Source organism: Biomphalaria glabrata, chromosome 2 (genome assembly GCF_947242115.1).
Source record: "Biomphalaria glabrata chromosome 2, xgBioGlab47.1, whole genome shotgun sequence".
Lineage (NCBI taxonomy): Eukaryota > Metazoa > Mollusca > Gastropoda > Planorbidae > Biomphalaria > Biomphalaria glabrata.
Window position 1 is genome coordinate 39,240,749 of NC_074712.1, and position 144,179 is coordinate 39,384,927.

A 144,179-nucleotide genomic window follows, 5' to 3' on the forward strand; every position below is an offset into this window, starting at 1 on the left:
GGTGAAGGATGTCAAACGAACAAATGAAATTTAAGCCCACTTTTTACAATCAACTTGTAAACAAGATATTAGGCAGAAAAATGACAAGTAGGTGAGCCTACATCTAAAAGTGCTATCTAAAGACTGTAATGTCAGGAAAGTTTATGCGCCCTAAAATCAAAATGAAGCTATCAGAGACGCCTTCATCACGCTGAAATAAGACATAGCCTACTTTTAGAATACTCGTCTCTCGATTTAGCAAAGTCTTTGGAAATAGCGAAATCTCTAGAAATGGCACAGAAGCATTCTGTGGCTTACGATCTACGGCTCACAACAAGCTGTTTACCAAGCAAAATCTACATAGATCATGAACATTAATTCTTTAAAGGCAAACTACATTATGTATGCTCAGTATCTATAGATAGGCTATATCCTTTTTTTTTTATTTCTAAGAAAAAAACTTAGGCTACTACAGTGCTAGCCCTATAGATCGCAAGGTCTGAAAGGGAAACTTTACTTTTTTACTATCCATATGCATTATTACAGTAGTAAGCCATCAGAAAGTCTTTCTTGCAAACATATTGCTTATATTTTTAAATGAAAATATGGATATTCACTACACTGTGTTATGAGTCTACATCTTTGTGTCTTTGAGAACATATATCTTGATCTATACACTACTATGTAGACAAGTAAGAGGGAATATTAAAAGGGAAAGTATTTACAAAACTAAATGGTCCACGTTAAATGCACGGGAGATAACTCTTGCCCTACTATCAATGAGACAAAAGACCTTACTTAAAGTAACAAACTTCAGAAATTATTCTTTCTTTTTAATGTATTAAATAAAAATAACAATCACGAAAAAAGATTCTACATTGTATCATGCATGTTACTGAGAATTTATTTTGATTTTTAATTATCATACCTCAATTAATACATACAATACACACCAGATTTTGTATCAAAATTTTTTACATGGGGTCGATGGCACCCATACTTCCTATTACTCTGGCGTCATTGCACTAACGTGTAAATCTTTCGCCTTTTACTAAAGATTTCCGTGCAAAGGAGCAATTTAATGAGTCTAAATTCAAATTTTTTCAAGCCCTACTTTGTAGGGTAATATTTTCAAACGACGAAGAATGGCTACTTAACAATATAAGTAAAATTATTGTCTAAGAACATTTCATGGGTTACTCTGCCACGCCTTCGAAATAAAATTGAGGCTCAAAAAGATTTACTGAAAAAAGTTGTAAGTAAATTAACTACTAGATTAATCTAGATGATGCAGTCCTTCTTTGCACAGTGAAGTCGAAAAGCCATTAATTTTATTCGAGGCTGTGAGTATAGTATAAGTATGACTAATGGTGTGTTCTATACATAGTACATAGTAACATAAGTTATGTCTGTGGTTCCATTAAACCAACGGAGCACTCTTTATTACAGAGTTTAGGATTAGCATTACTGTCATGTGACTTTGTTAATACTGACGTATTTCCTCTTGTTTATGTGTGAACTGTTACATTCACTGTTTAGTAGGCTAATACTTTAATAGAGTATAGAATATAGATCTATCTATATTCTAGATCGATCTACCATACATAATCACAATGATCTGAAACTATCTTCTAGTATCTAGATCTAATACTGTAATATATTTAATTCACAATGGGAAATACTGACACAAAACTCAATTTCAGAAAAGCAGTTATTCAGCTTACAACCAAAACCCAGGTATGACCATCCATAAAAAATAAATATTCATAATATTAATTTAGCGTAGAGTACGGTATTACTTATTACTTTAACTTTAATCTTTATACTTATTATTATCCTATTAGGCGTATTTTAATTATTTTTAATGTTATATTATCATTATTATTAAGATTATTATCATAGTCCTAGTCATCTAGATTTATTTATAATTTTATAATAATATTAATAATTTATTAATATTATTATTAAAATTAAATCTCTCTTAGTATAATATCTATCTGTAGATGAGTGTAGAGTGTAGACAGTGTAGATATAGACTATAGCTACTATCTAGATTCTAGACTAGAAGACTAGTATTTATTATATTATATCTAATGTCACTAAATTTAGATCTAGTGCTAGTGACACTAGTGTAGTAGAGACACAGCAGAGTCATGCTCATAGACTTCAGAAGACTAAAAACTTAAAAAAGTAAACAAGCAATAAACACTGAACCATAATTATAATCATAATTTACAAATATACTAAAACAAAGCCTAATAAAATACTCAGAAAAAAATAAAGATAAAGGCACATTGTAAATTTAAATCTCTCTCATTAAATAGATAGATACATTTTAAAGATAAATTGTAATGTTTAGGTTTACACGCTTGCATTATCATTCAATATGTTGCATTACTTTATAGTGCAACTATCTTGAGAGTGCAGAGGATAATGTTATGCGTGACAGTACACATAGCAGCTGGCCAGGCATATAAGAACAGACCGGGTTTTTGTCATTTGGGTCACATTGTGTATCAAGTGTAAAAAAAAAAATTAGTTGTGAGTTACCTTACAGTAGATACTATGTTGTTGTTTTTTAAACAGTTCAAACAGCATTTATTGGCAAGTGAAAGTTTATTGTCATCATTATTTTTCTTTTTTTCAAAAAATGCAAAGCCTATTGAAGCAAACGATGAAGCATTTTGGGAGCAGTTCTGGTCTGAGAGTGTCACTTGTGTCCAAGATGTATTTACACTCATACCTGCAACAGAAATACGAGCTCTGCGGGAAGAGTCTCCGTCAAATCTAGCCACCCTATGTTATAAAGCAGTGGAAAAGTTAGTGGCAGCTGCAGAGACTGGATGCCCTTCGCAGCGGGAACAACAAACTGGCAAGTTAAATTTCTTGTGACATTATTTTTAACTATGGGGCTGACCCAAACTTTCATATTTTAAGCTGTTGTGTTAGTGTTCTGTCTATATGACCGTCTGTCAACCACATTTAGCAAAAAATTTAAAGGCAAAAATCTAATTTATTGTATTAATAAAGGTGCAACAGCTACTTTTGGTGTTCAACCGGAACTTTTGGTTTTAAGCTGAAGTAAGCATTTAGTGTATGAACAAAGCTATAAACCATTTTTGAAACAAGATGATATAAGCAGTTCTTGTTTCTCACAATCAAATTAAGATATTGAGATCTGTAATTAGTTCACTATTTTCATTATCTTGCTTAATATGTCTTCTTGCAGAAAAGCATGCATTTTTAGCGGCCCCCGTAAGGGGAAAAAGCCGCTATTAGGTTTGTGCAAAATGTCCGTCTGTCACACTCAGATCTCGAAAACTAGAAGAGATATGAAAAATATTATTTCATCATTAAATCCGGCTTGAAAAGTTTAGGTGCAACGGCTACTTTTGGTTTTCTAAAAGCAAACCGTTTAATTTATAAAATTAATTATGCAAGCGATTTTTTCATAAAAATACACCAATTCTAAAACAATTACGTAAATGTAAGGGAGGCAATGTTACAATATGCTAACAAAGATGGACAATTTTTGTGTATTTTCAGTATCACTAAGTCAAATATATTTTTAAAATGTACAGGAAATGTTTACAACAAATACAAATAATAGTTAAAGACGTTTTTTCTGGTCAACTAGCTGCTAAAATTAAAAGAAAACATTTCTGTTTGTTTATAAAGGCTAATAATGCACTTTGTATGTAAATATCACGCACATTTTTTTAAATGGACTTTTTATGCAGCGATTTTCGTGCAGTAGCGTAACGTCGCAACATGATCAGGTGCTAAACCAATTCCTTAAACTTTAAAAAAAAATCAGATTTTATTTATTTTTTGTTTAGTGCCCCCATCCGAATAAAAGAAGCTTATTTTTGTGCGTTTTGTCTGTTGGTCGGTCTGTCCATCACGATTAGATTTAAAAAACTAGAACTCTAAAAGCTATTGAAAATCTGATTTACCCTTTAATGTTCCTCCCATAACATCTCAATAGTTTTAAGTATCTAAAATTGATTGTTCCGGATTTTTTTGTGCAAAACTAATCAACGCCAACAAATGTTTGTTTGCTCTTCTAACTTATATTACATTCAATTTCCATGCTTAAACGTTGCAAAAACACATTATCAATAATATGTTGTTCCGTTTTTTATGTAAATAGCATATTAATGCTAAATCATAATCTCTATACTGACTTATATTTCATTAATTGTAAAAATGTTCCGGATATTGTTTTATAAAACATGAATTATGCCTAATGATTGTTTGAAATCGCATAAGGCTTTTAAAAAAAGTAATTTACTAGAATTGATTACTGAAAATTACTTTTTAGACATTTAATTTTCTTGTAAAACATAACATAGAAGTTTTGTAATCGATAAAGAAAGTTCCGGATTTTGTTTCTTACAAATCGTCGCCAGAAATTTCCGAATTTATTTAAAAATCTACTAACGCCAAATAATTGTTTGAACTCCCTCTTCTAATTAATAAACAAATAATCTTCTCATAATGTTTTTACGGATTTTTATGAAAAATATTTTAACTCACTACTCTCTTACAGTACATTTAACTTTCTACATAAAACATTAAAAAATCTAATTATCGTTAATATTATGTTCCGATTTTTAAGGAAAACAGAATCCAAACACCAAAGTAAGGTATGAAAATCTCTCCACGTGGCTGTAGTACATCTAATTTTTATACGAGACCATCCAAAAAATTTAATTAACGGTATTACATTTATCTGAAATTCTCTTTTTCTTTTACTATTTATACAAACATCCGGAACAATCTATTATATAAACTTTTCAATTGTGTTCATACACAAAAATTATTGCGATGTTTTGAAACGTAAAATAAAGGTTAATCAATTTTTAATAACTTTTAGTTGCTTTTTTTATATCAAGATAACGGACAGACCGACTGACAGACAAAACGCAAAAACAATGTGGCTTTGATCCTTTTTAAATAATATCTATTAGAACTCAGTGCACCAATGTCTATGAACCCTCGTTAAATATCTCGTGTAAATAAAGACATTTTTTTTTATGGTACCGGTACTAGCCTATTGTGAGGTAATGGAATTTTTTTTCTTTGACGTCATATGAATGGACTCTTTAAATGTAATGTTAAAAGAACGCACTCGGTGCACCAATGTCTATTAACCCTCGAAAAAATTGCTTGTATTAAGGAAAACATATTTTAGTCTAACTAAGCCGTGTGACGTAGTGTTTTTTTTTTCCTTTGACGTCACATGGAATGAATTCTTTTAATGAAATGCTAAAAGAACGCACTCGGTGCACCAATGTCTATGAACACTCGAGAAATGGCTCGTGTTGATAAAGGTGATTTTTAGTCTAGCTAGGCCTTGTGACGTAGTGTTTTTTTTTCCTTTGACGTCATATGGAATGAATTCTTTAAATGAAATGCTAAAAGAACGCACTCGGTGCACCAATGTCTATGAACACTCGATAAAAGGCTCGTAATGATGAAGGCGATTTTTATTCTAGCTAGGCCGTGTGACGTAGTGTTTTTTTTCCTTTGACGTCATATGGAATGAATTCTTTAAATGAAATGCTTAAAGAACGCACTCGGTGCACCAAAGTCTATGAACACTCGATAAATGGCTCTTATAGATGAAGGCGATTTTTAGTCTAGCTAGGCCGTGTGACGTAGTGTTTTTTTTTCCCTCTGACGTTATATGGAATTAATTCTTCAAATGAAATGAAAAAAGAACTCGGTATAGTAATGTTTATTAAGCCTCGTTATGTGACTCGCGTTTAAAAAAGGAATGATATCTTGATTTAGATCTAATCTAGATTTTTTAAACTAGATCTAGATTTTTATTACAGTCTATCTAGATCTGGATTTATATTCTAATTAAAATTATTTTAGAGTCTAGATCTAGAATTTCTAGATCTAGTTTAGACTAAAATAGACTGGATTAAGATGTAGAATTTTAATTTCTAAACTACAAGTGTAAAAAAAAAGTGTAGATTTTCATTTCCAAACGTTTTGATCAATATTGTAATGTTTTAATATACTAAAACTAATCTACTATTTTTTTATTAAATTTAAATTTACGGCAAATGAATCTTTGAAACATTATTACTTTTGACCATCGGATGGCTGCCTGGTCGTGCGGTTTGCGCGCTGGACTGTCGTTCAGATTTATGGATGGCCCAGGGTTCAAACCCTGCCCGCTCCCATCCCCCGTCGTCCTGCGGGAGGTTTGGACTAGGAAGTAATTATCTTCAACTCTGAAGGAACATCCGAAACGTGTAAAACATTTTACATCAAAATTAAATCACCTCTTGAATATTATTTGCGAATATGCAGATCCGACAAGGATCCGACTTCGACGGGGGCCGCCTCTGAGTTTGTGTAACACAAACTCTCTTTGTAATCTTGTTATACATAAAATTAAAATGATAAAGAGTCTCAATTTTCTTTGCTAAGTCTGTAATTGATAATAATGGTCACTTATTGCAGTGAATGTGATTAATCTAATTTTTGTTTTATTTAGTGTGTGATGTAAATGTGTTTGTATGACTTACCCATATGGCCACTATGTGTCACACACAGTTTCTTTGACTCTTTATAATTAAATTCAATAAAATAAAAGCACTCCCCTTTGACATCCAGGGCTAGCGACTTAGTTCTGGCAGATCAACTAAACTATTTTCTTTTGTAAGATAATTTGTACAAGTTTTTATGTTTGTTTGTTTTTTTAGCTAAAATTTAATGCTAAAATGTGAAGATTAGATACGTTTGTAAGTTATAAAAAAAAATTGAGCTGAAAATTCATTTGCAATATTCCTAAAACTTAGCCATTTGCTCTAAATAAAAACTTGTTTTAAGGGGGATTGGGGGATTAAAAAAAATTCCAAAGTGAGAAGTCTTGAATGCAAGTCATTGTTAAAACTAGGATTTTTATTTTAGAATGTTAAGATGTCCTTTCGTTCACTTATTTCTATTGGATCTCCATGTCAACACCAAATGTGCCAAATAACAAATATTTGTTGGGAATGAGTAAAAAAAGCTCTAGCATTGACCACATATCATCCTAACTCTTAGGTCACAGAAATAAGTGAACTTTATGGAGACTACCAGGTCTTGAAGGAGTACTTTACTTTTAATAAATCATAGAAAAATTAGTTACATATTTTTTTTTTATCATACAGTGTTGAATTGTGTGCGCCTTCTGACACATATTTTACCATACATATTTGAAGACCCAGACTGGAGAGGGTTTTTTTGGTCAACACTACCAGGTCAAGAAGAAGGAGAAGTGAGCATGAATTTGTCATCATTTCCTATGTTCTTTGATCAGACACTAAAGTTTGTCAATGCTAATGTTATTCCAACCAAACAGAATTAATCTGCTACTCTTCATAGCTATTTAAACAAATTTTAAATGTAAATGTTACAGGATAACAATTCAATTAGCTATTATTGATTATAAAGACATTGTCATACCAAATATACAATTTTTACGAAAGGACTAAAAATGAATGAGTAGTGCTTGCTATAGAAAAAAAAATGTAAATATAGACACATTAATTTCTTGCTACATGTTTAAGATAAGTTTTAGCTGTAAACTAAACAGAAGAAACAAGCACAGCTTGCAACAATTATCATATTTTATACACTGATTATACATAACTCACTTACTAATATTTTTCTATCATTAATTCCATTTTAAGGGTGACAGTCCACCATTAGCACAGTCTTTAATTGCAGCAACCTGTGTAAGTTATTGATGCTATATAAACTTTAAAAAATCTCTCTTACACACACACACACACATATATATACATACATACATACATATATATATATATATATATCCTAATAAAAAATAAAATATTTTATTGAACTTTGCAGGACCTGCTCTTTTGTCCTGAATTTACAGTAGCAACATCAAGAAAGACTGGACCAGTTAGTACAACTTTTTTGTCATCATAAAAATGTGAATTTACATTTTGTTTTGTTATGCAGTGTTGAAGATTTCTATCATTGCAGCTCTTTTGAATCAATGTTTTAGGATAATCCTGAGGATATGGGAACAATTGATAGTTGTGAATATATCTGGGAAGCTGGCGTAGGATTTGCACACTCTCCACCACATAATTCCTTCCATGATCAAAATAGAACAGAGCTTTTGAAGCTACTTCTGACTTGTTTTTCAGAGACCATGTATCTACCTCCTGTTGGTATGTTGTTTTTTTCCTTAGTGTATGACCTTTGACCAACCATGTAAAATGAGTTCTGTATAAAGTCAGTTAAATAGAAGCTCAGAATATAAGGTTGTAGCTTCAAGCTCTTCCTCAAAAAGAAATTAATTACAAAATTACTTTTTCTAATAATATTTAAATATGCATTAACCATTTCACAACTACCGCTAGACACCTAGAGTTGTTTCGTATTTGCACACACTGATAGTTTTTTTAATAATTGTTTCATCCTTAGAGAGCGATAATGAAGCCTCTTTTTATTTTGGTGTGTATTTGGTATTTGCAGCATTTTGGAATGGATTTTATGATCTAATATTGAATGATAATGTTAGATTCCTAAGTTTATTTTTTATCTATTTGAAAAAACGTTTTTTTCTGATTTTTTTAGCGGCCCCCGAAAGGGGAAAAGACGCTATTATTTTGGGTGAAATGTCTGTCCGTCTGTCTGTCCGGCCCGTTTAGATCTCGTAAACTAGAAAAGCTATTGAAAATCCAACATCATAATATTTTAGACCATTCAAAGTTCTGATGTAACGGCTACTTTTTTTTTTCTGAAAGTGAAAAATCTAATTTTTAAAATCAGTTATGCAAGAAGTTTTTTAAAGAGAAAAAGCTAATTAGTATGCATTATAAGTTATACCTAATTTAAAACGAATAGTAATCTTATAAACTTCATTTTCCTGAACTTGTTATTATTACGTAAATATTTTTTTTTTTTTTTTTTTTTTTTTTTTTTTTTGAGGATTTGAATAAGAGATTGAGCCTTTTCAAAACAATTAGATTATAAGACTTAGGCCAGGGGAGGCGTGGTGGCTGAGAGGTAAAGCACTTGGCTTCCGAACCGGGGGTCCCGGGTTCGAATCTTGGTGAAGACTGGGATTTTCAACTTTGGAATCTTTGGGCGCCTCTGAAACCACTCAGCTCTAATGGGTACCTGACATTAGTTGGGGAAAAGTAAAGGCGGTTGGTCGTTGTGCTGGCTACATGACACCCTCGTTAACCATAGGCCACAAAAACAGATGTTAGTTGGGCCAGGTTCATATCTAACTTTACATTCACTTTCACCTATCCTTTGATCTGCTGGACCATTGGGGCACTACACAAGATCTGTTAACCTTCATTCTCCATTCTTATCTCTCATTTGTCTTTGATATAATTTCATTTGGATGTTCTTTCTGAAAATATTAAAGCCTGCCTGGGTGGACCACTTCGGGGGCCAATTTTGAGTTTGTGTTTCAACACAAACTGTCTTTTGTAACCTTGTTTTCTGTGAATTGATAATTATAATAAATAATTGATACAGATTTATATTTCTTCTCTTAGGGATTGGGAAGATAATTCCTGACAACTGCTTACGGGCTGAGCCTAAATGTTTAATTTAATAGATTTATATTTATTACTACATAGTCTGAATCCATTAATGGATTTAAAGCCATTTTCTAAAGATACTGACATCTCATTACATTATAAAGAGCCTTCTAGATAGGATGACATCCACATTTTTCTAGCCAGTATTATAGTAAAGATCTGTAAGTTGTGAACCACAGCAAATAGAGTTTATTGTAAGAAACTGTTGTCTCTCTCCCAGCTGATGCTCATGTTGTACCAAATCAGTGGATTCAGTTTTTCACCTCCACTGAAAACAGGCAAGTGATTGAACAGTTATATAGGTTTTTTTTTGTAAGATTAGAAACCATTTTGAATCCTTGGATCCTTTTTATTTTTTATAATATAAAAAGTAATTAAATGCTTATATTGTGAACATAAAATACTATGCTAATCAATTCACCCTGTTTGGAAAAACGTTAGTACACATTATTTTCTCTCTTAGATTAAGTTGAAACTTTGCACTATTATTCATTGGTATAGACAAGACAGTAACCATAAAAAAATTAACCAATTTGTTAATTAATTACTGGTAATTAATTATTTTGTTTTATACCAACAAGGGAAATAAATCCCTCAATATTCCAAGATATGGCTAAATATGTAGGGTTTCATCCCCTTAGATAATTGAAAACATTATTTCTCCCACACCTATTCTCAAATCAAGTTGAAACTTTAAAAAATTATTTATTTTACCGAACAAAACATTAATCAATAAAAAAAATTGACCAATTAGTCAGTTAATTATCAGTAATTAACTTTTTTGTTTGATATTGAATAAAGGAAATAACTTCTGAGAGATATAGTTGTAAGTGCAGATTTCTTTCCGTTAGATAAACTTTAAAAAAAAAATCATTTGTTTATATTTCGCTTGTTGTAGACATGCTCTGCCTCTGTTCACCTCACTACTCAACTGTCTGTGCTCCTATGACCCAGTTGGCTATGGACTTCCCTACAATCACCTGATGTTCACAGACTCCCGTGAGCCTCTAGTGGAGGTAGCTCTCCAGGTTCTGTGTGTCACCATAGAAAATGATTCCAATTCTCAGCCAGTGTCAGTGGATGGAACCAGTGGTGGTACAGCTATGGACCAGACTAGCGATGTATGTGTGCTTTCTGTAGTGATGTTTCCAATGCATAAACTTGACTTGGCCTCTGATTTGTTTTTCTTCAGTTTTGAAATAAACACTATTGAACTAGATTTATTTGATTGAAAAGTGATTGAACTAGATTTATTTGATTGAAAAGTGATTGAACTAGATTTATTTGATTGAAAAGTGATTGAACTAGATTTATTTGATTGAAAAGTGATTGAACTAGATTTATTTGATTGAAAAGTGATTGAACTAGATTTATTTGATTGAAAAGTGATTGAACTAGATTTATTTGATTGAAAAGTGATTGAACTAGATTTATTTGATTGAAAAGTGATTGAAAAATTTAACCATAAAAAAAAAACTACAACTCAATACAATCTTACTTTTTGTCTTGCAGAGTGGTGGTACAGATAATCTTTTCCTAAATTATTTGTCCAGAATTCATAGAGAAGAGGTATGTTTGAATCAAGCTGTAAGGAATGTGTTTGAATTAGTGGTTTGTTAAATTGTATTATGTCAACAATTTTGTTTACTCATTTCATACACTACATTAGTAATCGGAATTAACAATGTTTTTTTTTTTTTTTTGTCTTCAGGATTTTGCATTTATATTGAAAGGTATTACTAGACTGCTGAATAATCCTTTGCAGCAGACATATCTTCCAGGCTCTTATAAGAGGATTCAGTTTCATCAAGAGTTACTGGTGCTATTTTGGAAGATGTGTGACATAAATAAGGTAAACAGTTTTATGATTTCAGCTGCCACTTTTTTTGTTGTGCTAAATAAAGAATTTCCTCATATCTTTGTAGATATATAAATACTTCAGCATTCAAAATTCAAAACTAAATTGTTTTAAAATTTACTTATGTGTAAAAAAAGGGGGTTTAATTTTTTAGTACTTTTTCTTTCATTGTTCAAGTAAATGATTATTTTCTAGGTTTATTTAAATTTGAACAAATCATCTTATCATTCCTAACTACTATGTACATTGATTTTTCTAATTCCAGAAATTCATGTTCTTTGTTTTGAAAAGCAGTGATGTTTTAGACATTCTGGTTCCTATTCTTTACAATTTGAATGATGCCAGAGCTGACCAGTGTAAGTTGACTAACTTTTCAAGTTTCTTTTCTTACCTTATTATCAAATAAAACTGCAGATTATAACTGACTCTACATATTTGTCTTTCTCCCCTCCTTGTTTAGCAAGAGTTGGATTAATGCACATTGGAGTTTTTATCTTACTACTTCTGAGTGGTGAAAGAAACTTTGGTGTTCGTCTCAATAAGCCATACTCTGTCAGAGTACCCATGGACATTCCTGTCTTCACTGGGTCACATGCTGATTTTCTCATTATTGTAAGTTTCACACTGCATGTTATATGTCATTTTTTTTTTTAAATGTCATTTTTATTTACATCAATAGTAATTTGACCTAAGGTAATCTAAAAGCCTATCCTAGTTTAAATTGTTTGGTTAGGTAGTGCTCATGAATTGAACTATATATAAGGCATATATTTGCAAGTGGCTAGTTTGGCGATTTGTACAAGATGTAACAAAGCATTTAAATTTCAGCAACACAGCAAATGAATCAAACATGTGCACTTGTATAAACACTAACAAAAGTGACATTTTTTAGTAGTATTAATGGCTTCGTTATAATCTCTTTTATAGGTATTCCACAAAATAATAACAACAGGACACCAGCGTCTACAACCTTTGTTTGACTGTCTCTTAACCATCATAGTTAATGGTTAGTTGCACTTGTACATATGTTTGAAAAGCAGTAAATAATCAATGAAACTATAAATTATTCTTAGTATTGAAATTAATTTATCTGTAATCTACTTAATTCCTTATTTCATTGTTGACTTATATTTTAGTGTCTCCCTACTTGAAAACACTGTCAATGGTGGCCAGCACAAAACTTCTTCATTTACTGGAGGTAGGAATAGGAAATAGTTGTTACTGACATAAACTGGTGTAGACATTTTACAATACAGTAAAGATGTTAAGGCCATCTCTTTCTTTTTTTTTTTTCTTAAGACATTTATAGTACCAGGTATATACATTGAGCTCCTCCTTTGTGGTCAATGATAAGTAAAATATCACTTCCTAAGAGTAGCAAAGACACAAATTTTGACTGATACTTATATATATATATATGTATATATATATATATATGTATATATATATATATATGTATATATATTAGGGGTGCACCGGATAGTCCCTCCGGCTCCGGCTTCTGCCGAATATCCGGCATTTTTTACTATCCGGTGCTATTCGGCTCCGGTCGGATATCACTACCGGATAGTAAACCGGATAGTAAAATATACACCTATTTAATATGCATAAAGTGGACCTCGTTCCATTACTGTCTGTTATAGAATGTATTAATGCTTATATGAAAACAAAATAATGTGCTTAAAAATAGAGCCATTATGAATATGCACCAAACATCGTTTATTATAAAGACAAGGCATGTTAATAACTTAATATAAATAGAGATGAAACTTTACATCATAAATGCGCTTTACATACAGAGCAGCAATGGCTGGCATTTTTTTCAATTTGTCTTGACCTTTGAGTAAGTTAGTTAACATGTTAAAATGCTACATTCCTTGACTACGTCATGCTGACCAGACGTCTGTCTAGCTGTGTGGGTATATCTCCAGAGGTAGAGATGAACAACTCCCACCCCCTTTTATTTGTTTAGTCCATCACATTGAGTTTATTTATAGGCAGGTAACCACAAGTTAAATACGATGGACGTAGGTTTAATGTCAGCGTATTGACACTCTCTAGTGGTCACACCTTTCGAGGGAACTGAGTTTGTTTACTTAGTAGTTAATTTTTATTGGGGGGGGGGCTGGACTACAAGAGCCACACCTCTAAGGTGACCAGGTATATTTCTAGATGAACATCTCCCTCCCCCTTTTATTTGTTTAGCCCATCACATTGAGTTCATTGATTGACAGGTGAACCCAAGTCAGATACGATGGACGTAAGCACTCTCTATAGGTCACACGAGGGAACTAGGTTTGTTATTGGGGGGTGGCCTAGACTTTACATTATAAATTCGTATTACATACGTAGCAGCGATGTCTGGCACACTTTAAAAGCTTGTCTTGACCTTTGAGTGGTCTAGTAACCATGTAATATTTCTTAACTATGTCAAGCTGTTTGTCTAGATGTGCGGGTATATCTCCAGAGGTAGAGATGAGCAACCCCCACCTCCTTTTGTTTGTTTAGTCCATAACATTGAGTTCACAGATAGGCAGCTGACCACATTAAGCCAGATGTCAACGTGTCGACACTTTCTAGAGGTCACATCTTATGAGGGAACTGAGTTTGTTTACTTGGAAAAGAATTTTTATTAGGGGCGGGACTACAAGCCAAATCTCCATAAGGTTACTCTGGTATGAGTGTGTTTATTATGAGATAGGTTGTCAATCAAGGGTCTGGACCACAACCCACACCTTTTATACTATTGGCAGGGACAATAAGTTTGTTTACTTAAAGTCTCAATTAGGAGGCTGGACTACAAGCCAAACAGACACTGACCAGGGGTATCTTTAAAGGGAGGGCTCAAGAGACTCAACACGCTCAACTTCTTATTTGTTTAATCCATGACAATGTATTGATAGACATTGACCATTCTTAAGCCAGAATGGATTAACGCAGATTGTTGAGAAACATTGACATTGTCTAGAGGTGACTAGATGATGAGACTAAGTTTGTTTACTTGGAGAGAAATGTCATTTAGGGCGCTGAACACACGTTCGTTGCACAATAAAATAAAACAAATATGTGCATGTGTGCGTGTATGTATTTTTTCCCCTTGTATTAAAACTTTTAGAAAGAAAACTAATATCATTGTTTTAATCTATTGACTTAATATATAAAGGAAAACCTTACAGTAAAATTTAACATCGCAGAAAAAAAAATGGATCTAAAGTACCACAATTAGATCTAGAAAACAAAGAAAAAATATGGTGGAATATTAGGAAACACTTGACCTCTGTAACTAAGGTACAGATATAATTTATCTATATGCTTGACTGACCATGCAATTGTGTTATCTTTTTTCGCCTGCACACTAAACACTATTGCGAATGCCCAAGAACAAAAACGCGTGATGGTCAACACCATCATCTATACACACTACACTAGGACTACATGTGTAGGCTCACTACGTCTATCTGACCAGATTGTCTATTTATGTTGTTTTTTTTGGTACGGAGGGTGTGAATGCGTTTTTTTTTCTTCTATAGTTGATTTTCCTGATTTTCTTAGATCTATATAACAGTAGATCTAAACATAGATACCAATAATAGGCCTACAGACTACAATTAAATCTATGCTTCGCAACATTTAAGGCTCAGGCTATGAGTAGGTATAAAAGATGTTCCTGCTGTTAATAAAATATCGTTTGCCGCAAATGGATTAGTAAATATATGACCTACTACGCTTCAGATTCCAACTATTAACTAACAGATATCAGTATTAAGCCCTTGAAACCAGAACCAGAAGCAGTCTTTGGACTTAAAATTACAAGTCTGATGACCAGTTGTTGGTCAGAAATTCTTGAACACATACATCCAACCACCATACAAGCCAGACGAGAGATTTACATTAGTAACTAGTTAAATATATACTAACATATTTTACATCGACCCTCCAACACACAGCCTTTATGGTTGGTGGCCTCGTACATGCTACACAGATTAATTTTTGTTTATAAATACTGTTAAGCTTGAATAAATCAATCAGTAACAGAGTTTAAAACAATACGGTATATAAAAGGAAAAAAAATAATACCAACAAATATAGGTTTGTTATTTAACAGTTTCGTAAAATGCTCAGCAATACAAGCTATTTACAAGACACTTAGATATTCGGCTCCGGCTCCGGCCCCGGCCGAATATCAAATTTTACTATCCGGTCATATCCGGCTCCGGCCGGATATCAAAAAGTACTATCCGGTGCACCCCTAATATATATATATATATATGTATATATATATATATATATATGTATATATATATATATATATATGTATATATATATATATATATATGTATATATATATATATATATATAGACAGACTTATAATGATATAGATGCATACAGATATAATCCTGTTAAATACATTGTTTATCTACTTTATTTGTTGTTCTTTTATTCCTTTATGCTATTGTTTATCCCAGGTGAGATTTTTTGGTACTATTTAAATCTGTGTAATGTCATAAGAATATATTCACAACTCTTGATGTTTGTTGTTAAGGCAAAACATTGTTTACACATTATATCTCCCTTGGCATAGACAATACATGAATCAATACAAAAATTAACCATTAACCCAATAGCTCCTATTTCCGGTTCAAAAACCCCCCTTCAAAGTCCTAAGCAAGGAGGGATAACTCCGTATTTAAAAAAAAAATCCTAAAAAATATGTATTTTGCAAAATAATCTAATTGAAGATCTAATAAAAATAAACAAACAAATAACTTTAAAAAATAGAACTATATGTCTAGTTTTAAAAAATATATACGTTTAATACCACTAGAATGTAAAAAACTTCAAAAATAGTCATTTTCCCACGTGGGGGCTTATACACTGGGGCTATGGTCCTGTTCGTTTGAAAAATTATTTAAAAAATAAAAACCTTTCCGATTTTATTAAAAATAGAATCCGTAATCTCCAAAATGATTTGTTTAGGACAAAAACGGGAAAACGTTTCCAACTGCAGAAGGAGCTAATGGGTTAAATATAAATATTGGCAATTAATTATGTTGATATCAAAAAGGGAAATAACTTCTACATTCTTGGGAGATAGTTTCAGTGCAGAGTTCTTCCTCTTTGATGAACTTTTTAAAAAAAAAAAGGATTTTAATACAATATTTTGCTTATTTTAAAATCGCTCCTCTAATTTGCCATGTTAAACAATTTTTAAATTTTGTATCAGTCTTAGCAAAATTTCTTTTTTATTCTTTACCCAGGCATTCAGCACACCTTGGTTTTTATATGCCAGTGCAACGAATCATCATTTGGTATTTTTCTTGCTGGAAGTCTTCAACAATATCATTCAGTATCAATTTGATGGTCAGTTAAACATAGCTAGCCTATTCGTTCAATAGTGTAGACATTACATGTATGCAAGATTGCCAACATGCTGACAAAAATGCATTGAATAAAAAATAACTTGCCAGTTAAAACATTCATATTTTATAATAGCTGTGAAACTTTTATACTGATTAATAGCAGTAAAACACTCAAACCAGTTAACAGCAGTATAAAACATTTAAACTTTAGAATAGTAAGGGAACATTCAATCCAATTAAAATATGTAAAATATTCAATCTTTCTAATAGCAGTAAAACATTCAAACTTTATAACAGCAGTGAAACATTTAAAGCGATTAATAGCAGTAAAACACTCAAACCAATTAATAGCAGTATAATATGTTTAAACTTTATAATAGTGTTTGTAATAGCAGTGAAACATTCAAACTTTATAATGCATGTAAAAAAAAACACTTTTTAAAGCGGTGAAACATTGAAACTTAGTAATAGCAGTAAAACATTCAAACTTTATAATAGTGATGAAATATTCAAACTTTAAAATAGCAGTACAATATTCAAACTTTATGATAACAGTGAAACCTTCAAACTTTATAATAGCAGTGAAACATTCAAACCAATTAATTGCGGTACTATACCAAATAACCAGGCAGCTATCTGTTGTAATAAGACCTCACAGTCTAGTCATTAAGATTATTAAATAGTAATATTATGTCCTAGCCTAAACATCATGTAGGACAGCAGGGGTGGAGCCAGGCAGGGTTCAAACAAATGATCATCACATAACCGGGCAGTGATCTGTTGTGACACATCCTCAACAGTAAGATATGACTTTGGATGTTTTCTGAAACAAAAACAATAAAAGAAAAATGAACAGATGTAATGTTTAAACTTTAAAGTTAAATTTAATGATCTAACATTTAATTAAATTATATTTAATGATCTAATGTTTAATTATGTGTATAAAATAATCAGTTAGGGCCTACATCAATGATCAAATAGTCTTGATGTTTTTCATTGAGACAGAAATAATTTTAATGTATTAAAAGTAGTCTACTTTAAACTTATAAATCTTTGTACAAAGGTTATATCAACTCACTTGATCTGTCTGGTAAAAAGTTTGTACACATTATTTCTCCGACACCTAATTTTGGATCATGCTGAAATTTTGCACAAATATTTCTTCTACATTTTCAACCTAAGAATCGATTAAAAAAAAAAACCATTAGTTAATTAACTATTGGTATTTAATTATTTTTTTAGTTATCTTGAACAAGGGAAAGAAATTGTACTTGAACTGAAAAGGTAGCATAAGCTGAATTAGTTCCCTTTATAGGTCACTGCTTGTAAGTAAGTTTGAAACAAACAATACATAATTATACAATCTTTTATAGTCATAAGCACCTCACTAGCAGAGTGGTTAGAATGTTGGCTTGAGGAGATGTAAGCCATGAATTCAAATTCAGGTCGTTCCCCCACTTCTTTTTTCAAAATTATTTTTTCATGCTATTAAAAACCGATTACTTTATAATTCACCCAGATATCCCATTCTCTCCCCCCATTTTCCCAACTGGTTCAGATAAGTGATAGGATCAAAGCGTAGTGAGAAAGCTAAAAGCATGAAATAGTACTAAACAAAAACAATTGGTAAAAATATTTCTGGTTATACAGATTAATTGTTGTTGGTCTAGATCTATAAAAAATTTAATTACAATACTAATTGATACAAGTACACTTTGTATAGGCTTTGTTTTTTTAAAAAAGGTATTTTTTAAATATTTTTGTTTTTTTATATTAACCTATTAAATTATACATTAATTAAATCTAGTAAGTTTTAGATTTAGATGTAGATCTATAAATCTAAATTCAAATCTAAGATAAATACGCGAAAAAATTAAACAGAAAGAACACACAAAAAGTGATAGATTTAGAATAAAATAATCTAGACCTAGGCTAGTTGGAAATAGCAAGAAAGCATATGAAACATTAAAAGCTTAAACCAACACAAAACAAGTTAAAACCACAGTGATGGAAAACAACAATGTAACTCTTCTGACTGAAGAAGTAGATGAACAGAATATTGCAACTTTTATTGTTACCTAGTAGCGAGCATAGCTAAAAAATAGTCTGAGACCTGTAACTAGAATTTTATTATTAAGATCAACCGATCAGTGTTTAACATGTGTTGGCACGTTTTCCAGTGGTATATTGGTTCCTACTTAAATTTCCTAGGTTATTAAGGATAACCTCTAGGTATATAATTACACTAATGTATGCCACAGAATGTATGCAAAATAAGACTTAACAAAGTCCCAGGTAAACATATATACAAATAGTTTATATACAATTAAAGACAAAAAACTGGATAAATAACTGGCTGTATGCTCACAGGCCTTCTCAATAAAAAATAAAATTTGAACATAATTTAGACTATATATAATCAGATTATTCCAAGATGCTCATTTGAGCAGCTAGCAACAGCTTCAATGGTTTGTTTAATCTAGATTTAGCTACTGCAACAACTGTTAGTGAATATTTCTTCTTTTCTCATTGTTTTTTTTTTTTATTTCAGGAAATGCCAATCTAGTGTATACAATAATTCGAAAGAGGAATGTCTTTCATCAATTAGCCAATTTGCCCATTGATCATTCAGCCATAGCCAAAGCCATGACAAAGCGTGGAAAAAAATTTGCTGCTCCTCCACAGGACACCCATGACCCACAGACGATGGAAGGAGCTCAGCCAGCACTAGAGGCTGAACCAGGGACATTGAAAGTGACATTAGCTGCTACTCCACGTAAACTTTGCAATTATACTTTAATAATAATTTCATCTTTCTGATTCTTTTCATTCCTTCTAACTTTTTAATTCTAATTTTGACTTGTTTTGTTTTGACATCTTGCTTAGGTCCAAATTCAGATTTTACCTCAGCTAATTAAAGCTTTTGTTATGTTTTCAGTTAATTAAACCTTTTATTATGTATTCCCTAATTTTTTTTTTATTACATCAATTAAAAAGAATAGATACTAAAAGTTCATGATTCTTGGCATCAAGATTTAGAAGACCATATAATTAAGAAGAATTCTCATTGCTTGCTAGTCGGACAATTTTAGCATCCACACCTAAGGAATCATATAGTTATTTTTGAAAAATGAATAAAAAAAGAAAAGGTGTCAGGTTGGATTTGGCTTACTCTGCACAAATCACTCAACTAGCACCATCAAATAGATGCATAAATAAAAAACAAAAGGGGCAAAAAAAAAAAGAAAAAGATTGACCAAGCAGCATGCAGCTACGTAAATTAGGGACATTCACCAACCTTTAGTTCAATTTTATGTAATAGGTGAAAAAAAGAGTTTTATACAAACTTTTATGTTTCCATTTACAAAAGAGATCAATGGAAAAGGATGGATAATTGTGAGTTTTAGAGACCACATTCAAGTCATGACTGTTGGGTGGCCCACATTATGTACTATTAATTCCTCCAATAATTATTTTGTATAGAAAACATAAGAAAACATAAGCTTGCAATCTGTAAAGGGTTCCTCAGTTTTTCATTTGTGCGTGTTTCAGGTATTGATAAAATGACAGAAAGATCAGCACCAGATGAAAACCACCAGCCCCAAGAGTCTGCTCTCGAAGAGAAAACCTCAGCTGTTCAACCACGCAATGAGATATGTAGCCATGAGAGTGACCAGGAGAAGTGCTCATCATCTCAAACTGAGCCAGCTACTAGTCCAAAGAACAAGTCATCCCCAAAGCTAGAAAAAGCCAAATGTTTGGTAAGATGAAATTAAATTTTGAGATTGTATTTTTTTTTTATAGTTAATTTAAATATTGCTGAACTTGTTCTCTTCTGAATTAATTCCCTTGTTCTAACAGAATTATTCACTTTCCCATTTGTAGTGCAATACTATGTTTTGATTGAACTTGAAGAACTATTTATGTTTGTTAAAAGAAAAATGTTACATTTAGTGGAGAATTAAAACGAAATTCATACCCTTTTATTTAAGTTAATTTTTTTTTTTTAAAGAAATTTGTAATTCAACTAGGCAATATTTTCTGATCCTAATTAATAAACAAAAATTGTTTATTGTTTATCCAGATGGTCACTATATTGAATAATTTACTGTTTGAAAATCAGATCAAACTAAAATGCATTATTATCCTATCTCAATACCATTGAAAGAAATCATGATTTAAAAAAAAAAATGAAAATAAAGGTACTGCTTAAAATTATATACATTCTTGGATGGAGAAAAATGAAACTATTCAAGATTAAATTTAAAGAGATTAAAAATAGAGAGGAATGAAAGTGAAATGAATGAGCATTGATGATGCTAGACTGTTTCAAATTGACAATAAAAGCATAATTGTGTAGACATTAGGTTATATATTAATCATGACAAAGTTAAATATTTATCACCTTTTAAATGAAACAATGAATTTTAAGAAAATTTTTATTGTACGAATAAAATAGCTTGATAATTAATGCTATTTATAGATAGTTTTTTTGTGTGTAAATTTTGAAATCCTCAAGCAGAACTTTCACACTTTTGAGTTTAACCTTGTTTGTCATTATTGTGTCAGAATGGCTTGTAGTAATCGAATGTCTATTTTATTCTATCTAGTCTTCACCCACCAAGACACCAAGCATAACAGATCACAAAGTATCTTCACAAACAGAGTCCAAGCAGATTCACATTCCTAAGTCAGCATCTTCTGGAGCTGCATCATGGGTAGCTTCTCCAGAGTGGGTATGTTGTTGAGTTACATTCACATTATGATCATTACATGATAATAATATTGGTTTAAAAGATGGAAATTAAGTTTTTAACTTCATAAAAACACATTATTTTGCTGTATGCTCAGGTTCAGTCTTGGAAACAAAAACTTCCTTTACAAACTATTATGAGAATGTTACAAGTACTTGTTCCACAAGTTGAAAAGATCTGCATTGATAAGTAAGTGCTACCTGTATCTGAAGCAAAAGTGTTTTATTTAAATGTCTTTATTGACATAGATTACTTGTTATTATTTGTCATTGACTTGAATTAAATTGACATACATTAATTTTTATTTCTTGTCATTGAACTGAATTAAATTGACATAGATTACTTGTTATTATTTGTCATTGACTTGAATTAAATTGACATACATTAATTTTTATTTCTTGTCATTGAACGGAATTAAATTAACATAGATTACTTATTATTTCTTGTCATTGAACTGAATTAAATTAACATAGATTACTTGTTATTTCTTATCATTGAACTGAATTAAATTAACATAGATTACTTATTATTTCTTGTCATTGAACTGAATTAAATTAACATAGATTACTTGTTATTTCTTGTCATTGAACTGAATGAAACGCTTGACTGACCACAGCTTTAGTTTCACTTTTATCAATTTTTTTTTCTCTTCATGCTCTCAAGGGGCTTAACCGATGAAACAGAGATTCTGAAGTTTCTTCAGCATGGAACTTTGGTTGGTCTCCTTCCAGTTCCCCATCCAATTTTGATCAGGAAATACCAGGCCAACAGTGGGACTACCATGTGGTTCAGGACCTATTTATGGGGCGTCATATACTTAAGGTAAGCTAAAGGGCATTCCTCCTGCACAGATTTAGAACCATTAATATCTAGTTTTGAAAGATCTACTGTCATGTAGTAGTAACATATTTTAAAGTGGTTTTCTTTTTTTTTTGTCTTCAGAAATGTTGATCCCCCAATTTGGTATGACACCAATGTGAAGCTGTTTGAGATCCAGAGGGTTTGATCCTCAAGTCTCTAAACATCTGTGTTGGGAAATTTTGGTGATTTTTTTTTTCATTGGCTCCCTCTTAGTGTGTGTGTTTACATTTTATTGTTCATGTAATTAAGTAAGACTTTTTATTTTTTGATGTATTTAATAAGACCAAGTCAAGTTAGATGTTTACAGAAAGAACAACTTCATTGTTAATGTTAATAATATAATAAAGCTTTTAAATGACCTCCCCTTCCCCTTGTGTAACCATTAGTTTGGTGACTTAGAGTGGACTTTGACAAAAGTCAACAACCAATGGAAGTTTCTAATAGCATGCCCCAAGGATTTAGCATGCCTCTACAATGTTAAATGTCTAAATGTCAGAAAGACAAAAAGATAAAGGCACATTCCTGCCCTCAACAAAATGTTTTATCATGTTTTGTTCCTGATGAAGGCTTTAGATGTTGGTTATATTTTTAATTTGTATTGCAAGACATTTGTTTTATTTGTACTTTTCAAGTTATTGTTAATCAAAAGAAAAATTGTTGCTAGACTCTCATTTCTCTGACTGGGTCGCTGAAAAAACTTAGACATAAAAATAATATTTTATGAGATACAATTTACGTTAATAGAAAAAAAAAGTCTAAACTAATACACTGCCTTTTTTTCTAAACATTTGTGTAGACTTTGTTGTTGTTAAAACAGGATTTTTTTTGTTGATTCTGAATCTCGGCCCATACATTGAAATTGCCATATTAAAACTGAATGAGTTTTAAACATGGAAAAACTCATCAAAACTCTTGTGTGTTTATTTTAATCAATGAAGTTTTGAGGCTTATGACTTGGTAAAAGAGTGGTTACATTGGTACAACATGAAATGCAGTTGGAGAGAAGACCAAGGGGAGAAAGTCATGTTGTCTCCTCAATATTCTTGTGTTTTCTGATACCATTCTAGTGCACAACTTCATTTCCAACAGTTTTTGTATTTGTTAACAGAGAATAAGTCAGATTGTCTCCTACTCATGCTAAATTGTATACATAATATGTGACCCTGTATTCCCATTGTTGTTTGTTAACCAATTGGTTGGTTATATTGGTTTTTAGTGATTTGTTTTATTTGGCTGAGGCTCATCATTTCAGTTAATATTTGAGGGACTTTTCCATTAAATTCATTGTTCATCACTTGTAGTTTATAATTATATTGACTAGATCACTCTCTGTGTTCTATTATCTAGTACACATACATTTTCATGAAATAACCAACCTATTGAAGTTGTTTTTTTTGCAGTCAGTCACATGTGAATTTGATCTGTGCAATATTGCTGTTGATAATCGTCATTTAAACTGCAATGAAATGGAAATTAGCTGCTATTTTGTTTTGTTCTATAAGAAACACTGCCCCAATTCAAAGTTTCTCTATACCTATGAGGATGTCTATGTTTTTGGGTTTATTTATAGTTAGACTTAGATGGATTCAATTATGTTCTGTGATAATTGTGTGAATTATATATACATTCAGTCATTGCTTTGTGTCCAGAAACATTTTTAATTACTTACATGAACACATGTTGTTCATTATATAATCTTATTTAGTTTATGCAAGTAATATTTGTGGATTTATGATTTCTATTTTTGTTTATAGTAAAGATGATTTTATTTGTATGTTGTAAATGGCCTAAAAAATGACTTTTTTTTTGTGTGTCAAGTGGGTCTGCATTGTCTGTTGTATATGTGATTTTAGCATAAGTATTTTAATTTCTAACTCAAATCAGTTTGTCGATTTGGTCTTTACCATTCCTTGTTGTTCATTCATTTTTCAGTGACAAATAAAAGCTGTCCAAATAAAAGTTGTAACTGTTTATTTCAATCTGTATGCTAAACATTTCCATAGAACCTGTACATGAAATCAAATATAAAACTCAAATATAAAACTAAACAAAATAAAGTTTTTGTTTCAACACAAAAGTGTGTACAATGGAATGATGTCTAGTTGGACTATTAAAACAATCTAAATACTTTTCCATGTATAAATACTGTTATCACAGTTTGGTATTATTACACTGCCACTATAAGGAATGTGTTAGTACCTCTAATGAATAGTACTCCCATGCAGCTGACTATGTTAAAACAAAAAAAAAAATTATCTGCCACTATAAATAATCCCTTGTTCACAATTTATTTTATAATGATTGGAACATCTAATACAATAATAAAAGGACGGAGAATCACATCAAAATAATCTTTTTCTTTACTTAGAAAAAATCATCATCTTTCCTTTGTGTTCCTCTTGGAACATAGGGCCGCATAAAAACACACTGATTTATTCACAATGTAATAATACATAATATATCAACATTTGAAAATAAATGTTCAGATGTTTTGGCTGGTATGTCAACACACATTTTAAAACATCAATCATGAATATAAAAAAAAAATTATGTTTTTATATATGCAATATATATTATACTATCAGAAATATATTCTAAAAAGTAAAAACCAATAAAGTGAGCCAAAAACCTTGTACAAAACTGAGGGGCCACAGGGGGTTAGCAAGAATGCACAGAATGATAGACTCTGATATCAAACACCCTTTGGAACAATGGACTCTACATTAAAGTTGACCCAATATATAACACTAAAGTGATTTGATTAAAAGTAGGCCCTATATTTATATATATACACACTGTGAGGCCTGTGATAGTGTGATTAGATTCAAAGTAGGCCCTATATAGAACACTGTGAGGTGTGTGATGCTAATAAAGTGTGATTTGATTTAAAGTAGGCCTACCTAGACTAAATTATTTGACAAAATAGTTATGACATCGGGCTTTCCCCCAGAAATGCAGTCATAAAATGCCACAGATATTTTGCAAAAGTACAACCTACCAAAGAATTACAAACATTACCCTATTTTGTTTTTTAAATTAACTCCCCCAAAACAAAGAACAATTGATAAGTAATTAATACCAAGTGATGTACATTGTTAGGATGGCAAGCAGTGATTGTTCCACTGCAAACAGAGAAAATTTAGAATGACCAACATGTATACAATGCTTAGGACTAACTAGTTTAGACAATCTTACTGGATGATTTCTATCTACAACAGACTATAACCATGCACAACTCAGTACATACACAGTCTACCAGGAATGGACATATTTTGGTTCACATTCTAAGACTTAAAAATAAAATCACTCTAACAGGTTTGAAAAGAAAAAGACTTAAAACATTTGAAGTAGTACTTAGAAGAGTGAGGGAAAATAAAATCACAACTCCTGATCTGTACTTCATAAATAATGATCCAGTAACATATTGAGACAGTCAGAATATACCATAGATGTGCAGAAAAATCATTTACATGGATAATTAGTGAAAAAAATACCACCAAAAAACCCCTGTTATTCTTTTTAAAAAAAACTTTAAATACAATAGAAGCAATATTAAATATAGATTGTAATAAATAATAATTCAAATATTTACAGTTCCAATTATATTTATTTGTATTTCAAAACTAACCGGCATACTTCAGTACTTTCAGATAATGCTCATGACTGATAAAGAATTTTTACATTGAATACATGTGGAGGGAAAAAAAAAAGAATCTTTCATCCCAACTAATCTGAAAGCAGTCAGACAGGGGCCTGTACTATTTGTGATTCAGCAACTGTTTCCTTTGCTGCTCCAACAACCCTTCCAAGTGATCAGCTCTCTTATTGGCTGCCTGATACTGCTGCTTGAGCTGGGCCACAACTTCCTCTTTCTTAACTATGGCTTGTTTCACCCTGCACACAAGAGACACAGAAAGTGATGAAACATTGATAGTAGAAATCTTTTTTTCTTTTTTGATGTGCAACATATAGTAATATCATCACCCAGTGTAACATATAGTAATATCGTCACTTAATGTTTAACCAGATTGTCACAACAAGTACAGTAGCATAGTCAAGTAATGTTTAGTCACAATGGCATGTAATATCACGTGTCAACTAATCCTGTACAATTTAATCACAATAATATGTTAGTCCCATGTTCACTTGATCAGTCATACTCACACCATACTTTGTCTTAATGACATGTAATGTTCTAATTATTACTAAATGGCTATTCATATTCTTTTTTTTAACTAAAAAGTTATATACAAGGTAAGCAGTATACTAGTGAATAAATGTATAGAATCAATTTTTACACAGTTGAGGTCTTGTTAATCTGGTAGTGTGCAGAAGTTTGTAATATATTATTGAGTTTTTTTATATTTCATTCCTTTCGAATGTGTTCCTATATTTTAAAAATTCATAGCTTGTCTTCCCTAGAGCAATTTAATCACAAGCAAATCTGCTACAAGGCAACATTAGTGACCTGGATTTGAACCAATGCCCATAAGGGGCACTAATAAATGATGAACTTTTACCTTTTATGTACTTCTTCTAGCTCTTGATCTTTTGATCTCTGAAGCTCCTCATAGTCTCTTTGTGCTTTTTCTAAGTCTATGCGGTGCCTGGCTCTCAGTTCTGAGATTTCATGCTTGATTCTTTTGTTTTCTTCATCTGTAGCAACTATCCTATCAGCAAATTCTTGTCGAATAATATCTGATACATGGCTTCTCTCAGAGTTCATTTTTTCCAAAAGCTGCACAAAATTGAAGAATATTTCAACATCAATCATTAAAGAAAACTTAAGTAGTTCTACTTAATATCAGAATGATTATGTTAAAAATTGATTTAATAACATTGACACAGAAAACTTACTTTTTTAGTGTCCAGTATTTCTTGTTCTTTCTGTCTTATTATAACTTTGAGTCTCTCATTTTCTCCTTCAACTTCAGTCATTTTAGCCTGAGACATTGAACAAGATATTTTAGCTTAAGACATTGAACAAGATAGTGTAGCTTAAGGCATTGAACAAGATAGTGTAGCTTAAGGCATTGAACAAGATAGTGTAGCTTAAGGCATTGAACAAGATAGTGTAGCTTAAGACATTGAACAAGATAGTGTAGCTTAAGACATTGAACAAGATAGTGTAGCTTAAGACATTGAACAAGATATCTGAGACACTGAACAGGATATATTAGCTTAAGACATTGAACAAGATAGTGTAGCTTAAGACATTGAACAAGATATCTGAGACACTGAACAGGATATATTAGCTTAAGACATTGAACAAGATATCTGAGACACTGAACAGGATATATTAGCTTAAGACATTGAACAAGATAGTGTAGCTTAAGGCATTGAACAAGATATCTGAGACACTGAACAGGATATATTAGCTTAAGACATTGAACAAGATATCTGAGACACTGAACAGGATATATTAGCTTAAGACATTGAACAAGATATCTGAGACACTGAACAGGATATATTAGCTTAAGGCATTGAACAAGATAGTGTAGCTTAAGACATTGAACAAGATAGTGTAGCTAAAGGCATTGAACAAGATAGTGTAGCTTAAGACATTGAACAAGATATCTGAGACACTGAACAGGATATATTAGCTTAAGACATTGAACAAGATATCTGAGACACTGAACAGGATATATTAGCTTAAGACATTGAACAAGATATCTGAGACACTGAACAGGATATATTAGCTTAAGACATTGAACAAGATAGTGTAGCTTAAGGCATTGAACAAGATATCTGAGACACTGAACAGGATATATTAGCTTAAGACATTGAACAAGATATCTGAGACACTGAACAGGATATATTAGCTTAAGACATTGAACAAGATATCTGAGACACTGAACAGGATATATTAGCTTAAGGCATTGAACAAGATAGTGTAGCTTAAGACATTGAACAAGATAGTGTAGCTAAAGGCATTGAACAAGATAGTGTAGCTTAAGACATTGAACAAGATATCTGAGACACTGAACAGGATATATTAGCTTAAGACATTGAACAAGATATCTGAGACACTGAACAGGATATATTAGCTTAAGGCATTGAACAAGATAGTGTAGCTTAAGACATTGAACAAGATAGTGTAGCTAAAGGCATTGAACAAGATAGTGTAGCTTAAGACATTGAACAAGATAGTGTAGCTTAAGGCATTGAACAAGATAGTGTAGCTAAAGGCATTGAACAAGATAGTGTAGCTAAAGGCATTGAACAAGATAGTGTAGCTTAAGGCATTGAACAAGATAGTGTAGCTTAAGGCATTGAACAAGATATCTGAGACACTGAACAGGATATATTAGCTTAAGACATTGAACAAGATAGTGTAGCTTAAGGCATTGAACAAGATAGTGTAGCTTAAGGCATTGAACAAGATAGTGTAGCTTAAGGCATTGAACAAGATAGTGTAGCTTAAGGCATTGAACAAGATAGTGTAGCTTAAGGCATTGAACAAGATAGTGTAGCTTAAGGCATTGAACAAGATAGTGTAGCTTAAGGCATTGAACAAGATATCTGAGACACTGAACAGGATATATTAGCTTAAGACATTGAACAAGATATTTTAGCCTGAGACAATGGACAAGATATTTTATCCCAAACAAAATTTGAATTAAACCACTGGTAGTTTTAATTTCTGTAAAGTAAAAAAAAATTGTTATATATAAATTATTGCTTATTGTCTAGTCTATAGCATGCTGTTTCTTCCATAAAGGAAGCATGGAAAACCTGCATGCTATAAGCATGAAAGTAGCACTATATAAAATATATATATATATATATTGCTTGATCTACACTTTAAAAACAAAGCCTAGTGAGCAGGACGAAACAAAAAAGAGAAAGGGCAAGGGGGTTAGAACTTCAGTTTTCGGAAATTATTTTATGTGACAGTAATTTGTATTCACTTTGCTTTCCTGTCTCACTATCTATCTCAATGACAGACCTGCCTACCGTTACGCAAAATGCATATTCGTTACGCAAAATCTCCCAAAAATGACCGCCAGTACGCAAATACGCATTTAAACCCTCGCGTTACGCATTTCGTATGCTTTTTTCCCCCTCTCTTGACTAGCTTACAAGCGGTCACGGAGGTCACGCTAAGCCATCCTGTGGGGAGAGGGGGGAAACAGAAAAGGTGGGGTTAACACAATGTGCCCAGATCTATACGCTGATTTGTTCTTAATAGCAATTAGATGTCTAGAAATGAAGAGCGCGAGAGTGAGGGAGTGGCGGGTTGGTACCAGGTTGGTACCGTCAGTTAGCTGATACACCAACGTGACTTTTTTTTTTGTAAGTTCATTAGTAGAAATTAATTATGTTGGTGCATTCCTGATTCCCATATTCATTTGTACAGAAAAAAATATCGAAGTGCTATCGATTCAAAACACATTGAGTGACATTGTAGATATCTAGTCTAGATCTAGATCTGGATTCTAGATCTAGAATGATAAGAATCTAGATAACTTGTTATACAGGAATAGATCTAGCTAGTCATTACGTTATGATTCTCTACATTACTCTACAATCTAGTTATAGTATGATTTAGAATTTAGATTGACTAGATCTAGATCAATAACATCTACTACCATCTAGTCTAGATCTAGACTAGTCACTAGATTCTTAGTCTAAGTATAGAGTAGATCAAGGATGATGGTAGGCCTACGAAAGTTTGGAGTAGACCTACGTTGGTAGCGGATCCACGGCATCTGTAACACTCTTGAGCTCAGATCTAGAGTAGATTATATTCATTATATAGACACAGATCCAGATCTAGTCTAGATATCATCTCTATTGATCTAGATTTAGATTGTAGATCTAATCATGACATCTAATATTATATATATATATATATGACAAAATAGTGGATCGCGTAAGTGTTACGCGTTCTGGTGCCAAAATACGCATTTTGACCGTAAGTGTTACGCATTTGGACTATTTTTGGTAGGCAGGTCTGCAATGAAAACCATTTTTGAGTTGAGGATTATTTCAATGAAACTGAGAAGTCAAACCAGCAACTTGTTTCCAACTAACCTTTATTTCATTGTATCTTTGCACAGCTTTTCTTTCTGACTGTTCCAGCTCTCTAGTTTCAACCTCAAATTTCTCTCTTAATCTCCTGGAAAATTCAAATTTACAATATCAAGAATGACTATATACAGTGCTTTCTTTGTAAAAAAAAAAAAAATAGGTGCCGGCACTCAGTGATTAGGTGCCGGTACTCAGTGATTAGGTGCCGGTGCTCAGTAGTTGATTGCCTATCTTTTAATTACTAAAAATTAATAACATATGTTAAAATACAAGAAAGTAATAATTTTTTCAAAATGGTGCCGGTACACCGTATCGGTGCATACCGTCACAAAAAAAAAAAGCTCTAACTATATATATATAAAAAAATATAAGCTAAAATTTTTCAGTCGTACAGGAGGGCATTATTAACTTTGGCTGGTTACCCACCCAGGAGAAGGAAAGTTCAATTCAAACCTCTGCTGTCTTGCAGCCATATTCAAACATGAGAAAGGTGTCAGGAGTCAACCCTGAAGAAAAATCAGGAGCATGTACACAGCGGAAGAACCTGTGAGGCCACTGATCCCAAACTGTATCAGTGCTTGCTGCTCCTTTGGACACAGCATGGAGATGGGGTAATTGCTGTGTGCACAATATTAATCATTCTGACCATAGCTAATGCCCAGGCATTCATTTCATTTCTATGAGATAATCCATTTCACTTCACAACAGAAGGAAGCCAATTATATAATGCTATCAATTGTTAACTGGTACACTAAGCTTTACAGTGAAAATAAAACAGATTTCTAAGAACCTGATTTTTTGCTCTGTTGTTCTCTCATTTTCCTCCCTTGTTGTGGATGCATCTTCTTCTAGTCTTTCTATCACTAACTCAATTTCTTTATCCCGCTCCTTTTTAATCTGTGTGTAAATAAATAAATATATACATAGTGAAAAATTCATTCAACATAGCATCCTTGAATAGAGTTAAAATGTAGATTGTATTTAAAGTACACAAATAGTCATTGCTTCATCTATGACATTTTAAAGTGACACTAGTTACTAGAGTGTATGTGACAGTATGTGATGTGGCTATATTATAGAAATCTTTAATACATGTAGCATAGAGTTACATGGACAATGTAGATGGCAGCCTACTAGTGTCTTCTTACCTGGTCTCTGAGTTCTCTTTCCTTCTGTACCAACCAAGTTTCATGTTTCTTCATGTAATTCTCCTCCCATGACTCTTTCTCGAGTTTCAATTTTTCTTGTAACATTTTGATTTCAGACTAAACAAAGGGAAATTAAAAATGACAGATAAAGATCCTAAACATATTTGCTTAGACAGTAACTACAATACATTTTAATAAGATCACATTAATTTCAGAAAAAAAATTTAGGGCCAGGCATGGGAAAATGTGTAGTCATTTAAGGATAGTTTTTAGGGCCAGGTATGGCAAGTGGTGTAATCATTTAAGGGTAGTTATTAGGGCCAGGTGTGGGAAGCTAGCCTATCAAACAGTAGGTTTTGGCTTTGCAAGTTTTAAAGAAGATTGTGAATCTGTCTGTTTTTTAAATCTTTTGAATCAAAGTTAGTTGTGGTGGCCACAGAATGCCATAGCAAACCAGTTATCACTGAAATGTGATGCCAGATCACGGCCTCGTCTTGAGGTGCAACTTTGTTTGTTACTGTAAGGAGTCAAACATTCTTCACAAGCTGACCTTGTGTCTCTTCTCTTGCTCCTCCCTGGATTTGTCAAATTCCTCTTTGATTGTTTCCAAAGCAATTCTGTGACTGTCTTCCAGCTGGCGCTGCAGTTTCTCTAGCTCTGCACGCTGCCTTGAGGCACTTGACGCCAAGCGATCTTTCTCTTCTTGAACTTCCTGGTAAAGTCTTCGCTGTTTCTGCTGATAGGCTTCCTCTTCATGTTGCAGTTGTTTCTCATACCTGAAACAGAGAATATATTCTCTAACAGACAATGTTCTCCCAAGCAGAAAGTTTTATCTCACAGAATATTTTCTATAATCTAAAATGAAATCTGAGCTTAAAAGAGTAGTAGTAAAATGCTTAGCTTGCAATAAGGACTGCTCTATTACATAAGGGACATTTTTTGACCAAGCAAAGTTGGGGGATAGTTAATAAATCCAAGACCTCCATATTTAATTTGTAAAATAACCTCAATGAAATATAAAATCTCTATTGGAACTTACTTCAAATGAAATCGTTTAGGCTATTTCACAGTGTCTATCGGTGAATAATTGTAACCTGTTCTCTAATACCTAACTATAGACACATCTTTATTTTACAAAACTAGTTAGTGCATGTGAGTGTAAGTGAACAAATGATGGCCAAACCTGTTGGTAGCCACAAGATCACACTATTGTGAAATTATTTTCAGCTGAAATTGTTTAAGAAAATGTACAATATGAAACTTTGAATCATTTGAAAATGTGTATTTAAACAGAGACAATAAATCTCTGGCAAATTAAAATCAAGCAAGAATGCCCAGGCATTTAATGGATCACATGGATCTTACAAATTTTAAGAATGAAAAATTAAAGTGATGCCATAATTATTTTTAACTGCATATTTTTATGTGTTTTTTCTTCTCTTATTTAATCAACGCCATGAGTCAAATATTTCGGCAGATATTAGGTTTCTTAAAATGTAAAATGTCTAGCTAATTGTCCAGTAATTTAAGTTTACATTTTGGATTCACTACATACAATTAAGACTCACAATGGCTGACTGAAAGATTGGATCATATGAAAATGTTATAAAAGTCAGCAATTACTTCATTAATGTTTGTTAATTCTTTCCAATGAAAAAGCCCTGGCAGTATTGTCCTAACCTCAATTTGGATGCCTCCCTTTCTCTAGCAATGGCTGCTTCCTTCTCTGCAGCTAACTGATCTCTGAGCTCTTCAGTCATTTTGACATATCTCTGTGCTGCTCTCTCATCTGACTCCAGTAACTCTGCCTCATGAATTTGTTGGATTTTCTTAATGTCACTTTTGTGTTTGGCAATCAGTCGCTGGATCTCTGGTTCCAAACCTTTCACAGTCATTTCCTAACAGACAACCAAAATGTATAAATTAAAACAGTAACACATTAATTGTTAATGATCATTATTTTCATCATGCAAAAAACTCTAATTATTATAAATAAGGTGGAAGCAGATTTATTATACAGTTTTTGTGTTAATGCCATTAATTAGTACTCTGTGTATAAACAGAAGGCTCATTGGCAAAAAACAAAAAAAAAGATGGGATTTAGATCAACTAATGTCAGAGAAAGCAATGGGAAGACAACCTCAAAGAATGGACGGGGGGCCTGCCATTGAAAGAGGTTCAAAGGCAAAAGACAGAGAGAAATGGTGAAAGACAGTCGACAAATCTTGCTTAGGGCCCCAACGGTCCAACAGACTAAGGGATAGGTAAAGGTAAAAATGTAAATAATGCGATAAGTTGTAATCCAATGTACATATGTTTGTATAATGAACAAGAAGAAAAACAGATTTCCTTGCAAGATGTTCTAAGCAAACCTTTCAAAGAAACTGTATCATTTTTATCTATTATTAAAATAATAGAAATAAAACTTGAGCCCGTAAATAAGTAGGACTTGAAAATAAAGGTTATGGTTCAAGAAAAGAAAAGTAAAATCATGATTTCAATTGAGGATTTTTTTTTCTAAAGGAATAGTTATAAGTAAAAATAAAATTGCACACACATTAAGATCAACCAAGAAATGCAAGTGACTTTAATGTCATGTTTGGACCTACCTTGATTTTTTTTGTTTTGTCTTCAATCCATTTTTCTCTCCTCAATTTTTCAGCAGCAGCTTGAACTTCTTTCAGTTTGGTCAGTTCAATGGTATGACTAGAGAACAGAACACAAACTAATCAGTCTACAAGATTGAACATACTAAATGTCCTTTCAGTTTGGTCAGTTCAATGGTATGACTAGAGAACAGAACACAAACTAATCAGGCTACAAGATTGAACATACTAAATGTCCTTTCAGTTTGGTCAGTTCAATGGTATGACTAGAGAACAGAACACAAACTAATCAGTCTACAAGATTGAACATACTAAATATCCTTTCAGTTTGGTCAGTTCAATGGTATGACTAGAGAAAGGAACACAAACTAATCAGGCTACAAGATTGAACATACTAAATGTCCTTTCAGTTGGGTCAGTTCAATGGTATGACTAGAGAAAGGAACACAAACTAATCAGGCTACAAGATTGAACATACTAAATGTCCTTTCAGTTGGGTCAGTTCAATGGTATGACTAGAGAAAGGAACACAAACTAATCAGGCTACAAGATTGAACATACTAAATGTCCTTTCAGTTGGGTCAGTTCAATGGTATGACTAGAGAAAGGAACACAAACTAATCAGGCTACAAGATTGAACATACTAAATGTCCTTTCAGTTGGGTCAGTTCAATGGTATGACTAGAGAAAGGAACACAAACTAATCAGGCTACAAGATTGAACATACTAAATGTCCTTTCAGTTGGGTCAGTTCAATGGTATAAACTAGAGAAAGGAACACAAACTAATCAGGCTACAAGATTGAACATACTAAATGTCCTTTCAGTTGGGTCAGTTCAATGGTATGACTAGAGAAAGGAACACAAACTAATCAGGCTACAAGATTGAACATACTAAATGTCCTTTCAGTTGGGTCAGTTCAATGGTATGACTAGAGAAAGGAACACAAACTAATCAGGCTACAAGATTGAACATACTAAATGTCCTTTCAGTTGGGTCAGTTCAATGGTATGACTAGAGAAAGGAACACAAACTAATCAGGCTACAAGATTGAACATACTAAATGTCCTTTCAGTTGGGTCAGTTCAATGGTATGACTAGAGAAAGGAACACAAACTAATCAGGCTACAAGATTGAACATACTAAATGTCCTTTCAGTTGGGTCAGTTCAATGGTATGACTAGAGAAAGGAACACAAACTAATCAGGCTACAAGATTGAACATACTAAATGTCCTTTCAGTTGGGTCAGTTCAATGGTATGACTAGAGAAAGGAACACAAACTAATCAGGCTACAAGATTGAACATACTAAATGTCCTTTCAGTTGGGTCAGTTCAATGGTATGACTAGAGAAAGGAACACAAACTAATCAGGCTACAAGATTGAACACATTATATCAGGCCTCTTATCTAACACAAGATTGAACATACTAAATGTTCTTTTCATGCTAGCTGCCCCATACTATAACCCAACCAGATTCCTCCCCCCCACAATAAAAAAAACCCCCAGATATAAATAACTGAGACAATGTATAAACAAACACAACTTACTTTGTTTCTAAAGTTTTCATCTTGTCCTGATATTTCTTGTCCACACTTTTTAGCTCTGTTACCAATTTCTCACATTTTTCACTCAGATTTTTCTTATCATCAATCAGCTGTCCATATGTCAATAGAAATTAGATCTTAAACAATTCAACACAATAAACATCTCAATCTAAAAAGTAGTGAACCATTTCCAGGATAGAGATACAAAGTGTTTGTGTATGGACATAGGGCAACATTAAAAGTCTAGTAATAATGTTTTAACTTCAAAAAAGAGGGATGGGCATGGTGGCCAAATGGTTAAGCATTTTATCTACTGACTTAACACAGCTCATGGGTAGTTGGCATACATCGTAGATAGTGAAAGTCATTGTGCTATCCACATAACATATTCATGAACTTTGGAGACATACGAGTAGAAACAGTGTTAGATTTGAATGAAGTAAGTTTTACCTGGTCAATGAAAGATAAATGTCTCTTGATAGCTTCTTCATATTCTTCTTTTTGTACATCTAGCCGCTTCTTCATTTCTTTTTCTGTTTCTTTAGCATGTCGAACTGTCAATTCCCTTTGCTGATTCTAATGTTTAAACAAAAAAAAAAGCGAATCTCAAGAATCTTGTGCAGGGAAATTTTTAATTTAACATACAACACTCTCAATCATGCCATGTTTAGTGAACGACTATCAATCATGTCATAATTAGCTAACCAACACTCAATCATGCCATGTTTAGTGAACCAACTCTCAATCATGCCATAATTAGTTAATCAACACTCAATCATGCCATGTTTAGTGAACCAACTCTCAATCATGCCATAATTAGTTAATCAACACTCAATCATGCCATGTTTAGTGAACCAACTCTCAATCATGCCATGTTTAGTGAACTCTTAATTGTGCCATGTTTAGTGAACCAACTCTCAATCATACCATGTTTAGTGAACCCACTCTCAATCATGCCATGTTTAGTGAACCAACTCTTATTCATGCCATATTTAGTTAACCAACACTCAATCATGCCATGTTTAGTGAACCAACTCTCAATCATGCCATAATTAGTTAACCAACACTCAATCATGCCATGTTTAGTGAACCAACTCTCAATCATGCCATGTTTAGTGAACTCTTAATTGTGCCATTTTTAGTGAACCAACTCTATATCATGCCATATTTAATTAACCAACACTCAATCATGCCAAATTTAATTAACCAACTCTCATTCATGCCATATTTAGTTAACCAACACTAAATCATGCCATGTTTAGTGAACCAACTCTCAATCATGCCATATTTAGTTAACCAACACTCAATCATGCCATGTTTAGTGAACCAACTCTCAATCATGCCATGTTTAGTGAGCCAACTCTCAATCATGCCATGTTTAGTTAATTAACACTCAATCATGCCATATTTAGTTAACCAACACTCAACCATGCCATGTTTAGTGAACCCACTCTCCATTGTGCCATTTTTAGTGAACCAACTCTCAATGATGCCATATTTAGTGAAACAACTCTCAATCATGCCATGTTTAGTGAACCAACTCTCAATAATGCCATGTGATAGAACAGCATAGAACATAGACAAAGACTAGATAACATGAGGAGAGAGATGATTGAGCACCTCAGACTTACAAGTGCTTTCTGCAACATTGACACAGTCCTCTTCTTCTCCTCCAACTCCAAGCGTTGCGTCAACACTGTCGTTGTTACTTCAGATGCAGTGGCCTGCGCTTGCTCTATCTGAGCAATGTCAAAAGCTGAAGGCACTAGCAGGGCTGGCTTTTCTAAATCCTCATTAATTCTACAGATTTCCTGAATGTAAAGTAAAATGTAAAATAAACTTTTTTAAGAGCTCCTTAGGAATGTTAAAGGAAGATACTGTAGGCTTAAAACAGATATCCTAAAAAAAGTAATGAACAATTGAAAAAAAAAAAAACAGTAACTTATAAAGGTAACAATAATAGACAAATGGCACTGCAAAAAATATGTACATAAGTTTTTAAATTTAAGCATGAGAATTTATTTTTAATCCAGTAGATTTTTTTTTTAACTAATTTAAAAAAAGAAAGCAGACCAACAAAGCACACCTAAAAAAAATACATTTATGACATTTCCAGAAATGTGAAGTCCTAATAATGTATGAACAAAATACAGTTTCATGCACATTAAAAACTTTCTTGGTACAGTGACATGGGACGGCTTTCTTTGTTTAGTAATGAAAAGAAAACAGATTATGACAAAATATTTTTCAGAAAAGAAAAAAAAAATCAAGCATCATATTATCTTCAATTCTGTACAAAAGAAAGAAACTAAATCTGTTTTCTACCCCATTAGGAGTTAAGCATGAACATTGCATTCTACAACATTGGTGATAAATGGATTTAAAAACATACAGATCTATATTCAGACTGTTTTATTATCTTACTCTTGCACTTTCTAGCATTCTTTTTTTGAATTTGTATCACTGAAGTTATATTCCTACAAAACATTGATGGTAACAAACTAATTAATGGAATAAAAATCTAAACTCTGACAACTGACCATATCTATTTCACTGAGCTTGTCTGTAACCTGAACTTCATCTAAAAAACTGATGATGCTCTTCAATTTGTCATCACTAAGAAAACCACTTTTAGTCAGATCATCTTTCTGTGAATTTAATCTCTCCAAGTTCTCAGCTGTCAGGTGAGAGTCCAATTCTTTGCCTTCATCTTTATCAAAGTCATTTACTACAAAGTGGAAAAAAACAAAGACTATACATTTAATACAAATTCTTGTATCATAAAAAAAAACAACAATAATAATATTGATGTAAAATGTAATAAAAACATAATTATGGTTTGTGCCTGTTTAGTTATAGAGTAATGAGCTGTTAAAAAGAGTGATTCAAATCCACATTAAGCTTTAATAATGTGTTTGGGTTAAGTAGAGACATGCTCACTAGAGGGATTGTGCTAACAAATAATAAGCCAATAGTTAGTCATGACATGGTGAACTCTTCATTAGATCTAAAAACAAAAAAAAAAAGTTCCCATTTCAGACCTTGTGGTCTATAGGGCAGATCATATAAAGGTCATCGGTTTCTGTGGCATACGGTTAACGAGAATATCATGTGGCCAGCACAACGACCAACCGCCTTTACTTTTCCCCAACTAATGTCAGGTACCCATTAGAGCTGGGTGGACTCTGGGCCAGAAGATCCCGGAATTAAAAATCCCAGTCTGCACCAGGATTTGAACCCCGGAGCATAATGCTTTAAAAAAAGTTAATCTTTATTCCAGATAATGGAACCCTCCCCCCTTCTGTATAAAACAATGTCATGTGGTGACCAACATTTTCAGTAATAAATGTGAACGACTGATTTGAACAATAGAAGCAGAATATGGCCATTGAAAATTCCAAATTCTATTGGATATATACTTTGTTTAGCAGTTAAGTGCTTAGACTAAAGTGCCCTCATAAATCATGGCCAACATCTTTTTATTCTAAAAGTAAACCCTATTCATCTCAACTGTGTATAGAAAAGAGGCAATCAACTGCTGCATCTTACACCTTGAAGGAAGTGTGGCCAAGTGGTAAAGTGATTGGCTTCTGAAAATCAAGGGGTCAGCTCTGAGTCCACCTAACTAATGGGTACCTGGCGTACATTGGGAAAGTAAAGGTTAATGGTCATACACCACAGTTAGCTGTCAGTCATAGGAACAGATGAGCTTCACATCATCTGCCCACATAGTTTGCAAGTTCTGAAAGGGTATCTTTATTTTTTTTTCCCATTACTTACACCATGAAGCTTTGTTCTCTGTTCTGGCAGTCAAAAAGTTTTCTTCCTCCTCCAGTTTCTTCAGTGTGCTGTACAAATCTTCCAGTGTTGTGCGAGTGTTACTATTGGCCTCAGTAACCTTGTCCATGTCTACTGCATTACTACTTGATTCCTTCTGTTCTGGTTCATGCACAGACTTAAAAAAAAAAAAAGCATGAAACTTGTAAGAAATGCTAAAGAATTAATACAAGAATTTTTTCTTGACTTTTCAAGCATTAATCCCATAAAGAAGAGCTCGGTGCAAAAAGCAGTCCAGAATAGATTAAGGCATTGGACTTTGTGCAGTGTTAGTAAACGCCTCATTGAATGATTTATTACTCAACCAATACTGTTTAATATAGAGAAGGATTAATAGTAGTCTTTTTGACAGTCTAAATATGTGTTTAGACTTAAGTTTAAAGCTTTCATTTACAATTGTGTATCTTCTGAGTCAAATTCTCTTTAATAATACGTTTTTTAATTTAAAAATGAAATGCACTGTATACTTGAGATAGTAGAGTGAGGATGAGGCAGTACAAGAGGTGATTCAATAAGCTATACAGTCAAGAGAACACAAAAACAATGAGGTGAAGGGATGAAACACACAACATGCTGTGTCCAGCTAGCAGAATACAATGATACATTTTGGAGTACAACTGAAAGAATACAAAACCATAACACATCAATGTATACAGTTAAAAGAATTAAAAACAATGACACATCAAAGTATACAGTTGAGAGAATACAAAGGATGACACATCATGGTATCAAAATGAGAGACTATAAAACAATGGCACTTCAAGATGTACAGTTGAGAGCTACAAGAAACGTTTCAGTCTAAAAGTGTCAAAACATTACCTGAACTTCCTCATCTCTCTGAGTGACATTGTTAGACTCATTAGTTTCAGTGGTAGGTAGCTTCTTCTTTTTAGATGACATTGGACGTTTACTTATTTTCCCATTGGCCTGAAGAAAGTGAATCTCTTCTACAGCTATTTTTTTAATTTCATTTTTATGTTCTTCTCTTTTCTTTTTCATTTCCTAGAGTAAGCATAAACAAGAAGCAAATAAGGAAAATAAAATAGAGCTCATTTTATGTATCAGACATGCATGCATTGCATAAATCTAAGCTTTTGCAGAATAAAATCTTTGATAACAAAGATCAAATTTGGGGGAATGAAGCATCAGATCCACTTATATTTGTGATTATAAAGAATTACATTGAGAACCTCAATTTTGTGGGCCTTAAGTATACAAGCCTGTTAAGGATTACATTTATCGCAAGGTTATTGTAGGACTAATTTCTGAGAAACAGAAACAGATAAATTCAATATTAACTGCCTCATAGTAATGAAAAGAAAACTGATTATGACAAAATAATGTTCAGAAAAAAAAAAATCAAGCATCATGTTCTCTTCAATTCTGTACAAAAGAAAGAAACTAAAGCTGTTTTCTACCCCATTAGGAGTTAAGCATTACAACATTAGTGATAAATGGATTTAAAAACATACAGATCTAGGTCTAAAAGAGGTACTCCTTTAACCAATTTCTGAGGGTTCTTATTACTTTGTTTTCATTTTATTTTGAAATATTATTAATAAATTTTAGAATTTATTTTTATAAAAAATGTCACCAGTCTGATTGACATTACAAAATGATCATGCGATGTTTTGTTGGAATCACCATATTGGCTAATTTTGCCAATACTAATTTGGCATTAATAACTAGAAAGATTATCTGAATATAAATTAACATATAACTTAACAATTGACATACTATATATATATATATGCAACTAGCAGATATACTGATTGATGTCTGTAAAGAGATTCACCACTAACATTCTATAAATATATTTTATAATATAAATAAATATGGATATTAATCCATCCAAGTTGCAATTTCACATCCCTGACCAGTTATATACTCAAGTCAAAAAGTTTCAATGTTTTTTTCCCAACTAGTTGTCTACTCACCAATATTGCCTGCTGTCTAGCTTCTTTAGCTTTTTCTTCTTTTGCTTTTTTCTTGTCGACTCCTTTCCTTCCTTCTCCCTCAGAAAACATTAGAGAGTTAGCTGTTTCCTTTTGAAGCTTCAACTCCTGCTCTTGTTTCTTCTGGCCCAGGAGTCTTTTAAGAGCTGCCTCAGCGGCAGCTCGTCTTGTCCTATGCCTGCTGTACCATTTCTGTATTTTGCTGGCAGCTAGATTCAGTTTACTGAGATAATCCTCTACTTTCCCTGCAGCAGACACAGTAATGGGTGAACTTGATGGATACGTCTGCTTCAAGGGCAAAGAACTGTTCATGGGAGCAGAGAGGGTGTGGAGACCAGATTTCTTAAAAAATGATCCCCCAGAGTTGACCTGGTTAACTGGAGTTTTGTGCTTAATGTTTTGATAGGAGTTCTCAATTGAGGACAAAGATGCCTTTATCTTAGGCTGCTGACCAAGCCTACTAACATTATTGGCAAGAATACTTGCACCCTGTTCATTTGTGCGACAACTGTCAGCAGCTGCGGGGTTGTTGCTTAATAATGTGGCACTGTCATGATTATTGTCACTGCGTGGAGTTCTGTCAAGTATGCTTTGGATGAAGTCATCTATAGATGATGATTGGTGGCTTAGCCTTGGTGTAGCCTCTGGTGTCAAGGTGGAGACTGAGCTGGTAGTGTCATGTGAAAGGTTATTTCCATTGACATTGTCCATGTGGTTACTGCTGGCAGACAACTGGTTCTGAAGGCTCTGAAGTTTATTAATAGATTGGGATAAGGAGTGGCTGATATCCCCAATGACCTCATCATCCTCATCACTTCTTACTGAATGTGGGCGAAATATGTTATGAGGCTCATCAGATCTGGCTGTGGTGTTTCCAGAAGAAGGCTTCGATGCCCAAGCCGGTTTGTTAACAGTTCTCTTACCTTTCTGAAATGAAAAGAATTGATTGGTTCATTTCAATCAGGTTTTTTATTCTTTATTATTTAAATACAAAAAATTTAGATAACTTCAAAAAAAAAAAATATTATTATTAATTTTTAAATTATAGAAGTGTAGTACACATTAAAATTATTAATGTTTAAATGATTAAAGTGTAGAACACATTTAAAAAAATGTTATCCATTATCTCACCAATCCATCTGATGCTTTAGTGGGAGTTTTTCTTCCAAAAGAATAATTGTCAGACGCAGCTGGCTTCCTTTGAGACTTGCTACTTGTACTGGTGCTTTCAAACAAAGCCAGAAATTCATCTTCACTGAAGTACGCGAAACAGAAGCAGTACAAAACAATCATTGATGATGTATGTGGAGTTGTATACTATTATATATTAAAATAACTAACTAGAAACTAACTTACGATTCATTAGGTTTCAGAATCACAGAAGTAACAGATTTACTAGAGTGCACAGAGGACATGCTAGCTATGCTCTTCTCATCTGTTGCTAGATAAAAAAATGTATATAATTTAAAAAAAACAAAACAATGAAGATTTTATTATACAAAATTATATTCAAAATTTTTTCTTCGTTAATGATAACTAAATTAATTATCTTAGATGTTCTAACTTTTTCTAAAATTAAATTAAACAGGTGCTATATAGCCAAAACACTGCTGTTCAGTGTAGAAAAATAGTTTTCTTTTTAAGGAAATTATTTTTACCCAGAAAAATTTTATTCTCTTTAAATGCTTCATATTATTTTATATTATTTGTGTGTTTTTTTTTCCACAACAAACTGGTTTATAAATATAAGTTTAGTAATTTAAAAAATAAAGAATAAAAAAAAACAACTCAATAATAAATTCTCTGAGACACACATTTTCTAGAAATTACCTTTAAATGATCCTCTTCTATGTTTAGTATAATCCTCTGCTTTGTATTCTGTTTCATTTTTGACCTAGCATTGAAAAAAATATAGTTTCAATGTTTTCTCTTCTCTCTCATTGATGCAAGATAATCAATAGTTCAATTGCATTCCATTAAAAAAAATAGGTCTATGCCTACTAGAATGAGAATGGAACTAGCCACTTATGAGATGGATGAATAAACTATTCTAGTACCAGGCACACCCGGGCATGCTACCCTGCCTCATTGTGGTGCCTGAGTGAAAACGGTCGTGAGGGGGGATGGCTAGGCCAATGGGTAACACAACAAGGCTCCAGCAGAGTGCCTAAGAGGGCACAAGAACATCCTCATTGCACTGTGCGGGGATGTGAAAGAGCTCCCGCAGTGATCTGTCAATGTCCAGGCGCCGTCCCTCAAGTGGCCATTACATAAATGGTGTGGCCATTACATAAATGGCGTGTCCCACATGGTTAGCCTGGTAGATCAAAGGAAAATGACAGGGGCTCTGATGGTGCTGTCTTTGGCAGTGTCTCTAGTCCACCGGAAGTGAACGCAAAACCAAAGTTTAACCCAGAGTCTCATCCCCCGTCAGACAGAACAGCGTATGCGAGGTATGCGCCTTACATTCAGGCCAGTAGAAGGGAGCTCTTGTTTGCTTTTGCTGGTATTAGGGTTTCAAGTGCTATGCACAACTCTACATGACAATTTCAAATGGTACCAGGCACAAGTTATCTATGTGAAAAAGTGTTCTACCTTTAGGCTCCAAGAATGTGACACTTTAAAGCTTTGAGGTTTGAAAATGAAACAATTCTTAAATAAAAACTAATCTAAAATCAAGTCAGGTGATAATGTGACTAACCTTTTTCTGTCGGATATCAACCATTGAATTAGCTCTTTGACTTTGCTTAGCATTACTTCCCGATTGGCTTTGTCTGGATCTCGCAGAGAGCACAGATAGTTGTGACCCAGTTAGACTTAGATTCAGGTCACTTTTATTATGTGCTGACATTGTGCCTAGATAAAAACTCTCCTGTATTGTATAGTCATAAAGAGGAAAAAGAAACATAATAATATTGATAGAACACAGACATCTAAAAGTTATAAGAAGAATTTTTAAAAAAATATTCCAAATTGCAGAAAGAAATATCTATAGAGTTAGAGGAGGCTGTGATTATAAAATCCAGGATTTCCTTTCTCTAGTCTAATTAATCTGAAACTATAGATATCCATATAGTATAACTTATTGATTGCAAGAAAATATAGACTTCCTTATTTTCCTGTTCATAGTTCAGAAATAGTTAGATATTGAAAGAAAATGAAAGTATCTATTTCTTTCTCAATCGCTTGGTAATAACAGAAAGCATTTTTAGTGCTTTAAATTAGATAACATAAACATAGGTAAATTCCTTTTCATCTAATGTCATGCAACACTAACTATTTATAGTAAACTATGAATATTTATCTATTTAAATTGTTCTAAAGAGTTTTTAAATTTGAAAAATATAATCTGCATACACTGTCTTTATTGTTTAATAGGTAAATATATTTTGTTTGGTAGGTAAATCTACAAATGTTGAATATCCATGCACTTGCCAGTATGCTACTGGCTCATAGCATAGGGTCCCCAAGAAATATTTAACACACAATATCTAGGCTTATTAAGGGCCCCTAATAAGCACTGGTTGTGAGTGTGTATGTGTTTCATGTGTGAATGTTGTTCGTAGTTGCATCTATATTGTTATTGTTACAGTAGTAACGCTGAGGTGGTCAATTGTAGTCTTACTGAATTTCCATTTGATTGCACCAATAAAAATTATCTTTTCTTATTCCTCAGTTTTTAAGCAGAGATAGGCGATCTGGAAAGTGTGAAAATGACAATGACGTGTCTGTCTTGACATGGCATAAAAAGAAAATTATTATATAAATAATGAAATTTGAAGATTAAAAATATCTTTATACCCCCCATCTCATAAGTTTGAGAATTTGTTAAGATGTTCCATTCTTGATTTAAGGAAGAGGTAATAAAAATGTTTAAAGACTTCCAGCGCTTGAATGCTTCAACCTGACCCACTTAGACATCAAATCTAATTTTAACTATGTTGGTGACTGGGCTTAACTTGTTCGAATGGTGTACAAGTTATTCTAGTCTAATCATTAATCAGTCTAAAATATTGAAATAATTGTTCCACTGGCACTAATCAATGAATAGAATTGATCTATCTGATATTCTGATGTAAACATTTCAGATGTAATGTTATAGTGAAACTAGTGTGAACGTATATTTTTACAAAGCTTTTTATTCGTTTTTATGTTCGCTAATAGTTTTTGGATCCCCTTTTCTTGTACCATAGTACTTCTATCTCCAATGTGGTCAACTTGGTTCAAAAGAAGTAATATGTCTTTGTCTCCTGGAGCTGATAATGCTGATGAAAAGTATTTATTTAGGATATTAGCTTTAGTTTCATTATCATTATGTGTTAAGTTATCTTCCTTTAATGGTGCTACTCCTGTTCTTTCCTTTTCTTAGACTTAATGTATAACCATAGGTTTTTATTGTTATCCTTAGATTATACATTGTTTATGTATTCACTCTGCAGCTGACTGCTTACTTTTTATTGTTGGGTTAGGTGTTTAATATTAATATACTTTTTATTGACTCTTTCTGCCTTAGTTTCTTTCAATTTTCTATAGAATAGAATTCAATAGATCTATACTAGACTATATAGGCATGAAAGATTTTCCATCTGTTAGCAAAGTTTCTTTAATTTATAACTTAATAAAATTTATTATTAAACCAGCATTAATTTGTTTGATGAGCATTTAGTTGGTACATCTATCGTAGATTCTTATATATCTGAACACCGAATTTTGGGAACTAGGTCAAATTTTTATTTTATTTTTCATTTAGAGAAGGTTTAACTTACAAAAAAACTGAAAGCAGATTCTTATTCTTCAACTAATGGACAATAAAAATATATGTGTTCCAATGTATTACTACTCATAGTTAAGATTTTATTTTAAAATAAATCGGGTCACTTCATTCTCCTATGCTGAACGCAGTTTTTGTGCTTTCCCCTTCATTGGACACTGAGCACCGTCGCTGAACATCACTATGTAATTGCTAATAAATTATATCTGTGTTAATTAAAAATTATTTAGATTGTATTAAAAGAAGTAAATTCAATTCTGCAATATGTATTTATAATCTACTGGTCGACCGGCGGCGTACCATACGTCACTATTTTGCAAGATTTTATTTTAAAATAAATTGGGTCACTTCATTCTCCTATGCTGAACGCAGTTTTTGTGCTTTCCCCTTCATTGGACACTGAGCACCGTCGCTGAACATCACTATGTAATTGCTAATAAATTATATCTGTGTTAATTAAAAATTATTTAGATTGTATTAAAAGAAGTAAATTCACTTCTGCAATATATATTTATAATCTACTGGTCGACCGGCGGCGTAGCATATTCCGCTATTTTGCAGGGCCAGCCTTAGGTGACCACAGTGGGCTCAGCACTTATGCGACCGCAGTGGGCCCCGCACTTTCATAGGATCCGCACTAATTCTAGGTGTATAAATTATTTAATTAAACCATTGTATAATTCCTGAAATTGCAAAATATATGAAAAAGTCCTAGAAATATCCAGAAATTATTAAAATCTTTAGAAAACTCATACAAATCTCCTGAAATATATAGACAAAAATTATCATTTTGGGGTGTCATTCAATATGGAAAATGCCAATGCTTCATGCGATTAAAAAAAACGGCATTATCCTGGAATTTTGCAAAGACGAATGCATTTAATTTTCATGTATAATGCGTATCCCTACCCAAATGGGCCCCCGCGAATTCCATTTCGCATAGGGCCCCAAAATGCCCATGTCCGGTGCTGCTTTTTAGTGACGGTTGAATACTGAGTATATTACTTGTTATATATATATAGTCAACCCATAGTCAACCCACAGCATAAGATACGCCGATATTTTGCAGGGCCTGCAATAGGCTACTGCAACCTATCTGATCACAGTGGGCCCCACACTCATTCTAAGTATAAGAGTTTACTCTATATAGAGTCAATATAGACTCTATAACTCTATTACTATATAGACCTAATACTATCTATATATAGATTATAGACCTGATTTTCTATAATGTTTTCAAGATAGTTTTTATGTATTTTTTAATGAAATTACAGGACTGGTGTCATCAGCTGGTGACTGGTTCAGTGGTTGGTTAATCATAGTTAATTATAAGTTAATATATATTTTTATATATTTTTCTGATAAGATTAAAGAATGTTTGTTGAAAGTTGAATGATTAATCATAATCATGATAATCATAAAGTCATAATGAATAATGATGATAATGAATAATGTAATGCAGCTTGGTCTTGATGTACTAGATAACTTGATCTAGAATTCTAGATCAAGTATTTGATCTAGAATCTAGATCTAATGTTATCTATAAACTATAATCATAATCTATCTAGTCTAATCGTTATTCATAATAATTCTAATCTTTATTCGTTTATCTTAATAAATCTAGAATAATTCTAGAATAGTAGAACTAAGAATACTAGAATAGATACTGATACTCAGTTACTAGATCTAGTCTAGATCATTTAGACTATTTTAGAATTAGAATTACATCTACAATCTAGTCTAGATAGATCTAGATCTACTCATCTAGATCTAGACTACTCTAGACTTAGACTCTAGTCACTCTAGAGTCTAGTCAGTCTACTCTAGATCTAGCCTGGCTGTAGTCAAAATCTTGAATGTATACAAACTCAGATCTGAAATCGTCATAGATGTAGACTAATTTAGAGTGTAGATCTATACATATCTAGACTAAACCTAGCTAGACTAAATAGATCTAGATCTATGTATTATATAGATCTAAGAGTCTACAAAATTAGTTAACATGTTTGTAAAAAAAAAAAATTCTTCTTCGAAACATGTAAACAGTACTTTAGCACATGCGCACTAAAAATAACCATACATCCGGTTTAATTTATTTATACGCTAAAATGTTATTATATTATATCATTAAGAGATTTAATTTCTTTATTAAAAATACATAAGTATTTGTGTAATTGATGTTATAAAAATTATTTATTTGTAAAAGAGTATTCAATTTTTCATAAATAATTTAAAAAACAATTTGAACTATTTTGTTGAGAGATAATGGGGACAAACAAGTCGGCGGAGCTATGGAATGAGTGATACGGACCTTCGGAACGCCATTTTGGATTTGATGGAATAATCAAGAAGTGAAATAAACATATATTTTCGGACTGTATATCAATATCCTTGTTGCTTTGCTCATTGTAGCATGCAACATTTACATTTCTGTACAGGGTTAAGGCATGGCTGACAGGCGAAAGCTTCAAGGTAGCAAGAACTGAAGAAGCGGAGATAAGCTTATTGAATTCGACTCCATGTTTTCATTGTTTCCATTATTATCCTTACCCAGTCCCAGAGTGTCTCGCTGAGAGTGACAGTCAAGTCTGATCTCTCGCTAGATAGATAATGCTAGATCTAGACTAGACTATATTCTATAGAGTATAAGTATAGATTCTAGTTATAGATCTAGATATTATCATATATGACTAGGTTACTCTCTCTCACAGTTACTCTTGATTCTACTCTCGCTCAGGAAATAAAATTTAAAAAATAGTAACTTGTTACTTTATAAACTATAAACTAATCTTTATTTAGAACTGCATGCATGCAAAACACTTTTGACTATTTTTAGTAATAATTTTAGTATGTTAGAATTTGACTATTTTAAATTTTGACACAAGTGCTTGTTCAAATAAATCTATAATAATGTAATATATTAAGACTCTGCATGCTAAACACTTGACAGGTGCTTGTTAACTTGTTCAAATATAATAAAGACACTATAGTGTCACTATAGCTAGCTAGAATCTAGAAATATAGGTCTATAATCTCAAATTAAATAAACTATTGAAGTAAATATTAAAGTATTGTGATTACAATACTTACTTATAGTTTCTAATACCGCTTATCTCGATCTTAGTCATGATGATGATTCATTGATTGTTGCAGTGTTGGTTAAAGTTAAAGCTGCTAAAATTTAAAAATAATTTTGTGTGTTATTTTTATGATTATTATACTTGACACAGACAGCACCAACCTAGCACTTCTGTTTACTACTTAAGACTTTATTTTAGGTAGTTAAGGTTTGGGCCTAAACTTTGGGCTTTGGTTCAAAGTTACGTCCTATATTGACACTATAGTCAGTGTAGTCATTGATTTAGATTAATTTAGAATCAGTAACAACACCATATTGATATGCTAATACTTTGATTACGATTTCAAGTTAAATGTATTGTAATGAAACTAATATCTATAGTTAGGTAGAGCTTTTTTTAGCAGAGTTTGTTGATACCTCATTTATGTTTCTAAGCTAAATAGAACAGAGGTTATACAATTTTAGTTTAGAAAGTTTTGGCTTAGATATAAAAAAAAAAAATTTTGTGGCTGAAATGCCTGAAACAAATTTTACAATGAAAATGCTATAACTTTTTAACCCTCAGAGATTTGAATGAAATTTTCATCAGCAATGTATGAATATATACTGATATTTATCCTAATTACAAACATGTGAAAGTAAAAAACTTTTTTTATATTAAAGTGGGGTTATATGTTGAAAAGAAATGATCAACAAAGAAGTACTTTTTCACACTTGAAAGACTGTAACATTTGAACCATAATAAGAGATAATTAAATACAATTTTCAGACCTGTTTACCGTTATGCAGAATCTCCCCAAAATGACAGCCAGTATGCAAATACAAATTTAACCTTACGCATTACAATCCTTTTTTTCCTCTTTAGACTAGCTTACGAGCGGTTGCGGAGGTCATGCTAAGCTGCCCTATGGGGGGGGGGGGAGACAGAAAAGGTGGGGTGAACACATTGTGTGTCCAGATCCATACTTTGATTGGTTCTTGAAAGATTTAATCTAGAAATGAAAAACGCGAGAGTGATGGGAGTGGCAGGTTGGTACAGTTCATTTAGCTATTACACCAATGTGACTATTTAAAGGTCCTTAGAAATTTATTATTTTGGAACTTAAAGTCGAATGCAAGAAGAAAAAAATGTCCTGATTCCCGTATTCATTTTAATAAAAAATACAGAAGAGCTATTGATTCAAAACACCATATTATAGCTAGGTTTGTATAGTAGAGCCTAGATCTAGATCTACTTATTATACAGGACTAGATCTAATCTAGAACTAGCTTGTAGTTTGTAGTGGTTCCACAGGATCGGTAACACTCACTTCAGATCTACTTCAACTACTTGATCTAGATTTAGATCTAATCATGATAATTCACACACAGCTGTGAAAAGTTTGCGAATTTAGTGACTTAGAATACTTAGATCTAGAACTAGAGTCTAGATTTACGGTAGATTCAGTGAAGATAATTCGCACATAGCCGTGAAAAGTCCGCGAATTTAGTGACTTAGATCTAGTAGAGTCTAGACTTACCCTAAATCTTTAGAATCTAGTGATGATAATTCTTTCACACCCTTGAAAAATCCGCGAATTTTAGTAACTTAGATTAGAAGTCTAAATCTACTGTAATGAATTTATTTTGCACACAACTGTGAAAAGTTCGTAAAAGGTATTTCAGTCGTAAAAGCCAGAGTTGAAATGAAAACGAAATTGCGCTTGAAAAAATAGCACTGATAGGTCTAATTACCCCTCCCCAATCCCATCCAAAAGCTGTTATTTAGTAAGCAAATGTCAACTAAACATACTAATAGGCTCTGTTTGTACATTTACACCACAGAGAATACACATAATGAAGGCATCTCTAAGAATGTTCTTTAAAAAAAAAGTGAAGTAGCAACCATTTTTAGTATTCTTTAATAAATCTGAAAAAAAAAAGGTTGTTTTGAGTTTTTGGGATTACAGTCAAGTTATTACTTGATTAAAAGATAACTATTTTATATTAAAATATTGATAGAAGTTTAAAAGAAGGTTTTTTAGGTACAGGAGAGGGACTAAGTCAGAAAAAAAACTACAGAAAAAGAATTACCTTTTCCTGATTAAAAGGCTGTAACCTCTTAACTTATAGATATATGAATAAAATTTTAAACAGAAATGCATGAATTGGTATGGTTCTTTTTTTTATTTTGAAACTTGAGTTAGAAGGTAACCAAATTTTTGTTTGTTTCTTTATTAGTGATGTTACATGTCAAAAACGACACACACACACAAATTTTAATGCTTCCAGTGCTATAAAACTTTATAAACTTTGGTAAAAAATTTTCAACAGAAATTCATAATTATGTATTAATACTTATATTATTAAACCTGAGATGGACAGTGATACTTTGTGGCCCATCTTATTTACTAAGTAGCCATTCTGTGGCTCTAGTAAATTGAGTAAATGTGTTACCAGGTCTATCAAATATGAAATCTAGCCAAGAAATCCTATCTAGTTCTGATTGATTGATATCTAAATTGGTCTAACTCTACTTTAGATCTAAAAATGACTACAATTGAATTTTGTGTTTATTTACTAATCAAGTTATCTCCTAGCTTTGCCTAGAAGGGTTAGATTTAAAGAATATTAAAAAAAAAATAATAATAAATGAAATCTAGATGTATTTATGGAAATAAATTATGATAATGCTATTAGATCAAGATTTATATTTTTTTTATTTATCGTAACAATAAATATGATTGTTTTAATAAATATCCATTCAAAACTTAAATAATGAATTAATATCATCATAAATATGTTATTTGTTAAGTTTTAAATAATTCATCCTCAAAGAAAATGGTGGGTTTTGGTGGATTTCAAAAGAGAATGTGAAGTAAGAAGAGGATGCAACTATTGAGAAACAATAAATCTATCATTTCTGTGCAGCCGGTTTTGCCAAAATAAAATTAGACTTGGTCCATGGCATTGGCATTTGTCATTAATGCCAGATACTTATTGTTTTAAAGTTTATGAAAATAATTAGATTTAGTGTTTTGGTACATGAATCAACAAACAAAAATATTATACAATCAAGCTTAATAAAAAAATTTTTATGAGTGGTCAACCTACCAGTATGTTCACCATGCATGGTCGCCATGAAGGTAATAGAATATCACAGTATAAATCCATAGAATAAATTGATCTATAATCCATGTGAAATAAACAGGCACTTTTAATCTGTTGTAAACATGATTTTGGTAGCTAAATCAGATTGGAATGAGATATAAATTCTGATCCACCTCAAAACTGCTGCATAAATGCTGTAGATAGCTTCTGGTAACCAAAAAAAATCATCAGCAACTGAATAATCAAAGTACCTACATGTGCACATAGTCAATAAAACTCTTTGTGTAAAATAATTAATATAAAGTTTTTTTATATTGTTTTCAGGTGAGATAGATAGATGTTTAAAGAAAGTAGATGAAGGTGTGGAAACCTTTGAGGATATATGGAAGAAGGTTGGTGATTGGTTACAGTCTAATTAAATAAATATATAAAAGTGAGAAATCCTTTAAAATGCATTAAATAGAAATCTCAGTGATCTAATTTATTAGTGCTCTTAAGTATTTTAAAATAAGATCATTATTGGATTTACTGTGAGGAAATTTGTTAAATATTGTGTAGAGAATGCAGTCCAATGCACTCAAACTTATGGCTTGTTATCTGTGACAAACTCTAACATTGCTTGTTCACCTCATTTTTCCTAATAGATTTTAACATTTCTTCCCAGCAATTAAAAAAAAATCTGACAAGTATTGGCTTAAAATCATTCACATTATTTTTGTAGTAATAGTCCTGCAAAAGGATAAAAACCTCACAGAATCAGTGTGTTAATATGTTTTCAACGGATTAGTATATCAATGTGTTTTCAAAGAATTTAATTGTATACATAACATGCAATACACAAATCTTGTGGTCTTAATAAAGGCTTAAATCATTAGATACAAGTTCAGAGAATTGTAACAATCTTTATGTATATATATATATATATATTTATCCTATATATACCGGTATGTTGTACATTATCCTTAAAAAAAAACAAAATCCTCAAATGTCCTAAAATTTTGTCATGAAAAGTGATACTAACCCTATTTTTATCTTCAGGTTCAAGCTGCTACAAATAGTAATCAAAAAGAGAAATTTGAAACTGATCTTAAAAAAGAGATTAAAAAACTCCAGGTAGGTAAATTTCAAAGCTTTTTTTCTGGTGCTTTAGTTTCTAGTTACATAATAATAATTTGATTTAAAAAGTCAATAAACCCCTTGTTTTTTTTAATATAGAGGCTTTCAAAGATGTCTTTCTAGGTTTATAACAATTTCATAGGCATGAACAGCATGCCCATTTCAACCTTTTAACTTTTTTCTCTTGAGGCCTTTAGTTTCTATCATCTTTTTTATATATTATTTATTGGAATTATAGAGGTTGAGAGATCAGATCAAATCATGGATTGCCAACAGCGATATAAAAGACAAATCTTCGCTTTTAGATCACCGCAAATTAATCGAGACGGTAAGTAATTTAATAAATAAAATGTCTTGATTTCAATTAAGAACAAAAAATTAAGGTTTAATACATTTTCATTATTTTATATAGTTTATTTTAACTAACTTTAAAAAAATTATAAATAGCCTTGACTTAACCTTCTTATAGCAAATGGAACGTTTTAAAGTGGTAGAACGAGAGACAAAAACCAAAGCCTATTCAAAAGACGGTCTAGGAGCTGCTGCAAAACTAGATCCTCAGACAAAAGAAAAGGCAGAAACCACACAATGGATATCGGTATTAATTGTTTTTAATTATTTTTTTTATAAAACAAGTAACAATTTTGATCTTATGTATATATTTTTAAAAAATAATTTAATTTTTGTTTGGTTAGTTGGGGAACTCCTCAATGCAATGTAAAAAAAAATAATGTTTGTTTCAGAATGTGATAGAAAGTCTCAATTTGCAGCTGGATCAGTTTGAGAGTGAACTAGAAGCAAAAGGTTCTTCAAGTAAGAAGAAAGGGAAAGTGGGGGAAGTAAGTATCAACAGGCAGAAACATTTATTGACTAGCTTTTTATTTTGAATCTAAATATAAATGGCTATTACATTGACAAAATTTAAGTTAAAAACTATTTTTTGAAGGACCCCAGAATAGATCAATTAAAACAACAACAAGAAAAGCATAAGCTTCATATAGAGACATTAGAAAAAATAATGAGACAAGTTGATAATGACAAGTTAGCAGTTGAAAAGGTAATTATATGTTTATTATTCCACAAGCAATGATGTGTTCAATCATTTTTTAAAACTTGGGTATCTGTGGTATTATATTAATAACACACATTTCTTTTTTTTTTATATACAGATTCGAGATTTGCGAGATGATATAGAGTATTATGTGGAATCTAATCAAGATCCTAACTTTCAAGAAAATCTTTATATTTATGATGATTTAGATCTGGAAGATATTGCACGTAAGTTTCCAAATCTGTTAGGTTACCTAATTATGTCACAAATTTATTTGTTAAAAAAATTGAGTTTTTAAAAATGTATATGAATAGTTGATACAGATTCTGAATGTTCAAAATTGTATTCTGGATATCTGGAAGTTGCTAATTGGGAAGGACAGATTATGAATTTATATTAGTAGATACAGGTGGTATAGGCTTTATAGTGCATACATTTACTATTTAGATATGGGTAATATTACTGGTTTAGTATATTTATGCTTTTTTTTTTTTTTTTTTTTTTTTTTTTTTTACATATATATATATTCTAGAATTTTAATGATTTATTTTAAATTTGATAGCTGATGTTACTGCAGTGGCATCATCACCCACAGAAGGTGATGAGTTCGCTGATAAAATTATGAGTACGCCGTCATCAACCAATTCAAGTTCTCCTTCTCCTAGTCCCAGTGTAAATGCCAATCATTCCAATGTAAGCCATTTTAATATTTTTTATTTTTTTTTACTAAGCTTATATGAACTCTCTCTGTCTGTCTGTCTGGTAAAAAGTGTTCTTGTTATTTTTTATACACCCATTCTCAGACCAAGTTGGAAACTTTGCACAATTATTCATTAGCATAGACAAGACATGAATCAACAAAAAAATTTCCCACTTAGTCAATTAACTATAAGTAATTAACTATTTTATTTAATACTAAGGCGGGAAATTAATCATTCAATATTCACAGATACAGCCAAATATGTAAGGCTTTGTTCCCTTAGATAATAGAATAAGTTATTTCTTCCACATTCATTCTTGGATCAAGTTGAATTTTTAAACAATTTTTTATTTTACCTAACAAAACATGAATCAATTAAAGAATTGACAAATAAGCCAGTCAGTTTTTTTGTTGTTTTTTTTTTTGCTATTGAATAACTTGTACAATATTTAGAGGTATAGTTGTAAGTATAAGTTTTTTTAAAAAGGATTTTTAAAAATATTTTGCTTGTTTAAAAAATGTGCTCGTTTCTCTGTCTCTTTTAAATAGAGCTGTTTCCCTATAAACAACTTGTATCCCCAGTATTCTAAATGGTGCACTTCTTTTTCAGGAAAAGCATGATGATGTGGATAGAAAAAGACATAAATCTCAGTCGGAAGAAGTAATGTATTGTTTTTTTTTTGTTTGTTTTTTTGTGGCATCAATAACTTTGTGCATTTTATGGATTGATTCAGTTTCTTTAGAAAAAGATAGCTTACTCATTTATTAACATATATATAATGGGTTCAGTCAAAAATATTTTTATTGATTGTAATGCTGTAGTTGTATATTTTAATATATTCCATGTATATTTCATTATGTTTACAAATGTTTTGGACCACCAATTTTGAAATTTAGGAAATCATTTAACTTCATATTATTTTAACTTTTTGAAAACTTTTAATCTAAAAATAAAATGAAAAAAAAAACATTGAAAAACTTTCCTTTACCTTTAAAAGTTACTATTTTTTTTAAGGCATATTAGTTAATATTATTTAAAGATTGATTATGTTTCTATGACTGAACAATATGGATTATTTACTTAACAGAAAAGTGCATCACCTGCTCCTTCAGGAACCTCGAAACCGCCATCTTTGGTGAAACAACATTCACAAAAGTAAGATACATATTATCTTTATTAAACAACACTTCCCTTTTGGATATGAATCTTTTTAAAAAATGTTTACATTAAATTAAAATTTTACGTAGCCTAATCCACTGGATCCTAATGCAGGTTGCATTTTTTATGGAACAATCCTAATGCGTTTGGTTGCATTGGAGCACTAGAAGCAGTTTTTAAAACTCTTCCTATAAGAAGAGCTTGTCTCGTTCAGAATAATATAAAGAGCATGTATGTTTATTCTTTTTTTTAGTATTAAAAAAAACGGATGGTTAAAGCTTATATTTTTTCTGAGAATTCTTTTTCAACCGTATCCATGATATTGAGTATTTTTTAAGCTTTTTTTATATTCTAAAGGTATTAAAATTATAATTTTCTTTTACTAGGCATATCATTCTATTTTTTAAGTTGTTTTAAATTTAGATCTAAATTATATTTTTTTACTTTCTTTGCTAGGGATATAATTTAAAAAAAAACAGAATTACTGGTTTTAAAGCTGACATAGGTATTTTTAAATGTTGCTTTCTCTACAGCAATACTAATGCACAAAATTCAGAAAGCAACTCTGTGAATAGTAATCATCATCCATCGACAACACCGTCACCTTTAACAGCCTATGCTGTGGCTGCAGGCGGGCAGCAAAACAGCGCGACAGGTAACGTTTTTAATTCTCATCGAATTCTAGAAATTCATTGTTGAATATTTCTTTCCATATAATTTGCTAGTAGTGACTCAATAACTTCTATTTTTATTTATGGCTTGGAGGATTATTTGTTAAAGGAAAAGTAAATTAATTAATTGTACTTTGATTAGTTAAAAAAAAAATGAACACATTTTCTTATTGTTAAATTTAAAATATTTAATAAAATTACTTTTATTTTGATTTTTTTAGCTAAATTTTTTAAAATTATCATTAGACATTTCTGCCTATGCCTTAATAAGTTAAATTGGGTTAAATATTGACTTTAAAGAATAATAATAAAAATTCTTGTAGAATCTTCATACAGTTAATGACTGGTTGCAAAAACTAGTGTCGGTTGTACTGCTTGCTCAGCTAATTATGAAATGAGGCTTGTTTTACTATGTGTTGGGTCTTTTGTTAAGCTTGATCACCTTATCATGTCATCCTTTCCAAAGTTTTCACTGTCTAATTCAATGATCTGGTTCCAATGCTGTAGGATTTTAACCTGTTACAGTGAAACAATCTTTTTTTCTTTTGTTGTGTGCATTTGCACACAATTTTGTTATGCATTGTTATTGTATTCTAAATTGTCTTAGCTTATTTATGGACATTATTAGATAAGAGTTGTTATGGACAAACAGTTTAGTTTTTATTGTAAATAATTTTGTTTGTTTGTTATGTTAAGGGCATGGGAGGCGAACAATAAATTCACTAGGAATATGCTGTGGTTCTGATGTGAAGTTCATTTATGAATCTAATTGTATGGCTTGAAAGATGTTTGATATATTTGACTACCTTATATTGTACATTATAGTACATAAAATTAACATAACAATACAATTTGCTAGTGGTTAGAACAACACATTTTTTATTTCTACTTTACTTTTTTTTTATTCAGTTGGCTAATTATGGTTTATGTTATCTGGTTCTACTCAGTCATTGACTCATGGAATGCCACAGAGATTTAAACTACATTTATATATATATAAGAATATTCCCCAGATATGCTTTACCATGTCCTTAGAATAACTAAGCCTATAACTGTTCACAGTTGTCAATTTTTGATGTTGTTTCATTCCAATTTTTAAATCACATATTAAAACAAAAGAGAGAGAGAGAAGGTGTGGGGAAGTAATGTGGGAGAAATAAAGCAATGGGCTGCAACTGATGGAGAAAATAATTGAGTTTCAGGGGTGGTTATAGATACAGGCTGAATCTAGATTTAGAACTGACAATGTGTGTGATGTTAACTATATCCAGCATTTCAGATAATATTGTGTCTTAAAAAGCTGTTGTTAAGCAATACTTCATTTCATAGTCTTTTCAAGTGACATACAAGTTGTATTCCTCAAAATAAAAATTTTGTTTTTTTTTAGGTTTATTTGGTTGAAATGTCTTTTTTTTTTTGGTGACATCTACACATGTCAGATGTCTACTGCAACTTTTTGTTGTGAACTTTATTTTGCAGATAATGAATAACATTTTTGTTAGACAGTTTATTTGTTCAGATTTTTTAAAAATTACATTTGAAAGTAAATAATTGTCCAAGTATCAGAAACAATAAATATGTAAAAATAATTGTCATTTTCTTGATGCTGTTTTTGGTCATTGTTCTTATATAAACAAATAGGCTTAATGTTGTCAAAGATGATTTGTAAATGTTGCATTGTCAAATGAAACCACAGTCTCATTTTATGATTAGCTTAAGATTGACAATTAGTATTTGCTTTTAGCATTAATGTTAGCTTGTTATTTTATTGGGTTGTTCCATGTTTCTATAGGTTCTCGATTTTCTCACCCCAACCCACCCTCTGTGTGGCAGCGTAGTTTAACTGCCCAAACTAGCTTTCCTAGTGGTAAGACATATATTCTATCTCCAAATCGTTTGTTTGATCACATTAGAAGAGCTGGTTACTGTTGCTTTTATTTTGCTTTTCATTTCTTCATTATTGTTGTTATTTTTGCTTTGCTTGTCTTGCTTCAATTACTGTTTTAGTTAATTTTGTTATGTATGATACACTAAGTTTGAAGTGATATACTACTAATAATAGTTGGTAGAATCTTTTTTTTTATTCCTCTTGATTTTTTTTATAGTATTTATGCTTTCCACTTTAGTTTCCTGTTGATAAATATCTGCTGTTCGTATCTATTAATATGTAGGTGAAAAATTAGAACAGTAGTGTTTTTTTTTTTTTTTTTTTTTTTGCTATATTGCACCCACTTAACTCTGCTTGCATTACAAATAATTTTCACCACATTTTCCTGCTTAGTAGTTTCTTTGGTTCTTGCTTGTAATATATATTCAACATATATTTCCTTTATGTGTAACTTGCACGATAGAATAGTTACCAAAATTGTGAATGAATCATATACACATTTATCTGATTTCTTTTGAAAGTTATTCCAAAAACTTGTTTATATTGAAATATGTATCTTGCTTTGTATTTGTATATAAGTGTGTTTAACTTCTCTATTATTTTGATAGATATATTTGAAAGAATTAGTGTAACATGTAATAAATTTGGACAAAATAAATAGTATGACCCAAAAAAAATGTTCTTCATAAATTCATCAAATGTCAAATTTCCTGTTTTTATATTAGCTCTTGTTGACATACTTTGTTGAAACTTACAAATAATGGGCAAGTCACTTGATCAATATGGACAAAAATATTTTAACCCTTATGCTAAGAACATTTGTTCCTTACTGCTGAGACACTCCGTTACCTTTTTAAATTTAAAAAAAAAAGGATATATATTTATACACACACACTTTTTACTAATTGTATATTATGTCAACCGTAACCAAATGATGATAATTGATCTTGTAGAAATATTATGATTAAATATGAAAGAACTTTACATCTGTAAATACATTTTTTTTTGTAGATACATCCAAACCCTATGTGAATTCAGTTGATCATGGTTCAACAGGAAACTTGACAAGCAGTGTTACATCTTCAAGTTCTACGAATACTAATTCTGTCTCTATGACATCATCGGGAAATCCGTCTGTGCCCTCTGCCCCATCACCACAGACAGTGGCTGTTGTTGCTGCACCATCTCTTAGTACCGTGAACTCATTGGCTTCATCAAGTATTAACAATTCCTCTCAGGTCCATAATAGTCGGACAGACAGTACGCCTGTTATGAATGGACCAATTAGTGCAAATGGTCCGACGTCACAAAAAATTAAGGTAATCACTGAAACATTCTTAGAATTTAGTAGCTTAGTTTATAAAAAAAAATGTTATTTTCCACATCTTCATTTTTTTTTTTCAGCAATTGTGATTTATGTGCACTTTTCCAGAAATAATGTTACAGTTTTTGTTACATGATTTAATGGCCACCTATAGTTAATTTATTTATTAGTCAAGTTTTAATTTGGCTTTTCTGTACTTAAAAAAAAATAAAATGCAGTTTTGTAGAAGAAGAAAAAGTAAAAAAAAATTATTTGCATATGAACCAAATTTTCAACAGAAATGTTGAGAAAAACAAGCTTTTTTGGGGGGTGATTACTTGTATGTCTGCTAACTATTATTTGGTTGCATGCATTCATCGCCCTGTAATCCTAAATAATAATTCTGAATAGGTTAAGTAATATACAATGTTATCCTGAGTCTGAATATTAATCATCAAATTAAGAATAGCAGCTGGAAAAGAAAAAAAGTGTATCCAATATAGAATTATGTTCAGTTCTCTTTTGTACTGTGTGGGTAGGCTGCATACATTTTTAATTAAACTAAATAGTTTTTATTTTAGTTATTAAAAAATGATTGATCAAATCAACTTTCCTTTTCCTCAATGTTAAAAAACATAAATTTTCTTTGTTGAGATAGACATAAAATTTGATCATAAGACTGCTATTTGTTTTCAAAGGTTTCATCCCATTTTCAATTTAAAAATATATTTTTATTTCTCAACCAAAATATTTATTTCAATATTTCTTATGAATATTTTTTCTACTTTTACTATTGTCATTATAGCAGGGTTTGTAGCACTCCTAAAATTCTCCTTAAAATTGCCAGAATTCTCCTAAAATTTGTACCCAATATTTTTTTAAAATAAAATTTTGCTTATTTCTTGCTAAAAATGTGGGGGGAAAAACCAACAGCGTAACTATGCATACTGATCGCATGATGTTACGGGCTGGCTGTGAATTGATGAGCTGACCCGTGACGTGTCTACCTTTCACCCACTTATGAAGCGCGACCTCGTGATTGAAGATGGCCTTGGCTCAAGCAAGCATTTCACCTGGCATTATTTTTTACTGGAGGCAGCGTATAAATGGTTGTTTCTTTTCATTGTTACGGCTGAAGATGCGCTAGATCTAGTGTGTAGTGACTATTGTCTATAATTAGAGCAATTACCAGCCTAATGTGTAGGCTACACCCCTTGTGGCCCTCCCTCACCTAAAATCTTCTTGTAACAGTAAGCGTGACTTAGCGTGGAAAGTCCATAAATCATCTAGCTAGTAATAGTTTCTAGAGTTAGATCTAGTGAAGATAATTCACACCTAGTAATGATCTAAATACATTTAATGTCTAGATTACTCTAGAAATACTGTAGTTTCTAAATTTACGTTAAATCACTAGAATCTAGTAAAGATAATTCGCACACAGGCTTGAAAAGTATGCGAATTTAGTGACTTAGATCTAGACTACAGATTTACGCTAAATCAATAGAATCTAGAGATGATAATTACTAACCCTGTGAAGCAGTGAAAAGTCCGCGAATTTTAGTGACTTACCGTTAAAGTCTAGATCTACTGTAAATTCAGTGAAGATAATTCGCACACAGCCGTGAAAAGTCTGTGAATTTTAGTGACTAAGATCTAGAGTCTAGATTTAGGGTAGATTCAGTGAAGATTATTGGCACACAGCCATGAAAAGTCAGCAAATTTAGTAAGTCAGCAAATTTAGTGACTTGGATCTAGAGTCTAGACTTACGGTAGATTCAGTGTAAAAGCTATTTCGGTCGTAAAAGCCAGGGAAACTACATTGATCTAGTTGAAAAAAAGAAATTCTGCTTGAAAAAAACAAGGCTTATTTGATTTGATAAATGCATAGTTTTGTTTTTGATTTACAATGTATCACACAAACGGGCCGGACACGCACACATAATATATATATTTATATTTATATATATATACATCATACATTTCATCCTTAAAAAAACTCCTAAAATCTAAAATTTTGTCATGGAAAAATGATACAGGCAACCTACAGCTCTTTATAAGGCAGACCTCTTTTTATTTTTATTATTATTTTTTTTTAACAATTTCAGAATGATGAATTATCGTTGCGAACAATGGCCCAGCAAGCAGTTGCCAATGCTGAATTGGAAAAAACATTGCCTTCAACTCATGCGCCTGTCGAATCTTCTAGTAAGGATCTGTTTAATTTTTTTTTTAGCATGAATCGCTCTTTCTTATTTGTTGTATAACTTGAAGAAGTACATAAAGATTGTAAGCTATATTCCTATTATAAATTATGTATGTAATATTTGTAGTTACTAATCCTATATACAGCTAGATTGTTAATTGGCTACAAACTTATTTTTCAGCTGTGTACAATAATTCATCTCAAGCTCCTTCACAAACCTTAGCTTCCTTATCTGAGCAGTGTTCTGTCTTGTCAGAACAGCAGCTTTCTTCTCAGCTGCCACAACAGCAACAGATTGTGCAAGCGCCATCGACAAACACTATACATTTGAACCCTTTGTTAGGCATGGCTCCGCTAGGTCCAGTTCAACTGGCCAAAGAGCAGCACTACCAGTCAGCAATGGTTGATGCAGCTTACCACCACCTTCCACATCCTTCTGATTCTGAAAGAATGAGGTGAGACATTGGTTTAGTAACTAGTTTGTTTGGCTTGAACAGCTTGTTATATTTCCTCTAAATTGCTTCTTTTTTTTATTTATTTATTTATTCACCAGACACTTCTTGCCACGCAATCCATGTCCGACGGCATCATACTATCCGTCAACTGCATCTCCTCATGCAGATACTGTTGAGTTTTATCAGCGGTGTGGTACAGAAACACTTTTCTTCATATTTTACTATATGGAGGTTGGTTGTTGTTGTTGTTGTTTTTTTTCCATAAACATTCTTTTCTCAATTTTATGTTCACTAAATTCTTGTCCACTCAACTATTTTGCTGTTGTTTGCTTCAGGGAACAAAGGCTCAATATTTGGCAGCAAAAGCATTGAAGAAACAGTCCTGGAGGTTTCATACAAAATACATGATGTGGTTTCAGCGGCATGAAGAGCCTAAACAAATTACAGAAGAATTTGAGCAGGTAATCAACTTCTACAAAAGTCAAATGTTCTTAAATTATTAGATTTCGGTAGTCAGTAATTTTTTTTAATTTTTTTTTAATGTCTTTTGAAATTTCTTTTGTTAGTAATTAACATTGTATATTTAACTAACAATCAATTTATAAAATATTCTTCATTCTATACCCAGTTAAAAAGTATTTAAAAATCATATTAGTTAAACTTAAAAAGTTTATTTGTAAGAATTGTCAAAAAATTTTATATTTTCTTTTTGCAGGGCACATACATCTACTTTGACTATGAAAAATGGGGCCAAAAGAAGAAAGAGGGTTTTACATTTGAATACAGATATTTGGAAGATAGAGACTTGAACTAGTTGAGTGTACCATTCTGTTGAGTCCATTACTCTGTTCACCACTTCACTCATACATCAGAGCTTGTGATCAGTTTTGTTCACTACAATATGCTACAACTGACAGCTACTGTCATGCAACACAACATCCTTGTTCTCAAAGAAAACCAAAGTATTCAGCTTTGCAGCTAACTGGATCTCTGACATGTGCAAGTTCATGTCTCATCTTCCTGCCCCCTTCCCTCCCCTCAAATGTGATGTGTCTGAAGCTGACTAGATGTTCAATCCCGCCTGCAGTCTCCAGTGGGGCCGTCCAAAGAACAAATCGTTTCCTCATTTACCCACAGTGTACATAGTGCCAACATTGAGCAGCTCAAGAGGCCTGTACAACCATGTTAGGTTCTACAGTCCAAGTTAAAGATATTGTGGTCATGGATGAAGTGATCATATTGTTACAATGAACAGACCCCTGCACCCCTCCTCACTGGCTGTGCAATCCTGGAATCATTTAGTAGCTGTGATTTATTTGTCTATATAGTCATGTCTTTTTTGTTTTTCCCGAATCCATACAGACAATGCTATCTTCAGCTTGGCTGCACCAATGTTTTAAAGGCTTAGGTTAGGTGTCAATGCAATATTTTTTTTATTGTGTGTGTGTGTTTGTCTGATGTTGATGAAATACATAGCCCAGTTATTTAGCTGTAAAAATTGGTGCAGCCAAGCTGGGGATAGTGTCTGCTGCACATGGAATTATTATGTAGTCAGTGTCTCAGAAGTATTGCATTATGGCTCTACCTAAACTGTTTTTAACTGCTGCTATAAACAAAAAGTACTCTAGTTTTGACCAGGTAATCACTGCATGCCTTAGGTTGTGATCTATCAGTTTTTGTATGTAATGTGTTAGTCATGTCTGTGTTTTGGTCCATGTAGATTTTTTTTTTATTTAAACATCTCCCACTTTTTTTGGCATTTTTTTTTTTTTTCAGCTCTTGGTTGCTTCTTGTTTATATTGGTAGCTAGATAGTCACTGCTGAACTTTTGATGCTTTTTTAACTGTGGAAACGCGTAGTACCTAAGTAGTAGACAGTAGCTAATTAGTATCACTCAAGTTTGTTATCATCTACTTTTTATATCCAGTCAACTTATTCCATTTTTAGGCAACTTATTGTACATTGAAACAAAATTATCAGCTTACTTTGACCATACATTTTTTTTTTCATGAGTGCTTTTATTACTATTTAATGTACTGAGTGACTACATCAATATTTACATGTTGTTTTTAGTTGTGTTCAGGGTATAGAACAATCTTGTTGAAAAGAGGGGTGTAGGAGGCTGCCAGTGTTTTCCAGGATTATTGTGGTTGTCTTTTGACTGAGAGAATTGTGGGATTGATTGAATAGTGTTAGTAAGATTGTTGCTGTTTTCTTGAACTCAATGACCATTGGTACATTGTTTTGTTTTGTTTAGCTCATCAATTCATCATCATCCTCACACCCATAGACATATCTGGAGGGAGGGGGGGGGCATGGCACTAGCTGTGTTTTGTTAGCAGCATTGAGGGAAAGATGTGAGGAGTTCTTGCATGAGAGCAAGTGTGAGACAAGTGTGCAACGAAGCATATTGCCTGAGTGCTGTGATGTGTAGTAGGAATAATTTTGATACAGATAAAATACATTTGTGGATTGAGTAGTTGAAACTATGATTTCTTTTGATCTGTTGAGGTTTTTTTTTAAACATTATTTATGTTTTTAAAAAATTTTTTTTGTTCTTTTTTTTTTTGTGTGTAAATACAGTTTGAATGTTTTCTCCTGACATCTTGGTGATTATATAAAAATAGAATCTGTCGGATCTAATTTTGTCAAGTTTTAAAATCAATGTTTGAACCAGTAGAGTTCATCGGAAGCAAGAAACTTTTTGTCAGATTTGGCAGGTCCAAGTTGACACCTCTCTGTCCTTACACATTATTGTTAACTTAGTCTCTTCTCTCCAAGTCAACCTTTATGTATGGAATATAAGGTTACAAACACAAGTGAAATGTCAAGTTTATTCTTAACAAAACCTAAAAAGTGGCAGGTTCTGTTTTATACAAACACTAGTGGATGCCAGTGAGAGAGTGAATGCTGTGTCAGCTCTGGATTGGTATGATGTGGGAGTGTCAAGAGGATATGGATCTTAAAGTTCTGGTGCACATACAGCTAAAATAAAATGTCTATTTTTGTACTGCTTGTTACAGCTGGTGGAAGTCTGAAAGCAGTCACTGGAGTTGTTTTTTTTTAAACCTTTTTTTTTTGATTGTGTACATATGGTAACTTTGGTGACTGCTACAGACTGCCACTGGGTGAGGCAATGGTGCAAAACAAATCTTTTAAAATAAACAAAAAAAAATTAAATGATAAAAAAATGTCTAAGTACAAATGTTACAATTTGAGTTTGTTTTTATTGCTTCAGTGTGTGGTCTTCTCTTGTGTTTCCAATTAATGATTGTCAATTAAGGTATTTGCTCAGTTGATCTTACAAGTAGGTCATGGATCTGCAATACAAGTTTTAAAAAATAAGACTGTGCATCAAATGCTTATCTCAGATATAGTACCCATTTGTTAAAGTTCCATATCAATTTCAAGACTTCTTTTAATAGAGAAACAAGAACTATAACTGTTAGAACAGCTTTGAAATTCTACACCATTTCATTTTTCTGTTCCACCCTTTGTGGGTTTTTAAAAAAAAATTTTTTATAGTTGTTAATTAACAAAACCAGTGGGACTCTAGTTCAAACAGACCACATCCAACTTTTCAGAAAATCATTCAGGTAGCATATTGAACCATATATGAACTCGTTATTATCATATTATTGCTGTATAAATGTCTGTAACAATCCATAATTCATGTTCACCCTTAATTCTTTTTTTTTTTTAATGTTGCTTCATTATTATTATTGATTAATTATCCCCTCAATAGTGCATCCAATTTTATACAACTAATCCACAAAATAGCAATTATTTGATTTATTTTTAAAAGAACTACAATAAATACAATCAGTAGCATTCCATTAAATTATACATAAAATGAAGTGAAATTCTAAGGTAAACTGAATGTTAATATTTGTGGATAAATTAACAAAAGAAAAAAACACCGAGAGATAACAATCAGGTATAGTAAGGGCCAGATCTAACAATTGCGGGGGCCTATGCGGCCCAGTCAGGATAGGCATAAGGATAACCTAATAGGTGAAAATTAAGATTTTGTATTTGAAATTAAATTCGTCTTTGCATTACATTTTTTTATTTAATGAAAGCTGACGATGCCGTTTATTTTTAATCACTCGTAGGATTGGCATTTACCATTTTAAGTGGCACCCCAAAATGACAATTTTGTCTAATTTTAAGGACATTTTTATGAGTTTTCAGGAGATTTCAATTATTTTAGGAGATTTTCATGACTTTTTCGTATATTTCTCAATTTCAGGAGGTCACGGAAACACTGTTATAAGTTATAATGGTTTAATTTAACAATTTACACAGAATTGGTGCGGGGCCCATTGCAAACACATAAGTTGCATTGACCTATATACCCGGTACAGAGTAATGATACAAAGTTTATTCTCGTGAATCTTGTCTCATAAAATATGGATATTGTTTCAAGAAGGAATATGTTTATGTTTTGTTTTCAGTATTAACATAGTTCATCTTAGAGATTTAAATTCTATTAAATGAAGAGTTTTTCTGGCTGATTCAAGCAACCCTTTTCATGCACCAATGGCACTTGGGAAAATTTTAATTAATTTCAATTTTTCCTAGCTTATGAAACAAACAATGCACCCTTCCCCATTTTATTATATTTTGTTTTTTAAATTATTATTTGGTCTATTTTTGCTACTTCTTTTTTTTAAACCCCCTTGCCAGAGTGTCTCAAAGTTAAGCCACAGGGAAGCGTGGTCGAGAGGCTAAGTGCGCTTGAACTTAGCTTGGCTACATATGAAGGGGGCTCGAGGTTCGACACCCGACTCGGGCAGAGTTGAGCGCCTAAAGGCAGCACGGAAAAAAAACTTTTCCTAGATACCCCCTCCCCCTTCTGGTCCACAAATGAGATTGGACCAAAACGCTCTGAGCATGCTATGAAAGTAGCGCTATATAAAAGCCAAAGTTTAATAGTGTTGCTTCAATTGACTTTCATATTACCGGTGTCATAAGTCCCTACAGAATTATTGATGTTAAATAAAAACAGTTTCTTGGTGATTTATCTACAATTTCCTGGATCTGACCCCCCCCCCCTCCTTTTCCTCGATACTCTGGTTTAGTAAAACCTGAAGCTGGTGATACCTGACGACTTCATTCTTTGAGCAACTTAGGATGTCATCTAAAAAATGTTTTTGATATTCCTTCTGAGTTGAAGATAATCTACTTCCTGACCCAAACTTCTTACAGGCAACGAGCCATTGGCCTCCACTGCCCACAGGTTGCGACGTTGCAGGTCAGTGTTCAGGCCCTCTATGACGTATGACGAGACGACTGACAGTCCAGCGCGCATACCTCACTACCAGACAGCCGTCTATTTCAAAATACTTTATTTCGTTTCTTAAAGAGAAATTTGCAGCTCTCTTTTTTTATTTAATTTGTCCATGCTTAGGGAAGGCACACACCCATTAGAAAGCCAATCTTATTACGAAAACCACTTCAGTTTTATATCGTAACACATTCACATTGACACGTTGATTTACAAAACAAGTTGTTTTTTTTTTCAGTAATAAAATTATAAGCTGCCAACTTTTATTTCAACTTTAGAACTGATTGTTGATTTATTAAATTCCACATTTGAATACAGTATCTATTAGACAAGGTGCCCTAATGTTGAATTTTAAGGCGTTCTTTCTATGACCAATATAGCACCTTTTTTTATGTCATGAATTATTTGAGAAATAAACCGTTACTTAAATTGTACTCGTGTAAGAGCATTAATGTATGCTACGAGTCTGCACGCCATTATTGAACTAAGTTGAAATTGAAGGTAAGTTGGTGTTACTGTTACTTGCGCATGTTAGTGTCAATGTGGAATGGAGCGAATGCGTGTTGAAAGGACAGAACCAAAATGGAGGAATAGAAACTAAATAGTGGTTTTAGTGTTCAAGAAGATTAAATTAATTATAATCTATGACGTTGACGTTTTGTGTTGTTGTATTATTAAAAGAGTCTCTTCACATAACAAAACGTAACAAGTACCATAGTTTAACGTGTTGTTTTTTTCTGTTACTGATACATTCTACAAGTGAACATTTTATACTGCTTTACTGCTTTACACTATTCAAGTATAACTGGGAAGAAAGGGACCTCTGATGGCCCGCTACACATTTTCACTCCTACCACTATATACTGACCTGTACGTGGCCGGGTTGGGACATAATAGATAAAATGAGGTTAGCCACATCATCGGCAGTCAGGTACTGTAAGAGAATAGGAACGAGGTTGAGGAGAATAAAATAAAAAAAAGCACTTTGACGCTCAAAAACAAAAAGAATGTTTGGGTCCAACATTAGCATTCAGTAAATATTCTTTCTGTAAGGAGTTGAGGGGAGGTCTTTTAGTAACACCAACTTTAAACTTACACGTTAAGAAATTCCGTTACTACAGAAATATTAAGATACAGATAATTTGTGCATTGACCAGATTTTCCACAAACATTTAAAAAGTGGATGAGTTGTTTATTTGCAGTCTCTTCTTGTGGTCTTTCCCCCTTGATACCTTGTGATTCATTTTGATGACTTATTCATGTCTGTGTGGGTTCCGTAAGGGTGTTATTGCTGGAAGTGATAAGCACTCCACTACCAATAAAATGCTTCTATTGGCTTGCTCTCAAATAGCCCATAAAAACCCAGTCCAACTTGTGGTTTACGTGTGGCTGAGATATTATTGAGTCTTGTGAAACTGTTCTCACGGACTAGAAAGGAAGCAAAGGCGAGTAACTGGAGCCTATGTGACAAGTCAAAAGCTTGCTGTCAGAGTCACTCAAACTTTTCACAGCATTAATTATATTTTATCATTATTTATTCATTTTATTTTAATTATTTTCCCGCCCTATCCCCAATTTCTTCACCCGCCCCACCTTTTCCTTGTCTCACTAGACTGAGTCCACCACCTTGGCGGCTTTTCACTTATCTTCCCTTGACCGGGGTAAAGATAAACACACAGTCTCTTTGATCTTACCCGACGGATGTCTGACGGTCGCGGTTGACTCCACCTTGGGTGGGATACAAACCACTCTTCCCCCCCCCCTTCTCCCACGTCTCTCTTTGATCAAAGAGATTACTCGGGTCAACACGCCTCGTGACACTCCAAGGTGCGACTCTTGTCGGACTTCACCCACGTGTAAGATAATTCTTAGCCTAGGACATTTCCTGTTTCCGCCCACATTTTTCGGGCCTTTATAAGGTAGATTAAATCAAGCCAGACCCTCTTATTTCTCATTCTCGTTGAACAGTCGAGTCTGGACTATTTAATTCACTTTTACTCCTAGAGGAATACCAGGTGCCTCCCTCAGGTGTCTGCTATTTGCTATTTGTTTGGCATTGTCTGCCAAGTCAATTGCCTATTTGCTATTTATCGGATCACTCAGCTGCCTATTTATTTGGCATTGTCTGCCTAGTCAACTGCCTATTTGCTGTTAAGTGTCTACTCGACACTACTCACCTATTTATCGGATCAATCACCTAGTGCCTTCGCACTTAGTGCTATTCAGCACTGCACTCCTGCCTATGTGCTATTGAGTATCATCTACTGCCTACTTGAATCTACTCAACTATTTACTTGGTGCTATCGGCTCCACTTGCCTGCTTATTTGACAGTCCACTTGTCAACCCATTAGGCACGACGTCCCTATAGACCCAGAGTTTGTGCGAGACGTCATAGCTCCGCCTGAACTTCGTAACTCACTGGACTTATCCTGTTAGCTACGCTTCCCACGGCAGATCCGCTCTGCCCGCAGTACACTTGTGCCCACGGTAGCCGGCCAACCACTCTACTGTGCCCACTACAGATACCAGAACTTTGGATTGAGACTCCACAAGAACTGTATCACCGGCGTCCCTCTACCCGCTAGAGCGCCACCTCAAGCCAGGACACAGTCAGATGCGACACAAACAGGACAACCAGCTAAGTTCAGAAGACAAAGTGACATACTCTCTTATTAAGTGCAAGAGTGATGATTAAATATAGTACCGACTAGAAATAGATGCAAACCTTCCCCCTTTTTATTCTTCTATGTAAATATTTATGTAAATAATTATTCTTCAATTTTAACTCTTGTATCTGTCTTTCATTGCTTGTCTCGTTGCGTGCCTGCTCCCGATTTATATGCTGACGGGTTGGTGTTTGATAATTTCAAAAATAATCATCCCCTAGACATTAAACCAGACAAACACACATCTCTTTCCCCAACCTGTCACAGCCTAAACCAAGAAGTTTCGGACAGGGGCTCATTAGTCTTGGCTGGCTACCCAGCTAGGGGAAGGAAAACTGAATTCAACCCTCTGCTGCCTTGCAGCTAAACCTAAACAAGGGAATGGCAACGGGAGTCAACCCTGAGGCAGCTCGCAGCATAGAGTGGCAGAGCCTGCATACACCACTGATCCCTAACTGTATTGGCTTTTGCCGTTCATTGAAAAACATCAACTGCGTGGAGAGGTTGGGGGAGGGGGCTGCTGTGTGGCCGACATCGTTCCGACCATAGCTAATGCCCAAGCATCCATCTATGAGATGATCCATAATCGCTTCGCGACTGAAGGAGGCCATATACACATATCGGTATGAAGTAAAAATGTTGAAACGCGTTTTCCAATCTGTTAAAAATTCAAGAAATCATCTGACAAGAACACAGAGTCATTAAGATGTTCTGCATCAAACTATTGAAATGGTCTCCATCTCCATAACATTTGAAATCTAAAGTCAAGCTTTGACGCTTTTTTAAAATAGAAATCAAATTTTGTCAGAGTCAATACTACAGGTACAACTATAAAATACATAATATTAGGTTTTAATTAAGTCTTTGAAGTTAATAGTCAGGGAGAAAAAGTGTTTTTATTCAAACAATTAAAAAGAATTTAACAGAAAATTGGAAATATAGGAGAAGTAAATGCTGACCACAAAATACTAATTTTAAACCACTAGCCACTGGTCATTGCCTGTATTCTATTCGAAAGCTGGTTGTAAGTCCCCATGTAAGTGTTAACCAATGGCGTAGCTAGGTGAGGGAGGAGGGGGAGAATTTGAAGATCCCCCCCGGGCCCCCGTTTGAGGGGAGCCCCCAAAGGAGTGTCAGAAATTTGTTTTTAAATAATTTAAATATTACGTCACTGTCATGTAATCTTGCTTTTCACGTTTTTACATAAGCTAGTGACCCTGTTGCATGTATTCCACACAGAGTATCAACACTTTACAAGGAGTTGCGCTGACTAGTGCGTGTTACTCTCAGGAAATAACTCTCAGGAAGTAACTTGGTAGTTAATTTCATCATCCTTGTCATGTAAGAAGAAACCTGATAAGAGCACTGAAAACAAAGGAGACCATGAACGTGTCGAAGAAAAGTATCACTATTCAGATGATTCATACAAAGATACAGCAGTCGAAGAAGTAAAAATGTCTCTTGATGAGAGAAGCAGTTCTGAAGAGACTCCAGGGGAATATATTTTACCACAGTCAGAGAAAACATCTGAAGTAAGTGATACAGATGATGAGTCAACTGATGGTCTTCCAAAATCACTTTCTCTAGGAGTGGAAGAAGTTGTAATTAAGTATAAAGACTTCAGATAGATCCAGCCTGGAACTTTATCTGAGGAACTGCGAGCAAAGATTGCGTTAAAGGGTAGCTTATTTTTCTAAAACAAAGATAAACAGTATTTGTTTCCAGTAGAGTTTACCCAAAGTAAATCACGAAGTTTGACATCATCATGGTTCACTAGAATGCTTCCAACACTTGGGATGTCTATTTTGTTTTCCATGTGTACTGTTTTCTGGGGCATCAGAAAAGACATCTAGTGCATTGAGCAAACCAGGAGTTGGTTTCACCAAATGGAAGAAAACTGGGAGACTGAAAGAACGTGAAGAAGGAGTCCACCACAAACAAGCTCATTTGAAAAGGAAGTTAGAAGAAGAAAAGCTTAAGGCAGAACCAGATGAACTGTCACATATGTTTCATGCGCAAATTTGGAAAAATCAGCAGCATTGAAGATATTCTGAAGAGTGTAGCAGCAGCTATTAAGTACTTTGCAAAAACAAATTCAAGCTTACGTGGTCACAACGAAATTTGATGAAGTTACGAAACACCACTTACATAGAATCGAATATAGGAAGACACATTATTTGTCGCCAGAAATTCTAAATGAGTTTATTAACTTGATGGGCAATAAAGTTAGGAAATCAATTGTTGGGAAAGTCAAGCAATTTTGTTATGTTTCTCTTATGCTTGTTTCCACCCTAAATGTTTTTCATCAAGAACAGGTATCCCTAATAGTTCGTTACTTGGATGTTGGTGATTTCGAAATAAAAGAGTCATTCATTGGTTACTTTGAAATTTTGAAACCTGATGCACAACATTATAAAGAACTTGTTCTTAAAACTCTTAAAGACATTGGTCGACTTTGATCTGTGCAGAGGTCAAACCTATGATAACGAAGCCACAATGTCTGGCCTGCAGAAACGTCTCTTAGACATAAATCCAAAGGCAACATTTCTGAACTGTGATAATCACTCTCTGAACATGGAGCTCTTCATGCTGCTGAGATAGATCCAGCAATTGTAACCTTTTTTTTGGAACTGTACATGAATTGTTCAATTTTTTTTCCAATTCCCAGAGATGGGCCAAACTGAAAGAAGCTGGAGCCTAGCTGGAGCCTAGAGTTTTAAAAAGGAGAGTAATACAAGGTGGTCTGCAAGAGAAGAGGCTACGTCGGCAGTTTTCTCGCATCTCGACAAAATCACCAAGCTATTGGATAAACTTTCTGAAGAATCAACAACTGAAAGAAAGGACACTAGAAGCAGTGCACAGAATCTTCTTCATGAAGTGGAAAATTATGCTTATCTGGAATTCCGGTCAAATCTCCTGAGTCTAATTAATATATATCAGAATAAACTACAAACGTCTGGCCTGGAGAATAGGGAAGCTGCTGAAGAAATTAAAACCATTTCAGGCTTTCTGCAAAATAAGGAGAAACCGACGAAACTGATCACCCAATCCATCGAAAAAGCAAAAGAAGATAGTGAATGCTATTGAGTTCATGTAATCAAAATAACCAGAAGAAATAAAAGACTCGATGGGGGAGTTGAGTTCTGATGTAGGACTGTCAATAGAACTGCAATTCAAACGTGTTGCGACAGAAGTGCTGGACAGATTTCATATGGAGATGAAGGACAGATTCCAAAGGCTGGAAAACCATGTGCACATCTTTGGATTTCTTCTTGAACTTAGACACCTCTTGGAGTCTATGGATGATGACACGCTGATGAAAAACTGTGCTACTTTTTCCTGTTTGATGAAATACAGGCAAATCGATTGTTCAATGATGTCATTGATGCACGAGCACTTATCATCAACAAAGCAGTGCCACAATCACCAATTGACATGTTGAGGAAGCTGGCTTTATATGGTAATGATGTGTGCTCAAACCTTGCAACCTCCATCCGAATACTGCTAACTCAGGCCACTTCCATTGCGTCATGCGAGAGATAATTTCAAAGCTCAAGTTAATCAAAAACTATCTCATGAGTACAATGACGCAAAAAAAAAGCCTTAGCAGCATGGCTTTAATGTCAGTGGAGTCACAAATACTAGAGAGTATCGATGTAGATGATGTTATAGATGCCTTTGCTGCACAGAAAGCACGACTTGAAGCGATATGAATTGAGATTTGTCACTTGTGCATTATTTCGCCAATAAACAACGGTATTATTCATTAAAAGATTCTTAATGATTATTTCTTGTTAATTGTACTTACATACTGTGACAATTTGAATGTAAGCTTATGTATTTATTAAGTACATTTTCTCATGTCATGATGTCGAATGTAAAAATGCAAGAGGCCCCCAAAAAGGTCAATATCCCCGGCCCCCCTAATCCCTAGCTACGCCCCTGGTGTTTACCTTTCTTTCAAACGACTAGCCACTGGTCAGTGTTTACCTTTCTTTCAAACGACTAGCCACTGCCTGTATTCTATTTGAAAGTTGGTTGTAAGTCCCCATGTCAGTGTTTACCTTTCTTTCAAACGACTAGCCACTGCCTGTATTCTATTTGAAAGTTGGTTGTAAGTCCCCATGTCAGTGTTTACCTTTCTCTCAAACCACTAGCCAGTGGTCAGTGTTTACCTTTCTCTCAGATAGAAACTTTTTCGTCTTCTCCTCGTCGTTGTCAAAGAGTTTCTTGAAAATATCAGTTTCCACCACACCCGGGCTGATCGACTGTCAATAGTGAATCGAATGAATGGAAGTACATGTACCAATGAATAATAAAAAAAAAAAAATATTTTAAAGTCGCCCCATTCTTTTTTTTAACCAAACCTTCTGTCTTTTCCAAAACTAGTCCTCACATAACTTTTTTGACTGCCGCCCTCAAGCATGTCTCTCGGTCTCATCTTTGACCACCTCGCGTAAAGAGAATTTTTTCCCTGGGCGGCACTGTTATAAATCAGCATTGTACAGAAGTATTAGCTAGCTGCACAGCTAGATAGACACATACACACAAATTAGACAAAATGGCACTAAGTCAAAGTTAAAACAGACACAGACAGACAGAACAGATAGATAGATAGATAGATAGATAGATAGATAGATAGATAGATAGATAGATAGATAGATAGATAGATAGATAGATAGATAGATAGATAGATAGATAGATAGATAGATAGATAGATAGATAGGTAGATAGATAGATAGATAGATAGATAGATAGATAGATAGATAGATAGATAGATAGATAGATAGATAGATAGATAGATAGATAAGCCCATTCCATTATGAAAAAAGGAGGTTTTAAATGTTAATAGTTGTTACCGGCTGAAATGATTGAATACATGTAACTTCCTTAGAAATTATAGACCCTTTGTCATTGTGCTAGCCGCATGACACCTCGCAATCAGTTGACTATTTGAAACAGGGAAACTGTACATTATTCCATCCTGTAGAAACTACCCTATGGTAAAAAATAAATCTAGCTACCAGATCACTGTTTCCTGACATGTTCTTTTCTCATAACCATTCTATTTTTCGTCTTAAACTTGAAATCACCCATTTTCCTACAGAGGAAGCCCGCTATTTACGAATCGTATTCAGTTAACGTCCTTAGACCATCTTTAACAATTGTTAAGCTTAATACTATAGTTAACTGCAAAGCCGCAAAATTTTCTCCAATTTAAAAAATTCAGAAGTCCTCACCGAAACTCTTATATGAGAATCCAACTGACGAAGTTCAAGGCGGAGACCTTCAACTATTGACCGCAGAGCGAACTTGGTGGCACTGTACATGTGGAGATCTTTATTGCCTGGTAGCAGACGATGCCCGGAAAGACTGGAAAGAGATTTAAGTAGGGCATATAACGAGAGAGGAGAATATCCTCTTGCTTGAATTATAGACAAACGTGTTCTGAGAGACCACATGTGATATAGTGCACAATTATCAATGCAATGAAAATGATTTATAGATCTGGTTGTATCACATAAATATTCAGTTTAGCACAGCCAAATTATGCACATCAATATAGGTCACTCTCTTAAGGAAGGGAGCGCCACAAGTAGGCTAAAAGTTTGAGAAACACCAAGTTACATTTAAAGCTGGCGGGCAATGCTAATGTTAATTAATGCTAAAATAATTTAGACAAGAAAAAAATTGGCATTCTTACTCTAGCCTGATAGGATATCTCTCTTTAATTGCCTGAAAACTGCACTAAAAAATTAAATCGAGTCAGAACTGTCGGTCAATTTAAGTGTCAACGTAGTTTTAGTTTAGCAATAATAATTAATAATAATAAAAATTAACCACGAAGATTGCTGCAACGTTTACACATGCACACACATATAGGCTACCCATACGGGCTCCATTTAATAATGTGCCGAGCAGATTTGGTTTTTGACCAATTTCTTAATAGAAGAGTAGCAGAATAATGCACTGTAGATACCTTAGAATATGCATTTTACTTAGTTTGAAATAAAGAAAATGCTTGGCTAAGGCAATGGTCTAAGTCAATTAGATCTAACTTGATTGACTTTACCTAACTTCATTTCATTAAATATTTGTGTTTGTTTAAAATAGTCATTAGATTTAATCCCGTTAAGCTACGTTAATATGTGTCTATTATGCTAGTGGCAGAAATCTGACGACGACCTATAGGCCTACCCTGAGGTTTTTCAAAAGTAGAGAATTTTATTATCGGTGTCTACTGGATATTCTCATTTTGTATTTCATAGCCTACAATAAACCAGAGCTGAATTTAAGGGAGGGCAGGCAGGGGCTACACACATGTGACCACCACAAGAAAGAGGCCTTCACAAAAGAGATATAAAAAATTACTTGAATTTGAATGGTCAGAAACATTTTGCATTTTTTTTACGCTGGCAAAAATGTGATTAAGAAGTGTGCCTTGTCGTATGCTCAGAATAAGTCAATAGTCTACACTACTTCTCGGCTATTTACGACAGTGAGTCTACCAAGGACCTTACCCACCACAAACTTAAAAATGTTTAAACTAAAATATGCATATTAAAATTTTTTTTAAAAAGGAAATTGAGATTAAATGTATAATAACCCTTCTATTTCCTCTAAAATATCGCATGCTTTTAGATAAATGTGTTTTCATTCATATGTGGATCTTTATTCAAGCTTTCGAAAAATTGTAGGAGCTTCCACAAAAATCCTGCTCAGGGGCCTCAACATTCTGAAATCCGACCCTGAATGTATACCAGCATTCAACATTGAAATCATACGCATCTCGAAACACTGGGCGAAAAATGATTTGTAGCCAATTTAACTTGGTACCTCTCTTAAATCCTTACCTGTTAACAAAAATGATGTGACCATCATCAACTTCTCTTTCTTTCATAGACTTGAACACTTCCTGAGCCAAGATTGTAGGACCCAGGAAATTGGTCTGAAGAGACACTCGTGAATAAAATAGGCAAAACACATAATTCTACGAATTTCAATGAGGGTCGGGCTAATTCATTGTATTCTATTCCTTTTATTGGCTTAGGCTTAGACTCTTTCATGGGTGAATGGGTCATGTTTGGAAGGAAAACATTGGTAAAAAAAAGTTAATTCTGGAAATTCCCAAAACTGGCAGCGAAGTTGATAGAGAGTAACGCTAATATTTCAGAAGTTCATTCCTCTTACTCTAATTGTGCATGTTAGTAAGGCACTTTTTTTAAAAAAAAGCTCTGTTTATTTTTGCCCAGGCACCGTTGTAAAATGTTGTACATGTTCCATGTCAGCTGGTGAAGAGAATTACATCCTAGCTTAAACTTCCCGCAGGAGGACGGGCAGGGTTCGAACCCGAGACCATAGAGACTACCGAAAGACAGTCCAGATAGCATCCCATACGACCAGCCAGCCATCTGGTAAGTCATTGGGCTAATAACGCGAATGTCGTGGGTTCGATCCATTTACTGACCCTTTTTTTAAATGACAATTCAATCGTAACCATTTTATTTGAACATATAGTGGAATTGATTTTTACAAAGCTTATATAAACTCACTCTGTCTATCTGGTAAAAAGTTTGAACATGCTATTTCCCATTCTAGGATCAAGTTGAAACTCTGCACAATTATTCATTGTACTCGACAAGACAAGAATCAATTAAAAAATTAACCATTTAGTTAATTAAATATTGCTGATTAATTATTTTGTTTAATATCCAAATAATGGGAATAACTGCAACTTAATGAGAGATGTGGGTGTAGGCCTATATAGATTTAATCCACTTATTACGATTAGCTTTCAATGTATGATTTCCACTTCACATTATCGGATCAAGTTGAAATTTTCATAATTATTCATAGTCGATGACAATAGGCCTACACAGATCAATCCAAAATTTAATCAATTAGCTAATCAATCAGCAGCATAAAGGGCGCTAAACACTGCCATTTTCAGATAAATGGCACTAATTAGCGGTTCATTCCCATAGATAACCTTTTTTTTTAAATAAAAAAAGTTTTTTTTTCTATTGCTTGTTATTTTTAATTATATTATATTTGTTTTTAATAATAATCTTTCCAATATTAGCCCCCTCCCCCCCCCCATCCCGATTCGTGCCTCACACGTCACGCAGGATATTTTCAGCTTTTTAACCACATAATTTGGTTATCAATGACCACTGGTCAGTAAGTATAAGTAGAAATCTGACGATATTATGTGGTCAGACAAACAACTTTTCATTTGACAATGTCTGTTGTAGGTATACTATCAAGTCTGGGCAACTCGAGACACTTTGTGTCTCATATCTTGTGTCGCTCGACATCTTCAAACGCCTGTCAAACATCTCAAATATGTTGCGCCTTAACAAAACTTTGACGAAAAAGAAAGGAGAAAGAGTTCAAAGCAGTTTTCATTTTTTTTTTAAATTCATTCACGAGATTTCGTAAGGTATTACCTTGACCATAGTGGCCCATACATCCGGGTTACCACTAAGCAGTGGCTCAGCAAAGGCTACGGCAGCGTTGTTGATGAGTACGTCAACTCCTTCTAGATCTGGGTCAGTTCTGATGGTATTTAGAAGAGCGGAGATTCTGTCTGGCTGGGTGATGTCACACTTCATGGGCACCAAGCTGCCTTCGAAACCGTTAGTCTTGTAGTCCACGGCTATAGCCTACACGAAATGAGATACAATAATGGACAGATGGAGACATGTTGCCCGAAGAAAATGAAACTCAGTGATGAATGATGGAGACATGCAGCCTGAAGATGAAACTCAGTGATGAATGATGGAGACATGTAGCCTGAAGATGAAACTCAGTGATGAATGATGGAGACATGCAGCCTGAAGATGAAACTCAGTGATGAATGATGGAGACATGTTGCCTGAAGATGAAACTCAGTGATGAATGATGGAGACATGTAGCCTGAAGATGAAACTCAGTGATGAATGATGGAGACATGTTGCCTGAAGATGAAACTCAGTGATGAATGATGGAGACATGCAGCCTGAAGATGAAACTCAGTGATGAATGATGGAGACATGTAGCCTGAAGATGAAACTCAGTGATGAATGATGGAGACATGCAGCCTGAAGATGAAACTCAGTGATGAATGATGGAGACATGCAGCCTGAAGATGAAACTCAGTGATGAATGATGGAGACATGCAGCCTGAAGATGAAACTCAGTGATGAATGATGGAGACATGCAGCCTGAAGATGAAACTCAGTGATGAATGATGGAGACACGTAGCCTGAAGATGAAACTCAGTGATGAATGATGGAGACACGTAGCCTGAAGATGAAACTCAGTGATGAATGATGGAGACATGTAGCCTGAAGATGAAACTCAGTGATGAATGATGGAGACACGTAGCCTGAAGATGAAACTCAGTGATGAATGATGGAGACACGTAGCCTGAAGATGAAACTCAGTGATGAATGATGGAGACATGCAGCCTGAAGATGAAACTCAGTGATGAATGATGGAGACATGCAGCCTGAAGATGAAACTCAGTGATGAATGATGGAGACATGCAGCCTGAAGATGAAACTCAGTGATGAATGATGGAGACATGCAGCCTGAAGATGAAACTCAGTGATGAATGATGGAGACATGCAGCCTGAAGATGAAACTCAGTGATGAATGATGGAGACATGCAGCCTGAAGATGAAACTCAGTGATGAATGATGGAGACATGCAGCCTGAAGATGAAACTCAGTGATGAATGATGGAGACATGTTGCCTGAAGATGAAACTCAGTGATGAATGATGGAGACATGCATCCTGAAGATGAAACTCAGTGATGAATGATGGAGACATGTTGCCTGAAGATGAAACCCAGTGATGAATGATGGAGACATGTAGCATGAAGATGAAACTCAATACGGTAGACTAAACTCAGTTATACTTTATAGATAACTTGATCTACTCATCTAGTATACCTCTAGCTCAGCGATGTCTCTGGCCAGTGCCACTACGACCATCCCTTGCTGGCAAAGCATTCTGGCCACGGATGACCCTATCCCACGTGAAGCACCAGTCACTAGGGCCACACGCCCAGTCCATTTGTCCATGTTAACTGGCCAAACAGTTCCCTACTATTGGTGATGTATTATATTCTGTGGATGGTTGGAGGGACGTGGCAATGATTGCGTTTCTACTTTAGGAGTTTCGAATGGTGCATCAAAACACAATTATTTGAGTATAGGAAAATTAAAATAGAATTGTGCACCATGTTTTAAAATAAACATTGTCGGGACTCTGAAATTGACTTGAGACTCTTCAAGTACAAACTGGTTTATTCATCAGTGTCTTCGGTTAACTTATTATATTGAATGACATTAAAATATGCGTCCTCCGTTGATTTAGCTCAGTGATACCCAGCCTAATTCAACCTGCGGGCCATTTTAATTTCCGACACTCGTGTCGCGGGCCACATGACCGAAAAAAGTTAAAAAAAAAAATGAAATGAAATTGACCTGAAACTATTTTATTAGAAACCAGTGGATACCTTGATGAATTTGGGATGTTTGAAGTTTATCTTTAATCTATTTTTTCTACGAGTTGGAAAATGGCTTCATTTCTTTACCACCATTGTGAGCAACATTGTAGCTAGCCTCGTCATAAATTTATTTTCTGGTCTCTTTTTGGTTAATATTCCCTTCCATTCTCCAATCTCTAGGCGAAGTTTAAAAATCTTTTATTCGCGGCTGACGCCAAAAATGCCGCCATATTTGTTTTTTAATGTCGTTTCTGTATAATTTTTTTTTTTTTGAAAAAAGGTAAAAAGTTGATAGGCCTACAAAAGATGTTTCCTATTGTATGAAAGCAAATGTAACTAGTAAGAAGGAAAGACTTGACTCTAGATTGATTTCAAAGCTGATCAAACGGTTTGCTGTGATGATCGTGGAAAGCACTAGTTGCTCATGTTAACCCAGACTTCTATGCAATTCATTTGTTCACATATTTCACCATTGAAGAAGTGCTTCGTGGCCCATACCTGTATAAACTCGGCCCACATAATCCTGTTCTATATTTTTTTTTCCCATTCATGTATATTTAATGTATAAATATCTTTCCAAATAAGACAGTTTCTAGTTTGCCTGACGCAGAACTAGTCATTCTATAGAATGCCTAGGCAAAAATGGACAATCATTTGGCACTTTGCCGGTCACACATGGCCATTCAGTTTCTATCACTACATGGACGTATTTTAAAAGTGTAATCAATCTTGACACTTTCAAAACATGTTACAAACATCAATAAAATCAACAAGGTTTTTTCAAATCAAATCAACACGTTGATTACAAAATTATTTTTTTTATTCAAATAGAAAAATAGTTATAAATGAGCATTTGATAAGAACTTCAAAAATGTAACTGATCAAATACGATTAATAACATTTCAGTTAAAATGCAATTTTTCAGCAACCACAAGATTCAGATCCATTCATGAAATTTTAACTTCAATTGATTTAAGACACCTTTTAAAATGTGTATTGAGTCTATCTATGAACAAAGAAATAAAAAGGAGATTCTGTTTGAAAGATTTTATAACAAATGAAGTAGGCACTCCTTTGCATAACTACATTCTAAAAGTAGAGGTACAACATTAGGAAGTGATCCATTGGAATACACATTTGTTCAAGTAACATTACATTTATCTATACAATCTCATTTTACTGGAATAATACCAAGACACTTTAAAAAAAAAAAAAAAAGATTAATCACAGACTACATGGAATAAATTCTACATTGATTAAAAAGTTCATGCGGAGATCAAAGACAAATCTATTTTTCTGCAAAACAATAACAAAGTACAGATCTAAATTCTATACAAAAGTATAGTTTCCCTTATCTCTAGTTTTTTTTCTTTTTTTGAATGTACTCTTTGGCACCAAGATCTTGTAATAACCATGCCAAGAACAAACTAAAGTCCATATTGTGTTGTTGGAGTTGTTTGTTTCCCTTCTTAAAAAAAAGTAAACAGGAAATGTTACAGGAAAAAACAAAAAAAAAAACAACAACACTCAAACAAAACACAAGAAAAAAAAGAAGTTTAGTGTGATCTTGTTTAAATAGCAAAGAAATAATGATCTCGGGTGAGTTCTTCAGCCAAACTGAAATCTTCTTTCTGAAAAAAAAAAAAAAAAAAAAAAAAACTTAAGTCACAAATGGACAAGCTGGTAGTATTCATACAAATGAAATTCAAAGAAATAGGTACAAGAGGGAACAAAAGGAAAAAAAAGATCATGACTTACTCATATGATATTTTTATAAAACTAAATAACCCTGTACTTACTCATAGGATATTTTTATAAAACTAAATAACCCTGTACTTACTCATAGGATATTTTTATACAACTAAATAACCCTGATGCACATCAGTAATTTTTGACATGAGAACTATTCCAGAATCTGAAACTTTGCTATTTTTCTTTACAACACCATTTAAAAAACAAAACCTTTATTCACGTTGGTACTGCAACCATCATTACAGATGTTCAATCTTTAATCCAACTTTATTTTTGATTATTATCACCTTCCCATTTTATTTTTCTGTTTCTAATTAAAAACACCAAAATAAAGTAATTTTTTAGGGGGAAGAAAAATGAAAAAAAAAAAAAAAGAAGTATAATGATTAACAACAAAATGACATGACAACAATGCCTAGCAGAGAAGGAACCAGACTCAGGCTGATCCATTGCAGGAGGTAAAGTGAATTTATTCTAAAAATGAGACATAAATGTGTGTGCAGTTTGTTCCTTTCAGACTTTGCCCCACAATTTCAAAGCAACTTAACATTTAGGGTTAAGAAGTGACAAGCCAAAAACAAACAAAAAAAAAGAGGAAATAAAAAAGTGGGGCTAAATTATTCATACAAAATGAAGAGACATTCTAGTCATTCTTGGAAAGGGGTTGTCCTTAAGAGACATCCATTTAAGGTTTCAAAACAAAGATATTTCCTTTGTCAAAGCTACAACTGATGTGCCTAACAAGTTGTGTGTGTGTGCATAAGGAAATGTGCAAAATGTAAAAAAAAAAATAAACAAGTGTTCCGGTACATTGAATAATAAAGGAGAATTCACTTCAATCTGTTCCAATGGAAAAGCAAAACAAAGAAATGTTGCCATGTAGTGCTACTAGAATGTTGCCATGTAGTGCTACTGGAATGTTGCCATGTAGAGCTACTGGAATGTTGCCATGTAGTGCTACTGGAATTCACAGCAGGTAAAAAAAAAAGGATGTGTTGAACAGTAGGACGTCCCATTGGTGGATATCAAAAAAATTTTGTAGTTGAAATTTTAAAAAAAATTTTAAATCAAAGCCACTGCTAACTTGTTTCATTTCAACTGGCTTGAACTGATCACTATACCAGCTTTTTTTCACATAAGTAAAGTGCACATTGTAGATACTTTTTGATAAATATTAGCAGGTGAAAACAAATTACCTTTTCACATTGAGCGGGGACATCAAATACTGTTTCATTTTTTATTCCTGGAGTTAGGTTGACAAATCCAACAGTCTGAACAAATTCCACTGTTAAAAAAAAAATACAGAAAAATGTTAATGAAAAAAAAAATACACAAAAATGTTAATGAAAAAAAAACAAAAAACACAAAAATGTTAATGAAAAAAAAAAAAAAAAGACGAATAAAGCCAGGTTTTAGTCTAAAAAACAAAAATTACATTTTTAGTTAAACCTTTTCAAAATAACCTTTATTTGAAAATGAGAACTAATAAGCATTTTAATACCAGCAAATGTGAATTTGCCTGGCATTAGCATCAAGCATATGACCAAAACTGCAAAACAATTAGGATTGTTATTAACAGAACTTATCTTTATTAATACTCAGTCAAATCTCACTGAAGATCATTGAGCAGAACCTTTCTTGTTGTTTTTTTTAGTTTATTACTGCACATGAAATTAAAGGCAACACTCTGTCATATTCAATGTGCTTTTATTGCTTTAGTTGACAGGGCCCAATCTCATTTTTTAAACTTATGGTCACCTCGCAAATGAAAGCTGTGGCAACACACATTATTTGCTTTTGTATTGTGAGTGTCCATCCACCCTGAGTAATGTATGCACTATACAGACACTCTGTTAGACGTGAAGATGTAAATTTGGTTGGTTGAGTTTTGCTCTTCATGTGCCATTCAAGAACTTGTGATAAGGATGAAGTTTTTGGAACAGGTGATAAATCCTTTTTGATGTATTATCAGTGTTTACTGTCCACCACTAATAGCATGTGATTTTACAAACTTGGGTTTGTTAAGCTGTTATTTAAACAACATAGTAACCCCAAAAATTTACAAATCAATAACATAAGGTTTAGAAGACACCTTACATTTTCAAGCTACTAACTAAAATACTTTAAACAAAAATTGTCAGGTTTGATAAGTCTCTATATAATGTGCAATGTAACTGATTTAATGAATTTTTTTTTTTTTACAAAAAATATTAGGCTTTGTATACTAGCCCAAGTCTCTAATTTACAAAATGTTAAAATGTTACAATTTTTGTTTGCTAAATAAAAGTATCTAAATTTCGTTTTAAAGCACATGAGTAGTGAACATTTTTTATTTAAAATTATTCCTGAGAATTTAATGTGAATATATCAAATAACCTTTGGTAAGTTTTCCATAGACAGCTTCAGAAACAGGTATGCAGCTGCCAGAGACATTTTGAACGGAGATGAAGGCATTGATACGTTCACCTTCAATAGCATAACCAGAAACTTTAAATCCACCTTTCAGACCCAAGTAATAGTCACCTACAGATTTGGCTTTCTCTGAAATTAAATAGCAAACATATAAGAGAAATGGAACAAGCCTTTAGCACTCTAAACATTTTAGCAAACATGATGGAGAAACACTCAACATTCTAATAAACATAAACTATAACATTCTAGCATAACATTTTGTAGCAATGGAAAATGACTAACACTTTTTAAAATTAGTCGCAAACAAAGAAAAAAAAAGAATTCCAACCTGGAATGCATGCTTGGCGGAAAGGACGTTTAAGTGTTTTTAACCAACATTTGTTTCGTTTCAGGTCTACAATGTACAGGTTACCAACCTAAATGTACAGAATGAAAAGTTTTAGTAAGAAATAAAAATGTGCAAAATGTAAAAAAAATAAACAAGTGTACCGGTACGTTGAATAATAAATGTACACATGAAAGTCCAGACAGAACTAGAGAGTTATCAAACTTGTTGGTTCCTACCTCCCCTTCATATCTCACAACAATTTGAAACCTGTTAAAGTATTCTCCATTGGCATAGTCAAGGAAAGCAGCTGAACGCTTGTTAGTGTAATCATAGGATGCAAAAACAAATTCCTGTGAATAAAACACAAAGGAAAATAGCAAACTCTGTTCAGGCATATTCCTCAAAAATACAACTTATGATTTTCTATTAAAAAACAATAACAAATAACTAGCTGCCCTTAGCTTTAACTCTAGCATTACTAACTTTGCAATCTTTACTATAAATAGCTAAATGACTAATTTAGACACAGAAAAGAACAAAATGTATTCTTCATAAAAAAAGGAACAATATTAAATGAAAAGGTTTGATTATTTCAGCATTCTACAACCCAACCTGGTACAATTCAACATTACTTTTTAAGTATCAAATATTAGAGGGGAAAGGAGTCAAGAGACAAAAAAATGGTTTGATTAATTCTGACTTTGTGGACTTTGATAATAAATAATGAAGATTGTCACAGTGGAGTTGCCTTGAGGAACTCAATTGTGGGCAGGGATGGTCATTGGACTACATTGTGGAAGGAAATTCCCACAAGATGATGAAGTAAACGTAGTTGATGCATATGGACTACATTTGATAAGATGTAAGAATATAACTGATCTGAGAGATGGGGAGGTTATTCTCCCTTAGGCTATATCACTAAAGGAGCCAAGCAAAGGTATTATATCTTAATAGATTTGGGCTGTTACATTGGAGGATGCAAGAGCAAATAATTCCTTTATTAAAAAAAAACAACAACAGGATGGCATTGGTAGCTACCAGGTTTAGAAAAATTATACAGTATACTGGTTTAAACCAAACAGTGAGAGAACCATGCCCATACAGTACCCTTGTCCTACAAACTTAAGTATTAAGAGATGAGAGAAGAGTATGGGTCAGAAATATGTACAGCACTAAAAATAAAAATTTAATTCATTTACAGAACTATGCTAATACATATTTATGAAGACAGGAAATAAACTCAAATCAGTTGAAAATGATTGAATTTATTCTTACTTTCAAAAGACCACTTCGCCTTCGACCAGCCCATCCACCAATTGAAGATTCCACGCCTTCCCATTGGTCAGGTGTACAACAGGCAGAGCTAAGCGCCACCAGGGAGAAAAGTGCCAACAAAACTGCTGATATAGCTGCCATCTTTGTTCCTTTATTGAAGAGATAGATAAGTAAGAATTAAAGCTATCCATCATAATTATATTATTAAAGAAAGGCGTTTCTTTAAAAATGAAAATAATTACATCCTAAAAGTTCCATTTGTTACTTTAGTCATACATGTTAAATAAGAGACTTTTAAACACTTCTAAGCCATTGGCTCTCCTAGATAAATAAAGCAACTTTTCCAGGCTATAATGGCACTAGGAAAAGGGAAATATTGTCCTAGCATATGCAATAATAAAATCTGGCTTTATCTTTCTATCTAATTTTGTATAATCTAGAGCACAAGAAATTACATAATTTAGTTGCATATAAATAGAATAGGGCTCTATAATATTGACATTGACATTTCTATGTGCCCAACTTTGAGATAAACTGAACAAAAGCAAATCTATTCATCTACTCATTAGAAAGTCAACCTATTTTTTTTAGAAAACAAAAAGTAGATTTCACATATTTCTGAGTCCAAAGGTTGGTGTTCAGTAACTAGCATAATGACTAAAAAACTTTTTCACTTGAGATCAACTGTGAGAAAACCACAGTCTGTTACTGGAAGCCTGCAAAAGTATATTAAAGGAAACTCTAAGAAATACATGATTTCATCCTAAACTGATGCTAATTTTGTTCAATTAATCATTCATCTGGAATATTTATCAAATGTAATGTGCTCAGAAAGAAAAATTTGGTCATAATCAAGAAGAGCTTTAGTCTGGGGAGCTGACAAGATTAAAGCCAAAAGAAAATACACTATCATGATGATGCAAGCAAGAATTTGATCCCAATCTTACACCAAACACAAAAGGTGTACAACTATAGAGTTGATCAAAATGATCATTTCGACAGGTCAAAGAGATCTATTAGTGTGCCTGCATTTGAAGACACAACCATAGGCCAGACTTTATTCAATGCTGTTGAGAAATTGGATGATACTCATTCTTGCCATTAGGTCTGTTCCTTGATATGTTATAAATATCCTGGCCTCCCGTCAAGTAAATGTGTAATGAAGTTAATACCATGCTCTTAACCCAGATGTTAATGATTGTTTTGTTTATTTTAAGTTTATGATGTTCCTTTGGTGTTTGGAAATTAATAGATCTAGATCTTTGAACAGACCTCCTGCAAGACTGCAGTGGACTCTGTTTAAACTTGCTTTTATTTGGCACTATCTTTACTAGATCTACGGTCTGAAGGGCATGCCTTTAAGACCAGGCAGCCACCCAGTTGTTAACCTAAAAGGGCTATAATTAGAAAAAACAAATTGAGAGTCAACAGGTAGATCTATTAATCTAACATCTAGTTGAAGACACAGGCCAATGCTTTAAGACTTGGAAAATAAACATTCTTTTCCTGATATTTTCTTTTCCTGATATTCTCTTTTCCTGATATTTTCTAGCACAACACTGGCAATGGCCAAGAAGATATTGAATATTGTGGACTAGGTCTAGATAAGTAGATACTATATCCTAGATTGGCTCGTTTAAGATCTATTCATCACTATCATTCTGTTTCACTGTTTCTTATACCATCTAGATTTAAATCTAGCAGAATATATCTATATATATCATATGATATATAATTATATTATATATTATATATATATATATGATTATGTAGCCTAGATCTAGATTAGATATAGATCTAGTAGACTATTCTAGTTCTACACTCATACAATTCTAAACTTAGTCATAGACTTTAGCCTAGCCTCGAGACTATAGTGACAGTCAGTACAGAGAAACACACAGTAGTCAGTAGAGACAAATCACAACAATCTTCTATAATTTACAGTCACACAGACTGAGTCACTATCACAGTACAGTTACAGTATCATCAGTGACTGTGTCTAGATCTATTGTATATATAATATTGTTTTACATGTTTCGGATGTTCCTTCAGAGTTGAAGATAGTTTACTTCCTAGTCCAAACCTCCCGCAGGATGACGGGATGGGAGCGGGCAGGGTTTGAACCCGGGACCATGGATAAATCCGAATGACAGTCCAGCGCCCAAACCGCACGACCAGGCAGCCATCCAAAAATAATATTATATATATTATATATAGTGTAGTGACGAGTCGAGACTCTACTCTCTAGTGACTCTAGTCAGTCTGATGAGTCTAGCCAACTCTAGTCTGACTCTTTTCTTACTTAAACTACAGAAGTCTGTTGTCATAGTCACTGCATTGAATAATAATTAATAATAAATAAGTAGATGATGGATCATTATCATACTCATACTAATCAATAATCATAGATTATTTCAATTTAATTAGAATTACTCAATTAGTAGATCTATCTTATCTATAATTAATTGTAGATCTATAATAATAAAGTAAAGTATTATAAAGTATAATTATAAAGTATTATAAATTATATTAATAATTTAATTATAATAATTTTCTAGTCTAGATACTAGATTATAAATCATTAAATGATTTTATTTTATAATTAAATTATGATTTATAATTGATCTAGATCTATATATAATATATACTTTGGCTACATAAATTTTTCTTGATCATTTTTTGAGTTAGACTAGCCTAGAGAGGGGAAAAAAAGATCTAGATCTAGATCTACCTTTTCTCAAATGATCGATCAGACTGCAGTTTAACTTCCTTAGCTCGTTTTTGTAAATGCCAAGTTACAGTTAAATTTGTCACGTGATATCGAGTCACGGGATGCGTTGTTTTGTAACCACTGTCTATAAATAGGTAACCACTACGATAAGGTCATGGCTGTTTTCTGCGGTACATTTGCAGCGGTTCCCGTACTATAGATTATATTAGTCATGATTGTTCAGCCGTTCGTATCTTTTAAATTACTGATCTTAATATATTAATCTGATATTAATCTGAGCATTAAAAATAAAAATAAACTTTATAGAACCCTAAATTCTGCTGGTAAAATCGTTGGCAAAAAAACAAACCCCATTTGGGCAGTTGTTTGAGACAAACATCTATAAAAAGCTAACAAGATCCTCGAAATAAAGAATCACCCTTTGTGTCAGTATTTTGTGACTTTACCATCACAAAAGAGATACAAGACACCGATGGCAAAGACAAACAGACACAAACACTCTTTTGTTCCCCTGGCAATCAAATCATTAAATAAGAACAATCTGATATAAACTGTGTCACGGGGGCCGGACGAATTTTAGTATAGAATTCACACAATTTGTATACGAATTTATTACTTATGTTAATAATATATACTAATTATTTATATTTCAACCTATTTTTAGATTATTTCGCCCCCCCCCTTTCTAGTATTTTGGTCGATTTGGTAGGGTCGGGAGGGGGCGATGGCATCAATCCGCCCCCCCCACCATAAACATTCGTGTGGGGGGGGGCGGTCCTATATATTGTAGAAATGACATATTGCTAACAGAATCAATTAAATATCTATATGATTAAAACTTGTTATTGGTATTTTAACCGGTCTTTATATTATGTCGTTCACCTGTTGGCCGATTGGAAGGGGAGGAGCGAATACCTCTACTGCCCTTCCCATCTAAACCCTTTGAGTGGGGGGGGGGCGGTCCTACTTTTATGGAGAAATCATAGTATGTAAACAAAATTAGTCGAATATCTATATAATATAAACAGGTGGAAGTGCGACACATGCAATCACCTTACCCCCATCGGACAAACCAATAATTTTTCTTTTTGTATCATAGTAAGAAATTACAAACTTTCAAAAATCTGTCACTAATATAATTTATATATGCTATAAAGTAAATTGTTATATCGAGTCGCCCAACCCCTATTCTTTAATGCAAAATGCAATCATTAGCAGAAATTATAAAAAGGAGCGAGGATTAATCGTTTTCATTTTATCGCCATTCCCCTTTCAAGACAGAGTTTGTGTAATTTCACATGAATTTATCATAAATATTTTAAGAAAGACTTTGCTTTGAAAAAGTTATAATTCAAACGAAATTTTTCAATATAACAGTCACGGTTGAGATGAGTTCAAAAGCCAGATAATCTTTTCCTAGTCGACTTTTTCCAACCTTTACTCTATCTCATATTTTTCTAGTTAAATAAATTTAGGACTATAACTCACAATTTATGCTTGAATTTTATTGAATATTATTAATCGAATTTTTTTTTCGGCGGCGATCCTCAAAGCCTCAATCTAAATATGTGGGGTATCTTATCTTTTCAAAGAACAAATCGGTTGTATTTGCAATGTATTAAGGGACTATAAATTCATATTAGAATATTTTTCCACATTATTCAAAAGGTCCTTTATAATAGAATGAATAATGAGCTGTAGGTCAGGAGAATGCGTTACTGCAGTGAAGAATGCCAGAAAACGCTGTTTGCGTCGGGGCGAAGCCCCGAACCCCACTGATAAATAATGAGCTGTAGATGTCAGGAAAATGCGTTTCAGCCGTGAACAATGCAAGAAAACGCTTTTGGCGTGGGGGCGAAGCCCCGAACCCCATTAATAAATAATGAGCTGTAGATGTCAGGAGAATGCGTTTCTGCAGTGAAAAATGCAAGAAAACGCTTTTGGAGTTTGGGCTTCGCCCCGAATCCCACTAATAAATAATGAGCTGTAGATGTCAGGAGAATGCGTTTCTGCAGTGAAAAATGCAAGAAAACGCTTCGACCCAAACCCCACTGAGGAAGCTTACAGCGCTCTCCCAGACCCCCAAGTTTGCAAGAGAAAGGCTTCAACATCACTGGTTTTTGTTCTGTTTTTTTTTCGCCGAACATAGAGAAACAGTCTTATTTTATTCTCATATATCGAATATATATATATATATATATATATATATGCTGTACGTACGTTTATGCATAGGGTTAGGGTTTACTGGGCGTTAGGGTTAGGGTTTGGAAAAAAATCGCCCCCCCCCCCCTCCAAAGTTCTGGATCCGCCAGTGGTCTTATGTAAATTATGAGTGAGTCTGGTGTGAATGTACACTTTGGTTTCTTATAGTTATAATTTTTTTTTGTTTGGTCTAATGCACTAATTGTAAGACAAATTTCCATACGGACAATTAAGATTATTATTATTATTATTATTACTTTAAAAGAAAAGATAATTACACCCTACTCCACAAGTACGCGTACTCTTGTGTCAATCTAGTCATGCAAATAGAATATAAATAACAATGAGGCTTATCTTCGAGTCCGAAGATTAGTGAGGAATGCAGTATTTCCCGTGGTTGCGCAGCCCCAGTTGTGACCTACATATTTTGCCACATCCAGGGCAAACATAACCATTGTCCGCAGGTGGTCGATATAGATTTTTTTTCGTCGTCTGCGTTTGTCATCGGCAGCAGATTTTCGTTTGGTCTCAAATGTGTATCCCGCGGCCTTCGTGAGTGACCTCCGGCTGTCTCGTTCCGACGCCGCATGCAGCCAGGTGCTCTCTTCTATGTCAGCCAAGGAAAGTTGACGCCTAAGGTGTTCTTTGAAGAGTTTCCGTGGGGCGCCTCTGTTACGTCGACAACCTTTTAGCTCACCAAAAAAAGACTGCCTTTGGCATACGTTCGTCTCCCATACGGGATACGTGCCCTGCCCAGCGTAGATGTCGGACCATAAGAAGTCCCTCTATACTGTCCATACCGGCGTTCGCAAGGACATCGCTGTTTGTAGTGCGGTCCTGCTACCGTATGTCCATGATGGAGCGCAAGCATCTTTGGTGAAATCGCTCAAAAGTCTTAGTTGTTTTTTATATAGTGTCCATGTCTCAGAGCCATATAGAAGGATTGAGAGAACCACCGCCTGGTAGACATTGATTTTTGTAGGCAGGCGGAGCGAATTGTTCTTCCATACTCTCGCCTGAAGACGTCCAAAAGCGCCACTGGCCCTGGCCAGACGGTTATCAACTTCCCTTGAAAGTGAGGCGTCATTAGACACTATACTACCTAGATATGTGAAGTGGTCTACCACGTTAAGGGGCTGTCCGTTTACGGTGATCCTTGGGGCTGAGCATGTTTTATTGGGTGACTTCTGGAAAATGACTTCTGTTTTCCCGAGGTTTATAGATAGACCGAAAGAGGCGGCAGCGTATGCAAATTCGTTTACCGCGTTCTGGAGATCATGCTCACTGTGAACTAGCAGGGCGCAATCATCGGCATAGAGAAGCTCCGTTATGACCATCTCCTTTGTTTTTTTGTTTTTGAATGGGATAGTAGACGTCGAAGATTGAACACATTGCCATCTGAACGAAACCGGATGTAGATGCTTTCGTGCAATCGCTGCCTCATTTGACCCAGCCTTTCGCCAAAGAAGATAGTGAATAGAGTAGGGGCAAGTACACAGCCCTGCTTCACGCCATTTTCTATTGGGAAGTGATCAGAAAGTCATTGATTTTCCGTGCTCTAAGGACAACTTTAAAGATACTAGTGAAGAAGGATCACTTATAGCAGTTTGACCTACCATATGAAATAAGAAATGCGCATTTATCTTTGTCTTTTTTAGTATTTATTAGGTTTTGAATTTGTTAATTATGGTTCAGTATTTTATATAGACCATGAAAGGTCTCTAAATTTAGTGATTTTACTGATAAAATGCGAATATTCGATATAAATATAATTATCACGGTTCTATTTTGCGTCTGTTCTTGTCTGTGGCGTATTAAGGTATCCGTGGGCCCGGAAAGTGGCGAAGATACGGATTGTCATCATTTGGGGGCCCGGGGGGGGGGCTTGACCTCTTTTGGGGGGCCCCTGCATTTTGACATTCGACATTATGCCATGAGATAATGACGTCATATTTAATGTAAAAAAAAATTCAAGTAGTGCTCAAGTAGAGGGGGTTGGCGCGGTGGTCGAGTGGTTAAGGCTGAGGGTCCTGGGTTCGCATCTCGGTGAAGACTGGGATTTTGAATTTCGGGATTTTTAGGGCGCCCCTGAGTTCACCCAACTCTAATGGGTACCTGACTTCAGTTGGTCGTAGTGCTGGCCACATGACACCTAGCTCGTTAACCGCTGGCCAAAGAAACAGATGACCCTTACTATTATATGCCCTATAGATTGCAAGGTCTGAAAGAGGAGCTTTACTACTTAGACCTACTCAAAAAGGGGAACCGGGGGGATTTTCAAATTCTCCCCCATCCTTCCACCATAGCTACGCAACTGGGCCTGGATTCAGAAATATGTTGGTGGGTACCCATCCCCCATAAGACAGATTTAGTGTGTGCTACCGAATGACATTCCAATTCAAGTTGTGTACCTTTTTTTTTGTAAGTCAAAATGTCATCATGTTTGATTGTGGTATGACACGGTACAGCTAAGAGTATTAAAACTCGGTGTTAATGCTAATTTTTAACAGTACTGAACAATGATGTTTCAAATTAACACAAGTTTAAAAATAAATTGTCAATTTTTTATCGAAATAGGCCTACTTTTTTTTCATTTATAGTGCGTTTAGTCTTAACACAGTAATACGTCCGTATTTTATATAACGAAGTAACTTTAAATCTAGTAGATTTTACAAAGTGCAGCTGTTTCATTAATAAACTGAAACGATTGTAAATTATTTACATTGCGTTTTACTGTTATATATATAGGAACAGTCTTGGGTCCACTACTTTTTTTTAAAATACATAAATGATTTACCAAATTGCATTACTTCAGGAACAAAAGTCAGATTATTTGCAGACGATTGCATAATATATAGAACAATAAAAACAACACAAGACACAGATATTTTACAAAGAGAATTAGATGAATTACAGAAATGGGAATCAAATTGGAGCATGTCTTTCCACCCAGAAAAATGTCAGTTGTTAAGGGTATCAAAAAAACTAAAACAAATTAATTCCACTTATCTTATTCATGGCAAACCAGTAACAAAGACTAAAAATGCAAAATACCTAGGTGTTATAATAAATGAAAAACTGTCATGGAATCCACATATTGATGAAACTATAAAAAAATCAAACAGAGCATTAGGGTTTATTAAAAGAAATTTCTATAAACCAAAAAAGAACATAAAACTAAAATGTTATTTAACCTTGGTTAGGCCAATAATAGAATATGCATCCTCCGTTTGGGACCCCTCAACTCAAGAAAACATTAAGAAACTGGAACAAACACAAAATAGAGCAGTGAGATTCATAACAAACAAAAATTCACATTTGACTAGAGTAACACCTCTAGTAAAATCACTAAATTTAGAAAGCCTTCAGGACAGAAGACTCAAAAGTAAAGTAGCAATTATACATAAAACACTGAACCATAATCTTCAAATACATAAACAAAATTTAATAAAATACTCTGAAAGACACAAAGATAAAGGCACATTCCTCGTCCCATATGCTAGGACAAATTTGTACAAATACTCCTTCTTCCCTAGTGCTATTAAAGCATGGAATGGGTTGCCTGAGCTAGCCAGGAAAACCAGTGACTTGGCAAAATTTAAGTCATTGGTTAATATGCATGACTAAATGCATGACGCGAGGACGTAATCATTCTCTTTTTTGAAGTAACGTCTGTATTATATAAGATAAGAAGATAAGATAAGATAAGATATATCATGGGCGTAACAAGGATTTTTTTCGGGGGGGGGGGTTGGGGAATTTTCCTCCCGCCCCCTCCCCCGAAAAAAATTTATATGTTTGTATGGATGGATGTGTGTGTGTGTGTGTACATAATTAATCTCTATTACATTCTGACCCTTCATTCTTTTGGCAGACTTTTAGGCTATTGTGCCCCAGAATAGGTTCTTCCTGGAGTTAGTGAAAAAATTGTAGACTCCTCGCCCTTACCAGCAAGGGATCTGGGGGAGCGCTGAGAGCTCCCCCAGCGCGGGGCTGAGCCCCGCCGCCAAGCATTATTTCTGGTATTGAATGCCAACTAAACTACAGAGCATTATTTTGCTATCAAAAGGTTTTATTTCAAAAATCTAATGTGCTATTCTTAATGACTTAGACCCTCCCGCGCCGTTCGGCGCATTTGCTGTCAAGCTGTTTCTACAAAAATCTGTCACAGGCAATGTCTAAAGCCTCTTCCCGACTGTTCTGAGGACCTCCATGAAACTGTGGCGCCAAGTTGTACTAGGATGTCATCGCAACTCTTATTATGCGTAATTCATTTTGTCAGAGAACATGTCCGGGAAAACTTATGCGACGCTCTGTCACAACCTTACTAAGGGGTCGACTCCCACTTCGGCATATGATTTCCTTGATTCAGACCCGATCCCTATAATTGACTCCTAAAATCCGTCTTAGCCATCTTTGTAGAGCCACATTTAGTGCTTTTCAATTTCATTGCACTTTATTAATGGAGCCCAGCCACTGGTAGACATGTGTAACTTCTCTTGACTACGATCTTGGAATTAGGTGACTATTTTGCTTTAGATGTTATATCGAAAAGGGAAGTTTTATCGCCAACATCATCTGTAAGGGGGGTTTTAAACTAAAGTATATCTGGAGTGGGGTTTTTTAAATTCAAAACCACATTTAGCTACGGTCATAGAATTTGGTGACTGTAGTTTATTTTAGAAATAACATTGAAGAGAGAGGCTTTCAACCTTAAAACGCTGGCGGGGGGTTTAAACTAAAAACCCCTTTGGCTAGCTCATAGCATTTTGAGTGCGTAATTGGCTTTTTTTTTTATTGAAGAGGTATTTGTAGCTTCAAACCCAGCTGAAGAGGGGTTTAAACTCAAAACCCCTTTGGCTACGCTCAAACAATTTTGAGTGTGTAATTTGCTTTTTTATATTGAAGACGGGTTTATCGTAAAATCTTCCTTAGATGTGCTCTTGGAATTAGGGTATTGTCGTTTGCATTTTTTTAGAAGAGGGGGGTTTCAATGCAGAACCCCCTGGTAGGGGGTTTTAAACTCAAAACCCCCTGGTATGGGGTTTCCAACTCAAAACCCCCTGGTACGGGTTTTCAAACTCAAAACTCCCTGGTAGGGGGTTTTAAACTCAAAATCTCTGGTAAAGGGGTTTTAATCTTAAAACCCCTGGTAGGGGGTTTTAAACTCAAAACCCTTTGGTATGGGGTTTCAAACTCAAAACCCCTTGGTAGGTAGGGGGTTTCCAACTCAAAACCCCTTGGTAGGTGGTTTTAAACTCAAAACCCACTAGGCTGTGCTAGGGCAAGTGATGGTTTAGTATTAAAATTTCACCTAACCATAAACAAAATTAAAGCAAAAGATCAGTCACTAAACTCAGACCCCCCCGGGGGGGGATTTCATTGGGGGGGGGGTGAACACCCCCCCGGCTACGCCCATGATATATATATATATACAGTGCTTTTTTGTACCGGTACTCAGTGAATATTATGTGCCGGTACTCAGTAGTTGATTGTCTAACTTTTAAGCACTAAAAACTAATAATATACGTTAAAATACAAGAAAAATATTTTTTTTCAAAAAGGGGCCGGTACGCCGTACCGGTGCGTAACGTCGCAAAGAAAAAAAAACAACATTTATATATATAGGGCCTACTTACATCTAGAATTACTTACTGGACGTTGAATGAGCGAGAAAAGTCAACGGTTGCAGAAAGTTTGAGAATGGCCGACTTATTTGATTTCTTTTTCTAAGTAGGTTGCATAGCATCAAGAGAGGAAAATCTGACCGTCAAAAATGATTGATGACCCTTGTCGTAGTTGTTCATATTATACCCTAGGCCCTAGAGGCTAACGTTTCTCAGAGTTTGAATTTTGTCGTTCTCCAGAAGGCCTACTCATACGCTCTCCTCACTATGCATATTATATAGGCCTATAATATATACATACATGTATAGGTACATTTGACTTTGAGATAATATCTCATGGGGCAAGAATGAGAAAAAAATGACCTATGGTCAAGTCTTATGTTGTTTAACTCAATTTTCCATTAAAGTTTTAAATTATGTGAAAAAATTTCTGTTGTTGGTGGTGGATAATGCATGATAAACAGTCGCTTCTATACTGCCTTTACCTTATCCTTTAGTGGCGGTTTCATTTGATTTACCACAGTTGTATCATACAAATAGGGCCTATTCAAGTTGCTTTCTTACCCCAGTGTTCTGTGTGATCCATGCTGAGAACCGTTAACCTAAAGATCTAAAATAACCTATCGTTTGCTTGCATACAATGCATGTATGTAGGCCCATAATTAGGCTACTCTTGGGTAGCGCGGATATATCTAATGGACACACATGTTAGTTTCCACTCCATTCTAAGCATGTGTAACAGAAAAGTAGGGAATTGCCTCAGTTGACATCTAGGAAATCACGATCTACCACGTGCCTTGAGTTTTCTTTTGTCTCTGACAAACATAACAGTACATTACGTAATACTAACACTGAGACACTAAACAAGATAACAAATGGTACAGTACATTACATAATACTAACACTAAGACACTAAACAAGATAACAAATGGTTTCGCTGTTTAGTAAGCAACGCAGGTCAAATGTCTGGCCATGACAAACGTGAGGGTGAAATTAATTTATAACAGTTTTTATTTGTTTCTGTTTTGTCACTTATTATACTATAACTGATGATATTAAGAACTGAAATATTTTTCAGTTAATAAAATAGTCATAGGAAAATATAAATCACGCTATAATCCAGCGTTTCTCAAACTGTGGTCCTCTCAAGGGGAGGGACTTCATGGCAAAAAAGTGGGTGGAAACATAATCGGTCATTTTCTTTTTTAAGGGCCATTGTAGTTATCAATCCAAGTTTGATTATTAACCAAGTCCAATGACCCCCCCCCCCCCTTGATTAGCAGATTAAAATATTTGAAACGTTTTATTTTCTAATACGGACCTTTACAAACACATACTGTTTTCGCGATTGGTGTTTGCATCAATATCGACTCAAAACTTTTTGAAGTGGGCATTTCAAAACGTCTCCGCTAAAATGATTGGGTCTATTGTCTCCGCTAAAATGATTGGGTCTATTGTCTCCGCTAAAATGATTGGGTCTATTGTCTCCGCTAAAATGATTGGGTCTATTGTCTCCGCTAAAATGATTGGGTCTATTGTCTCCGCTAAAATGATTGGGTCTATTGTCTCCGCTAAAATGATTGGGTCTATTGTCTCCGCTAAAATGATTGGGTCTATTGTCTCCGCTATTAACATTAACTTACATGACTACGACATAACTCTCTTCTCTTTGAAGTAATGTCTGTAAACTATAATATTTATATAAACTATAATAAGATAAGACGCTTTATTAGTTTGGTCGAAAATTTCCCGACTGTTGAACATCGTTATTTTGACATTTGTTTGACTAAAAAATAAAAAAAACCTTATGGACAAGACATTTTAAGCAGACGATCTTATGAGAATCAAGCCAATTACAGACGTGCATGCACTATAGGCCTATGTAATAATGTAACTAGAATACTCTGAGGCCAGTGCAAGGCTGTCTTTTCCTTTTTACTAGAATTAATAGTTACACAGCTGCAGTCGCTGTGTATCAAGGATTGGCCTCTGCAGTCACACAAGAAGTTCCAAAGGGAAAATATCGTCTCTCGAGACGTAAAATGCCACACGGAATATTGTGTGGCCAATGTGGTCACACTTTCATGCCGTGTAAGACCCTGATATTTGACCGCCATCTGACATCTGCCACAATTTGTTTTAGTTTGGGCCTCAGGTGATCTATTGCAAGAAAACACTTTAATATCGGCCCGGCTCATCCTTTTTTTAACTTACATTTTTGTGTGTGCTTGTTTGCTCTTCTTACTATGAGAAAAATGAATTCTGAAGCTCAAAACACAGAAAACGCTTGGCGCCACGGCTTCGCCCCGAACCCCGCTACGGGAACTACCAGAGTCCCACCAGACACCTTGCTGAATAGAGGGAAACATCTCAAACAACTTTTTTTTTTCTAGTATAGGAAACACTTAACTCTTCCTCTCCGTTATTATTTTCGACGTTTGGACGGAATTCTTCATTTTGCTCAGTAGTATTTTCACTATCCTTTTATGATTACGATTCAATAAGGTTTTTGTTTGTTATCAGAAAGTGTTTTATTTGGTATCGAATTAAAGGCGACTGCCTGCTCTTTTTATATAAGACTAAGTAAAGTTTATAAAATCAAACATTAATTTCATTTAATGAGTTTAAATCAACGATGCTATTGTCAATTAGGAGAGAAAGAGTTAAATATTATCTAAGAAAGAGTATTTCCGAAAAAAAAAGATTAAATGGACTTAACATAAGCTTTAACAAACATTACGTAAATTTGAATTCTAAACATTGTTACAACCCTGTCCCTGCACACCACCAAACATGTTAGTGCAAAAAGGTGCGCTCTAGCTTGTGCACTGTTAAAGACCAAACTTGAAATGAATGTTGACCATAGACATAAATAAATATAGACTGGGCGATAAAAAAAGTTTTATGAAACGAAAATTTGTGACTTGCAATTTTGTGTACTTTATTATACAACATTTATGAGCAGTATAGTTTTGTTTAATCTCTAAGTCGGAAGATAAAGCAACTTTCCAGAATTCGGAAATCCGACAACAATAGATATACATGTTTTCAAGTTACATGAAGACGAAGTTATTTCCTTTTTTCAGTATATATTTATTTATGTCTATGATGTTGACATTGGAGAAACAACGAAGCTCCGACCGAGTTTAGGACCTTAAAAGAATCTGCGCTAAAGAGGAACTGTTATGTGTTTATGACCTTGTGTAAATAAACACCTGTGCTAGTTGAGTTGCTTACATTAGATCTATTATAACATTGTGAATATTTATGCAAAAATAAAACCAGAAAATTGTTACATACTTATGTCTTGAAGTTTCTTTTCTTTTTCCATTACATTGTAGTAACTTCCAAAATCACTACTATTAGAGCACAGCGCTCCTCAAGTTCCAGAACTAAGGGGACGAAAACCTTCTAGTTTAGGGACACTGGAAAAAGTTTGAGAGAAACTGTTATAACCTAAAGATAGACTTCTTTTGGGATATTTTTACCCTCAAAGTTAATCACATTAATCTACTCTTTGCTTAGACTAAAACACATTGATTTTTATGATCCTGTTTACGTTGTTATGTGTGATCATAGACTTATACATATTATATTTAGACTGGAAATCGGAAATAAATTCTTATCCGCGATTGATCGATTCACAGACATATATATATATAGATCTTTATATATATATATATATATATATATATATATATATATATATATATATATATATATATATATATATATATATATATATATATATATATATATATATATATATCTTTATATGTACTGTCAAATTCAATGGAGCCCAATCAGCACCTTTTGAGGTTTGCAGTGGTGTCAAGCAGGGATGTGTGCTCGCACCTACTCTGTTTGGCATATTCTTCTCCTGTCTACTGCATTATGCGTACAGCGACATAAACGAAGGTGTGTTTCTCCATACAAGATCCTCTGGAAAACTATTTAATGTATCAAGGCTGCGGGCAAAAACCAAGGTTAGGAAGCTACTCGTCAGGGAATTCCTGTATGCTGATGATGCAGCTATTGTGGCTGATTCTGATATTCAGCTACAGTCCATGGTTGACAAACTATCTGCTGCTTGCCAGAAGTTCGGCTTAAACATCAGTCAAAGCAAGACTAAGATACTTGTCCAAAACACAAACACTGCACCTCAAGTAAGCATTAATGGCCAACCACTAGAAATTATTGATCACTTCTGTTACCTTGGCTCCATCATATCCAACAACACTCTACTGGATAAAGACATAAACAACAGGACAGCCAAGGCAATGGGCACCATGTCACGGTTGCAGAAAAGAGTCTGGGACAATGTGATAGTAAGTGTATGTGTTTTGCGTGGCTGGTAGTGCAGTGTGTGTGCCTGTGTATGAAATGACCAGTGGACCTTGAGTGTACATGCTTGAGTGAACAGCAGTGTGTCAGGGACTGTGTGTAAAAGGAAGTCAGAGTATAGAGAACAAGTGGCTGGAGTAAAGAGCATAAATAAGGACGAATAAAATCATTATGTTTATTGAAGCTCGTGTTGTTTTAGTCTATTACATGGTGTCAGATGGACCGACTCCACCCGCCACAACCGCTGGAATTAAATGGCAACGTAGCAGAAAATTGGAAAAGGTTCAAACAATCCTTTCAGATATATTCGATAGCAAGTGGACTGGATACAAAAAGCAGAGAAGTACAGTCTATGACATTATTGCATGTGATCGGCCAAGAAGCAGTGCAAGTCTATAACACTTTCCAATGGACGGACAATGAATGTAATGAATGTGAGATTAGCAAGTCCTTCCATACACTTCACTGCATTCTTAATAAGTTCGAGAAGTACTCTGTCTACCAAGAAAAAATGTTACCATTGAAAGACATGTTTTTTTCCAGCGTTCTCAACATGAAGAAGAGTCATTTGACAACTTTGTCACTGACATCAAACTCAAGGCAAAGACATGTGAGTTTGATTTGCTTAAAGATTCCTTAATAAAGGATAGGATAGTTGGTGGCATAAGGAATGAGAACACCCGAGCAAGACTTTTGAGAGAACCAGATCTAGACCTTAACAAGGCAGAAAATATATGTCGGGCAGCTGAGGCAACTGAATGGCAGCTTAAGCTCATAAATGAAGAAAGTGGGGTACACGTTGTGAATTCAGCTACCAATAGCTTTAAAAGAACAAAAGGAAATGTGAGTTATAGCTATTGTGGCAAGGAACACAGACCACGTCAGTGCCCAGCTTATGGGGAAACCTGTCACAAATGTCATAAAAAAGGTCATTTTTCGTCAGTGTGCAGATCAAAGCCTGTAAGTATAGTGAAGTCAGAAGGTCGAGATGACTCCGTTGAGGAAACATTTTTCATCGGCAGTATTGGCTCCCATAGTCTAAGCAACGAATGGAACTCACTCATTACTGTTGAAAACAAACAAGTCACATTCACGTTGGATACTGGAGCACAAGTCAATATTCTCCCATACAGAATCTTCAAGCAATTAAAAATAAAGAAACTTATCAAATCAACATCCAAACTTACTACTTACAGTGGAGAAAGATTGAAGGTTGTTGGCAAAGCACACATTAAATGTACTGTTAAAAGTAAGACAGCCATAATAGAATTTCAAATTGTGGAGACACATTCAAAGCCAATTATGGGTCTACCAGGCTGCCAACAAATGAATTTAATCAGAAGAGTTGACTTTATAGAGGACGATACACTCTCAGGCTACGCAGATGTATTTACTGGCTTAGGCTGCATGGAAGAGGAATATACTATAAAGGTCAATTCCAACATTAAACCTGTTGTACACGCAGCAAGGAAAGTCCCAGCGGCACTACGTGAGTAATTAAAAAATGAATTGAGAAGAATGGAAGATGAGGGTGTCATTGAAAAAGTAGATCATCCCACTGCATGGGTCAACTCACTTGTTATTGTTGAAAAGAAAGGAGGCGGATTAAGGATATGTCTAGACCCTAGAGACCTCAACAAAGCCATTCAAAGAGAACACTATCAATTACCTACTATAGAAGAAATAGCTAGTCGACTAAGTGGCAGTCAAGTGTTCACGGTATTAGATGCCAACTCTGCCTTTTGGCAAATTAAATTAGACAAGAGCTGTACAGATCTAACAACTTTTAACACACCTTTTGGTCGCTACAAGTTCCTTCGTCTACCATTTGGGCTAAACTCTTCTGCAGAAGTATTTGCAAAACGTTTCCACCAAGCTTTCGACGTTATACAAGGGGTTGAGACATACATGGACGAAATACTGATAGCAGGTAGAACAATAGAAGAGCATGATGATAGACTTAGGCAAGTTCTTGACATAGCAAGAAGGAAAGGAATCAAACTGAAGCCATCTAAATGTAGCCTAAGAGTACGACAAGCCAAGTTTGTAGGACATATCATTACAGATAGTGGTATAAAGCCTGATGACTCAAAGATTGAAGCAATACAATCCATGCCATACCCTACAGATCGGAAGGAACTAGAAAGATTTTTGGGTATGATTAATTATCTTGGTAAATTCTTACAGAACTTGTCAGAAATAACTGCCCCATTAAGAGAGTTACTTAAACAAGACAACGAGTGGATATGGTTGGAACAACATCAGAAGGCTGTTGATTATTTAAAGAGTTTGATCACAACCGCCCCAGTTTTAGCCTTTTATGATGTTTCACAGCCAGTCAAGTTGTCTGCGGATGCTTCACAGGGGGGACTTGGAGCAGTATTAATGCAGAATGAAAGGCCAGTGGCTTACGCCTCAAGATCTCTTACAGACTGTGAAAAACGATATGCACAAATAGAAAAAGAAATGCTTGCCATTGTCTTCGGAGTTGAACATTTCCATTACTAAGTGTATGGACGTCCAATAAAGGTTGAAACAGATCACAAACCTTTGGAAGCGATTATCAAAAAGCCTTTGGCATCTACACCACCTAGGCTTCAGCGGATGCTTCTTCGACTAATGAAATATGAAATACTGCTGGAATACAAGCCAGGCAAAGAAATGTCTATTCCAGACACACTGTTAAGAGCATCGCTACCAATCAAATATCCCTCAAGTGATGACTGGGATGCACAAGTTCATCTGATCATCAATAGTTTACCCATGTCAGATGAATATATGAACATTTTTCAGCAGGCCACTGCAGATGATGCTGTTTTAAGGCTGTTAAAGAATAATATTATGATAGGCTGGCCAAACAAGAGAGCTGAAATTCCACAAGAAATTCGAGCATATTCAGGATTTAAAGAAGAACTTAGTGAAAGCAATGGTTTACTTTTTAAAGGAGAAAGATTAATAGTACCAAAAGTATTGCAAAAAGAAATGCTTCAAAGACTGCACCAAGGTCATCTTGGGCGAGATAGATGTCTTGTTACAGCTAAGGAGGTGTTCTTCTGGCCTGGAATGTCTAAGCAGATTATAGACATGGTATCAACATGTGCAGTGTGTAACGAACACCAGAAGTCCCAGCAAAAGGAGCCATTGTTACCACATGATACTCCTGTACTTCCTTGGGAAAAAATTGGAGCTGATAATTTTGAGTATCTCGGTAAAAACTATTTGCTACTTGTAGATTACTATAGTAAATTCTTTGAGATAAATCTTATCCCAACACTAAAGGCTTCAGATGTGATCATACATAGGAAATCACAATTTGCTCGACATGGTATTCCAAGGGAAGTAATTAGTGACAATGGACCCTTATTTGCTTGTCAAGAATTTCTGAAATTTTCTAAAAGCTGGGGATTTAAGCACATTATGTGTAGCCCAAGATTTCCACAATCTAATGGTATGGCAGAACGGGCCATACAAACAGTGAAACAGCTTCTAAATAAAGCTAGAACGTCGGGTCAAGACCCATATATGGCCCTCTTGCAATTTCGAAATGCTCCATGCCCTGATGGACCTTCACCTGCACGGCTGCTAATGGGCCGCCGTCTGAGGACAAATCTTCGGACAACGGAGGCCTATCTCAGACCTCAAATCCCAGACAAAAAAGAAAATGCTTGGAAAACAAGAAAAAGTAATCAAGCAAAATATTACAACAAAACAGCGAGGCACACCGAGCGACCACACATTCAGCCTGGGAGCAAAGTGTGGATGCAAAAGAAGCCTAGCGATTTATGGGAACCAGCAGTGGTCATCTCAGAAGCGGAGACCCCGAGATCATACTGGGTAAAAACACCGAATGGGATAACTTACCGAAGAAATAGAAGGATGTTAAGAGACACATGTACAAAATCAAGGGTCATGCCTGATATTTTTGAAATGGACACCCCAGAGACAGTCATTAATGGTCAAACCACACAGCCAGAGAACGTGAGCGATACAAATGTGAAACAGGAACAGACTAACACTACCAATCCGCCGCCTGTAATAACTCGATATGGTAGGCAAGTTCGGCCACCAGTACGTTACCCTTACGCAGATAATTAGATACATGTATATCTTTTTATTATTATGCAATTTGTATATAATTAATGTCTATTTTGTAAACCTAGACTGTTGTTGTTTTTTTTTTACTACACATTTTATAATTTATATTGTTACTATTGATAATATTAACAATTGAACATTCTGTTGTGTTAAACATGTATTCAGTTTACTCGTTTGTTTATAGTGAGACAGAAATCATTTGTATAGTCAATTGATATCTCAAAGCTTTTAAGGAGGGAGATGTGATAGTAAGTGTATGTGTTTTGCGTGGCTGGTAGTGCAGTGTGTGTGCCTGTGTATGAAATGACCAGTGGACCTTGAGTGTACATGCTTGAGTGAACAGCAGTGTGTCAGGGACTGTGTGTAAAAGGAAGTCAGAGTATAGAGAACAAGTGGCTGGAGTAAAGAGCATAAATAAGGACGAATAAAATCATTGTGTTTATTGAAGCTCGTGTTGTTTTAGTCTATTACAGACAACATATTGCTGACTAGCAGTACTAAAGCCCTAGTCTACCGGACCTGTGTGTTGAGCACCTTGCTGTACGGAAGTGAAACATGGTCAACCTACTCATGGCAGGAAAAAAAAGCTGAATGTCTTCCACCTCCGATGCCTAAGGCGGATCTTTAAAATAAGGTGGCAAGATAAGATAACCAATGAGGAAGTGCTACATAGAGCAGGATGCCAAGACATCCGCTCTGTTATCAGCAGCAGACGCCTTGGCTGGCTTGGCCACGTTCGTAGAATGCCAGTAGGTCGACTTCCACAGGACACCCTGTATGGCGATCTAATAGAAGGCAGGAGAGCCGCTGGTCGCCCACTTTTACGTTATACGGATGTATGCAAACGTGACATGAAGCTCTTCAAAATCGACACTGGCAACTGGGAAGAGGTGGCACTGGACAGATCCACATGGAGAGAGAGCATAAAGGAAGGGTCACAGATTGCAGATGTCATACACAACAGAAGCAGAAAGAAGGGTGAAAATGCAAGGGCGCCTGGTGATTATATATACCCAACCTGCGATTGCAGCTGTGTATCAAGGATTGGCCTCTTTAGTCACACAAGAAGTTGCAAAGGGAAAAGATCGTCTCTCGAGACGTAAAATGCCACAGATATAGATCTTTATGTAAGTAACTCTTTTTCAAGATGTAAGGGAAGTCGCCCCTATCAATCTTTTCTGTCTTAGAAAAGTAATGATCTTTAGTTTACAATGTTTAGAAATAATGCCTGTGTTTTGTACTGTATATCTATTTTTTTTTCTATTAGTTATAGGTCCAGTGGTCAAGCTGGTAACTCAGGAGCAAGTCGCCACTAAATACACGTTGCAAGGCCTTATATAAACTTCTTAAGGGGAATCACTCCAAACTTTACAATTACTCAAAAAATAGTTTTTTCCCCATTATGTTACATTAAGCAATACATTTTTATAAGGAGGGAAAAAAAAAGAGATGCAATATGAAGAAATGTGGCAATATATTGGAACCTAAAGGAAAAAAACGTCAGAAAATGGAAAGTTGAAGATTGGGAGATATTTTGAAATAGGCAAAATAAACAATGTCAAGGACTCCATTTATATAAAAAATGGTGGAGATAGGGTTACCAGTAGTCAGGCAAAAGAAGGCTATGTTCTCTTTTCAGGGTCGCATCCTGAAAAGTTTAGTTCATTGCTGGACTATGTCATTGCAGCCAACAATTAAGTGAAACCGTAACATTTTTACTCTTAAGGTGAAAGCCTGCCAGTAGTAGGATGCGACCTCAAAAAGGAGCACAAATCCTCTTTTGAAATGTCTAGATATTGATACTAAGTCTGCTTTGAAAAATATCCCTAACACTAGCTCTAGGTGTTTCCAACAAACTACTGAAACACTTTTGCTATTGTTTTCTTTTTTTAACTTTTAGTTTATTCCTGCATTAAAAAAAAATGAAAATTGTTACATCATTTGCATACATATTCATTCATACTAATTACACATTTAAATTGGACAAAGTCATTACATTTCTTGGCTAATTCAAGTCTCCTGAGGCATCTGTTCCATGCTCCAGGGACTTTTGAAATAGTTTCAAACTCCTTTTCTAGCTTACAAAAAATGTGCCAAATGTTTGTTTGTTAATACTAAATAAATGAAATTGAATTTAAATGAAACTGTTTTCTTTTGATTTGAATGAGCTAACTAGGCTACATTACTCACTATGTATGAGTCTTAAACAGTTTTTAATATCATTTTTGTCCTTTTCCTGAAAAGCAACTTTTGTTCATTCAAAAAAAAAAAAAAAAACCAAATCCTTTTAAGTGCACAATGCCAAGCTAACAAAAATGTGAGAAAACATCTCCATCTTAAGACTTCATTTCAACTCACTTTAATTGAGCAACCAAAGATAAAAACTACTTGCTTTAAAAGTGTAATACTTCCTAAATAAAAGTGTCATTTAGAGACCGTTATTATTTCCTATTAGTAACATTGAAAAGTATTGTAAAGCTTGAAAACTAAAAGGAAATTCTGTGTGATTAATTTTAATATTACAGAAGATGCATTTTTTTTTAGAGTAACTTGTTCAAATAAGAATTAAGTCATTTTTTTTAAAGCTTTCTTTTTGTAAGGGAAAATAAATAAATTTTATTAAGAGAATGTGATGGACTTTTAATTATCATAAACATGAAATTTAAAAAAGTAAAGTTCCCCTTTCAGACCTTGTGATCTATAGGGCAGATGATGTTAAGTTCATCTGTTTCTTTGGTCAACGGTTAACAAGCAGGGTGTCATGTGACCAGCTCAATGACCAACAACATTTACTTTCCCCATCTGAAGTCAGGTAACTCCATTAAGAGTTGGGTGGACTCAGGGGCACCCTAAAAATCCTGAAATTCAAAATCCCAGTCTTCACTGGGATTCAAACCCAGATCCCCAGGTTTGGTAGCCAAGGGCTTAACCACTCAGCCACCACGCTCCAGTCATAAAAATGAAAGGTTTTAGATAATTGTTAAAATGAATTAAATGTTGTTTATAACCATGACAAAATCATAATTTTAAAGACTTTTGCATGCTGGGAGAATTAGAAATAGAAGCACTTTCATCATTACATCTTAAATCTTTAGTCTCACGACAAAATTGTGTAATGCAAAACTTTAAAAAAAAAAAACTTCCAGAAGGGAGTTAATTGAAATAAATTTAAATAAATTTTTGAAACTAAATAAATTAGTTTTAGATATTTCAAGGGTAGAAACAACAAAATTTAGTTTACTTGAAACAAAACTAATTTGATACATTAGAAAACTATAAATTTGGAAAAAATAAATTAAAAATATCATCCAAACTCTTCCAGTGCATATTTTTTTAATACAAAAATGAAATTTGTCCAGGACAAACAAAACTGTGTAAGTGGTATTAATACTATCATAACTTTTTAATTTTCTTTATTATTTAGTATATTAGATTTCATTTCAAAGGTATATGAATAGACCAAAAAAGTATAATAATTAAAATAAAATATTTAAGAAAACATTTTTAAAGATTTAATTCACTATGAGAAAAGGAAATGTACACAAAATTCATAACTACTGACATGTTTTAACTCATAAATATACATTTAATCGATGAAAGTTAAAACAAATTTCAACTCCTAAAATTTAATACAAAATGAACAGATGTACTGAGATATTGTATTATTCAGTTATTTTGGGTCCTGTAAACAAAGTTAAAAACAATGGAACCACCAAAACAATGATGTTGTTGTTGTTTTTTTTAACTTGTAAGTGCATCTTGTTTATGCATATAAAAATATAAAAATCAAACTCACATCCAGAAAATAACAAAAAATAGAAAAATAAAAAAATAAACATTATAAAGATAGTGAAACAATTATTATGTACCAAGTTAATTGCTGAGCATAACACTGCACTTTCCAAGCACCACTAAGCTACTCCCTTTGAGTAATACTGCACTGAAAGAGTTAAAACATATTCTAAACAAAATGAAAAATAATAGATTGCTTTAAAGTTACCATAATGCTATAGCTCAAAATTTTTTTTACATGAAAATCTCCTTTTGAGAAAACAATAATTACAGATAATACAATATATTTATAATATTTATTTTTAAGAATTCTTTCAATTTAGAGAAATAATATAAAATGCATTTTTTTACTGGTTTAAATTACATTTAAATTGACAAATCTTTCAAAAACGATACCAAATTAATAAAAGGATCTTCTTCATTAATGATTTCTGAATAATGCACATGACACAGTGAATTATGAGAAGCTAAAAACTCTGTCAGCTCTTTTACAGGAAGTCTGTCCATCTCAGTTAATGGGTGGTTGAATTCTGGGAGCGGCAATTCTTCAATATTGAGTGCAGCCACTAACATATTGAATGGATCACTTGAAACAGTTTCAAGCTCAGTTTGTTGACTCACAATGGCTGGCTTTGAATCAGATTTTATATCTGAATTTATTAAACTAACAGCAGTCATGCTGTCAAATTTAGCATTACTGTAGCGTTTGGCATTGTTTGCATTAGTTTGGTCAGTCACTGTCTCGTCTGTAACTGTAACTGTCTGCCTTGAACAACTGACTGGCAAGCTTTTAGAGCTCCTCAAAATAGCAACCTCATCATTTGGAGAAAGTTTACATTTGTTAACCTGAGAGTAACCATCACTGTATAATTCAGTCTCATGCTCATTCTGTAGCTTGACGGTTGACGTCGAGCTTATCTCTTCATAAATACTATTTTTTGTGGTTGGGAAGACTGGCAAGACTGATCCACTTTGTATGTCATAGTAAACTGGAACTTCTCCATTGCACTTTTCCTTGACATCATCACAGGGGGATGTGTAGTCAGACACGTTATATACACTTCCTGTTTTGTTCTCATTTGGCTCAGATTTTTCATCATTTGGTATTGTTGCATAGATACTTTCATACTGAGTTTCATTTTTTACAGGATCATCCACAAAAAATGTTGAACCTCTGAGTCTGAAGAATTAAGAATATATTTTTTTTAATAAACGGAGCAGAATTTGTAATTAATACTAATATTTTATGATTAACCCTCAGTTTTGTTCACCAATCACAAAAACAAAGACACATAACAAAGATACAAAAACTCTTTTGTTCCTTTGGCAATAAATTCATTGAACATACTGTAACTTACTGTTGAAAATTTAAAATGTAATGTTTAAGACAAACTATGGTGTGAAGGTATATTTTAAGTGCTATCTGAAAATTGTTTGCTCTAATTGTTAATTAAGATCAAGGTTCACAGTCAGCACCTTTCGCACCATATGAACACTAATAATATACAGTTATGTGTAATGCACAAATGTAAACAAATTTTCTCTAAGATAATAAAAATTACTATTACTATTATTATTATAACTAATGGAAATAAATACTTGTTATCTTTTTTAGCCATTGCATTGTGCAGAGCTTTAATCCACTGTGAGCACTCATCACTAGTTTGACAAATCTAAAAAAAAATTTTTTTTTAGTTTAATTATTTTTTTTAGAAAGAGAAAAACATAAATTCACATTTTTAAAAACTTATAAAACATCTGTTGATATTTACAACACATTTATAAATTATTTAATGAAACATTTGTTTAAACTCTTCAATGCAGCTTCAGTTGAACTTTCAAAATGAGATACTAACACAGTGCGTTTTAAGTGAATAGTTCTTGAAAAATAACAAAATATCCAAATTTATATTTAAAAAAAAAATTATAGTTAATAAGGATTATGGCTAAATTTAATGTTTTTGCCAAGCAAATGAATTAAAGATTATTTTGAGTTATTTTTATAAGACAAAAACAACCTGTATTACATTTTCTGGATAAGATGTAATCAATCAATTTATGGATGTTTGCTTTAATCTGCAATTTTTTTTACAAAGTTAAGAGGACAGCAAAGCAAACAAGCAACCTGCTTGTGTGTAATTTTGATAAATTATTTATGTTGAAAAAATTTGCTAGTCGCCAAGGCCAGTGCATCTTAAGACAGACTGTCTAGAAATGTCTCTAACATTCAAAACCTCACTGCACAAACAAAGCTTGGGCTATCATTCTCCTGACATTGCTTTATGCTCTTAGACAATAGACAAAAAAAATGCCAGCAAGGTTAAGCACTTCCACATGAACTAACTTAGAAAATACACAAATATTAAATTAAAGGATAGATAGCAGACACACAAGATCTGTATGAGCTGGCTTACAAAATATACTTATCAAATTGATGCAGTCTCTATTTCATTGGGCAGGTCATGCCTGTAGAATGAAAGACTATCACTAACTGGACGAGACTACTTTTTGGCCCAATAACCAATAGAAAGTGAGTTGAAGGTGGGCAAAGAAAATGATTTAAGGAAACTTAAATGCATCCTAGAAAGCTTTCAATATTGAATCTGCCTCTTGGGTCATGAGAAAATAACAGAAGATTAAAGCAGCAGATTGCAAATACTGACAAGATTTTCAGCAGATATCTTACAAGCCATTGCAGAAGAAAAGGGACACAAAAAAAAAAGACTATTCCCATAGGCTGCAGCTACAATAATAAGCACAGTTTGTGACCCACACCAGCCACATGCAGAGACACAGAAATGCAAAGACAAGCACTCAGCCCTTCTCGTTTTCTTTTGTCTACAACAGAAGTGGTCAAAATTGGCTATGATAAATAATTGTATTCTTTTTATACAATTATTTATGGTTGAAGGAAAAAGAATAATATTTTCTACACATTTAAAAAAACAACAACATCAAGAACTGTGACATATGGGAAATTAGTAACACAAATTAAAAGACTTACAAAAATGTGAGATTTCTTTTTGATGACAATCTCAAATGATGTTAATGTAGAATCTGATGAAATTTTCTTGACTTGTTGGGCATCACAGAGATCTAATATTTCCACAACACCCTGGTTCTAATAAATAGATATTAAATAAATAGATAAATATATTTTCATTATGCTACTATGAACTGAATTATATCTACATACAAATAATAACTGCAGGATACTCAGTGAAAAATAAAAGTAAACGTCAGTGGACAGAAAGTTAACATTTTTGTTAAAAAAAAATTCCTAGATTTAAATTGAAGTAAGTAGATACAAATTCGTAATTATATTTATTTTTAATAAATGAAATATTTATTTTATTCAATTCAATTATGTTATTCAATTCACAAAATCAAACTTGTGAAAATTATTCTAAGAATAATAAAATAATTTATTGAGTAATGCACAAATTATAAAAAAACAATCAAATTGTTAGCCAGTACATTGTACTTATAAGCTTTCTCTCAAATAGCCTCTAACAACCAGTCCAACTACTGGCCTTCACATGTGGCTCAGATATTGAGTCCAGTGGAACTGTTTTCACTAACAGAAGAAGGGGCAAAAGTGAGTAACTGGCCCCTAAACCAGTAAGCTTTGGGCAGGAGGAGGAGCTGGAGAAGGAAAATTCAGAATTCAAACCTCTGCTGCCTTACAGCCCTTGCAGCTATACGCAAACATGGGGCAGGCTTCAGGAGTCGACCCTGAAGAAGAATCGGGAGCTGGCAACCCTTATGCAGTTTGCAGCACTCTCTCCATTCCTCTCTGTCTTTTGCCTTGGATAAAATCTCTTTCAATGACAAGCCTGATTATTATTAAATGCTGTTTTCCCATCGCTTTCTCTGCCTCTTCTTCTTTTTCTCAGTACTGTCCCCTGAAGGAGGTCTTTGCAAGCCTTGAGGACCTTGTGATGTGACCATAGAGTTTTAGTAGGCGTTTTTTTTAAAGTAGTTATCAGGTCATCGTGGGATACCCTACCAGAGCCTTTGACGTCACTGATCCCAAACTGTATCGGCACTTGCTTTTCCTTTGGATAGGCCTACATCAGCTGTGTGAAGAGTTGGGAATTGCTGTGTGGGCGACAAGCATTTAGCTCATTTCCATGAGATGATCCAAAGTTGGCCATAAAATGTATTTATAATACCTACTTCTAAATTACATTCATACCTTTGTCATGTACAAAGATGTTCCTTGTATGTAGCACCATTTCTTGGTTTTACCTTTCATCATCTGTAGACATAATGGCATAAAATCTTAAAATAATTTATTTTTCTGGTTTTTAAACACTAAATTATAAGTTTAAAAAAAAAATTGGAATAAAGATGCCGCATTTAGAGTAATGTGATACATTTACTAAGTGGAGGAGCTGGGCAGGACTATTTTATGTCTGCCCCTATGCTCTTCAAGTTTTATATAAAAGCACTTACAAATATTAAGAAGTGCTATACTTGTGTACAAAGAAATACTGTATTTAAACATTTTATCTCAAGCCCTTGTTTTCTTGAATTTAGTTTGCATATTTTAGGTGAGGCCCTGTGCAATTGCACATTGTACAGTCTGGCTCCGTGGTAGCTCCGGCCTGCTTAGAGTTGAGATCAATGATATGACAAAAGAGGATTTGCTAGAACAATGAGCTCTTGGAACTGTTGTTGAATGGAGGGGAGAATGAGAGAAAATAAAAGAGTGAGGATTACAGTAAGTATAAGAAAGAGAATAAGAGAAAATATAAAAAAGAAAATAAGAGAAAGTGTAAGAAAGAGAAAGTGTAAGAAAGAGAATAAGAGATAAGTGTAAGAAAGAGAATAAGAGAAAATATAAAAAAAAGAAAATAAGAGAAAGTGTAAGAAAGAGAATAAGAGAAAGTGAAAGAAAGAGAATAAGAGAAAGTGTAAGAAAGAGAATAAGAGAAAGTTAAAGAGAGATAGAATGAAAAATGAAAGAGAGAGAGAAAGAGAAACTGTAAAAGAGAGAGAGAGAGAGAAGTGTAAAAGAGAGAAAGAAAGTTTGAGAGAAAGGGTATAAGACAGAGTGAGAAAAAGAGCAAACAAGACAGAGAATAGAAAATACTAGAAAAAATTCCTTTACAGGCTATTCCTTTTTTTTTTAGACATAGCATAGTGTATCACTTCATATTATTTTATCACTTGGGTTATCACCCTGGAAATGGAGGGCACTGAGTGACACGTTTAAACAATGGTCTTAGTTAAATGTAGAAATCACAAAGACCACATCACAAATGAAGAGATTAGAAACAGGATTAATAAAGCGATTGTATTGAACTGCTAACTACTTTAAAAAACAAACAAACCGCAAACTAAAACTCTATGGTCATATCAATAGGGCCTCGGGGCTCGCAAAGAAATATTCCTTCAGGGGACAGTAGCGAGAAGAGGAAGAGAACGCGATGAGAAGACAACGGGCCTGTCATTGAAAGAGATTCTATCCAAGGCAAAAGACTGGAATGGAGGAATGGAGAGAGACGGTCAAAAGATCTTATGTGTTGGCACAACAATCCAACAGACTAAAGGATAGGTGAAGGTGAAGCTAAATGTAGGATTATTGTTAAATGTACAATCTTGGTTTTAGTTGTACGAAAGAACGCATCCAATTTTACGCTCAATTTCAATTTGCATAAACTATTAATATAGTCTATGCAGTATATCCTACTATTTTCCTATTCCCTGTCATAATCCATCAAACATTGTTCCATTCTAGTATTGATAGGGCATGCTTAGATAACTGTTTAACACCACTGACAAAAGGATTTTCTATTTTACGTGACTATGTCCTGCCAGGGCCGGATTGAAGTAAGTGGAGGCCCAGGGACAGAATTTTATAGGTAGCCCCTACACTATTTCGAAAGCTTTAAAAAAAAAAAAAAAAACATTAATTAATAATACTTATATCTTAAAGTAGGTCATGTTTTAGAAGAAAAGGGAATAGAGCATTTGTAAATTTAATTTAGGCCTACTTAAAAACATAGCTTTTAATATAATATAATACAAAATATGCATAGTTTAGTTTAAAAATTATAATCTTGAGTTTGTGAAGGGTAAGGCCCGAGGTTGCCGTAAATACGTAACTTATTAATTTCTTACAAGCACTATACAAACGAACACATCTTGACCACGACAGTGTTTCTAATCGTAATATTTAAAGTATTGTCGGTAAAATGCGAAAAAATAGAACATCGAACGCTTAAATTCATATTCTTTTTTCTCTATTGTGGAACCCATCTATTGTGGAATCCCCGGGGCACTGATGAAACTGAGCATTTATAATATAAATACATTTATGAATTTTATATCAATGCAAAATTAGCAGACCTATAGGCTATATCAATCAATTACGTCATCATCATATACAGTTAGGACCTAATTCTATAAGTAGGCAGTGTGAAATCTAATTTTCTGTTTTTATTTATGTTACAATTGTGCTACTGAAATCTTGGTATATGTGTATGAGAATATGAGTATATTTTCACTCGCTCATCAAGTGAAATCAGAATAATGATTAGACACAGGATACCACTTAGACCTCAGAAAGCTCTTATTATGAATTATTTCTAACTTGAAGGTTAGTAAACATTAGTGCAAGAGCCTTGTGAACTGGCACCTAAGGTGAATGTCTTGTAGATACACTAAATAGTCACATCACCAGGAGTTATTTCTTAGTTATAGAATTCCCAACAGGTGAGAAGATTTACTTTGATGACCTATAACCGGACAAGGTAGAAATTCCCCAAGTGATATCCTCTAGTAGTATCCTATTGAAGCCTATCTTAAAAATCTCATAGGGTTAGTGTTCAAGGATTTTGTGGTAATGCTATGGCGGATTTTGACACTCAATCCACCCATACTGCAGGCAGCACAAACGTTAAGAACGTTGTTATCCATTGACATATTGAGCTAAATTTTGGCGCAAGGATTTGTTTTGAAGTGTCGAGAGATATCTATTAAGAAGAACTTTATCTGAAACATACAGTAACATTTTCTTTCTCAAAGTAATAGACATTATGCTGTGACGCTCTAACAATGCACTATTTGTCTCATTCTTGTTTGGTCACTCGCAGGTTTAGTCACAAGTCATAACCCAGCACAGTCTGAACTTTGAAGAACCACTCAAGAGTTTAATAAAGCATTAGAAATAAACTCTGGGTCTAGGCTTATCTTGTTATGGCCGTCAAGCTTTTTGTCAGGGATCTTTCCTCAGCCATGACCATTGTGACCTTTAAATAGGCAATGCCTAAGCCCATTTTAACTGTTGACATGTTTTATCAAGACTTGGACCTATTAAGTAACTCCCCATTCGAGTCACTTGTCACCTATTGAGGGGCAAGAGTTTCCAATAATAAGCTGATTCCGTACGGTTGATAGCGTGTTGGAGCGCTTACATTTCGATACAAAGGGGCCCTTAAAAATGAGAGAGGGAGAGAAAGAGAAAGAGAGAGAAAGAGAGAGAGCATAATGAACAGAAGATATTTATGAACAATAAATTCCAAATAAATGCAAAGACTATTTAAATACTTTTGTTGTGTAAGAAACAAGGAACTAAATTATAAAACAAAAAACAACAATAAACAGTGTAGCGTGAGGCTATAAAAATCTAGTTCCTGTTTCGTTACCTTTAAGAAATGTAAGACATTTTTCTGTACAAATTCAAACGAGGAAAGAGGCTGTAACATCCTATATACAAAACTTACTATCCTCACTCGCTCTGTCTGTCTGGTAAAAAAGTTTGTACACGTTATTTCTCCCACACTCATTCTTGGATCAAGTTGAAACTTTGCACAATTATTCATTGTCATATACAAGAAATGAATCCTTAAAAGAATTAATCGATTAATTACTGGTAATAAATTAGTTTGATACCAACCAGGGAAATTGATCCTTTAGTATTCACATATACGGTGAAATATGCAGGTTTTCGTCCCCTTAGATAAATGAACACGTTATTTCCCCTACACCCTATTCTCGGATCAAGTTGAAACTATAAACAATTATTTATTGTACCTAAAAACATGAACCAATAAAAAAATTAGCCAATTAGTCAATTGATTATTAGTAATTATTTTGTTTGATATCGAATAAGAGAAATAACTTTTACCTTTTCAGAGACATAGTTGAAACAGTGGAAACATGTTTCTAATTTAATAAACTTGCATTGTAAAATATGCAGTAACTACTGAACACATGTCATAAACAAGGGGAATTTATAATAGCATTTACACTCATTTTACATTTGTGTAACAAATTATCAGCTCACTGTATTGGTTTGAAAGTAGGTCATCAGCTGACTGTATTGGTTTAACAAAAAGAACAAATTAACGATAGACTTAAATGTTTGGAGAAAGTTGATTAGGGAGGGAGGTGACCGCACAGGGTGACATCGATCCTAATGACGCCACTGCTCAGGCCTGTAATTTTCTATATACATTTCGGTCAACAAAAAAACAAACCTTTAATGTGTAAACTTACCAGAAACCTGCACGCCTGTAGGAGGACAAAAATGAGGACAAAGCCTTCTGATGGAGGACGAAAAAGATAAAGTAAACTTTACACCCAAATGAAATAGAAAAATAAAAAATAAACAGCGAAAAAATAAATGTACGCAATTTATTTAAAACCTTGTGTACCCCAAACAATAACACTGGGCACAGGTTTTGCTATTTCTTCTCTAAAAAATATTTTTGATCCTGCGCGAGGCCCCCAATAATCGGAGGCCCTAGGCGGCTGCCTCATTTGCCTGTGCCTAAGGCTAGCCGTGCTGGTAATACCGCTGCAGACTCATTGGGCTGTCAGGAAGGTCTAACACCAACAGAGCTGCTTGTGAGTTTCCACCATGCTCTGGAAACAATGTAAACGAGTAAAATGGAGAAATGATTGAAGCGCTAGGACTAGTCCCAAAAAGCCCAAGGAATCTGGAAGCACATGGGCGCCCTGACCAGAATTCTCATGGTGGAGGCTGACCAGTCCTGAACAAGCGATTATAGCACATGGCATGACGGAGCACTGTCCAGTTGGTTCATATTTAACACAGTTTAGGCCAAACTTCTATTCACGGAGCACTCCGCTCTCTCATATTCTTGGCGGCTGCCCCAAACTTGCTAAGTCCTGTCTCGACAAGTCACAAGGTTTGACCTGTATGGTGACATACGTTCATTAGGTACAACAGCAAGGTTTCTGTCCAGGTCATTTGCAAGAGGGGATCTGAGCCTATCAAGCTTCACTCAAATGTAGTTTGATGGTGACGCTGATTTTGTCATTAAATTAGACTCTTATTTCAAGTTTAGAATGGAAGGTGAAAAAAAAAGTATGTTTGCATCAGCTCAAACACCAGACCAAGAGATTTCGTCATTGGAGGATGTAAAGTCTAGAGAGTTGACAATGCAGGATATCAAAGAACGTAATCAAGAACTTCGTTAAATCTGGTCTGGAATTTGGACCCACCCTCCTCTAGTTACGCCACTGGTTTAAAGTCTTACAGAACCATTAATTAAGTTTATCCATCATGCACTTTTCTACGTAGCGACTACTTCACATCAGCTTGACCTTGCGTCCAAGGATACATAGTAACGAAGCGCCAAGCTCCACCAGATCAGAAACCAACATTATCAATGTGCTCATTTCACTCTTTTCAAGTCACAGAAATGCCCCCAGTCTTACAGATATGATCTTTAAATGAAAAAGTCAATTCTAAATAACACAGATATTGAATGATAGATGTTCTCAGGTAATAGCAGACGATGTACTAGGGAGAGACATAGAGAGTCAAATGAGAGAACTAAGAGTCTGGGAAAGAGACAAATGGAAAGAGAAACAATAAACAGACTGTAAACCGTGGTTCTTATTACAGACTATAAACCGTGGTTGTTATTACAGACTGCAACTGTGATTGTTATTACACACTGCAAACCGTGATTGTTATTTTACTCAAAAGTTATTTCTGGAAATATTTTGGTGTCTAATCCACAAGCTTCTACTAGTGGCAGCAGACTCCAGACTTCCTTCCCTACACTTCATGTTGTGATGATCCATCTCTTTGTCTCCTTTGAATGCGGTCATCGTTCCCTCCAGAAAGAATCTGTTCATTTTTTAAAATCTACTTAAAGAATAGACAAAAAAAAAAGACCCCCAGCAACCCCCCCCCCCTATCTAAGTCTGCACTGTATAATTGAAAATACAGACACACAAAAACATTTTGGCTGTCGGAAAAAATATATTTACAATTATTATATCAGTAGTTGATTTGAAAATCAAAAAACTGTGCAAGCAAATGATGACTGTTTTCAATACTTCTTATACAGTGTAAACAAAGTAAAAAAACATAAATATGCCAACTACAAAACAAGAAAAATAAAAATAAATACTTTATTTAAAAAGACAATACCACCTTTATACACTTTATAGATCGATTATTTTGCTCTTAATAACGAATAAATGTTAGATGTTACAATAATGGAACATTTAATAACTAATAGAGGCTATTCCCCTTTTGGAAACCATTAAAAAAGAAGCGATTATAACAAATAAATTAATTGTCGCAACAACAAAAAAATCATAATTCTCTCTCTCTTACGATCTATTAAGATCATTTCTCTCATAAGTTCTACATCGAGAGGCCTGAGCAAGACACTGGCCACAAAACGCTCCTATAAAAGTCAAACTGTAAGGAGAGCTGCCAGATCTGGAAACTACTGCGCAGTTAATCTCAGATATAGGGACTAGTCATCTGAACCCTTAACATAATGAGAACGCAGAAGAAGATATGGTTTCTTGCCTGTAGCGTCTGTGTGTGTGTGTCTCTCTCTCTCTCTCTTTCGTGCTATCTCGTGCTCTCTCTCTCGGTCTCTCATTCTCTCTTGTATTTATGTTTACTATTTACTCATACTCATTGATCATTATAAATTAACATCCAAAGAAAGAAGAAGAGGCGTATCGTGTGTGTGAATGTGTGGCTTTTACTCTTCTGAAACCCTCCATGGCTAAACCAAGAGATAAAAAGCTTCATAATTAAATTGACTTGGTTTACAATTGATATTCCTTTTAATAAAAACAATAAACCCACAGATCTATATCTTCCTCAAGCACTGACTTTTCACATCTAACAATTAAAAAAAAAAGGTTAGTTATGATCAGAAGAATAATTTGTATCTGATCTTCCTATCGTGCACACCTTCGTTAGAATAGAGTGTCCCCTACTTAGCCTATGCTCTGTAAATAGGCCTAACCTGCTGTGAAGAATTTGTTTTTAAAATTCGGCAATATATGTGGATGCGAAGCGCTGTGGCTGAGCGGTAAAGCGCTTGGCTTCCGAACCGGGGTCCCTTGTTCGAATCCTGGTGAAGACTGGGATTTTAATTTCGGGATCTTTCCAGCCAGCTCTCATTTGTAAAGGCGATTGGTCGTTGTGCTGGCCACATGACACCCTCGTTAACCGTAGGCCACAAAAACAGATGACCTTTGCATCATCTGCCCTATTGACCACAATGTCTGAAAGGGGAACTATATGTGGATGCGAGACATGGAAGTCCTCTGCCAAAATGTACGGGAGACTAAATGTGGGGCTCAGCAGCAATAGCTAAAACGGAATTTTAGAGTTATAAGAGAACGGGACACTAAGAGAAATCCTATGCTGAACGGGATCTCGACCACTTAGCGAGGTGTGACCGGGCGCCGCATCAGGTTAGAGGGACATGATCGACAGAACGAATCGCGCGCTCTAGGGAAAGCAGCAACAAAGAGGCTGAAACGAGCGAAACGAAACAGGGGCGCACTCGTATAAACTGGCGCCGCACCTTATGGAGGATCTCTGGGCAATGGACATCTGAGATGAACTCCGTTTGGTTTCTGGACACGAAAGACTAATCCTCCCGTTGTGCTCTGGCAAGAAACTCTGCTGTTCGGCGTAGTGCCACACAGCTCCCATACATATCTAGTGACACTGCAGTTCTCGGAACTGCATACGCCCATGAAATAGATGCACCACTGTCTCCACTGATTCTCCACAGTGTCGGCAATGGGCATCGAAATTTGGATGGGAAAAGTTTAAACCTTTGGGTCAGCGCCCCGTTCTACACTGCGCAATTGTAGTTTGTTCCTATGCTTTTTATCCCCCACGGATCGACATGGTCAGGGCGACGCAAATGTTGCCAGACTCCAGACTTGTTTTTTCAGGTCAAAGAAATAATTGTGCAAAATTTCAGCTTAATCCGAGATTGGTGTCTGAGAAATAACGTGTACAAACTTTTTACCAGACAGACAGAGTAAGTGGATATAAGCTTTGTAAAAATCCGTTGGGTAAATTCTGACAGATCAATCACTGACATAAATCTGTATAGTCTTAATAATAAAAATCAAGGATAAAAAAATACTTGTTTTCTTTTAAAACAAACAAACAATTGCAATAATAAAAAAAAAACATCAAAATTTGACTGTCTCACAAATATTCCTTTTTTTTTCGTTATTGTTCAAGTGACCTACAATCTAGAAGGATTTAACTCTTTAACTCTAGTGTGTTTCTCTGAGTGTGTGTATATGTTTTTGTGAATGTGTGTGTGTGTGTGTGTCTATGAGTGCTCGAATCTCTGTTGACAAAGTTTTCAGATATCCGTCTTGTGACTGACAAATCTGTTGGTGTGATCTTTAACCAAAGTGTGCACGTACCGGACCACGTGACATGCCTTAGATCTAACTCACATTTATTCAGGCTTGAACACGTACACTTACACTCGCTGTCCACGTGACATGCCTTAGATCACCAAATGAAACTAAATGTTTCTCAGTCTTGAAGTGCTTGAATTGAGATAAGTAATGTACCACTTGTTGTAGTAATTAGTTTAAACTTCGAAACTAAAGCCTATACTAGTCATGCTAGTTCTTGAGTCTAGCATTATCTCAACAAGTCAATGACAGCCCCATTGAAACGTGTGCTGAATAATGTGTGCAAATGCTAGTCACAGGATTCAATCTATTCGGTGGAATATATCAATGCGAATAGTTCTAAAATTCTAAAATTAACTGTCAAGATACATAGTTTTAAAATAAACTGTCAAGTTGAATACTTCTAGAATACATAAGTTAAAATCTGTCAAGTTGAAAGGTTATAGAATTCTATGCGTAAGGAAGAAATAGCGTTAACAATAATTTAAGGGGACTAAACCCAAAAAATGTAGCCACACTGGAGTATTAGTTTCCCTTTTTTGCTATTAAACAAAATAATGAATTACCAGTAATTAATTGTCTAATAAGTTACTTTTTTTTTATTGATTCGTGTCTTGTCTATGGCAAGTATCAACTTGATCCGAAAATGGATGTGGGAGAAATAACGTGTACACATTTTTTACCACACACACAGACAGACAACAGACAGACAGACAGAGTGTGTTGCTATAAGGTTTGTAATTAACTGTCAAGTTGAATAGTTCTGGAATTCGACGAGAAAGCTTGACTCGCCTGAAAATGTGCCCTAAGCAGGGCTGTGCTCAGTCAAAGAGTACACTTTTTTAAAGAACAATAACAATATAGAACTGTAGACTGGGAGTGATTTAACAATGTCTGGAGCTAAATTGTCTTACAAAACGAAAGGTTTATTTTCAGCATGAATGCCCGAAACACAATGCTCTACATTATCCAGACTATTAGTTCAAAGTCATTGTTTGATATACGTATTCAGGATTATTAAAATCGTGTGTTATGAACTTAACCTTATTTCACATAGGCCTACTATCTTACCTACTTTTGGACCTCCCTGGACATGTGTGAGCGAAATCTAACTTTAAAAATACAATGATAGACAGACATGCTTATTAGCAACACGCAACGATGAACATTGACCTAGCCCTACTGTAAGAGAACAAACAACCCGCAAGACATCAAAGTTTTAAATATACACACGTTGACGAGAACGAAATTTCCATCTATTCAGATAGGCCAGTTAGTCAAGTTGAATGTTTCGGTGAATGCTGAGCCTAACACTTTCTCAGCATGAACGGCATTCTTCATAGCGTGATGAAATGGTTATATAAAGTAAACATGACACTCGCACACTTGAGGCGATCAAGAGCGTGGATTTGTTTTTTAACCTTGTTATACGTTTGTAGAATGTACGTATGGTTTCTATTTAGTCAAAGAATAGTTTTAATAGCTCGTGGTCTTGAACCTACCATTGCATTCCTTTAAAAAAAAAACATGATTTCAATAGAACCAATGGACCGTCATGGGTTTAACCTGAATATGTTTAAATATTTCCTCTATTTCCTGTTTGTTTTTAACAGGGTACCTACTGTTTGAATACATGCTTGCATTCACCACATTTTCTTTCAACACAAAATGTCTGATTATAAACAGGTCTTTACAAACTGTGCTTAGAGTACACCGCTAGATAACGCCTTAAGTAAACTTCAATTAGCAGTAAAATCTAAATGTTAATTTTGATCATTTAAAAAATAGGCCTAATATTTACTTTTTTAGTCCGCGTAGTTTAAAGAAAAATTGTTAAAATAATATTTTCATGGCTGTCCATACGTTCTATTGACTGGGATATAAACTACATGAGTTATATATATATAGTTCGTCCATCGTGGTTCGGTGATGACCGTTTACTGTCATCCAGAGGGCTGAGGGCTTTTGTGCCTCCTCATGTGGCCGAGTACCGGTAATCACAAAAGATGATGAGAGATCGTATGCGGCCTTGCAAATGAAATCTGAATATATCAGCTTGGCTGGCTTGGCCACGTTCGTAGAATGCCAGCAGGTCGACTTCCACAAGACATCCTGTATGGCGATCTAATAGAAGGCAGGATAGCCACTGGTAGCCCACTTTTACGGTATACAGATGTATGCAAACGCGACATGAAGCTCTTCAAAATCGACACTAGCAGCTGGGGAAAAGTGGTACTGGATAGATCCACATGGAGATAGAGCATAAAGGAAGGGTCCCAGATTGCAGATGCCATACACAACAGAAGCAGAAAGAAGGGTGAAAATGCAAGGGCGCCTGGTGATCACATATGTTCAACCTGCGACCGCAGCTGTGTATCAAGGATATATATATATATTACAGTATCATCTCTTTTATGTATTCTCATTCCAATTTTATTTTTAATAGACTAGTATCGAGTGTCTTGGACTCATCGGTAAACATACAGTGCGTTTGGAGATGTTCATAGTCACTCTATGAGTCACGTGACAAGTCTTTGTTTAGGATCACTTCAAGCAAAGGTTTAATGACAAACATGTTTTCAAAAACACCAGACACATAGCCCAGGGGTCGTTCTGTAGTAATCTGTAGGCTATAGAAATGTGCATTCTTGAGGCTTATGCATAAAATATCCCATTCAAAATAGAGCTAGTTGTAAATGGGAAATGGAATAACTTTTTAGCGGCCCCCGAAAGGGGAAAAGACGCTATTAGTTTTGTGCGAAATGTCTGTCCGTCTGTCCGTCCGTCCCATTTAGATCTCGTAAACTAGAAGAGATATTGAAAATTCGACTTCACAATATTTTAGACCATTCAAAGTTCTGATGCGAAGGCTATTTTTTTTTCCTGAAAGCGAAAATTCTAATTTTTAAAATTAATTATGCAAGCAGTTTTTTTTTATAAGAAAAAGCTAATTAGTATGCATTGTATGTTAGACCTAATTTAAGACGAATAATAATCTTATAAACATCATTTTCGTAAGCATTTTTTCTATATAGCGGAAATTTTTTTTTTTTGATTATTCGAATATGAGATTGAGCATTTTCAAAACAATTAACTTATTTAGTTCGAACCGAGGGTCCCGGGTTCGAATCCTGGTGAAGACTGGGATTTTCAACTTCTGAGTCTACCCAGCTCTAATGGGTACCTGACATTAGTTGGGGAAAAGCAAAGACGGTTGGTCGTTGTGCTGGCTACATGACACCCTCGTTAACCGTAGGCCACAAAAACAGATGAACTTTACATCATCTGCCCTATAGACCACAAACTAGTTAGGCCAGGTTCACATCTAACTTTACATTCACTTTCACGTATCCTTTGATCTGCGGGACGGTTGGGGCACTACACAAGATCTGTTAACCTTCTTTCTCCATTCTTATCTCTCATAGAATCTAGATACATTATTAGATTTACGTAAAAAAAATATCCGTAAAGCCAAGATATTCTTTATTAAACTTGAAGCAACTTTATGTTTTCTAAGTTATCGCATAATCGGTATACTATGGCTGACTACGTCATATTTTTTTTTCAAATTATTGAATAATGGACCTCATTCACCAATCGTAAACAATCAACATTCATTCACGTGATAATATTGATAAAACAACGGAAACGAAATCTGTCACGTGATAGCCATTGTGTATAAAAAATTAGATCGTAATTTGTACAGAAGAGATAGATAATCACGTGGCTAAATGTTTGTTTACGATTGGTGAATAAAGTCATTCCAATGATACGCCTTTAAATCCAGACTTAGAAGACTATTCGAACAATTTTCCTGAACATTAATTCTTGAATCAATACTCTTATAATGCCTTACATTCGGATATGCCCGAACACGAAAGTCCTTTCAAGAACGCGGCAATCCTTTAAAAACCGATGTTGGATCTAGTCCTAGATTTAGTCTCTAGCCAAATTTATATTTATTTATTTTTTACTTTAAAAAATTATAACTGTCAAACTACAGTTTTTCCCATGTGGCCAACGAGCTATTAATTGTCTTCCCAGCGATATACATTTACTGTTAAATTTTCAGGAAAACCGACTGTCCTCGTTCCTGGACCGAGGCTCTGGCTTGAATAGAGGTAAAAAAAAAAAAAAAAGAAATTTGCAAATTCATTCAAACAAACTGTGCTTTATAGTCACGTCTAGTCACGCCATTAACACCAAACTTGACCTAATTCATAGGCCTATAACTCAATCCTTTGTGCTAACGAGATAACTATCTTTCAAAAAATATCAAAAACTGTGAGCCACGCTTTAGCATCTTGATCGCATATAATGTGTCAATTATTGTTGAAATGTTGAGCCTAAAACGACCAGTGTATATATTGCTAATTTTAATTAATAGACTAACTTTCCTTTCTTGTTACTTAAGACAACACGAAGGAGCCCCTACTTATGTCACGGACGTGAAAGTAGAACCAAAGAACTTAATGCTAGATCTATAGGCCCCTATGTAGCTTTCACTTTCCAGGCCAACATAACATTTTCCGCACTATTACGATGTGTAAGCTGTGTATTTGTGCATATGTGTAGGGACATTTTGTATGCCTAGCTTTCATTAAGACTTTCAACACACAGTGTGAGGATCACATCTTCCTCTAACACACCCAACTAATCTTGAATAGGTACACACATACTACACTCTGTATCAGACATATTTTAAATAGGTGAGGTTATGTAAACATACCGAATATAATTGGGTGCTAACACTCTCGTATTTGAAGCAGTAGGCCTAGTCAGTCATATTATTATGTCATTTGCATTTTTCCTTCATTAATCTTCCCATAGCCCCCTCCCCCAGCATAGATACTATTTATCTGACTGAATTTTCTATTTATGAAACCAAATTGCACACATTTAATTTGCTGCACAAGCCCTTGCAATTACAGTGTGTGTGTGTGTGCCCTTTAATCCTTGAAAATAATGGTCTGGCTGTACAAACAACTCTAAATTATTGTGTTGCAGACTTCATAAAAGAAGTGAATGAAAAGGGGCGTTGCCTCTGTGCCAAGGACCAGTTAAGATTACCTTTAAACTTAAAATGTATGCACACAGGCATCAGATTTACGGTAGGCCCTCCTATTACACATTACCCATTAACCGCGGGCCACAGAAACAGATGACCTTTACGTCATCTGCCCTATTGATCAGCGAGGTCTGAAAGGGGAATTTTACTTTACACAGTCCAGATCTTGGGGTTTCAAAGGTGACAGAGCACACCAAATTTTTAGTGTAACACATAAACAAACAATGCCCCGTTGTAGCCCCCCCCCCCCCGATTGGGAGAGGGAGAGGGGGGGGGGGCGTGATTCAAACAACGTGGAGAACGACATTTTCCAGTGTGGCTCAATGCAAGCCAACACACATAGAGTAGATCTATTATCTAGAATACATTTTACACATTACGTTGTGAGTGGCTTTTGGGGATAGTAAACTGTAAATGTACCAAATGTGACCCATGGCCATTGTGTATTCTATACCACAAGCAAATAAATCTATATTTTGTTTATGTATCAGCAACTACACTCTGTTGTTAACGCCGTCAGTTCTCCTAAGCTATAGACTCTATTACCATTAACTATAAGTGTAGACCTACCTGTGTAAGTGTGTCTCGTACTGCGCTGAGTCTTGAAGGGACAATAACAAAGCCATTTGCCTGTGCTATTTGTCAGTGACATACGCGACAGCCAGGCAGTTTTAGTAATATAATAGAGCTGATCAAGATGAACATTAACTTACCCCTGAATTTTTTTTCTCCAAGTATCCTTCCATCTCTGGCTTTTCGTAAATGCTGGACGAACGAAAGCTGTTTGATATGTCCGCCATCATCTCACGGGACGTTGAAACTGGACTTCCAAAAAGGGTCCTGGATGCCCTAAGGCTAGCACGCGGCCTATTGTTATACAAGTAAATCTAGATTCTAGATCTAAAATAAAAAGACTAACTGTATGTGTGCCAAATTCGTCTATAGATCTAGACTCTAGTCCGATTTTTATCTTCAAAAGATGTGCATAAACATCCAGAAACTATATGAAGACAAACACTTAACACATAGATCTAGATCTGACTGGTCTATTTTTAAATTTGTTGCTAGTATTTTTCCCTGGCACGAAATTACTTCCTGGTGAAAAAAAAAAAGTTGCCACCTGATAGGGCAGTGTTTGTAAGCAAGCCATGTCACAGTATCGCACTCGTGTTCACTTATCGCGCGCTACCAAAACCAGAGACAACTTGACACGAGAAAATCGCTTTTGCTTCAAGTTATTGGCTGCGTTCTTTGAGGGCAAGTTTTCAATTTTGAAAGACAACAGTAAATAAAACAAACTCCCCTCGAAAGTGCAGGGTAAAGGTTCGAGCTTTTGAAAAAACAAAAGAGGTGTTAATAATAGTCTCTGTATCAAATGATTATGATTATTGGTTATGATTATTTATTGATTATTGGTTATGATTATTGATGATGATTATTAATTATTTCATTACTTGAACGTTTTACCACAACATGGCCTGTCTTCCTTTTTTTTTTGGTGGGGGGGGGGGGGGATTTAAAATATTGGTATGGTTATTTCGTAGGCGCTTCTGACTTCTAAACCAGACCTCCGCAATCCCCTATCATCCAGCAAGATGTTTGGATTAAAAAATTTCTCAAGAAACCTCCGAAACGTGTAAAGTAAAAAAAAAAACAACGTTATTAACCCTTTCTGAAGTTGTGAAACTTCTATAACAAAACTAAAACAAACCATATCAAATGTATACGAAAGCATACTATAATATGCTAATCTATATCCGATAAACATCATGAAACATGAAATGACATTTCTCCACAACACAATACTGGGACCAGAAGTGGCCTTCGCGGGTAGCGAGTGGGGCATCCGCGCCGGGCAGGCCCCTCGCTTTAGAGAGGCGCCCCGCGATATAGAGAATCTTTTGTCACTGTCAGTCAGTCGTAAAATATTCGTGGTTCTGATATGCCACTCGCACTGCTAAGGCCTCCTTATCATCAATATGCCCTGTCTTAAATCCGGCCCTGAAACGTTCAATGTGAATGAGACTAATAGGCCCAAAGTTGTCTAAACAATAGATAGCAATAAAAATAAATAAATGAATATACAAATTTAAGAAATAGGAAGAAATTTTGCTCTCTAAGAATGGGATAGAGTCCGATAGTAGAAGAGCTTCTTAGATCTCTCTCTCTTTTTTTATTGAACTAAACTCATTACCAAGGCTATGCTCTAAATCGTCTTGGTAACAAATTTATCAGCTGCATACAATTAGCAATGTCCATCTCCTATAGATGAATGAAAAATACGCATCTTTAACGAGCGGCTTCGTACGTATGCAATCTTTCAGTGAGAGAAACACAAAGTTTTATCAATCACTGAGATGAAACCAGACACTTAAAATTTCTTCTTTGGTGACAGATTTGCGTCTGGTGCTTTCATGTAATCGAGTGCATTAAAATTCTCATTTTTTTTTCTAATGCGCGATTGTAAGTATTCGTATTCGTCAGTATCTGACAAGTATTTAGCTGCTTTTTCGTATTTATCAAAATCTATTATTTTAGATTTGATGAATGATGGAACCGAATCCAATGCATGCAGAGCAGATTCAAAAAGCATTATTTGGGTCCTTCAAAGTTTGGTTCAAGACGACTCATCTTATCAAAAGGATTTCTTCTCTTCTTTCGTCTTCATCGTTCTCATGTCAAAGATTTGTTGCTACATTTCTGACGAGATCTCTCTGCTCTAGATCAGAACATAAAACAATGTTATGCAAATAAGAATATAGTCGTGGAGTTTATAACCGAGGAAAAGAAAAAAAAAGTAATAAATCAACACAAACACAAAGAGTAAACCAGTGAACTTTCAATAAGTCATATTTTTAAAGAGAGTAAAAGAACGCACTCAGAATAAAGCTGAAACACATGATCATAAAAATTGTAAAACCTTCATAACCTCCCCTGCTACGAGAACGCGACGACGGACACTTGTGAAGTGTGTGATAGTCTAGTCGCGAAACATTAATTTTTTTGTCTACTCATTGTAATACAGCCACAGTGTTGCCAACTGTAAGATTTTAAATATTATCGGAAAAAAATGCGAAGAAAAAATGTTTGGAAAAAAAATGTCAAAGTTGCTAACCCGTTGAAAATTGGATATTATTAAAAATCTCTTTTGTGGAGTCCCCTGATCAGTAACCCCTCCTGACCTGTCTTAAATCCGGCCCTAAAACATGCAATGTGAATGAGAGTAATGAGCCCAAAATTGTTTATACAATAGAAAGATCTAAAATTTAAAAAAGGTTGGAGGTTGGAAAAAGCGACTAGGGCTCAAAATTTCTATTTGTTATACAAATAAATATGAATTGAAAATTTTCCAAAACAGAGACATAGAACTGGATTCTCAGACCATTTACCAAATTTTATATACCTTGGTAGTGTGATGAAGACATTAAACGTCGTATAAATCTAGCGGGTCAGACATTTACACAGCTCAAACCAACCTGGAAATCTCCCCACATTTCTAACAAGACTAGAATAAGAATCTTTAACTCTAATGTCAAGCCAGTCTTACTGTATGGTTCTGAACAAGGAGAACAACTGATGCAGCAACAATAAAAAAAAAGTACAGACCTTCATCAACATATGTCTGAGAACTATCTTACAAATACACTGGTACAACAAAATAGACAACACCAAACTGTGGGAGATGGTTGGACAGAGAAATATAGAGGTGTGTAAATGTCTGCCTCGCTAGATTCATGCGACGTTAAATGTCTTCCTCTGTTCCACCTGATAGAGAGGAAGTGGAGCTGGATTGGTCACACCCTGAGAAAAGATACTAACAACAGAGCTAGACAGGCCTTAGAGTGGAACCCCCAGGGCACAAGACGTAGAGGAAGACCAGGGGCGGACTGTCTATATGGGCATTCGGGCAAATGCCCGGTGGGCCGGTACCCAATTGGGCCGATAGGGCCACCAAAAGGGTCCCATGAATGCCAGTAAATTATTTTAAGAGAGCTTTTACAATTTAAAGTGTAACAATTATCTAAAGCAATCATGTGGCTAACAATTTGTGGGCCGAATTGCAAAGAAATGCCCGGGCAGATTTTGACACCCATTCCGCCCCTGAAGAAGACCAAAATGAACGTAGCGACGCAGTGTACCAGATGAAGCCGAGAAAACAGGAAAGAGTTGGGAAGCCATTAAAAAACTAACAAGAGACCGTGGAGACTGGCATGTTTTAACTTAAGCCATATGTTCCATAAGGAACGCAAAGGAAAAATGATGATGATGATAATTTCATGTGTCAATCTAGTTATGCATGTTAATCAATGACTTAAAGTCGTTGGTTTTTCTGGTTGATTCAGGAAACCCATTCTATTCTCTGGCACTAGGGAAGAAGGAGCACTTGAAATGAATGAATTTGTTCTAGCGTATGGAATAAGAAATGTGCCTCTATCTTTGTGTCTGAGTATTTCATTAGGTTTTGATTTAGAAGTCTGTAAAATAGATTTATAATTGTCGTTTACACTTTTAGTTTCTCACAGAGATCTAAATTACTAGATCTAATTCCACATTTTCTCGTTGTTTTATAGAAAAGCAAAAATGTATACTCCCCTACTATAGAAAAAAGTTTTCAAAAGTACTAGATCTATAAAAATTAAAAAAATATACATTTTAATTTTATTCCGTTTCTTTAAAGGCGTACTTTTTGTGTGCAACTGGATTTCCCAAAAACATGTCGCTCATTTCCTCGGTCAAAACATTTGTCAAAAACGGGAAAGAAATAGCGACTGATTTTTTATCGGAGTTAACAGCACCAGATGAAACTATCATGCCAGAATTTCATAATGATCTGTCACGAAACCATCTTATCGCCAAAATTGTATCAACAGCTTTGGGAATAGCGGCATCATTTACACTCACATATTTTGGAATTAAATGGTTGACTGATGCAATGGATCCTACCAAAAAAGAAAAGAAATTAGCACAAGCTGAGGTTAGGTTGTAGAATGTAGGGTGAAGTTGTACTGGTAACAATAAAATTTAGCAATACGTTTATTTTAAATGAGTATCAACATACCTTTAGACTAATTGAAGTTTAGACGTCTAGGCCAGGAGTTAAATCACATGATGGACTGGATCATTTTGATCACAGATAACCCCTAGATCTAGATCTAGTTTTAGTAATAGTTCCAACCATGCCTGCTGCCATTCCTTTATTTACTTAGTTAGTAGAGATGCTACTACTCATGTCATGCTGGAGCCTGGAGGTTTCAGCTTTATCTAAACTCTTTTTATAGATCTAGATTATTCTAGATGATTAGAAGGAGAAAGAGTAATAGACAAATACTGAAATTTATCTATAAAAATAATATTAATAATTAATATATAATATAAATATATATATAATAATAATATCAACTAGTAATAGTATAATCATATAATGTTATAATTAAAAAAAACCTAGTCTAGATCTTATTTTCATTTCCCAAGGAAAGTCAGAAACTTAAAAATAAAGTTTAAAGTCAAATTAAACCTATAGACTATAGACTAGATTCTAGATCAATCTATATTGACTGTCTATATGTAGATCTCCCTAGGACCTAGGAGGATATCTACTTATGACTTGACTTGTGTCTATTTTCTAATCAATGAATGTGAATTTATAAATTTTTAAGATAGATCTAGCTAAAGGGGTTTGGTTTCCGGGATCCCTGACAGATAACACTCAGCCATTCAGATAATTTGATCAGTGAATAATTAGTGAAGATTATTATTAAGAGATTTAGGGATGAACCATACATATTTACCCTGAGGCCTGAATATGTAATGAAATGTGACACAATAAAAAATACATATATATATATATTACACTCAGAGAGAGAAGAAGCTGGCCTATATGCAACTGACCAAACCTACCCATGCCACATATGGGGCCAGATTTTTAAAGCGAGGATTAGACTTTACAGTCATCTTCGAGTACATAGGATATATGTGCTCATCTTCGATCACAAAGGTGGAGCAATATATTACTTGACTTAGCCAGCTCCCTTCAGCCCATTAGGGGGCAAGCTGTCTCCACAAAGATCTCTCACTGGCAATGTCTGAAGCCTCCTCCCACTTGGTGTCCACATATATTATGCAGTACCATTCCTTAAAAGCAATTCTGTGAATAGCATAGTGTAAGGAAATAAATGTGTTCCCTTTAATCTACAAAATCATTAAAATACTAAGCTCAGCAATCCCTTGATTGTATAAAACAGTGATGCCCAACCTAATTCAACCTGCGGTCCATTTTAATTTTTGACACTCGTTCGCGGGCCACATGAAGGAAAAGGTACCAAAAAATGAGAAATAAAATTAACCTGAATTTGAAACTATTTGATTAAAAACCCATGGATCTAGTAAAGAACTGGATATCTGAAGTGATTTTTTTTACACGCGCCAGAAAATGGCTAAATTTCTGTACTTAAAATAAGACCAACATTGTAGGTAGCCTTTCCACCAACTCATTTTCTTGTCGCTTTTTTGTAAATATTCCCAACAATCTTCCAATCTCTAGGCGTAGTTTAACAAACTTTCATATGTTATTATTTTTTTAAATAGGCACATTTTTTTTGATAGATCAAATATGTTGGCTTATTATCAAGCTCCACAAAAATGTTAAGATCTATTCTTTTTTTCTGGTAGATTCTCATTTCATAAACACACTAATGTTAAAGGTCATGGTACCAATCAATTAAAGAAAAATTGAGGGTCCTAACGTAGGTAAAGATACATAAGTAAACCTTATATTTTTTAGAGGGGGGTGTTTACTCTTTGTACTGACATTTCGGCGGGCCGGATGGAACCACGTCCGGCCTGCGGGCCATATTTTGGGCATCACTGGTATATAACAACACATCATTCTCTGGTCCATTTCTGGCTCAAAATGTACTCATGATTAACCCAAGTCTAGATCAATACTAAATCAAAGAAGCTAACTGCCTTGTTAATCTATGTACTTAAATGATTCTACAATATAACCTTTTCTATATACATTATTAAATGTATAAGAATTTGAAAATATACATTTGTGAGCTCTATGACTAATAATCATGTACTTTGCATTTTACAGGCTCAAAAGATGTTAACAAAGCTTGGTGTGACAAATGTAGGAAAGGTAAAATGTAGTTTCTTGCCATTGGTTAATTTATGGAACAAAAAGCTTAATTTAGGCTGTTATTGTGGTTAGCTTAATTATATTTATTTCTTTATTATGAGTTATCTGTTTCCATGCTATAAACTAAAATTATAGTATTGAACTTTTATTGACCAGTATTAACTTAGAAAAAATAATTATTTAATGTATGTGTGTATTAATGCAGCTATTCTTTTAATTAAGCTATTTACATCATAGTGTCATGGGTTTTCCTGGATAATTTCAGGTACCTAATATAAGCCTAATAAATTGGAAACATTTATATTTATTACTTTTTTTTTGCCTTTGGATCAAAAAGCATGTTTTTATGTTTGTGTCTGTCTGAGCATTGTATGAGGTTAATTTTTTTTTTATTTGTCAACATTAGTTTTGTATTGTATTACTATAAGGACTGAAGTGTCTCTAAATCTATCTCTTTTACTTGTGGTATTTCTTCTGTTTATAGTCAATGTTTCACTTGTCTTACTGCTCTTATTATTTTTTTTTTTTTGTCTTCTTGTTGTGCTAGACTTCTGACAGCTTCAACTATTCTACCACACACACATTATATAGAGATGTATGTGACAAGTCAAAAGCTCGCTGTCAGAGTCACTCAAATTTATCACAGCATTAATTATTATTTATCTTTATTTATTTATTTTATTTTAATTATTTCCCCATCCTACCCCCAAATTCTTCACCCGCACCACCTTTTCCTCTCCAGGCTAGACTTAGTTGACCACATTGGAGATAGCTAGGCCGCGTCTTTCGATTTATCTTCCCTTGACCGGGGCAAAGATACACACAGTCTCTTTGATCTTACAGGCCGGATGTCTGACGGGCGCAGTTGAAGTCACTCTTCCCCCCCCCTTCTCCCATGTCTCTCTTTGATCTAGGAGATCACGCGGACCAACACGCCCATTGACCTTTCCAAGGTGCAACTCCCATCTCAAGTCTAATTCACCCACGTGTAAGATAATTCTAAGCCTAGGACATTACCTGTTTCCGCCCGCATTTTCCAGGCCTATATAAAGAAGATCCAAATCAAATCAGACCCTCTTATTTCTCATTGTCGTTGAGCAATCGAGTCTGGACTATATCATTTATTTTTACTCCTAGAGGAATACCTGGTGGTAAGCCGAACTTAATCACAAGTTCCACTTAATTACTTTGTGCATATTTCTCACTGGAGATTATCTTGTGTATTCTATTATTTTATTTACATTAATTAGTGCATTGTGTATTTCTCACTGTCGTAAGTAGAAAACATAAACATGTCTTATGTATGTATCTAAGTATTGCATTAATCTATTAATGCTACGTTGCTCAATTGATCGTTGATGCATCCATGTATATATTTGTACATCTTATTTTATTCCCTTTATCTCGTCTGGCCGTCGTGATAATTTTATCAGCGCACTAATACTGCGCTTAGAAAAGAGATACGAATTATCTCCCCTGTAGTCATTTTAATTTAATGAGAGTTGCGCCCCTTGAATGGACACCCGCCTATTTGACAGCCCACCTGTCAACTTATTAGGTGCGACGTCCCTATAGACCCAGATCTGTGCGAGACGTCATAGCTACGCCAAACCCTCTGCAACTCACTGGACTTATCCTGTCATTACGCTGCCCACGGCATATCAGCTCTGCCCGCAGTAACCTTGTGATCACGGTAGCCGGCCACCCGCCCTACTGTGCCCACTACAGATATCAGAACTTTGGATTGAGACTCCACAAGAACTGAATCACCGGCGTCCCTCTACCCGCTAGAGCGCCACCTCCAGCTGCAGAACCTCAAGCCAGGACACAGCCAGCTGCGACATCAACAGGACAACCAGCTAAGTTCAGAAGACAAAGTGACATACTCTCTTATTAAGTGCAAGAGTGATGATTAAATATAGTACCGACTATATTATTGCTTAGAGATAGATGCAAACCCTCCCCCTTTTTATTCTTCTATGTAAATATTTATGTAAATAAATATTCTTCAATTTTAACTCTTGTATCTGTCTTTCATTGCTTGTCTCGTTGCGTGCCTGCTCCCGATTTATATGCTGACGGGTTGGTGTGTGATAATTTCAAAAATAATCATCCCCTAGACATTAAACGTGCCAAACACACATCATCTTCCCCAACCTGTCACAATGTACAAGAAGAAGACATACAAATCTTCTCTCTACATATGTGTTTTATAAAACTTCAAACAAATTTTATGTTCAACTTGTAAGACTTTTTAAAATAAATATTTAACTCAGTTTTCTTGTTTTTATCTTTTTAGTTAACAGATTATGAACTGTGTGTAGCAGCCAACCTTTTAGACACTCGTTCAATGGATGTCACATGGGACAGTATTGGAGGACTTGATGGTACAATAGAGGAAATAAATGAGACAGTGATTCTACCATTCAACAGAGCTGACTTGTTCAAAAATTCATCACTTCTACAGCCTCCTAAAGGTTTTTAATCACTAGACAATCAAATTCCAGTGTAGTCCATAAGGCTTGTTATGATATTTGTTCTAAAATGTAGTTTTGTTTCTTTGTAACTAATACCTGCTTGTGTCTCTCGTAAGGTATCTTATTGTATGGACCTCCAGGATGTGGTAAAACAATGATCGCCAAAGCCACAGCTAAAGCTGCAGGTTAGAAGTTTACTATTAACTCTTTCTCTTCGTAATTATTCGTGCACGTTTTGAAGGAATTCTTCATTTGCTTATTACTATTTAACTACCCCTGTTATGATTGGGCTTCAATAGCTTTGTCGTTTGTTTTCAGAAAATGTTGTATTTGGTCTAGAATTAAAGGGACATGCATGCTCTTCTTATATAATTCAAAGCCAAGTTTAAAAAATTAAACATTAATTTAATTTAATGAGGTCAAAATCAACGATGGTATCGGCGATTAGGAGAGAAAGAGTTAAGAAACCTTTTTTATTAATGTTTGTTCTTTATGTTTGCATAAATTATTGAATTGTACTTACATTTATTTTTAGGAGCACGTTTCATCAATCTCCAGATATCCACCCTGGTAGACAAATGGTATGGAGAGTCACAGAAAAGAGCAGAAGCTGTATTTTCATTGGTTAGTTTTAAATAACTAGTAATCCTGAATAAAATTACTGTGTTTTTTTTATTAATGTGAAATTAAATGAAACCATATTTCCTGTTTTCTCTTCAGGCAGTCAAGTTACAACCTACTATTATTTTTATTGATGAAATAGGTATGAGAATTAGTTATTATATTTCTAACGTTCTATCACTTTTAAATCTAAGAGAAAAATTCAAAACCTGTTGTACTATGAAACTAGTGAAATAGTGTTCATTTAGATCTATGGCCATGTGGTTAGCACAACTGTCAGAATAAAAATCCCCAACCACTACTAGACAGACTTTGGAAAAGCTTACTTAATGTTTTTAAGAAATAAAAGCAAAAAAAAAGCATGAAATTATCTAACATACTACCAGTATTTAAAAATAAATATTACAGAAGACGCTTTTGTAACTGTATTGGAATAGTGTATTATTATTTATTTTAATAAAACCTCTTTTACTGAACATTCCAATCCAAAACTAATAATATCATTATTTTCAAGATTCTTTCTTGAGGTCAAGATCATCGACAGATCATGAAGCAACAGCAATGATGAAGACTCAGTTCATGAGTTTGTGGGATGGCTTGACCACAGATCCAAACTTGCGAGTCATGGTGATGGGTGCTACCAATCGTCCACAAGATGTTGATGCTGCTATATTGAGAAGAATGCCTAGTCAGTTCTACATTGGCATGCCAGTGAGTGTATCATGCAGCTTAGGAGCCTTTCACTAACCACAAACTTAAATATTTTTAGATCAATGATACCAATTTAACACTTCATTTTTAAGAGTTTTGAGATAAACATGTAAGACATAGTGCACTAGAAAAAAAGGTATATCTCACCGAAATAAATCTTTTTAACTCATTCAGGATAGTGCACTGGAAAAAAGGTATATCACCGCAATAAATCTTTTTAAAATAATAAATTTTTTGCCTTATAATGGTGAAATATCTTTTGTGTTGAAGATCCATGGATAGCTATGGAAAAAAATATAAAGATTTTTTGGTGTTAATTAAGATGTTTATTCCCATATCCATGATATGATCCATGAAAAAATCTAATAAAGGTTTTCACAATATTTCTCACAGAACAGAGAGCAGCGTAAAGCTATCTTACATCTAATCATGGCTTCTGAGGAGGTAAACCAAAAATTTATGTATTTTATATAAAAATAATGCAAGAGAGTGATAATGACGCTATTTTTAGGTGTTTATTTGGTATCTGCAGCATGTTGGAATACATTTGTATGATTCTTTGAGAAAAAAAAAAGGAACATATTGTTACGATCTTCTCAATCAGGCCTTCTGTAAACACTGCTCAACAACACAACAGCACATCTAACACAAGAACTTGACAACAAGAGTTTCAATAAACAATGTGGTGTTTTAATAACAATTACATTGACAGCCAATTCAACATAATTGGCTACACTAACTTAAAATGCTTTGCTACACAACAGAACTGCCTAACTACAAGTCTCTCTAGCTCATACAGTTACATCTTTGAGGACTCACAAGGTACAGCACAGTCCTTACTGCTCTTTGTTCTGGACTCAACTGTCCTTTGTTACACTCTCTCTAGTCCGTGAAGGCTATCGATCACATGATCACAACACGGGTCATACTTGTATGTACTAGCAGTACTGTCCCAACAGCCGTTGACCCGTTGGCCTGAGTCATGTGTATTAGTAGGCCTCACACACATTAACCCTTTCAATCCGCCACTGGAGTTACTACAATATTTAGACAATTGAATTTTAATTGAATATGATTTGAATGGGAATATTAATGTTTCAGCTGTAAAATAAGGAAATAATGGTTGGGGTAAGTGATTTAGAACCATCTGGAATTTGAGACCAACTGATAGGAGTGAAAGTGAAGAAAAAAATTGATGCTAGATCCAGTATTGATTATGTTTGATCTAGTCAAACTGGAGATCAAAAGGCAACTAAATCTGATGTGATATTTTAATGTTTTTGAGCTCTGTAGGCCTATTTATGACTTGAAACTTGATGTTAATCTTTAGGTCTATTTTTCTCTGTTAAAAAAGAAAACATTTTATGAGTTTTTTTTCTGTGAATTAAGTCAAAAAATTGATTTTTTAAAATTATTGATACAGATATATCCCTTTTCTTAGGCGTAGGTGAGATAGCTTCTGACAACTGTTTAGTGGCTAAATGGTTAATAATTGTTTTTGTTCAGTACAGCAAAAAACATTTTATCAAACAACATTTGTGTCCCTGCTTAACTCTTTCTCTCCGTAATTATTTTACCTTGTTTCGACAGAATTCTTCATTTTGCTCAAACTATTTCACTAACCCACCCTGTTAGGATTAAGCTTCAATAGCTTTGTCGTTTGTAATCAGAAAATGTTTTATTTGGTAAAGAATTAAAGGGAAATGCTTGCTTCTTTTTTAAAGAACACAAAATAAAGTTTATAAAACTAAACATCAATTTAATTTAATCAGGTCAAATCAACAATGGTATCTCAATTAGGAGAGAAAAATTTTATGATGGGGCTAGGGACAAGAAAGGGACTTTTCAGATAAATGAAAAATAAATTGAGTTATAAAATTGTACAGACATACAAATGATGATGAAATTATCCTGAAAAGAAAGAAAACATTTTCAAAGATAATTGTACTGCACTGCTCTGTACAGTACACATAAATATGAGAAAATTAATAAATTTCAACTCGAAAGCCTTCAGATTCAAAAGAATGAGCACAATTTTAAAATATTACTCGGCCATGTGTAATATCTTTTAAATTTGGTGTTATATTGAAATTAAATGGAAGTAATCGTTATTTGTGAAACTCCATTGTAACTTAAAGTCGTCGTTAAACAGACCAGTCTTTATGTGAGGTCTCACTGTATATTGTAAGTGTGGGATCAACTTAGTGGACTCTATTATAAACTACATAAATACTAATATGTTTAAAACTACTTTTAAGCTATTTTTATTTATGATTGTGTGTGTCTTAGTTTTCTTTCAATTAGGAGACCTTTAAGGTTCAGTTATTATCTTGAACTTTGCTCTTTAGAAAAATGAACTTGATTTTGATCAACTGAGTGAGTTGTCTGATGGATTGTCTGGGAGTGATCTAAGAGAGGCTTGCAGGGCAGCAGCAGTTTCAGTGGTCCATGAGTTTGTTCAGAAAGAGGCCAGGTAATTACAATTCATACTTGACTTTAAGGTTGGCTGGTAATGTTTATTGGTTATTTATACGTAGCAGTTTGTAAAAAAATCTTAGATCATTTAGAGAAAAAGCAACAATAGGCTCAATAGGGGAGGTAATGCATGATTGCTGGCATGCTGGCAAAATTGCATAAAAAAAAAATAACTTGTGGGTAAACACGAGATCTAGTCTGACTGATTGATTGTATTGAACTCTTTTTTTTTTTTTTTTTCACTGCCCTAAATACAAGTTTTTGTTTATTAGACTTTGTTGGCTTTTGAACTACTAAACTTGAATAATAAGTCGATTGTAACAAAGATAGGAAGCTGCATTTTTTAAATTATGGTCCATGCGCTGATTCCTGTACTTTCAGTTTTGTCAAAAATGTAAAGAAAACAACTATAATCAGACTAAGTTAGCTCTGCAGGCATGCGTTATTCTATAAGACTATGGAACTTTCTTTTTCTTAAAAAAATTTTGAAACCAGACCTAGATATCGAGATCTATTTCTAGATTTTACATCTAGAACAAGATCTAAAGAAAGCAACCTAGACAATGTCTATCTAGATTTAGACCTACTACTTATGCTACTTAGCGTACTAGATCTAGAATTCTAGAGTCTATATTTAGTAGAGATTTTACAAGAGTAGTATAGAGTCAAGAATATTTCTATCGAATAACAAGATCTAGAGAAGTACACAAGAAACTTAGTCTAGTGACAATAGACAGTTGTTGATTTGTAATACCTGATTATGATGATACAGCATTACATTCTAGATCTAGAATAGCTTAGACTGTTAGATTCTAGACTTGTCACATGATTTCTCAATATATTCTGTCAAGACTTTTTTACCAAAAGTTACATGAAGGAAACTGTACACAAAACCAAAAAAGTTTTCACCAGATGAAGTACATATCATAATTGTTTCCCTTCAAGTTTTCAACTCTTGTTATGAATTTCAGATTGAGCAAAAGTTCCATAATGACCCTAAGACTTTTACTAACCTGCTGGTTTATTCTGTTTCACAAACTGCTTATTAAATCTATTATCAGTATATTTTGTTAATAAGTAGAAATGACCGACAATATGAATAATTTTTCAGGAATGCTATAGGGGACACAAGGCTACGTAAAATCAACATGTCAGACCTTCAAACATCTATATATAAAGTCAAGGCTAGTAAAAATTTGTCATCACGGTTAACTCAAGGTCCACCACCTCCATTAGATTAGTTTTGTGAAGCAATTTATTGTATGTTTGACAAATGAATTTTTATGGTGTGAAAGAAAAACATGATCTCAGAAATTTGTATAATTGAACAAAAAATAAAAAAACTTGCTAAGTGACAAATATTGATGATGTCTCATGAAGTGCCATTTAATATTGCTGATAACAGATATTTGATTAGGTACTTTGAAACCTCATATTTAATATGCTCCTAATTGTTGGTGATAAACCAATCATTGGTTACACTCTACATCAGCAGTGTGACTAGCTTGTACCAGTCAAATGCATCTGAGTCTGAAGCAGTTGAGTGAAATGTATGTGTATAGGTTTATGTTTTCACTTTTATTTCTGTGAGGGAGTTACATTGCTTGTAAAAAAAGATTCCAGAGTGTTGATTATTTATAGTTCTAGAATACATGCATTATGGTGAAGGATGTTTAAAGATACTGCACTATTTGACTGTGACTGTAACCTATTCATACACTTAGCTGTACTCTGAGGTTTGTTCTTATAATTTCCAAGTATAATTAACAATAAAACATAGTCTTTGGAGTCAAAGGTTAAGGAAGATTACCCAATTTGAAGTGGCTTTGAAGACTTACCAATGACCTACATATTTGGCCACAAACAATTTAAGTTCTTTTTGTCATCTGTGCCTTCCATTGAGGTTTTTTGTCTGGGTATGTGCCGAGGTCTTTGTAAGAAACGATACATCTTGAAAGTTCATTAAATACAGACAGCTATATATATATAATACACATATGAAATACATGTAATTTTTAACCTCTGGTACAGATATATATATATATATAATACATATATGTAATACATGTACTTTGTAATGTCTGGTGCAACTTAGAAACAAATTAGTTTTACTTTTTTAAGTAAATTTAAATTAAACAAAAATAGTTTACATATAATGTCAATAAAATCAATTTTTCATGAGCCATTTTTTTGGTTTGATAGGAATCACTTTAAGTTGTTTATCTTTGTTTGAGATTACTGAGATATCAGATTATACAGAATAGAAATATCTATTTTTTGATAAGCTAAATTGTTTACATTTATAAAGTACTATAATTATATACTAATTTTGCTTCATTTTTTTTTTCTTCTTTACATTAATGAGAATTTGAATGCAATGCTCTAATTAAAAAAAACAATTTTTGGCTAAGTTGAATGCTCAATGTCCTAAGAAAGATGAGCATTACAAAGTGAAACTTGAAGCAAAAGGATAGAAGAGTCAACAACATGCTTCAAACACAGGTTTTAATTAGAGACAAGCTTTAAACACAGGTTTTAATTAGAGACAAGCTTCAAACACAGGTTTTAATTAGAGACAAGCTTCAAACACAGGTTTTAATTAGAGACAAGCTTCAAACACAGGTTTTAATTATTTTGTAACTAGTCATTTAGAATTATTTTGAGGCTAGATTATTACATTACATTCTTTTCTCTTTATTTTTTAAACTAGAAACTTAATCGTTAGAAATATTATATCCCCCCCCCCAATCCTTCAGTTATATTATTGTTAGTTTTTTTTTTTAACCCCCACTTCTAATATTTGAATTGTCTTTTTATTTTCTAACTTCAGTTGAGACAATGCATCCCAACAAACTAACTTTACTTTCTATTTCTAATGGGAGAAGCAGGGGCTCAGTGGTAGACTGCTTTTTTGTTTACTATGTCTATTTCTAATTTTTATTACTGAAAGTGAGAATA

General features: G+C 34.1%; 8 protein-coding genes and 1 non-coding gene across 14 annotated transcripts in view; 5 read left to right on the plus strand and 4 right to left on the minus strand.

Moving 5' to 3' along the window:
* The first annotated feature begins 985 nt into the window (after nucleotides 1–985).
* Nucleotides 986–1,105, plus strand: LOC129924860 (U5 spliceosomal RNA). The gene has a single exon (XR_008776769.1). It is a non-coding gene; the product is annotated as a U5 spliceosomal RNA (small nuclear RNA).
* A 360-nt stretch (nucleotides 1,106–1,465) lies between these two features.
* On the plus strand, nucleotides 1,466–24,997 carry LOC106063254 (protein HID1-like). Its single transcript, XM_013221573.2, has 21 exons — nucleotides 1,466–1,716; nucleotides 2,638–2,851; nucleotides 7,155–7,261; nucleotides 7,677–7,721; nucleotides 7,858–7,911; nucleotides 8,018–8,186; nucleotides 9,796–9,853; nucleotides 10,474–10,696; nucleotides 11,088–11,144; nucleotides 11,287–11,427; nucleotides 11,699–11,789; nucleotides 11,894–12,045; nucleotides 12,361–12,439; nucleotides 12,570–12,631; nucleotides 16,693–16,795; nucleotides 19,346–19,570; nucleotides 20,347–20,555; nucleotides 21,405–21,530; nucleotides 21,646–21,737; nucleotides 22,212–22,370; nucleotides 22,491–24,997. Exons 1-21 carry the CDS (start codon nucleotides 1,651–1,653, stop codon nucleotides 22,552–22,554), a joined length of 2,496 nt encoding a protein of 831 aa, XP_013077027.2. The 5' UTR covers nucleotides 1,466–1,650; the 3' UTR covers nucleotides 22,555–24,997.
* LOC106063262 (centrosomal protein of 131 kDa-like) lies at nucleotides 24,629–48,334 on the minus strand. 2 transcript variants are annotated; one of them, XM_056020480.1, is made up of 21 exons: nucleotides 48,310–48,334; nucleotides 44,238–44,408; nucleotides 43,367–43,430; nucleotides 42,893–42,977; nucleotides 42,668–42,791; nucleotides 41,519–42,463; nucleotides 40,401–40,583; nucleotides 39,525–39,699; nucleotides 38,285–38,472; nucleotides 37,376–37,555; nucleotides 36,195–36,320; nucleotides 35,748–35,854; nucleotides 34,201–34,297; nucleotides 33,272–33,489; nucleotides 32,142–32,367; nucleotides 31,592–31,708; nucleotides 31,234–31,340; nucleotides 30,447–30,531; nucleotides 27,267–27,353; nucleotides 26,930–27,147; nucleotides 24,629–26,303 (listed from the first exon to the last, which is right to left on the minus strand). In XM_056020480.1, the coding sequence occupies exons 2-21, from the start codon at nucleotides 44,385–44,387 to the stop codon at nucleotides 26,168–26,170; spliced, it is 3,618 nt and encodes a 1,205-aa protein (XP_055876455.1). In that variant the 5' UTR covers nucleotides 44,388–44,408; nucleotides 48,310–48,334; the 3' UTR covers nucleotides 24,629–26,167. The 2 variants fall into 2 exon arrangements, with proteins under 2 accessions (XP_055876455.1, XP_055876456.1); XM_056020481.1 differs by having other exon boundaries at nucleotides 48,176–48,313.
* A 237-nt stretch (nucleotides 48,335–48,571) lies between these two features.
* LOC106063188 (CCR4-NOT transcription complex subunit 3-like) lies at nucleotides 48,572–66,235 on the plus strand. Of its 2 annotated transcripts, XM_013221496.2 has the most exons (19): nucleotides 48,573–48,779; nucleotides 52,801–52,868; nucleotides 53,515–53,589; nucleotides 53,831–53,920; nucleotides 54,062–54,190; nucleotides 54,336–54,431; nucleotides 54,539–54,649; nucleotides 54,762–54,870; nucleotides 55,206–55,336; nucleotides 55,954–56,004; nucleotides 56,432–56,499; nucleotides 57,036–57,157; nucleotides 58,966–59,040; nucleotides 60,073–60,380; nucleotides 62,470–62,569; nucleotides 62,749–63,022; nucleotides 63,121–63,253; nucleotides 63,358–63,483; nucleotides 63,738–66,235. In XM_013221496.2, the coding sequence occupies exons 1-19, from the start codon at nucleotides 48,755–48,757 to the stop codon at nucleotides 63,834–63,836; spliced, it is 2,190 nt and encodes a 729-aa protein (XP_013076950.1). In that variant the 5' UTR covers nucleotides 48,573–48,754; the 3' UTR covers nucleotides 63,837–66,235. The 2 variants fall into 2 exon arrangements, with proteins under 2 accessions (XP_013076958.1, XP_013076950.1); XM_013221504.2 differs by lacking the exon at nucleotides 58,966–59,040 and having other exon boundaries at nucleotides 48,572–48,779.
* Nucleotides 66,230–81,135, minus strand: LOC106063212 (dehydrogenase/reductase SDR family member 11-like). 3 transcript variants are annotated; one of them, XR_008776590.1, is made up of 7 exons: nucleotides 80,918–81,135; nucleotides 79,430–79,645; nucleotides 77,834–77,928; nucleotides 76,220–76,352; nucleotides 75,118–75,247; nucleotides 69,181–69,246; nucleotides 66,230–66,342 (listed from the first exon to the last, which is right to left on the minus strand). XR_008776590.1 is itself a non-coding variant. In XM_013221527.2 (7 exons), the coding sequence occupies exons 1-7, from the start codon at nucleotides 81,047–81,049 to the stop codon at nucleotides 66,301–66,303; spliced, it is 777 nt and encodes a 258-aa protein (XP_013076981.1). In that variant the 5' UTR covers nucleotides 81,050–81,135; the 3' UTR covers nucleotides 66,230–66,300. The 3 variants fall into 3 exon arrangements, 2 of the variants coding, with proteins under 2 accessions (XP_013076981.1, XP_013076993.1); XM_013221527.2 differs by having other exon boundaries at nucleotides 75,155–75,247; XM_013221539.2 differs by lacking the exon at nucleotides 75,118–75,247.
* Nucleotides 81,136–82,279: 1,144 nt separating this feature from the next.
* LOC106063234 (ependymin-related protein 1-like) lies at nucleotides 82,280–90,123 on the minus strand. 2 transcript variants are annotated; one of them, XM_056020484.1, is made up of 7 exons: nucleotides 89,976–90,123; nucleotides 87,245–87,393; nucleotides 86,206–86,319; nucleotides 85,970–86,057; nucleotides 85,606–85,770; nucleotides 84,426–84,514; nucleotides 82,280–83,108 (listed from the first exon to the last, which is right to left on the minus strand). In XM_056020484.1, exons 2-7 carry the CDS (start codon nucleotides 87,383–87,385, stop codon nucleotides 83,049–83,051), a joined length of 657 nt encoding a protein of 218 aa, XP_055876459.1. In that variant the 5' UTR covers nucleotides 87,386–87,393; nucleotides 89,976–90,123; the 3' UTR covers nucleotides 82,280–83,048. The 2 variants fall into 2 exon arrangements, with proteins under 2 accessions (XP_055876459.1, XP_055876458.1); XM_056020483.1 differs by lacking the exon at nucleotides 89,976–90,123 and adding an exon at nucleotides 89,893–89,935.
* A 14,644-nt stretch (nucleotides 90,124–104,767) lies between these two features.
* Nucleotides 104,768–106,243, plus strand: LOC129924694 (uncharacterized protein K02A2.6-like). Its single transcript, XM_056021186.1, has 2 exons — nucleotides 104,768–105,596; nucleotides 105,861–106,243. Exons 1-2 carry the CDS (start codon nucleotides 104,768–104,770, stop codon nucleotides 106,241–106,243), a joined length of 1,212 nt encoding a protein of 403 aa, XP_055877161.1.
* Nucleotides 106,244–108,117: 1,874 nt separating this feature from the next.
* LOC106063203 (uncharacterized) lies at nucleotides 108,118–128,926 on the minus strand. Its single transcript, XM_013221515.2, has 5 exons — nucleotides 128,510–128,926; nucleotides 114,234–114,296; nucleotides 113,040–113,156; nucleotides 111,635–111,708; nucleotides 108,118–111,215 (listed from the first exon to the last, which is right to left on the minus strand). The coding sequence occupies exons 1-5, from the start codon at nucleotides 128,597–128,599 to the stop codon at nucleotides 110,402–110,404; spliced, it is 1,158 nt and encodes a 385-aa protein (XP_013076969.2). The 5' UTR covers nucleotides 128,600–128,926; the 3' UTR covers nucleotides 108,118–110,401.
* Nucleotides 128,927–132,480: 3,554 nt separating this feature from the next.
* Nucleotides 132,481–144,179, plus strand: part of LOC106063172 (outer mitochondrial transmembrane helix translocase-like) — a 12,214-nt gene continuing 515 nt past the window's right edge. The window contains exons 1-10 of the mRNA XM_013221486.2: nucleotides 132,481–132,771; nucleotides 134,893–134,937; nucleotides 137,237–137,414; nucleotides 137,531–137,599; nucleotides 137,950–138,038; nucleotides 138,135–138,177; nucleotides 138,550–138,746; nucleotides 139,140–139,190; nucleotides 141,095–141,219; nucleotides 142,333–144,179. The exon at nucleotides 142,333–144,179 is cut by the window's right edge and continues 515 nt beyond it. Coding sequence (XP_013076940.2) covers nucleotides 132,511–132,771; nucleotides 134,893–134,937; nucleotides 137,237–137,414; nucleotides 137,531–137,599; nucleotides 137,950–138,038; nucleotides 138,135–138,177; nucleotides 138,550–138,746; nucleotides 139,140–139,190; nucleotides 141,095–141,219; nucleotides 142,333–142,462 — 1,188 coding nt within the window. The 5' untranslated portion in view covers nucleotides 132,481–132,510 and the 3' untranslated portion in view covers nucleotides 142,463–144,179. The remainder of the gene's footprint in view (nucleotides 132,772–134,892; nucleotides 134,938–137,236; nucleotides 137,415–137,530; nucleotides 137,600–137,949; nucleotides 138,039–138,134; nucleotides 138,178–138,549; nucleotides 138,747–139,139; nucleotides 139,191–141,094; nucleotides 141,220–142,332) is intronic.

Coding starts and splice junctions, on each gene's coding strand:
- LOC106063254 (XM_013221573.2), top strand. CDS start 1,651: ATGGGAAATACTGACACAAAACTCAATTTCAGAAAAGCAGTTATTCAG. Junction 8,187..9,795: donor CATGTATCTACCTCCTGTTG/GTATGTTGTTTT, acceptor TCTCTCTCCCAG/CTGATGCTCATGTTGTACCA. Junction 19,571..20,346: donor GACATTAGCTGCTACTCCAC/GTAAACTTTGCA, acceptor TGCGTGTTTCAG/GTATTGATAAAATGACAGAA.
- LOC106063262 (XM_056020480.1), bottom strand. CDS start 44,387: ATGTCAGCACATAATAAAAGTGACCTGAATCTAAGTCTAACTGGGTCA. Junction 38,473..39,524: donor AGAGAACAAAGCTTCATGGT/GTAAGTAATGGG, acceptor TCCACTTTGTAG/TAAATGACTTTGATAAAGAT. Junction 31,341..31,591: donor AAAGAGAACTCAGAGACCAG/GTAAGAAGACAC, acceptor ATTTACACACAG/ATTAAAAAGGAGCGGGATAA.
- LOC106063188 (XM_013221496.2), top strand. CDS start 48,755: ATGGCTGACAGGCGAAAGCTTCAAG. Junction 56,005..56,431: donor ATAAATCTCAGTCGGAAGAA/GTAATGTATTGT, acceptor TTTACTTAACAG/AAAAGTGCATCACCTGCTCC. Junction 63,254..63,357: donor TCATATTTTACTATATGGAG/GTTGGTTGTTGT, acceptor TGTTTGCTTCAG/GGAACAAAGGCTCAATATTT.
- LOC106063203 (XM_013221515.2), bottom strand. CDS start 128,599: ATGATGGCGGACATATCAAACAGCTTTCGTTCGTCCAGCATTTACGAA. Junction 113,157..114,233: donor CATCTTTGTACATGACAAAG/GTATGAATGTAA, acceptor TCTATTTATTAG/AACCAGGGTGTTGTGGAAAT. Junction 111,709..113,039: donor AAAAGAAATCTCACATTTTT/GTAAGTCTTTTA, acceptor ATTTTTTTTTAG/ATTTGTCAAACTAGTGATGA.
- LOC106063234 (XM_056020483.1), bottom strand. CDS start 89,920: ATGATCAAGAAAAATTTATGTAGCCAAA. Junction 87,394..89,892: donor GAAAAATTTATGTAGCCAAA/GTATATATTATA, acceptor TCTTCAATAAAG/GAACAAAGATGGCAGCTATA. Junction 86,320..87,244: donor GGCGAAGTGGTCTTTTGAAA/GTAAGAATAAAT, acceptor TTTTATTCACAG/GAATTTGTTTTTGCATCCTA.
- LOC106063212 (XM_013221527.2), bottom strand. CDS start 81,049: ATGGACAAATGGACTGGGCGTGTGGCCCTAGTGACTGGTGCTTCACGT. Junction 69,247..75,154: donor AGTTTCTATCTGAGAGAAAG/GTAAACACTGAC, acceptor ATTCTCTTACAG/TACCTGACTGCCGATGATGT. Junction 66,343..69,180: donor CCCAACCCGGCCACGTACAG/GTCAGTATATAG, acceptor CTTGTATTGCAG/ATCCATGACCTACTTGTAAG.
- LOC129924694 (XM_056021186.1), top strand. CDS start 104,768: ATGAAATATGAAATACTGCTGGAATACAAGCCAGGCAAAGAAATGTCT. Junction 105,597..105,860: donor AAGATTTCCACAATCTAATG/GTATGGCAGAAC, acceptor ACAACAAAACAG/CGAGGCACACCGAGCGACCA.